The sequence below is a fragment of the Rousettus aegyptiacus genome, unplaced genomic scaffold (genome assembly GCF_014176215.1).
Source record: "Rousettus aegyptiacus isolate mRouAeg1 unplaced genomic scaffold, mRouAeg1.p scaffold_m13_p_11, whole genome shotgun sequence".
In the NCBI taxonomy this organism is placed as follows: Eukaryota; Metazoa; Chordata; class Mammalia; order Chiroptera; family Pteropodidae; genus Rousettus; species Rousettus aegyptiacus.
This window is the reverse complement of record NW_023416286.1, coordinates 32,578,791-32,722,969: the sequence shown is the minus strand read 5'-3', so window position 1 is coordinate 32,722,969 and position 144,179 is coordinate 32,578,791. Positions and strand designations below refer to the sequence as shown.

The 144,179-nt window shown below is 32.5% G+C and overlaps 2 pseudogenes; one reads left to right on the top strand and one right to left on the bottom strand.

Annotated features, from left to right (window-relative positions):
* Positions 1 to 29,017: 29,017 nt before the first annotated feature.
* On the bottom strand, positions 29,018 to 136,142 carry LOC118609300 (annotated as a pseudogene).
* Positions 85,124 to 85,242, top strand: LOC118609620 (annotated as a pseudogene).
* Positions 136,143 to 144,179: the final 8,037 nt, after the last annotated feature.

Below are 144,179 nucleotides of genomic sequence, written 5' to 3'. Positions count from 1 at the left end.
ATATTATTGTCTATATTCATTATACTGTGCATTAGGTCTCTGTGGCTTATTTATGACTTGTTACAAGTTTGTACCCTTAATCACCACTATTCTTATCACCCACCCACCCTCACTCCCCTGGTAACCACCATTTAACACATCTTTTTTATCTCGTATCACATTTTAAATTCAGAAGAAATTTATTCAAACTTATGACTAGTGAATGGCATGCTACTTTAATTTCCAGTGCTGATACAGCTGTTTGCTATTTTTATAGTTGTGTGGTCACTTCAGTGCCAATTTGGATTAGCACATTTAGATGCTTATTGTTGAGATGTACTGCAGTGAACACTGGGAAACTTAGTATAAGAGATATGTTAAACTCTAATAGATTTTAAAAGAAGGTAACTTAGTTAAAAAGTATGTAAACCCTAATATAATTTGAGAAAAGAAAAGATTTAGCTCTGCTTTAAAAAGTTAAAAAGAAAATGTTAAATATATTCATATATCTGAAACATTTCTTTTTTAAAAAATTAGACTTAGTGTAGCAAAATTAAGCCCAAGGGAAGAAAGTGACCAGGAGGCAGATTTAGTTTTGATGAAAGAAAAATCTTTCTGGTAAGGAATCTTTCTGGTAATGTCCAATAGAGGGATTGGTTTCATATTAATGTAATGATTTCTCTATTACTACAATTATTAATAGAAATTGGATGACTACCTGTCAGAAATAAAATTACTAAATGAGGAAATATTCACAATGTCCCTTCACTAATTTATTGCTCAGGTTTCAAATTTCAAGTTACACAGTGTTACAGAAATAGAATAGTTCCTTTGTTATAAATACTGAGGACTCAGCTTTATTCCTTGGCATTAGTCTTACTGTTTTATTTGTACAGAAGCAGATTAAAACTGCATGTTTTATGTTAGTCTACCTGTAAATTTGTGTAATTTTACATTTCTGTCTCATCATTTTATAGATAAGTTTTGTTTATATTTTGCAACCGAAGGGCTCAGAATTGGTTTCTGGTAAATGTTAAACTGCATGTAATATAGGTGAATAAGATGTGTTTCTTTTCCTGGGTTGGAAAAGCAGATCTATGTATAATTCAAAGCCAAGTGGCAACCTTTTATCTTCCCTTAAAATTTTAGACCATTGAACCTTCAATGAGTTGACCTGTGGTTTATATATTATTTGCCTACCACATATTAAATCAAGCATCTACCATGTGATAGGCATTGTTTTAGATGTTAGGGATACAAGAATGAACAAAACCATGTATGAGATTCTAATCAGCTCCTATTCTAATAGTGGAAGTGTAGACCACCAGTAAACATACAAAAAACCAATATAATGTACATATGATGGTGATAAATGTTTAAAGGTGTCTTAAATCCAAGAGAGGGAATGATGGGGCAGAATCTTTTAGGAAGTGCTCTCTGAAAAGGTGCAATTCAAGCTTTTAATGCATGGAGCAAGGAAGCAAGTTAATGAGAATTATCTGTAGTAAGAACATTTCAGGCAGAAAGAACGAGTCAAGATCCTGGAGCCACAGCATCTTGAAATAGTGAAGAGACAGAGATAATAAGCAAAGATGAAAGAGGTCAGTGAAAGAAGAGATCATAGAGGTATTGAGGGTCAGGTCCTTGAGGTACTATAAGCTCTGGTACTTTACCCGCTATTGAGAAAGATAAGCCTTTGCAGATATCAGTAGTAGAAATGCAATATCCAACTTTAATAGATTGCATTCAGCTACACTCTACATTGTTTAGAACAGACTTCCTGAGGGCAAGTGCTGACCCAGAGAAACATCTTAGGATGAGAGTACAATAATCCAGGCCAGAGATAGTAGTGATTTGAAATAGAATGTTAATAGTGGAGATCTGAAAAGGACAGATGCTGAATGTATTTTCAGGTATGTAGGAAAGGATTTGCTGGTTTAATAAATTGAAATTGTTCCTGGTATTTTTACCAAAACTATTGAAGAAATATAGTTAGCATTTACTGAGCTGGGGGAAACTGGAAAATATTTAGAGAGGTAATTATGAGGGTTCCATTTTGAATATGTTAAATATGAGTAAAGCATTATGATAAAGACCAGGGCTGTCTAACAAGAATGATAGGTTTACATTCAAGCTCTGCCTTTTGCCTGAGGATGTTTTGGAAAAGTTTCTCACTCTGCAACAGATTCCTCAAATAAGAAAAGTAAAAATCATAGTACCTACCCAATAGCATTGTTGAGGGACTATGTGCAAAAAAACTATGTGATACTTGTAGTTTGTCACAGAGTGTATTTGGTATGTCAGAGAAAGTACTTGGTAGAATGCTTAAGGCATGATGAACATTCTATGAGAATTATTATTACATACAAGTGGAAAGGTTGAGTAGACAGCTGGATATAACAAATCCGAATTCAGGAAATGTTATAGCCAGAAATAATATTGAAAATACTATGATCTGAATGCTTGTGTTCCTGCCAAAATTCATATATTGAATGATATTAAGAGGCGGGGTCTTTGGGAGTTGCTTAGGTCATGAGCATGGAGTCTTCATGAATGGGATTGATCCTCTCATTACATTGATCCCACAGAGCCCTCTAGCTCCTTGTTCCATGTGAGGACAGAAAGAAAAAGCGCTTGCAATGAACCATTTTTACCTTAAATTGGTAAATTGTCTGTCTGTCTATCTATCTATCTATCTATCTATCTATCTATCTATCTATCTATCTAATCATCTATCATCTATATAATCTACATTTATGTATATATTTTGTATATGTATTTATATTTGCTCTGTATCTGAGTATAGAGCAAACCAGTCAACTAAGTTGTGTTTCTTTCCAATGTCCAGTATGGTATAAGCAAATAATTGGATTTTAAACACAGACGAGGTTTTTTCGGGGAGAGCAATGATAGAGGGAAAGAGATAAAATGGATGGATTAGGCAGAAATTATGGGAAGTTGGAATCTATGTCACATTCAGTGATTTACTGTTCTCTTTGTTTAAAAGATTTTACAGTATTTCAAATAACCATTATTATTAATTCTGCTTAGAACCAAGTACTAGAAATTACTGAAAGAATACATGTTAATATTATATTGCTAAGATGAATTAGTTTTTTGTTATGAAATATAATTAAAAGTAGGTTGAATAGCATCTTCTCTAGAAAATAGACCCAAAATAGCAAGAAATACATTGTCTAATTTTGTTTTTAAAATTTGTTCAAAGAACAGTAGATATTTGAAAACTTATATTTGTAGGTAGTTTTCAAATATGATTAAAACTATATATGATGTTTGAAGATATAAAAGTCAATGTAGAACTCAATTGTAATTTTTCTAACAAATGCTTGATCTTATTTATTTAACTTTGAATTCCTCATATTTTTTAATGAAGAGGGTAGAACGAGATGATCATTAAGTGCACCCAGGTCAAATTTCTGATACCATCTAGCTTCAGAAAGGCACATCTGTGAAATGATAGGATGAAAATATCCAAGTATTAACCCAGTAAAAATTATCCAGTAAAAAAATAATAATAATTTTTTTCTACAAATGTTGGAACTCTGGGAAGAGAAAATGAAATGGTAAATGAAAAATGCTCTCTTATTTTTAAGCAGGCTACAGAAAGAACTCTAATCCTTAAAAGAATTTTTTGTTGCCCACTCTCCCTGAGTTAGACCTTGGTGGAAATAGTGGTAGAATATAGATATGATGCTATTCCTTTTCCCTTATATTTCTTTGAAGCTTTATCTTGAGCTATAATTAGTTTAAGAGAATCTGATTTAAGTTAAACATACTAATCAGTAAGAGCTAGGTGGTACTTGGAATCTTGTTCCCGAGCATAATTTTTTAATCATTTTTAATTCTTATAATAATTCAATCATCCTGTTTTATATAACCATTATATATTAATAATTTAATTTATATAGATTAAATGTGACACAATACACACACAGTGTGTGCTTTATCTCTTCCACTATTTATTCCAATTTTAGAAAATGAGTAACATGAATCAGATGCTACTTGAACTTGCCCCGATAGTCATTCACTGTAATTCTTCAACACATGAAGATATTGTTATTTGTAAACAAAAACATTTTAAAAGTTAAGAATGCACCATTTGAATTCAAACTATTTTAGTAACCTCAGATTTCATAGCAATAAATGTTTTATAGATTTCAGCTTTCTTAAAGACAGAAGCAACTGTCTTCTGTCTTCTGACTGCCATGAACAATACTAGAAAGCTAATGGGCTCTCAAAAAATGCAAATATCTCCAAATCCATTATCATGATCTTGTTTTTTTCAACCAAAGTTTTTATTTATGAAATTTTTATATTTTTTGATAGTATTTTTAAATTTAATTTCTAAAATACAGTGAATGTCTTGCAAAGCAAACTATATTATACATGTTGCAAACAACTTTCAAAACTTTAGTAAGAAGTAAAGCACACTGTCAGACATTTCAGTAATTGTATTTCTTTGAGAACTGCCTTGGTTTGTCAGCTCTGACTTTACTGTTAAAATAAAATAAAATAACTAGGGAATTCATCTGAGATAACACCAGGGGTATTTTGATAATTCTAAAGCAAGAATACTAAGTGTTTTCTCAGAAGCTCTTTGCACTAGGGTACTCACACCTAGTGTATATAAGTTCATTTTAGACTTGAGTCTCTATTACCTGATGCTGGGGGTCTGAAATTAACTAATGACCTGTAAAATGGCAGTAATAAGCATTTCTTCCAGTATTAGGATGCTCACCATCATTGTTTAAAATGCCCTACCCTCTGTCAATTGCTTCATAAGTGCAATTCATCTTTTACTGCTTCCGTACTTGGATTGCTTATAAAATGTTTAGTGGTTAATTAGCCTGGAAGGAAGTCCAACTTATGAAAAACCAGGTAGAAGAAAAAACTGCCATCAAATTAATGGCTTATTCTCCAGTTCTTATTTTATAGAATAAAATCCCTTTGGAAATTTACCTTTGACTACCATTCAGTCTCCTCTATAACAAGCTTCAACAATTTTCCACTGTGGGTTTTCCCCTTTGGCCCATGCTTTTCTCCAAAGGATTTGAATGTATTAAGACGAGATTGACAGCTCTCCTAACAACTGTGGATTGTGTAACACTGAAATGAAATATAGGTCTGGAGATTTTTCTGTTCTGAGATCTGAAATCTCAAACATAAACATTTATCTATAAATGAAACCAACATTTATTATTATGTATGAGTAAATTGACCTTGAGTTTCCATTAATAAGTTAGAGAAAAATATATGGAAAACCTATAAAGACTACAGATATAGAAATATTATAAAACCATTTTTATAGTTACAAAGTTATCAAATTTAAAGAACTTCAACACAAAATTCCACATTGACGTATAAACTACTCATTTACTATTCAGTTTTACTTTCACATCTAATAAGAGTACTAGAAAATCCTTAAATTAACAAAAATTGATTCACATTTTTCACTTTGAAAGAGAAAAATATATATTTATAATGCATACCTTGGTAAAATCATTTTATACAGTATTCGTTAGCTTAAATATAAAGAAAGTCAAATTATGGTTTGTAGCACTCATTATCCCTTCTTCTGATATAGAAATAATTATATGAAGACCATATAACTAAATGCAATTATGTAAATATTTTCAAGTTATGTTTTTTTTCCTACCCTAATTCAGTTGGTTATTCATGTTGGGTAACTTGGAGTTGAGAAAGGGAAATTCCCCTAATGTGGCAGGTATTGTACTGCTCTCCGTATTATAATTTTAGCCACCTTAGTCCACTAAACATCTGCTTTATTTTGATTATAACCCTAAAATATGAAGATGTGCTCTAGAGGATTCAGGTAGAGTATATGCTTCTTCTTAGGTTCACAAGAAGGCATAATTTTCAGATTGTCTTGAATAGAAATTTAATGTAGAAACTTCCTTTAATTAAACTGGTAGAGTTCTATATTAATTTAACCTTGTTTCACTTCTCACAATAAAAAAAGAAATTATTAATCTAAATAAATATAAGGAGTCTGCACATTATTTGATTGTTCTTTTTCCTGTGAATGGATTTTCATACGGTCAATTAGCATTTACTGTTTAGCTTTTAGACCACTTTTTCCATGTCACATAACCATCAGATTATCTCAGATCGCATATAGTGAGAACAAGAATGTATTAGTACTATTTAATAAATCTATGTGAAATAAGTTTCCTATTTTTATCGAATATCAAGTAGTATATTGCTATTAGTATTTATCAAATATTGAACATTGAAGCAGGATAAAATTCTAGCAAGATTTATATCCTTAATTTAAAGAGAGGACATTTCTGACTAAAGTACTATTTCATATCAGAAGAAATAATAGATGACTGTTAAGGCATATGTATGCTTTATAGGTCTGCTGTAAAAATTTTTAAAAAGGTAATAAAATTAAAGTGGTCTTTGTTTCACATAGGGATGAAATTTGAAAAAGATCAAGATAATTATTAGACTAAATGTCAATACTCTATATGTTTATACAATAGCAATGACGGAATGAGGCTATTTTCTGATTATAATGATCATAAATCCTTTGTATTATTTTTTTAATTAGAAAATAAAATTCACCCATAATGTTCAGAGAGAGATTTCAATGTGTACATGTATAATTTTACATTTGACTTAATACAAATAAATACTTTTTTCCACATAGCTTTGGATCCTCATCCTTTTAGTTTAGATTTTAAGAGCTAAATAAATTTAAAACATATGAGTTGACTCTTTAATATTTGTCTAAGTAGAATTCTTTGGAAGATTAAAATAGCGGTACTGTTTGGATCTATCTCCATGAATTGAGGAAGTTCTGTGACTAAAGGCTGGGTCTGTTTCTGTGACTATTTTGGATATTCCCAAGCATTTAGTTCAGCTGAATCTTCTCAAGTTTGTTGAGAATGCATCCCCTATATTAAAGACTTTATTGCTAAAATAAAATACCTACCCTTCCGGATGTTTGGACTTTATTCAGGTTCTTCAGAGATAGACCTCATGCAGTGATCCCCCAGGTTGAGGACACAGCTGCAAAGAACACCTGAGTTGCTGATAGGACCCATAACTCTTAGAGCACTGCTTGCTCTTCTGTGTAGAGCTTAACCCCTGGATTTATGCTTTTGCTATTGAAATTTTATTTTAACCATTTTTATTATGTCTTTTTGGTTAATGTACTTTATGTTCGATCTCGTTTACAAATGTTGAAAAAGAAGTACTTAACTCTCAAAACAATACAAATAAGCAGTATGACTCGGCTCCTTCAGAAGCATATGCCTACTTCCTCTCCTCCCTTTATACTAAGTGAATTATCTAACAGTAAAATTAGCCTCAGTGACTATTAGGAATCTGGTAAGCAGTATAGTGCAGTGTGACTGGAAATCTTCCACTGAAAATCAGCAAGTAGGAGGAGGGAAGGGGAAATTTTAAGTACGTTATATGCATGATCATATATACTTTTTAATAATAGTTTACAAGTGTGTAATGTCATTATTCTCATTTCACAGATGGAAAAAATGAGGCTTAGAAGTTGCCAGTATTAAATAATAATGCCAATATTAAAGTAGATTTTTATCTGACATAAATTGTCCAGCTTTTAGCCACTGATTGAAATGCATTATCTATTACCTATGAACAATTCAGTCTCATTATGAAAACATGCAGCATCTAATTTTATTATGAGCAGTCCATAGAATACAAAATAAAGAAATGGGTGAAGTCAGGAAGAAAACTTCATTGTAAATGATAGCATCTAAATTTTGTAAATAAGCAAGTGGTTCTGAATCTTCCAATTCCTTCTTGGAAGGTAAACAACAGAATCCAAATTATTATCCTGGATTCTTTTGTTGTCAGAATGCTGCAACTGACTTGTTTTCAAACTGAGTAATCCAGTGAATTACTAGAAAGGGAATCAATGAGAAATGAGTTTTAACCTTACACAGGCTCTTATTGGCCTGTGAGAAATTAATTTCTCTAAAGGGCTTTAGACACTTATAAGATAAAATAATATTTTTTATCTTTCACACTAATAAATAAAAAGTAAAGCACAGAATATACATTCAATAATTGATATTATTATTCATTATTGTTATTATTAAGTACATTCTAATGAAGTAAATCTTTGGGAGGAAGATCTTCCTTATACTACATGTAATTTAAGTAGAAACTGGACAAGAGCTTGAATTATTTCTAAGAGATTGTTTAGGAGCGTGTGTGTGTGTGTGTGTGTGTGTGTAGGAATATATACAGAAACATATATATATAACATTATATATAATATATTTATATTTATATATACATTATAGTTATATATTTATATTTCATATAAAACGAGTATGTTTCAAAAACAAGAGTTGAAAAGAAACTCACATACACTCTCACATATACTAAAACACAGATGTTTGGATTCTCCTTATTATGTTTTGATATGGCTATCTTTATAAAAATTTTTGATCATAAAATATATTAGGACTTTTGCCTGCCTCACCTTAAACATGAAAAGAAAACTGTAATAGCTACATTGCTGTAACTCTGAGGAAGCTGGAAATGTACAGAAATGAGAGCCCCAATATTTTCCTTTTTTGGTTTAATGTTATTTTTTATTCAAAGTTTTTTAGAGCCTGAAGCTTGCATATATATATATAATAGATCCTTGGTCCTAGAGCATATATATCATCACTTTTATTTAAAATCTACCTTAGCTTCCAGTCTACCATATTGAAAATTCTTTCACATACATAAAATCTGTTAAGTCCCCACTTCCATTCAGTGATAAGTACTACCTACAATGACATTTCTTTTCAAATCTTATCTCTGTTTCCTCACTAAAATCCAACCCCGCTTTCTCCATCATATTGCTTGTTATGCTATTTATGCCCTCTGTTCAACCTTGAGTTTCTCCCCATATGATCATTTATCAAAAGTTCATAATATTTCTTACCAAAGGAATGACCAAACTAGCTATCCCTCACTTATCTGAACTAGTGTCACCCAATATTTTACTGGTACTCTAACCACATAGTAAAGAGATTTTTCAGAAAATGTGTCTCACACAGAGAAAAGATTCGAGCATTGTCTTTGTCTATTGGCGTTTTCTAGAAATACAAGAATATGCATATAGATAGAGGGACTTGGAAAAGCTGAAGCAAACAGTTTTTATATTTATGGTATTTAGATTATGAGTGGGTAGTGTTATAGTTTGAGACTGGAGACATTATGAGATGCCGTTAAGTACTTTGTATGCCAGGTTTAAGACCTTAAAGATATGCTAGGGGAAATATGTCAAAGGGTTTACCTCGGTGTATACCAGTAAATGGTTGTCTTAAAAAGATATCTCATTGCACAATAGAACATAGATTGAAGTGAGGTAAAGAGAGAATGATCAGTGTAGGGTAACTATAATCGAATATCCAACAAGGACTGTTCGAGTGGGAAGAAAAGAAAGAAAGAAACATATTTTTAAGAGTAAACTTAATGGAGTTTGGATATTGATTAGAAGTAGAAAATGAGGGAGGGGGAAAGTAGGAAACTAAATCATATTTATCATGTTTCTGTATCGAGAATCTAACTGGATGATGGTTCTAGCAAGTGATATATAGAATTTGGGGGGAAAATACAGTTTTATAGGTAGAAGAAAAGTTTTATGGGAGTCACTTTGAACTTTGTGTATAATTGAGGTATTAGTCCATAATATGTGACCTCAATTGGACACATTTCAAAATGATCTAGAACTGATTCAGAAAATTCTGGCTTTTCTCCCTGTAGTATACTATTTATGGAGAATGTAAATTATACTTCCCAATTTCTATTGTAAAATACTTGTGCTACTATTTCAGGAATCCCTGCACTCTTGGCTCATGTTAAAGAGTTTAAACCCAAAGTTATTTTTCTTCATGCAAAGGATAAAACTGATATTCAAGAAAGATAACCTAAGCAGAATGGTACTACATCCATCACATTTCAAATTAGTGTAAACTCTACCATTTTATCGAGTTGCATTATCAAAGTGCTTACCTGACTGGCTCAAATTTCTTCTGAAATTTCTACAAAAATGCCTTTATCACCTTATTTTTAATGTTATGCCCTTGGCTTTATTAAAGGTAAATTCAATAAATGGACATATGAAGGATGCTTCTATCATTGTTGAGAAGCTGCTGGTACAGACATTGTCCATTATCCTGCTTTTTTTGTTATTCACCAAGGGAATACATTACTTTTAGAATTTAGTATTGGAAAAATTTGATTCTCTTAAAAGGCAGGTTTGATATTTTGTTCAGAGCATACAAAGTCTGTGACTCAATTTGTTTTTTTACTGATTCTCAGAATTTGTAAATAAAAAGTAATTATTACATTTAGTATAAGTTAAACTTAACAAAAGCCCCCAACCTAAACATACCTATTTGATATAATTTTTATTATTATTCTAGTTTTAAAAATCATTCTAAAGTATATATTCACTTTATAATAAATTTTATGAAAGTATGTGCACTCTAAATAATAAAAGGATAATTTATTAGGAATTCAATAATCATATATTTACTGAGAAGTGATCATACTTATATATTTATTTCAATATTTCTACTTCAACTTTCAAGAAAGGAGTAGCTCGATCTGTAGTATGTATATTGAAATTTTTTCCCTTTAGAATTTTGATGTTGGGAAAGTTTTGATTTTCATTTTTTTCTTGATTACAACAGATGTCTTTCCATTAGGATTTTACTTTGCTTTCATCAGTTTTTCTATAATAAAAGGAGATATAACATCTTTTTAAAAATGTTCTGAGTGATGATATCATAGATTTTTATACTACCCAAATATACCTGTATACAAGATTACTATATTTTGTCCATTACATTTCTTTTTAGACTGTATACCTTTTGTGCTTTTATCTTTGCTGTACAGTTCTAATTCTTTCACTTTGTCTATGAAACTTGGAGTAATTGAATGTTTGTTGTTCAAATTGATGGTAGCATCTAAAATGCATAACTCTTCCACAGAATTTGGAAGGCTTATTTCTGGGTCTCAGATTATAGGAAAGTGCTAAGCAAGAATATTTGGGAAAAGGAGTTTACACTATGACATATGACACTAATAAAGAAAAAAGAAATTACATAGAAGAATGCTCCATTTGTGAAGACATAATACAAATATCTAAGTTTTGACAAGAAGGAAGAGAGCCCTTAGAATTGTATATTAGTCTGTCAGAACTGCCATAACAAAATACCACAGATTGAATGCCTTAAACAATATAAAATTATTTTCTTACAGTTCTGGAATCTAGAAGTCCAAGATCAAAGTTACTTTCTAGAGGGACCTCCCTTCCTGGTTCTTAGATGGCTGGTTTCTTGCCGTATCTTCATATAGCCATTTTTCTATGCAAGCACAGAGAATGAGAGAGAGAAAATAAGAATAAGAATAAAAATGAGAATTGGGGGGCAGGGAGGGAGGGAGGAGTGGGAAGAGGAGGAGAAAGGAGGAAGAGGAGAGAGCAGAGAGGAGAGAAGACAAGAGGAGGGAGAGAAAGGAAGATATGTCAATCTCTGGTGTCTCTTCCTGTTTTATTGGATTAGGGCCTCGCCCTTTGTCTTCATTTATTCTTGTTTACATCCCTAAAGACCCTTGAATCTAAATACAGTCACATTCAACGTATGACTTTTGAAGGGACGTAATTCAGTCCATAACAAATGGTAAGATGAGGAAAAACTGAATAAATACAAACCAAATCTGTCATCTTGCATTTCATGCCCATTAAGTGTTATTTAATTCTCAGACCCTCTGCTCGCTGCAGGGAGCAGAGAATACTACCTAATTAGAAAGTGCAATAAGCATTGTTTTCTTTTCCCAGGTTTTGAATCTAAAGTTTAAACACTTTATTTCTACCTGCCTTTTCATTTTGATTTCAAATATTCTGTGGGGTTTAATGATGCATGCAGACATTTCAATCAGATTTATACCAAAATTGATGTACTGCATTTTCACCGAAAACACATATTCCACCAATGAAATTAAGACAATTTGACTCTTGTTCTATTTTTTTTTATAAAGAGCACCATTTATATGTTTCCAGTTTATTCCATATTGATTTTATTAAAATTTTTTTGAAGATGAATTACCTTTTTGTAATTTCAAATATTTGGTTTCTTATTATTTCTTTAGAGCATATAAACTTTTACAAAATATCACTTTTTCCATTGTAAATTTTCTTGGTGCCATTATTTCAACCAAGTAGAGTTTCTGTGGGAGAAAATTTCTCAGTACAAATCATGTCTGGATTAAATCCTCTCAGTTTTTGGTCAATAAAAAATTTTGATGTATATATTTTCAGCCTCTGCTATTTTGTTATTGATTTTACTATTTGTACCAAATCTAATTTTTTACAGGTTTTAAATTTACAAATGTTAATGTTACCAAAAAGACATATTTAATTAGTTGTTTTGTTTGTATAACTTTTTATTTACCCTGAATTTTCTAGCAGCACAAAAAGAGTGAATGCTGATTTTTAACTTTAACACAACTAAAATTGTTGTTTCAAATTTCAGAATTACATGCTAGAGGTGAATGACAACCACATAAAATTTTCTATAATTTAAACAAATGAAAATGTATGGCTCTTTTACTGTTTATGGACAAGCTAATTTGGCAAGCTTTTGGAAGGCATTTTTCTATGTCTATTCAAAATAAAAAATGAACAAACACTATGATTAAGCAGTTTGGTTATTAGACATCTATAGAAATGATAAATCAGGTAAAATGTACATGCAATATTATCTCTAATAGCACAAATGAAGATAAAACAAATATCAAGCTAAAAAAGAAATGTTCATTTGTTTAGTTCATACACTGAAATTATATCCGGCCATTAAAAGAATAGGAGAGATGGAGATGAGCAACCCTCAAGGGGCGTTGCTGTTCAAAGGGTATAAATTTTTAGTTATGCAGGATGAATGAGTTCTAGAGATCTGCCATATAACATTGTACCTATAGCTAATGATAATGTATTGTGACCTTACCATTTTGTTAAGAGGGTAGATGTTATGCTAAATGCAATAAGCACAGCAACATTTTTTTAAGAGAGAGATACAGTGAAATATCTTAAAGTTGATCTTGATAGATTAGCCTTGCTTTAGTAAAGGCTACTTATAAGGGTTCCTGGGTTTACCACCTCTGTCTCTTGTACCATTCTCTACATGGTCATCTCTTACTTGGCAGAAGCTGTTCGATCCAACCTCAGTTGCTCTTCAGGAAGAATTGCTCTATAGGTAGGTATAAATTCAGTGTGTTCATGCTAGAGGTGAGTTTAGGATCTTCCTATGCTACCATCTAGAATACGCTTCAACACATGCTTGCCAGTTGGCTTTACCAGACTGATTAAATGAGCATTCTAATATTACTTTTCTGGTTCATTTATTGTAGATTTGTTATAAGCTCTTTTCTCAGGCATTATTGTTTAATTGGCAGAAGTAGGATGGCAAACATTCTGTGTCTCTGATAATTTAATCAATCATTGTCAAAGTTGTTTGTCCCTTCTCTGGAACATACTGTGACTTTTTAATATTCCAAATTATTATAATAAACATATTAACTCAATGAAAATATTGTCTCTCTCTTTTAGATATATAATAGGCTCAATAAGTTGCCTCTCATTCCCATTTTAGCATATATCAGAGTCTCATCAATAGGTAAAGTGATAGAAATATGGACAATAAAGCAAATGCATATTGACAGTAGTCTCTCCCTTGTGATTCTATGTGAAAGTTATTTGTTTGTTGCTAAAGGGGAATATAACCACTTACCTAAGACCTCTAGGGCAAAATTCAGTGGAATCTCTGTCTTTCCTTGTCTTTCAGTAGAATCTTTGGCTTTGCATATTCAAAACTTTTTATTGATGACTGACAGATGACCAGGTAATGGCTTTCAGTCAGGAGGTTCCACCAGTACCTGGAAATTCAAAAGGGCCATAAATCACGTTTATTGCTTTGGCTTTTAGCCTTACATATATTTTGTCCAATATTCTACCCAATTTTGTATTTCTTTCATATATACACTGGTTCATTCTGTAAGCATTTTTGAGCATTACTACAAACCAGGAACTAAGCTAGGTGAAGAGAATTCAATGAGAATGGAATAAAAGCAATCTTCAGGAGCTTATCCTTTACTGAAAAAGACAAAAATGAAAACATATTATATTTATTTGTGTAATGTGTAATAGAAGTTTAAATGGAGCCAAGAAATGTCAATTAGTGACTAAAAACATGAATTCTGGTTTTCTTCACTATAGTAAGGCTTATTTGTAGACTATGGAAAACCAAGTGGGAAAAAACTCTGTGAGCCATGAAAATATAATTGATCATTTTCACTCATACTACTTCAGATGTGGCTGTAAACACTAATTACTTAAGAGCAGAGTTTGGGAGAGATGGAGACAGATGACAAATTCAGGACAGATTTCAGTCTAGTATCTGGGAGAGGTAATGAGAGGAGATGCACTCAATCCATTGCAAGACCTAGAGGAAATGCAATCGTGACAGTTTAGAGCAAGGGATCAATGGTACTATCTTCACAGAAGCAAGTTTGGAGTATCATAAACGCATTTAAAATAAGGATGACTCTGACTCTTGAAGACTGCCAGTAGGCTGTAGTCTTAAGAAAGACACCTTTACACTTCATAGATTTCAAGCCCTGTAAAACAAAATAGTGAAGATGGAACAACAATTGAACAATTACTATATTATCTAGCCTTTATTCTCCCTGCCAGCCATAAGATAACTTAGTTCTTTAGCTCATCCATACCCCCAAGAAGATACTACCTTCCCAACCCAATTATTTTGGGGGATTTCATAACAAAGAACCAAGAGGAAAGGATGAAGAGAGGATGAAAAGTACAATGGTTAGGGCTAGGCTCCAAAATGTGAAAGTATAGCTGTGGTCAATGTATCTCCTCTATACTATTTAAGAAAACAAGTAGGGAAAAAAGTTGAAGAAAACTTGAGTTATATGAAACTGCTCTTTGTTTGTTGAGATGCATATTTCTGATACTACATTGCTCTAACACTGGAATTCATGAGTGTGAAAGATTGATTTAATTCACCAGGGATAAGGAATTACTGGGATGTTTTCCTAGTGATTCATTGAAATATAGCAGGAGGAATACAAAAACCCAAACCCACGTGAATAGTAATTTGATATTTCTTGATTAGCATAGCCTGATGACAAAGACTATGTAAATATGTCGTTGTTCCCATTAAGTGGAGTATAAAGATAGCATTATACTCATTACATAGCAGATTTAAATTGTAGTATATGTTAGTGAGTAACACCTATTTCTTGTGTTCTGTTCTGCTGATATTTTAGATAGTCTTCCATAATGAAAAGGAAAAGAATAACCATTAATACGAATCCTAATGCTAAAGTATGGAACTATAGCATCTCAGTTTAGATAATAATGTAAAAGTGAAAAAAGAAAAAAATGTAACCTATATTTATTCATTGTTGTATCACCATCACTTAGCATAGTACCAAATAAATGAGAGCAGTAGTTATAAACCAGGACAGTTCATTGATCAATGAAATATAAGAAGCATACATTGAAGAAAGAAAGTTTCCTTTCGTCCAAATAATTTTAATGATACAAGTTCCAAATGAGAGCAGTCAGGTTCATCACTGTCACCCAAGATATACAGACTCTGGGTAAGCAATCAAGATTACTCTTAAGTAATCAAAAAGGAATTATTAAGATACCAAGTATTCATTTATTTTCCCATAAAGTTTCACTTTACTTTTTAAATCGTTTAACTACTATATTCAATAATTCTAAAAACATTTATTAATATATTCTTTTAATCCTCAGTGGCCTATTAGGATACTGCTAACATATAAATTATTACCATTTTTGTTAAATTTTTTGTTTTACTATTGAACATTTTGTTAAAAATTTGCTAATGTGGACTTAATTTCTACTTCACAAGAAAAATATACAAACTTTATATTAAATAATAATCCACACCATAATATATTTTATCCTCATATATTGACTTAACTCTGCTATCAGTAGTCTGCAAAGGCATTGTCTTACAAATAAAGGGAAAGTTTTCCCACTATGAGACAATGATTTATGAATCGAATAACAGCAAATGTAAATTAATTAGAAATTAAGCACTTTCTTTCTGGTCTGTGTCCTACATCTAATGTTGGGCTGGATCCCAGGTTGGAGTAAAGCTTTGAGCTGCTCACATGAGCTTGAGTCTGGCTCTTAATAAGGCATAACACCTTTTATACAGTGGCGAAGAAAAAAGAGGAGACCTCTATAGCTTTATGCAATCCAACCTCTTGTTACCTTTGACCTCTTCTCCTACTGCTCTTGCCCTCCTTTGCTTCTGTTCAGCCACTCTGACCTCTTTGTTCTTTCTCTAACATGCCAGGGCCCCATGCACCTTACAGATTTGCACTGGCTGTGCCTTTTGTCTAGAAAGACTTTTCCCTAGATACCACAGAGTTACCATTTCAGCATTTTCTAAGGCTTTGCATTAAAGTCACTTCTCAACTATGCCTGTTCTGGTTACCCTATTTAAAATTACAAACCTTGTTCTTAGAACTTCCTAACCCCTTCTCATATATATATTTTTAATAGCACTTACCACTCTCTATGATAAACATAATTTATTTATTATATTTGTGGTTGTCTCCACTTCCTTTATTCATTATAATATGTTTCTTTAACTTATCGAATCATTAACCTTCAGATATTGTACTGCTTTACTAATGAAATTAAATGAAATTTATAGAAGTATAAGTCTATTGTCATCCTGTGCTCAGGTTGTCACTTCCTCACCCAAGATGCACACACACACGTGAATGTGTTGCTGTAATAAACACAAAACTTTAGTAGTCAAAAACAATGCAAATTTATTATCTTGAGGTCAGACATCCTAAATGGGTTTGCTCAGCCAGAATCAAGATATTAGCAAGGCTATGTTTCTTCCGGAGGCTCTAAGAAAGGATTTATTTTCTTTTTCTTTCCAGTTGAATGAGGCTGTCTGCATTTCTTGCCTTGTGCCCTTGCCCTCACCCTGCTTCTATCTTCAAAGCCAGCAATGGCTAACCAAGTCTTTCTCACTTCACATCCCTTTGACACTGATTCTTCTGCCTACCTCTTATACTTTTAAGGACTGTTGTAATTACGTTGATTTCACTAGGATAATCCAGATCAACATTCTATTTAAAGGTCAGCTGATTGGTAGACTGAATTTCAACTACCACCTTTATTCCCTTTTGCCATATTAAACATTTCACAAATTCTGGGAATTAGAATTTGGATATCTTTTGGCAGCAATTAGTCTGCCTATATAACATATATTAAAACAACAAAAAAAGATGTTTTTTAATGTAAGGAATATTTATACTTTAAGGTGCATTTTATTCCTTCACATACATCTGGGCTTCCATCTAGTATGATTATCCTTTAGTATTAAGAATTATTTTAGCATTTTTCATATTGCCAGTCTCCTCAAATATGACTGTCAGATTTTGATGACATGAAAATATATTTATTTTGCAATTATTTGAAGGATATTTTTATTGGATATAAAATTCGAAATTGGGGAGTGTTGCTTGCTTATCTATTCTTGCATCATTTAAAAATTTCATTCTTCTATCTTCTGGCTTCCATAGTTTCTGAAGGAGGTCATCTGTCATTTCTATCATTTATTCTTTCACTGCTTCTAATATTTTTTAATCATTTGCTTTTCAGAAGTTTTAACATGAACCTAAGTATGTTTTCTTTTTTTTTGAATTTTTGAATTTTAATCAACATCTTAAAAATGGCTTGATGCTTTTCACCACTTTTAGATAATTCTAACATTATCTCTTCAAAAATTTTCCCCATTTTCTCTCTCCTTTTCATCTGTTCTCCAATTATACATATGTTATTCTCACAAATATTAGATACTCTATTAATTTCATTTATGTCCTTTGTGTTTTCACTTCATATAATTTTTATTGACCTCCTGCAAGTTAAAAGAATGATAAAATTAGATATATTATTTGCAGTGTTATAATCTTTATAGTTTTTGCATTACTTTCTTTTTTATACATAATTTTACATTTAACTTTTCTGTTGATATTCCCCAGCTTTTTTCCTAGCTCCTCTAACATGTTTATTCTCACAGCCTTAAGGTTTGTACTAGGTCAACTGTGGGTCTGTTCCCACATGATTTTATCTCTTGAATATGAATTATGTTTTCTATTCTTCCTGTCTCACAATTGTTAATTGTGTGCATGCCATTATATATGTAAGAGAATGGTAGGAACAAAAATTATGTTCACCCAAGAAAAGGGCATGCCCATTCCTCCATCAGATTGCTAGCATAGTGGCTAAGTTAGTCCAGTTGGTACTTTAGATATTACTAGACTTTGTTGCAGCTTTCGTTAGGCTCAATTCGCCTCTGTTTAGATTTGGCTATTTTCAGGGCAGGATTTGAACTTATTCTTCAGCAAGAATTGAGATCTGAGTATTAGCAAAACTCTGAAGATCTCTCTATGTTTTAGAGGTCAGTCACCATTTTTTCAAACCGTGGTTGATTTCTCTCTGTTTTACAGCACAGTTGCCAGCTTTTTGGAACACTGACTATTTCACTTTGCTCTCCAACCTGAGTTTCTGTTCTGCCCCAAACTTCTGGAATTCCAGTGCATTCAGTAAAAGCTCCTATTTGCCTCTACAAGAGATGGAGGCCTTGTACAGGTGGGTGATTTGGCTCAGCTTTGGTGCTCTCTCCTCACAGGTAGTTGATGTGCATTTAAGAAGACCCTCTGAGCCTTTAATGAGGGGGTTATAGAGATCACTTTCAGTTCTTTCCTACCCTCACCTTATCCCATGCAGACAATGAAGCGCCTGTGAGAAAGAGTTGGTGGATGGGGATACTTTCTCTATTTCTATCTTGGGTTTTTAATTCATCATACAAACCACATGTAGCATTAACTTTCATTAAGTGTCTGGCTTCTTATCCCAAGCTATGCCAGATTTGTTCCTCCTCCCACCATTTATCAGTGATTGAGGCCAGACATGTATCTTGTTTATTTCTAGATTTCAATTTATCTTAGTTTATTTACACCTAAAACCCCTGATGGTTTTTAAAATTATGGTTTTATAGCTTACCCAGAATATTTTTGTTATTAGTTTGAAAGTGATGGTATATTGGGAGTATCTATATGTTGCTGGTAGCAAAAACGCCCTTAGGTAAAATTTTCATTTTCTATTTGATGAATTATCCGAACACTTTTGAAAAATGTTATTACTATTAAAACTGAAAAAGTTTTAATTCTTCATACAAGATCATTCAATCTGTGTGTATTAGTAACTGAAAAAATCAGCAGTGGGTCACCTGGTTTTCTTTTCTAAATAACTCTACAGATTGTTAAATGTGACAAATTTAATGTCACTTTTCTCAATGTTTAGCTGATTTTGCGTTGTGTCATAAATTTATGTATCAAAACAGCTCAAATGTGCTAAATAGTTGGTGTGAGTTTTGTACACCTGATTGATAATGAATATTTAAATCACCTCATGGGCATAGACTAACATTTGTGGGAGTTGCTAGCGGGCGTCAATGCCAATTTGTAAATATCCATAGTACTCTTGATGTCATGATGTAGAAAATCATTAGTGCTCCAGGACAATATATCCTTGTTAAATATAATCAAGCATTACTAATAAATTGCCTTTGATTAGAGGAATGTGAACTTGAAAATATAAAAGAAACAAGAAAATATATTTATTTATACATTATCCTGTATTATAAAATTATTTAAGGAGATATAAAAACACATGTGGATGATTAAGATGATAAAATAGAGAGCAATTCATAGAAAAGTAAATTAGATAGACACAAGGTTAAATCACAAATGATACAAAATGAATTGCTATTCCCTTTTTGTAATATAAGAAACAAGTTGAACTCTGAGCTGTCTAGTTTTTCACTAGTGTTGGCATGGTTTATACTTGTAGTTAGAGTGGTAGAATTTACAAGTGTAGATTAGATCATAATAGGAAATTTATTTTAACTCCGGGAGCCTTAGCTATTTTCCATGATATGTGATTTTTAAAATTGTCCCTCCAAGCCACAGAGTCTTTTGTTTAATCTTACATTAAGTTCCAGACAACTGGTGTTTTATTAGTTGCTTTTATTGATTAGAGTCTTATCCAAGAAAGGCTTCAATAATTCCTCAAATACCTGGCAACTCCCTAGAGCAGGAAGCCACGAAAGTGACAACTCCCTCACCACAGGCCTCACTGGCCAAGCTTTAACTCTTCATAGATGTTTTCCACGAGTTCTTAAAACAGATTGTCAGCTGTGTTCTTTCCTTCAGGCTTGCCACCCTCATTGATGCTCCCTTCACATTTGCTAGACTGAGAGTGTCTCATTACTCTTACTGTATGGTGATTAAGATGAAAATATTAGTTATTTCGCAAGGATGGTATCTTCATGTTTTCCCAAAATTTCAAGTGATAAACCCATCCTCTAATTTGTCCACAAGTAGAAAAAAAATGCCATTGGTTTACATTTTGTCATACTCTGTGATCTCAAAGGCTATCTATCTCAGTCATTTCGTGGTCCCCTCTCAGAAAACGTTTTCGTAAGGATTTCTTGAGATTCTCTCAGTAGTATTTCTCCATTGATCTTAAACTCTAGGACATAGGATTAAATGTGAGAAGGATCATATACTGTTCTCTAGATTTTTCTCTATCTCTGCCCCTCAGACATAAACCTGAAGGAACTTCACAAAGATATTCTCTTTTCTTCCTGTTCCAAATCAAAGTCTGTTATAAACCAACTGATACATATTGATTCTTCAAGCCCTCCATCTCTTTTAGTTAATTGGAGATACTTTGATCAGCTAATATTCTTTCTAGAATAAGCTGGGATCAGATATCTGGCTTAATTTTGAAAGACTAAATGCTAAATTTCCTTGTGAATTCTTGGAATTGCTTTTAAAAATTATGACTTGCAAAAATGGCAACAGGATTTATCATGTTCTACCTTTTATTCTGAATTTACACATTCAGACTAATGTGATTGTTTTTATGCCAACATCTCCCATTCTGCTATAAAGGGAGTTCTGTTTCTAACCCTGAGTCTCAAGATATTTTGATGCAAAATTTCTCTTGCCGTCTCAGCTAAGCAGCTCATAAAACTACACTATTATTCTGTTATCAGAAGGGGCCCTTGTAATCAATTTCATTTTCAAGGAACATTTCTCTCTGACCAATTTAAAATAGCGTATGCTAGCCTGTGATACAAAAACACGGTGATTATAAACTAATTTACCAAGAAATAATATTAGACTGAAATAGTTACTATTTCCCTTTAAAGCCTTAACATTAGGCCAGACATAAATATTTGGAAAAACATCATCTCCTATTTGTTATTATCCGTCATTCTCAAGTACAGTGCACAGACACACAGCATGCCTGGGAGTTACTGGAAGTGCATTTATGAGAGAGTCTCTTCTATTATTTATTTTTATACTTAAAAAAGGAACTGAAGCTATAGTGGCTTTTTATTGTGAGAACTTTGTACAAAAAATCACTCTTCTTTATTTTCTCTCTTGCCAACCTTAAGTCCTTAAAGCAAACCATGCTCTATCAAGTTTTATCATGGTAAAATAAGCTTGCTTGCTTTCTTTTTTCCTCTAAAATTTCAAAACAATAAAATGAGTGTAGTGCTATTTAAGCAGTGAAGAAAGAAGCATAATGTTGAGTTGCACCCCAAAGACATTTCTTTTGTAATATAATGCTTTTTATCCACAGATGTTAGTTGAAAATTGATATAATGGTGTTTCTTGTAAGTCTACCAGAAACAAAACAAAACGAAAAACATTTAAAAAGTAGAATAGATGTAATTGTATGTGATAAATGAGCCTGGTGGAATTATACTAGAAACCCATAGGGAATAATTATCTATCAGTGGCACCTGCAGAGGAATTATAAGCAGCTGCAGAATTTGATTTTTGAACAAGAAAACAGAAAAAAAAAATAACGTAAAGGCTGGTATTAAGAATTGGGAAGTTAGAGAACAGAGCAGGCTATAGAATGAGAAGAGAATTTAACCAGGATTTCAATCCTAAGATAAAAACATGAAACACAGCTAGAGATATAATTTTTAAAATTGTTATGGGAAAATTTACAGGACCAATTAGAGGAGAGGTAAGAACAACACTGAGTTTGAATTTAACACTCAAAAATAGTGACATCTAGGAATGTAAAAGTGTCTAAATTTAGAAACTGATTTGTTGTAATGCTGTAATAAAAAGTGTATAAACTCTCAAAATAGCCAAAGATACTTGGAATTCCTTTGTGTTACTTACAATCTATATGGTCTGTGAAAGTTATTCGATATTTCTGACCAATTGTATACATAATCACGTTGTGAAGATCAAATGAACTTGCATTTGTTCTATGCTTTGTACAGAGCTTAATGCATAGTAGATACTTGGACAATGTGGATTTTCATTTTACCCTTTTTTTATTATTTTGGTAATTTCACAAAGCTTATAAAAGTTTTTTTCTTGAATATAGATGATACATGGATGGATGAATGGATGGAGGGATGGATGGATGGATGGATGGATATGCAAAGTTAATTCTCATAATTCAAGATTTTTATGTTCTATGAAGTTTCTGCAAACACGTATTAGCAAATACTGAACCTTTGTTCCTACGGGAATACAGAATTAGGTCACATTTTCATCAACTTATCAGTACATGGCCTTTTTTATGTGGGTTTCTATTTGGACATTTTAAGTGAGTTTTTGTTTGGACATTTTATGATTTATTTTTTCATACCTAAGTGAAAGTGGAGATCGAATTGACTAAAAAGGAACATGAGGAAACTTTGTGAGGTGAAAATCTTGTTTGTGGTGCATTTTATCATAGTAAATTATATTTTGATAAAGACGATTTAAAACAAATAAAAATAAACCATTTTCCAGCTGCTTTTCTTCTTGAAAATTCATGATGCTAAACACTTCAAAAGAATTTTCTGCACTGATTACTTCTACTTTCTCTTCTCCCATTCTAATATCTGCACAAATCAGGTTTCTGCCTCTACCACTACACTGTACTAGTTTGAGTCACTAAAGACTTCTATATTAGTTTCCTAGTCTGCAGTTATTAATCTTTTCTCAGGTTCATACACACCTCCCTCCCTCTCCCCAACTAGCCTTTCCTTCTTCTGTAATACTGAGGCTGAGACTCTAACTCTAACAGGATTTTCCTGTTATATTCTACTATGTCTCACTTGCTGAAGATACAGGAGAGAATGGAAAGTTGAAGGAAGAGAGAAAGGAATTCTTTCCTTTTTTTGTTGTTGTTGTTGCCATTGTTCCTGTCAGGAGTAGCTTGACAGCAACAAATGGTTTACTTACTATTCCGGCTCCCAGCTTCCTTTAGTACCCCACATCTGCACAAAGAACTTCCTCCTCCAAGAAAGCACTAGCTGCCTAACTCTGAACTCCCCTGTCACAGCCCCCCTCCCTGGTTTCATTAAGCCCACCTCTCCCCTCCTGCTCCAACAGACCCAGGAGGTTAGCTGCTTCCTATTATCTCTATTTTAGAGATAATCCTGAGGCAGGCACTAATCTCTGTGTTATCTCACATCCCATTTTAACTCTTTCAGCTTTACAGCACTATGTAACCAAATTAAGCCTTCTCTGTTTGAGATACTTTGGCTTTTGATTTTCTGACTCAGCCGGAATAATATATAATGTGGTAATAGGAGTGATACCACAAAACATACCTTCAAATTCAGGATTATGGCATTGGTTTTTAAGTGTTTGGACTCAAATTAATGGCTGAAATTTTTGAAAACTGAAGAATATTTAGCTATTTTAAAGGAGTTTTTTCTGGTAATTTCAATAGTCTCAGAAAAAGTTGCTGGAAGGAAGTGGTGTTTGGGAAAGGTCAGATTACACACACACACACACACACACACACATATACACACATGTATAAATGTATTATATGTATAAATGTATTGCTAGCATGTTATTTAAATAAGTGATATTCATTACCTTAATCAATTTTCTTATTAGATAATAGGCATAAGCACAACTATTTAGTAATTTATTCTCTCTTGGAGTAGAAGAATTTAAGTTGATATGTTTAGATATAAAAAGAATGTAATAATAGGCAGGAACTTAGAATCTAGTATCAAACTTGGGCAAAGACTTGTAGTTTAACCTTGGAGAAACATTTAATGCCATTGAATTATACATTCCTCATTTGTAAAACAAACAAATAGCACTGTTTGAGTCCTATGTTCCCTTGAAGTTTTGTGGTCTCTTATAGTACAGATACAGAGATCTTTAGAACTAAATGAGAATCAGATGCAGATCACAATGAAACCCAAACCAGAAGGAACAATTTATGTAATGGGACAAAATGGTAGACATTCAGGGTGCAAAAGTACAAGTTTACTACGGTAACGAACTATTTCTTGGCTAGAAATGAAATGAAAAGTGATATTTTAGAGATAATCCTGAGGCATCCAGAATGGATGACCAAATCAAACACTCAAACTCAGGTCAAATATGAAACTCGCAAATATTTATAAAATTAAGAATTCTACTTATTATGGACATTCTAGTGTTTTATGTAGTTGGATTTATAATTATTTCACTTATATGATATTTAAAAAAAACTCTTGCTATCTTTGTATAATTAATATGGGTTAAAAGCCTCTTCATTTGAATCATATTGCAAGAGAGCACTGTATTTTGAATGATATGGGGAATAAAGTTTTATTGGGGATTTAGTTTGGAAAATAAAGTAGCATGTTTTTCATATATTTTGTAAAAGGTTACCATAGCAACTACTAACTAATTTATAAAAACAAAAACATATTGTAAGGTGTTTGCCAGTAATTTTTTTTAGATAGAAATTTTGATATTCTTGGTCAGAAAAACCACAGACCCAAATACATTTCAAATAGCAAAATAAGTGATAGGATTAGCAATTTCATGAGAGTATGGACTCAGAAGTTGTATACCTATATTCAAATCTCTGTTGATATAGTGTTAAACTACAGAAGTGTAGAGATCATGAAAGATCTTGAAAGATTCTTGAAAACCTTCCCAGCAAGGTTAGAGGTAGTACAGATTAATCAGTACCACAGCCTATATATTAGTTACATATCAGTTTTAAAAGACAAAAAATATACTGCATTTTAATTCACAGTTGAGTGTTTGCATCTTAATAATGATAGTATTTGGATATATCATCGACTATTTCCAGTGGCTTCTTAAAACTCTTCGATGTTCAAGTCTTTCCCTTTTGCCTCCCTATTTTCTCTTCTTTAATTGAGAAGTTGATCTATCTGTACCAGATCACCATTTGGGATCTATGCCACTTTCTACATTATATTATTTGACTTTTTGTAATTTTCCATTTTTCTAATATTTTCAAATATTTCCATTTTTTAATTTTTCATTTTTCTATACCACTAAATTATATTTATCTTATTATACTACATTATCACATGATCTCTGAATACTATTTTTCAAAAAAAAATAAAGGAACACTTTTATATTATGAAACTCATTATTAAAGGCCATGTCTTGCTCCCTTGAAATGTAAGTCTGCTTGGTTCAATCAAGTCCATTCCACACTTAGGGAAAGATGAAGCCCTGGGTAAATACCTAATAATCAGTTCTTTCCTGGACTTTGGTTATACCTTCTATAATCACTGAATTTATTTCACATTGTGGAGCCACAAACAATAAAATTTAGTTCTAAATTTTATTTCCTTTCCAAAAGAGGAAGTATTTTTTAAAAATAAAACTTCCTGCACAAAGCATGTGTGAGAGTAGCAGTTATTATAATATTGTCTACTGAAAAAAGTTTGAGGGAATAGCTTACTTGTAACCATAATGATCTCATCCACTTCATTCTCTGAAACTTTCCTATTCCTTTGTTTCATGTACTGCTTAGCCATTTCCCACTTTACTAATTTCTTTTTATTCTCTCTCTTTTGTACTCTCACCTTTGTCCATCCTTGATTGCCTTTGGAGCTCTATTTTCTTTACTATTATGTGAAGCAATTCACCACCTCCTTTTCTAGTAACCGTTTTATTTTATTGTCGCATATCGAGAAATTCATCATGATGTTTAATAGTTTTAAAGTATCCACACTTTTTAAAAGTCAGTTGTTGTGTTTAAAAGTATAAATTCTGTTTTTCCTTTCAAATCCAAATAATTTCTGTATAGATGGCCTGCTATATTGGTGTATTTTCTGTTGTAATTCCCCTTGTCACAGGAGATCCTTTTCCTACCCTAGGGTAGAATAAATATCCATCATTGTGTTATTGTTTAGTCTGATTCTTATGTGGGCAATTCTTCACCTAGGTGATGTCTAGAGAGAAAAAATCTTCCTCAAACTAAGAAAAATCCTTCAAAATAATTCGAAATACTCTATTTTTAAAATATAACTTTCAAAAGCTTTTATTGAAGTTTCAAACAGTTTATCATCATTTATAAATGTTCTTTTTTGGTACTGTCCACCAAGTACCAGAGTGAAGATGTTTCCTATTTTTTAGTGAGATCAAAATTGCAATGGATTCCAATAGTTTAAGAAGTAAACTATTGAACACATCAAAAGTGAACACATCAAAAAAGAAATTGCTTCTGAGCTGAGTAGACATGTTTCAAAAAGAAAATCAGTAATGTGTTCTTTAGGAATGATCTTGCAGTTGATCCAGCTGACCACAATGGGTACGACTGTGTTGTGTGAAGAATAAATATTCATTACATAAACATCTGATATCTCTTGCTCGTGTGCTATCATAAAATTGATGAAAAGTATCTCTAGTCTTAACAAAAATGTTATCTAGTGGCTCTTTGGCTACTAAAATAAATATAACTGCGCACTGATTATAAATAAGAAAACTTGCTATCAACTTTTTTTTTGAGTAGGTGTTGAATATTTTTACATAATTCAAGTTAGTTAGGTGCATGCTCCCACTGATATACAGGATAAGACTCTTTATGGAACAATGTATTCATGAATAAAATTTCTTTTCAGTACCTAAAGAATGAAACCTATATTGAAGAGTATTATTACTCCTCAAAATCTTTATAAATGTAAGTTTTTTCCTTTGTTTTTTCTTTCTTTTGTTTTCCTTTTTCTCTTTGTCAGAATAGTAGAATGAAACATTTATGAAATGAGGACTACGTGAAAATTAATTTAAATCTAGGCTTTTGGGTCAATATTACCATATGTATCATACATAATATTTATACAACAAAGTAATATTTATCTGTTTTCAGGTAATCACAGAACTATGCAATGAGGATTTTAATTTCAATTGAAACACTTTACATAATGCTATTATACATTGAATTTCTTCACCTTATATAAAGAACTTAATTCAGGGAGACAATCCTTTCAATCTTGGCAATCTCAGAAGAATGATTTTCTGTCAATACAATTAATATTATATTTATGCATATTTTTACCACATGCATGATCCATTATAATTTAATTTTAAAAATAACATTTGCATAAGTAATGACCCAATTTCAGGCTTAGAATAAAAGACTAGAGCAATAAACTATCAGGGAATGGAGATTCATATTTAAAGCAAACAAAACTGCAAAATATTTTCTCTCCTGCTGATATGAGGATTTACTAGTAGAGTCTATCAAACTTTTTCTTCAGCAGCATATCTGAGGGTTGGATCATGCTATCCTTGGGAGATTTTCAATATCATTCAGAGGGAAGAGGGAGGCTGTATTTCTAGAGAGAGAATATCAGACAAGCAGTTAAAGATCACAGATGATTCTTTGATAGCAGTACGAAATTATCCTAACCTTCTTCCCTACCACTGTGTATATCTTAAATTGGTTTACTTTTCATTAATTATATAACAGTATTTTATGATGTTTATCAAACATTTATGTGCCAGATACTGTAACAAAAACTTTATCTCATTTAATTCTCATAATAACTCTATGAGGCAGGTATTCTTTCCCCATTTTACAACTGAGTAAAATAAAATATTAAGTAACTTATTCAAGCTGGGTATTGTCAGAGCTAGAGCTCAAAGAGAAGCCTATAGGACATCAGAGTCCACAGTCTGAATGACTGTTGCTCCACTATTTTGTCTATTTTTCTCTCAGTTTAACATTATAGACATTTTAATAAAATGGTTTATTTTGAAAATATTTAATGCACATTTATATCTAGTAGTGTGATAATAAAACACATTTTCTAACAGGAATGTAGTTATGTATCTAATCAAAGATGAGATGATTTAATCACTGTAGTGAGGTTGCTCATCAATATTGGTAATAACACATTAAAATATTTCAGATAAAATATATGTAACCCCAAACAAAACTTACTTTATTGTTTATTGCATTTAAAAATTTTTTCTATTTTAGGTTGTTTCAAAATTCTGGCTATTCTAAATAACATTGCTGGGAACATAGGGGTGCATATAACTTTTTGAATTAATGTTTTGGATTTCTTCATATAAATACCCAGAAGTAGAATAGCCGAGTCATAAAACCAGTTCTATTTTTATTCTTTTGAGGAACCTCCAAACTTTTCCATAGTGGCTACACCAATTTGCAATTCTAACAGTGCATGAGGGTTCCCTTATCTCCACATCCTCACCAATACTTGTAGATTTATTGATGATTGCCATTTTGATAGGTGTGAGGTGATATTTCATTGTGGTTTTAGTTTGCATTTCCTTAACAGTGGGTGAGATTAAGCCTCTTTTTCATATATCTCTTTCATATATCTGTATATCTTTTTGGGAAAAGTGATTGCTCATGTCCTCTGCCCATTTTTTAACTGGATTGTTTGTTTTTTGTTGTTTTGAGTCCTTTGTAGACTTTGGATATTAGCCCCTTATCCAAGGTACTATTTACATATATCTTCTCCCAGTCAGTAGGTTGCCTTTTTTTTATTTAGTAAAGTTTTATTTTTCAAAATGTACAGTCGTTGGGACCTGTTGTTCATGCACCTTCACCAGCAGCTGGGACATACCCCCGGGTGTTTCCAATGTAAATTACTGAGCTCTGTGTTTTGAAACTTGTTTAATAAGCCCTTTTACTAAGGAGCTCCTGCATGGCTACCTTGGCCAAAGATCAGTAGATCTTCATTCTCTCACAGACAATGGCTGGGTTTATAAACTTAGAGTTGGGAACTTTGTTACATAATTTGTCATATGACACTCTTCCAGATAACACTAGGGGATGGAGCTTGTCTCAAACTTTGCCTTTGGACCAGTTCTTCTTTTTTGGCCTTGCCCCCAGATTTGTTCACTGGGTCTTTGTTATTTCTTGACCGACTTTCCGGCATCTTTTCCTTGGGCAGCATAATAAAGCTTGGAGAGCAGCTGCTACCACTGCAGCCTTGCTAACATGTTGAAGAAAAAAGCAGTTATCTTTTTGTTTTGTTGATGCTTTCTTTTGTTGTGCAGAAGCTTTTTATTTTGATGTAGTCCCATTCGTTTATTTTTGCTTTTATTTCCCTTGCCTATGGGGTCAAGTTCCCAAAAACTCCTCTGAGACCAAGGTCCATAAGTTTACTGGCTATGTTTTCTTATATATATTTTATTGTTCCAGGTCTTATATACAAGGTTTTTAATACATTTTGAATTAGTGTTTGTGTATAGTGTCAGCTAGCAGTCTAGTTTTATTTATTTTTTTGTACGTGGCTTTCCTATTTTCCCTAGACCATTTCATGTTTCTTGTTCTTTTGTCAAAAATTAATTTAGCATAAAGGATTAAAGAACTACAAATTAGTAATTGTAGATGGTCATGGGGATGTGGAGCACGGCATAGGAAATGCAGTTAGCATTAATGTATTGGCTAGGTGGAAAACTGGAAGAGAGAAGGAGCAATTAGGGGGATCGTTTTATAAACTATATAAATGCCTAACCAATGTACTGTATACTTGAAACTAATAACAAAAAAGTTCTGTGTATATTAATAGAACTGCTAGTAGATAAAATATTGATCTAATATAGGCCTGTAATTTTTGTTTCATGCGTTGTCCTTGCCTGGTTTTGGCATCAGTGTAATGTTGGTCTCTTAAAGTGAGTTAGGAAGTATTTCCTTTTCAATTTTTTGAAAGAATTTGTTAAGAATAGGTATTAAATCTTTGAATATTTGATAGAATGTTTAGTTCTGAGTTTTTGATTCTATTCCATTGGTCTGTGTGTCTGTTTTTCTCTTGATATTATCCTGTTTCATTATTTTAACTTTGCTGTTGTATAATTTGAAGTCAAGGAGTATATCTCCAGTTTTGTTTTGTTTTTTAACCCCTCAGGATTGCTTTTGCTACTTTGGGTCCTTGTGGTTTTATACAAATTTGAGGGTTGTTTTTTTGTTTTATATCTTTGAAAAATGCCATTAGAGTTTTGTTGGAGATTGCATTAAATATATATCTTATTTTAGGTAAAACTGTCATTTTAATTATGTTAATATATTTTATCATATTAAATATATTTAAATATGTTAAATAGGTTAATTCTTTCAATCCATGAGCATTAAATATATTTCCTTTTTTTTTTTTGTCTTCTTCAATTTTTTTCAACAATTTTTTGGAGTGCATATATAGCCTTCACTTCCTTTGGTTATTCCTAGGTATTTATCCTTTTCATTGCAATTGCAAATGGGATTTTTTTCTTCATTTCTTTTTCTGCTATTTCACTATTAGTATTGAGGAATGCAACAGATTTTTGTACATTAATTTTTTTATTCTACAACTTTACTATATTTGTTTATTGTTTCAAATAGTCTTTTGGTGGAGTCTTTAGGGTTTTCTCTGTATAGAAACATCTCTTCTGCAAATATGATAGTTTGACTTCTTCATTCTCAATTTGGATGCTTTTTCTCTCTTTCTGTTGCCTGACTTTTCTGGCTAGAACTTCCAGTAATATGTTGAGTAACAGTGGTGAGAGAGGGCATCTTTGTCTTGTTTCTGATCTTAGAGGAAAAGCTTTCAGTTTCTCACTATTGAGTATGACATCAGCTGAGGGTTTGTTATATATGGCCTTTATTATGTTGAGGTACTTTCTTTTTATACTTATTTTATTGAGTGTTTTAATTATAAATGGGTGTTGTATCTTGTCAAATGCTTGTTGAGCAATTGACATCTATTGATAGGTCATATGATTTTTACCTTTTATTTTGTTAATGTGGTATATCACATTAATTAATTTATATATGTTAAATTATCCTTGCACCCTGGGATGAACTCTACCTGATTGTGATGTATTATCTTTTCAATGTATTATATTAAATTTGCTAGTATATTGTTGAGGATTTTTACATCTATGTTCATTAGAGATGCAAGCGTATAGTTTGTGGTTTTTGTGTGGTCCTTGCCGGATTTTGGTATCAGGGTAATGTTGGCCTTTCAAAGTGAGTTATGAAATGTTCTTTCTTCTCCAATTTTTTGGAAGAATTTGAGAAGAATAAATATTAAATGTTTGAATGTTTGGTAGAATTCACTAGTGAATACATCTGATCCAGGACTTCTGTGAGAAGTTTATGAGTGCTGTTTCAATTTTCTTACTGCCGATTTGTCTATTAAGTTTTCCAGTGATTCATGGGTCAGTCTAGAAGTGTTATATATTTCTAGAATTTGTCCATCTCTTCCAGGTTACCAAATTTGGTGACATATAGCCTTTTATAGTATTTTTATATAGCCCTTTGTATTTCTGTGGTGTCATTTGTAAATTTGTCTCTTACATTTTGGTTTTAATTATTCGAGTCTTTACTTTTTTCCTTGGTGAGTCTAGCCAGAGATGTATCAATTTTATCTATCAATTTTATCTATCTTTTCAAAGATCCAGCTCTTTATTTCATTAATTTTTTTCTGTTGTCTTTTGATTCTCTGTTTAATTATACTCTAATTTTTATCATTTTCTTCCTTCTACTGACTTGGGGCTTTATTTGTGCTTTTTAAGGTGAAGTGTTAGATTGTTTATTTGAGATTTTTATTGTTTCTTGAGGTAGGGCTATAATACTATAAATTCCTCTCTTAGTACCATTTTTGCTGAAATGTATATTTTTACGTATTGCAACATATAGTACTAGAACTGTTGGATACCCATGGCAAAGAAGTGAACTTCAGACTTTACCTCTCATCATAAATAAAAATTAACTCTAATGGATTAGAGACTTAAATAAGTGTAAGAGCAAAAACTATAGAGCTTCTAGAAGACAGAATTTAGTGACCTTAGGTTAAACAAAAATATCTTAAATTTAACACAAAAATTAATAAATGAAAAGTATCAATAAATTAGATCAACAAAATATAACAGTTTTGCTTTTCCAGAGACACTTAAAAACTTAAAAGACTAGGAGAAAATATTTGCAAAACACCATCCAACAAGGAATTACACTAGAATGTGTACACACACACACATGCACACACATATAGACATACATATGTATATATAAAATATATGTGTATATGTAACATATACATATATATACACAGATTATATATATGTGTGTGTGTATATATATATATATATTTTATATATCAATAATAAGGCAAATAACCTAATTTAAAATGGGCATAGTATTTGAAGAGACGCTTCAATAAAGAAGATTTCTGTAAATAAAGAAGCACATTAAATAATACTCAATATCATTTGACTCTATGGGAACGCCACTCAAAACTCCAATGCACTATCACTATATAATCAGTATAATGGTGATAATTAACAAGGTGAATCATAACAAGTTTTGGAGAGACTGTGAAACAAATGGAATCCTCATATACTTTAATAAGAATGTACAATGTTACAACCATTTTCAAAAACAGTTTTGCATTTTCTTAAAACACTACATATGCTTACTTCGTGACTCAGCCATTATTACTATTATAAATTATAATACATTTATGTATAATATTCTATAGTAATAATGACAACAATATTACTAGCCACTATTACAAGCCATAATTTCTATATAGTTGCCTAAACAAAACAAAAGCTACATAAACACAAAACTTGCACAAAATGTTAACAGAAACTTTATTGCAGTAGCCTAAATGTCTACCAATAGGTAAATGGATAAACAGGTTGTGATATAGCCATATAACAGAATAATATTAAACAATAAAAAGGAATAAACTATTATTTTACCCAACACCATGGATTAATCTCAAAATAATTATGTTTAGTGAAATATTCCATACGGAAAAGAGCATACATGCTGTACAATTCCACTTATTAAAAAGTCTAAGAAATGCAGATTATATTGATAAAAGAAGAGTTTTGCTTGGGAATGGAAAAGATTGGCAGAGAAGCATGGAAGAAAGTTATTACATGAAAACTTTGGAAGTGATATGTTCAGTATCCTGATTATAAGGGTGGTTTCCTGGTGGTGAACATATGTCAAAATGTATTAAATTAATACTAATAAATAATGAGATGTTCCTACATGTCATTATAATTTTTTAAATTTAATACTAGTTGCTGGTGAGAATTTGGAATAAAAATAATACTACATATTTCTAATAGGAAAAATTACTTATAAGGTAAAATGTATATTCACTGTATGATGAAGCTATTTCATTCTTCAATTTTTAGCCAAGAATTAGAACAAAAGAGTTTTTCATATATGTTCATAGCTGCTTTAGTCATAAAATTCCAAATCCGAAAACAACTCAAATATTTATTGTGAATAGGTAAACAAATTGGGTTATATCCACATATGATGTATAACACTCAGCAATAAATATTGATGCATTTAAAATTGATATGTTATATTCTGTGAAGGAATCCAGCCAAAAATGTACACATGTGATTCCATTTCTAATAAGTTCTAGAACAGGCAGAGGGAAGTTTTAGTGATGGAAAGCATATCAAAATTGACTACAAAAAGGTAGATTTGTAAGAACTTTTTAAGGGATGAACATTTCCTTGATGCTTATACACATTTGTCAAAATTCACCAAACTGTAAACCTAAATTGGCACTTTTTTAATACATAAATTATTTTGCAATATGGTTGATTTGAACAATAAGTAACAGGTTTCTAAGAAACTGAATCTTAAAACATTGACATGACATTTTACATAATACTACAATATAAATCTTTGTAAAAATTTTGTTTTTTTGTAAAATCTGAAATTCACAATCAGATCTACAATTAAGGTCATGATACATTTTTTCATGATTTGAGAAATGTTATAATTAAAAAGGAAAGAACAATTTTACCTACATAATGCCAAAATTCCAGCCAGATTCAATTAATGTATTCACAAACTTAATGGATTTAATGCCCCTTTAAAAGGTTAAATTAAATGAAGCCATTGTAAAAAATCAATTATAAATTATTTTTATTTATATAATTGTTGTGACGGAATTTATCATTTTACCATGTTTGGCCTAAATTAGTTCTGCATAACACTGCAAAAGTAACCCTTGATTTCTGTTAGGATATGTGTATCTATTTGGTCAGGGCCCTTTCAGTGGAAATCCAATATATATTATAGCATATTATTGTTATGACAGAAGCCTAGATGGTTAGAATTTGTGATTTAAATTAGCATTCAGAAGATTTTTCTTATATCTCAGCAGCTTGTAGTCAAATTTCATTGTTCACTCAAGACGATGTCCTATGGAGTGAGCATGTTTAGCTTGATGAGTGCACTGCTCTTCAACACCTCTGATCTCTGCTCTGACTGCTCTCCTCCCAGTCTTCACATGCCCTCTCCCACCCTGCATTCAGTTACAAAGCATATATGAAATTCAGACTGCCCTATAAAAAATTACAAAATAGACTTTACTTCTCAATATTATTTTCCTTACCTTGTTTGTTTCCTCATAAGACATTAACTATATGCATTAAATTTTGAGTGTATTTTTTTATGGTTCAAAACGTTCTTAATTCCATGAAAGCATACTGTGCCCAATTTTTGTCACTGCTTTCTATTTAGTATCTTATATATCAGGTATTCATGAAATTTTAGTTGCATGGATGGATGCATCTGCTTAATCAGACAAGAGATGTAGGGAAAGTGAGGTTTTGTCAGAGTCTGACTAACCTTGCTGCGTTGCTGATCAAGTTTCAGTTTCCCAACCTTTGTGTTATCTCTTGAAAGTCAGAAATCAGGATTCCTCTGCTGAAGCAGGAGAAAAAATAAAATCCAAGCCATTGATTTAGAAAATGAGCTATACATCTTTGCTAAAGCATACCTTCCTATCTATTTTCAAAAAGATTAAAATAATTAAAAATTTTTTAAAAGCATACAATTATTTGCAGTCTTATGGTCCAAACACATTGGTTATCTCTATTTATTTATGGTGATAAATCATTCAGTTAAGAAAACACTTGTTTTTATCCTATCTATTTCACTGATTACCTCTGATCCTCTACTTTCGTACCAAGGTATTGTAATCATGATCAGTCTCACCAAATGCAGGTACTGAAAAACAGCAAAACTGTTCTTTCTTTTCTTTTTACCTGATTGCAACCAAATCTAAAGTCAAAACTCAAGTCATGAACATGTGGGCTTAATAGCCTAATATATAAACCCCTCCCAATCCAAGATTGTTTATGCAAATTGGCACAAATTGAAGGGGATTGAGCAAGGGAGGAGAGAAGAAACTTGTTAAGGCATCTGTTTTGTTTCTTTTGCTCCAGGACATGGGTTTGACTTTTTCATTACCTCTGGTTCTGCTGCCCAAATTTATAACAAGAGAAATTACCTCTCTTGGTGTTTCTGCAGCAGGCTAATTTAGCATGTCAGAAGACTGTTTACTCTCATTTGCTTCTTCCTGTACTTCTGTCAGACAACTTAGCAAAACTTTTTTTTTTTTTTTTTGATTCACATAAGGAACTAAAAGGAACTAAAATCAAGAGTAAACTAGATTTGGATTCAAGTCATACATACTCTTTGCCAGAATTGAGACTCAGGTTAATAAATACAGTGTTATAATGGAGAATTTTGGCAACATTCTTAGTGGACAAGAAAGACTAACTGTAGCAAGGAACATATTGGGGTCCTACTGAAAGAGAAACTCTACTATAGGAGACTGTTAGAGTTTTAGGTCAACTTCAAAATCCTAGCTGACTGGATTTCTGTTATTGAGACTGGATTGTTTTAACCTGTCTGCAATCAAGATAATTCTTTAAAATAATCATTTTTTATTAATAACATAATAAATGGAATAAAATAGTTGATTTATTATCACTATACTTAGCCATTCGATTTTCTTCTAATTCTGTTTCACCCTTTTTATATTTTATAAATTTATCTTTAAGAAGGTCAACATTCCTTCTGAGGACTATATGAATATTGCAACAAATTTTATATGAGTTTTATAGAGTATAATATTAGCACATTGATTTCATGACATCCACAATATTATTTTCCTCTAAGGAGAAACCTTTGATTTGATCTCAAATCAAAGGTAATAAGAACTCTCTAATTTTATATTAATATTCATAAAAAGTAATGTTCTTACTTGATTTTCTCTACATTATTAGAACAGTGTTGCAAGAAGTATCTTGAGAAGGACATGCCAATTCAAGCCTGAAAATAAAAATTAAATAACTAGTGAACAGCTTTTGGTATCTTTTTATACAGTAGTTTAAGATTTGAAGATGTCTGGGAAATAATATTTCCATTGAAACTTTAATATAATTGTAATTTTTATTAAAATTACTTTAATAGTCATTTTAGGAGTTGTCACCGTATAACATAACAACTTATGAATTTTACTGATTTTCATGCAACTTTCCTTTTAGATTTAAAAAGTATTACCATTATATCTATTTGTAAAAAATAATATAAGGCTATATAACCTTTCCCCAGCAAACAGTAGCTATCTACATATTCTTTCCCATAAATAATGGGGAAAAAGTTTGCTCAGAAATTGTTTTAACAAATGTCAACCTATAAATATTTATAACAAGGAAATTTCCCTCATAGAGTTTTCCAGATTTTCATGGTAAAATATATATATATTTCTTATGTGCACTGACAAAATTATTTATTAAAATTTAAATAAATGGAATCGTCAATCAAAAATAAAATTTCTATGCAAATGAGTCAAGCCTACAAACATTCATTCTGCTTTCCTCCCTTCCTCCTCCTCCTCTTCCTTCTTCTTCTCACTCTCCCCCCTCCTTCCCCCTCTTTCATCTTCTTACCCTTGTCCTGCTTTAAACACTCAAATGCAGATGTCTAAACTCAACTTAAGAGAGACTGCTCTTATGATATTTTAGAATAATGCCGAATATCAGGTGCTTAATTTGACATGGCTTTAAGTAAGATGTATTACAAATTGAATTTAATTAGAAGTTATTAAGGTGTTTATTACAGAAGTTGAAAGTAAACCTGTGAATAATGTTAATACTGAGATGGATCCTACTCCCAAAGTATAATGCTATGTGGAAAAGAACTTGTGGAAAGATATCTGTAGTGTGTAGCATCTAGGATGGAAAAAGGAAAACATGACTGACAATACTGGATTCATACACAGCAACTGAGGAGATTAGGGTTACAACGGACAAAAAGTCACTGGAAGATTTTCTTGTGTGTGTGTGTGTGTGTGTGTGTGTGTGTGTGTGTACCCATGAGTTGATATATACAGTCATGCACTGCATAATGATGTTTCAGTCAAGGATGGACCCATATATATGACTGTGGTCCCATAATGAGCTGAAAAGTTCCTATCATCTAGTGAAGCTGTAGCCATTGTAATGCCATTACAAGGTGTTTGTGTTTTAAGTTAACTCTTATTACAAGGAAAAAAGTTTAAAAAAGTAAAAAGTTTATTAAGTAAAATTATGGTAAACTAAGGTTAATTTATTATTGAAGAACTTTTAAAAAATGAATTTAGTGTGGCCTAACTATACAGTGTTTATACAGTCTACAGTAGTAAGCAGTATACAGTAATGTCCCAGGCTTTCACTGTCACTCACCCTCACTGACTCACCTAGAGCAATGGCCAGTAATGCAAGCTTCGTTCATAGTAAGTGTCCTATACAGGTTTACTGATTCTTTTTTTTTTATCTTTTATACTGTATTTTCACTGTATCTTTTCTATGTTTAGATACACGAATACTTATCACTGTGCCACAGCTGCTTACAGTATTCACTATAGTAACATGCTTTACAGGTTTATAGCCTTGGAGCAGAAGGCTGTACTGTATAGCTAGGTGTAGATAGAGTAGGCTAAAACATCTAGATTTCTGTAATTGCATCCTGTGATGTTCTCGCGATGACAAAATAGCTAACACATTTTTTAGAACATGTCCCCATCATAAAGGGATGCACAACTGTATAAATATGTATGTATATGTGTATATATATGTGAATACATACACACATATATACCTGTGCCATTTGAATTTTATTTTACCTGCATATATATTATCTATTCAAAAAAATCCCTACTAATTTAAAATACATTTAAAACATGTGAACTTTGTTGACCTAATTTGAAATCAGACCTGAATTATAGCTAAAGAAAGTGTTGTCACATTCCATTTCATTTTTTTTCTTCAGTAAGGATTTTTCTGATCTGACAAACTCACCCCAACACTGCCTTGTCCTGTAGACAGACAGACAGACTGAATAAACCATTTCCCTAGTTTGGCATTCTCGTAGCACTTGGTATTTTTGTTGTAAAGCTGTTTTACTATTAGTAATTATTTTAAATATTGGGTTAATGTTTCTCTCACTAGATTATAAACACCATGAAAAAAGCGACCACTATTGTACCTTCAATGCCTAGCACAGAGGGAAGCAAAACATTTTTGAATGAAGTACGTTTCTGTACATTTTTTTCCCCCATGGAAATGGCTTCCCTTATTCTGTATTTAGAGAAGGCCATGGGCATGTTTAAGTTTGGAACTCAGAGAGGCAGAAGTCTATACTGGGTCTGTGTCTAAATTGCTCTGTACCCTTAAGCAAGTTTCTTTTTTCATTTTACCCCCCAGACTCTCCCCTTTAGTGGCCATCAGCTTGTTCTCTATATCTCTGGGTGTCTCTATTTTCTTTATTCATTTACTTTTCTTAGATTCCATATATAAGCGAGATTATATGGTATTTGTTTCTGTCTGACTTACTTCACTTAGCATAACATAATATCTTCTAGGTCCATTCATGGTGTTGCTGATGAAAACATTTCATACTTTTTTATTGCTGAATTATGTATATTATATAATTATATATAGTATATATTCATAAAATGTATATATATGCAATATACTAAATATATAATATACTATATAAATATATTATCTATAACAGCATATATGATATATTACATATATTATATATTTTATATTGTATGTATCTCATATTTCTATATTCAATATATAATACGTATGAATTATAAAATTATATAAAATATATAATATACAATTTATAAACTATATTATATATATAATTATATATATACACATACAACAAATGTTCTTTATTCATTCATCTATTGATCGATATCTAGGTTTCTTCCATATCTTGGTTATTGTAAATAATGCTACAGTGAACATAGGGGTATATAGGTAATTATATCTTTAGGAATTAGTATTTTGTTCATTTGTTTGTTTGTTTTGGAATAAATACTTAGAAGTGGAATTGCTGGAAAGCATGGCAACTGTATTTTTAACTTTTTGAGGAATTTTCATACTGTTGTCTGTAGCAGCTGTACTTGTTTATAATCCCACCTATAGTGTATGAGGGTTCCATTTTCTCCACATTCTTGTCGGCATATCTTTGTTAGCTTATTAATGATAGCCATTCTGACAGGTGTCAGATAATGTCTCATTGTGGTTTTAATTTGCATTCCTGATGATTAGTGATGTTGAGCATCTTTTCATACGTCTGTTGATCATCTATCTGTATGTCCCCTTGGAAGAAATGTCTGTCCAGCTCTTTGCCCATTTTTTAATTGGATTGTTTGCTTTTTTGGTGTTAAGTTGCATGAGTTCTTTATATCTTTTGGATATTAACTCTTCATCAGATGTATCATTTGCAAATATCTTCTGTCATTCAGTGGATTGTTTTCATTTTGTTTATGGTTTCCTTCACTATGTAAAATATTTTTAATGTGTTGAAATCCCATTTGTTCATTTGTTTATACATTCAAAAAAGATGTTGCTAAGAGTGATGTCAAGTTTACTGCCTATGTTTTCTTTTAGGAGTCCTATGGTTTCAGATCTAACATTTAGTCTTTAATATATTAGGAGTTTATTTTTGTATATGGTATACAAAAGTGGTTCGATTTTCATTTTTTGCATATCTGTCCAGTTTTGCCAACACCATTTATTGAGAGACTGTCTTTACCCCATTATATATGCTGTCATTGTCAAATATTGGCAACATAAGTGAGATTTATTTTTGGGCTCTCTATTCCATTCCATTGATTTATATATCTGTTTTATTCTAGTACCATACTGTTTGAATTATTGTAGCTCTGTAGTATAGTTTGATATTAGGGAACGTGATACCTCCTGCTTTGTTTTTCTTTCTCAAGATTGCTTTGGCTGTTTGGGGTCTTTTCTAGTTCTATGAAAAAATGTCAATGGAATTTTGATACGGATTGCACTGGATCTATAGATTGCTTTAGGTAGTAAGGACATTTTCACCATCAATATTAATCCTTCCAATCAATGAGCAAGGTATATTCTTCCATTTATTTGCATCTTGTTCAATTTATTTTTTCAGTATCTTCATAGTTTTCAGAGTACAAGTCTTTTACCATGTTAAATCTGGTTTGCTAATACTTTGTTGAAAATTTTTGCATCTATGTTCATCACATATATTGGCCTATAATTTCCTTTGAAATGTCTTTATCTGGTTTTGGTATTAGAGTAGTGCTGGTGTCATAAAACAATTTTAGAAGAATTGAATTTTAAAAATAAAACCAAAACACTTAATAGCATTACAGAAAATCACTTGTAAAACATTTCATAAAACATTTTCTGTAAACAATAAAATTAATGTACTGCACAGTAAAAATGTTCTCTGGGCTCAAAAATTAATAAGTAATAACAATCAGCTATAACAACTTGACAATTCTTTGAACTACTGATGTATATTGCCACTTGCTTGATATTTAGAAAGAAAGACAGAACATTTTTGTCTCCCCTAATAATTTCTGACCATTTTATTATTTTGTAAATTTCATCTGACTTTCAAGAATATAATTTGTTTAAGCACCAAGACAGACCAAGAGATATAACCAAGATTTACTTTTGAAATATTACTTTTAAAATTACAGTTTCTTTTTGATCCAAATATATATTAGATTATCTATGTGCCTTCTAACTCCTGACATTGTACTAACGAGTTGAAGCCAAGCCTCATAGCTAATACCTTACCTTAATGGGGTCCATTTGGCTTGGTGAAGATTTAAAGCAAGCATTTTTTGAGTGCAACTAAGTTTTCTTCATTGTTTACTCAAAAGTGACCAATTGTAGTAGCTGCTCTGAAATTTGTATTTGTTTCAATACAAGTTAACAATATATTGTTAATGTCAGTATATTTCAAGTATTTGTGCCTAGCCAACATGGAAATTGAATTTCATTTGAAAGCAGAAACAGGTTACTGATTCTAAATTAAGAGTTTATGAATATGTAAATGTGAGTCTAAATCATAGTATAGAAATCTTTTCTAAGAGATATTTAATTATCTAAAAGGAGAAGCATGAGACATTGTAATTTGTAAGGGAAAATGACTGTCTGTAATAAAATGAATGCTAAGGATATATTTAAAAAACTGTATTATTAAACAAAGTAAGATAGGAAATGAGAATAGTGAAGGACTCAGGAGAAATAAATTACATTTATCTTTGACTATCTCACGAATTACCTGTTAACTTTAACTTCTGTTTTTTTTTTTTTCTTGATTACCTGTTAACTGGTTATAAAAATATGTCTTACATTCTTTTAATATTTTAGGAGGAAAAGAAAGATGTATTTGCAAATCGTTTTAAGAGCTTTAAAAAACATCAATTGAACACATTATTTTCATAATTCTAGAAGTCTTTTAATTATTTAATAGCCATGGTGATAGTAATAACAATAACCAAGTAATTAAAACAGAATATCATCATCATTCACTTAATAACCTATGTAAGACTAAATAATTTTCCATTTACTAGCCTGGAAAGGAAGAAGGAAGGTGATTTCAACACCTCTTCCCACTGGAAAAGGAGAAACCATGAGGGAATCACTAAACCTTTTCAAAAGGAGTGGAACAGATACCAATAAATGTCTCAGCATTCTATTTTTTTTTTTTTTTTTTTTTGAGAAAAAGGTTTTTATTTTGTTAGTAGGCTAACTATTCTTGGAAGAGGCAGGAACACAGTGTTTTTTTCCATCAATTCTTGGCTGTTCGGGGAAAAGCTTATTTCTAATTCCGTTCACTGGTAACAGCAACAGCTGGTTCTCCTCCCTCTGATGGAGATTGCCACCATTTCCTGTTTCATCTCAGCTGATAAGGGTGTCTATTATTTATGATCATTAGATTACACTCATCCCTCAGCTTTTGGGCAGGTAGACAAAAACAAATCAGTGTATTAATCTTTCTTTCCGTGATTTTCAGTCTGTGGATTCACACCTGCCCTTTTCCCATACTTATTAAGGAAAAACTGTGTATACAATGGACTTTGTACCATGAAGGAAAGAAAAATAAAATTTAGAATAATATGCAGAGAATTCTGTAATCTTGCTTATGTTATTGAAAAAAAGGCACTGGCACTTGATATTCTATCATTGCGAGTCATCATTAGCAGTTTTTAATTCTTACTGAATGTCTTTTAGGTGCAAATACAGCAGTAGCTATAACTATCAGAAATACAATTTATACATTCAAATTGTTAAATACAATTTTCTTCATGTGAAGAAATTTTTTTTTGAAGCAAATAATCGTTCTTTGTAAAACAATGAGTAGCTCTAACAGATACTTTTGAAACTGAGAGAGGAGTTAACATACAGGTCTTTCGCAAAGCAAATAAAGTTTTTCTTGTGCCTATTTAAAGGACTCTATGGCATTCAAAATATCATTCCCACTTATGCAGGTGTTACAAAACCTAAAGAATTTCTATAGTCTGACACACATATATAAAATCATCCTGATATTCTGTAAATGTTTAGAAACCAATTGTATCAAAAACTGCAGTTTTAATTAAATTAACTGAACTTTTTTTGCTTCCTTCCTATATAATGCAAAACTTGATAATGTGCTTATCTTTAAGAAATACAAAAATAAGTTTAGTAACTTTTGCACTGTAATAACATGAATCAAAACTGAGGCTTGGGCTTTCTTTTAGGGTTCTATTTACAAGGCCACTATAAATGAATGAAAAGGAAAAGTAGTGAGAGTAAGGCCCTGTGAAGAGAGAATCACTTCTGTACTAAAGATAGATTTCAAAACACATGCCCTCTGACGTGGTCTACACCTCAATTTCAAGCAGCAGCTGTGCCTTAAAGTGCACCCAGCTGATAATATAGAACCCCAGGGAAAAAATAAATGCTGAAAGATTAAAAAATTTCAAGATGTTTAAGTCAACACAATAATTTCATTAAAGTAAATACCACACATTCTGATAATATCCTCAATATGTCAACTACTTATAATGTCCCTGCTTTCAATAGCCTGTTTGGAATGTAACCAAGGTTATAGTAAAACTAAAGCAAAAGTTGACTATTAATTATAAGTAAAAAGAAATGAAGATTTAATAAAATATCTTTTAAGAGATTTAAGTTTTAGTTTGTTTAGACTCTACTGGATTGAATTAATGACATCTAAACCTACTTAATTATAAGAATTTTAAAGTCTAAAGTTTATTTCAAGTATCTATTTTCTATCACTATTTATATATGTCTACATCTATAGTAACGTCCACATCTATATTCTTATTTATACTTATAACCCTATATTTATTCATATACATATTAATCTAATATTTAATTTCCTTTTTAAAAATATATGCTTCTTTAAAGGTCATCAGTAGGTGTATTTCAAACTTGCAAGATAAAAGTGCAGTAATAACAGAAATACATGTGAGCAGTATGATGCTAAGACTGAAGTGTGAACTGAAGTTAACAATCCAGTGATAAAAGACAAGAGCATGACATTTGAGAAAGAATTCAAGCATTCTTTCAACCAAATATAGTTAGATAGTTTTGAAAAATTATTTAAACCTCTGAATTAGAGTTTTCTTACCTCAAAAAAGAAATAATAATACTGGCTCATAGTGGGATTCTACCATGAGCAAGCAAATTTATTCAAAGATTTCACATTGGAACCTAAGTTATGTGAGGATCTTAATGACAACTCATAACTATTATCATTTCATATTTGAAAAATTGATATTGAAATGCTCATACTTTGGCCAACAGAGTGATATTAAGAGTTGCATTTCGTGAAAAATATTTTTGAGGTAATAACAATATTTTAATGTTCTTCCACCATGATGAAGTTGTTTAAACATAACCTATAAAAATTTTAAATGTTTGGAAGGGCTACCATTCATAATACAGCTATAAAAAATTATGAAGTCTTGATTTTGGAGCTACTTTTTATCATTTCTATTGTTTTTCACTGGGGTAAAATATATTTGTGTGTGTGTGTGTGTAATAAAATTTGCCATTGCTTCATTTAAAAATATTTAGTTTAGTAGTATTATTTCCATTAGTGTGTAAACCATCACCACCCCACCTCCGGAAGTTTTTTATTTTCTCAAACTGAAACTCCATTCTCATCTGATAAGTCTTCTTTTTTCTTTCCTCTGCCAAGTGCCTGGCAACCACCATTTTGCTTCCTGTCCTTATGTATTTGACTAATCTAAGTATCTCTTAAATGAAATCATATGATAATTTTATTTTTATCTGGATTACTTAGTGTAATATATTCAAAGTTTGTCTATGTTTTCACATTACAAAAATTTAATTTCCATTTAAGGCTGAATAATGCTCTATCATAGATATATACCATATTTTGTTTATCTGTTCAGACATCAGTGGACATCTGAGTCGTTTCCACCTTCTAGCTACTGAGAATAATACTACTATAAACATTGATGAACAAATATCTTCTCGTGTTCCTTTTTTCAGTGCTTTGGGTTAATAGTAGTGGAATTGTTAGATTGAAAGGTAATACTGTTGTTTTTTTTTTTTTTTTTAAGAACCACCAACTGTTCTCTACAGTGCCTGTACCATCTAATCTTTCCATCACCAATGCAAAGTGTTCAATTTTCTCCACATTTTAACCAACACTTTATTTCTGTACTTTTGATAATACCCAACCTAAAAGTTATGATGTAACATCTCGTTGTAGTTTTGATTTGCATTTAACTAATAATTATTGATGTTGAACATTTTTTCATCTGCTTATTTCTCCATTTGTACATTTTTTTTTTTCGAGAAATGTTTAAGCAAGCTTCTTGCCCAATTTTGAAATAGAATTGTTTATTTTGTTGCTATTGTTGAATCTTAGTTCTCTAGATATTCTGGATATTAATCCTTCATCAAATATACAATTTGAAAATATTTATTTCATTGTATATACTGTCTTTTCACTTTATTCATGTCTTTTGATTTATCAAAGTTTTTAATTTTGTTGAAGTTCATTTTATCTATTATATTTTTGTTGTCTGTGCCTTTGTTGTCATAGCTAAGAAATAATTGCCAATTCCATTGTCACAAAACATTTTCTCTATATTTTTTCTAAGACTTATGATTTTAGCTTTTACATTCAGATGTCTAAGTCATTTGAGTTTATTGTGTATATGATGGAAGAGTTCAGGTACATTTCTTTTGGTATGTGGATATCTAGTTTCCCCAGCATGATTTGTTGCAAAGAGTGTCCTTTCCACATTGGTCGCTCTAAGTACCCCTGAAAACAACTTAATCATATATGTGAGCTAATTCCTGGGCTCTCCATTCTGTTCTATAGAGTTTTATATGTCGGCTTTCATGCCAGTACAACACCATTTTGATTACTGTAATTTTATAGTATGTTTTGAAATCAGAAAGTGTGAGACCATATACTGTTTTTTTTTTTCCAAGATTGCTTTGATTGTGCAAGATTTCTTACGATTCCAAATGAATTTTCCTATTTCTATAAGAAAAACATTGGAATTTTAATAGGGATTGTATTGAATTTTTAACTTGCTTTGTATAGTTTTGATATATTAAGTATTCTAATTCATGAACATGAGGGTTTTCCATTTACTTATGTCTTTTTAAATTTCTTTCAGCATTTTGTAGTTTTTAGGGTACAAGTCTTTCAGCTCCTCAAGTTTATTCCTATTTTATTCTTTTTCGATGCTATTGTATGTAGATTGTTTTCTTAATTTTCTTTTCTAATTCTTCATTGTTAATGTATAGAAATGGATTCGATTTTTGATTGTTTATTTGTATACTACAACTTCACTGAGTTTGTCTATTTTTCAGTTTGTGTGTGTGTGGACTTGTTAGGTTTTTCTACATATAGAATCATATCATCAGTGAACAGAGATAATTGTACTTCCTCGCCCTCCTGATTTGATGCCTTTATTTTTCTTGCCTAATTAATCTGACAAGAAAAATCAGCACTGTGCTGAATAGAAGTGGTGAAAGCATAATTTTTTTTTGTTCTTCTGGATCTTTGAAGAAAACCTTCACCATTGATAGATGTAAGCCATAAGCTTTCCATGTATGACCTTTATTATACTGAGGTAACATCATATTTCTTGTTTGTTGAGTTTTTTAATCATGAAACTATTTGAATTTTTTCTAATGTTTTTTCTTCATTAATTGTGATCATTGTGTCCCCCGTCCCTTAATTCTATTAAGTGGTATATTGTGTTATTTTCAGTATGTTGAACAATCTTTGCAGTCCAGAATAAATACTACTTGGCATTGAAGTATAGTCCTTTTAATATGTTGTCTAATACAGTTTTCAAGTATTTTCAAAGATTTTTACATGAATATTTATCAAGGGTATTGGCCTATGGCTTTCTTAGTCTGACTGGTATTAGGGTGATACTGGCCCCATACTATGAGCTAGATGTGTTCTCTCCTTTTCATATTTGGAATATTTTGAGATATATTAGTGTTAATTCTTTTTAAAAGTTTGTCACAATTCTTTAGTAGTGCCACCTGGTTCTAGGCTTTCTTTGGTGGGATGTTTTAGATTGTTATTTAATCTTTTTATTAATTATAGGGCTGTTAAGATTTTCTATTCATGAGTCACTCTTGTTAGGTTATAAGTTTTTTAGGAATTTGTATTACCTAAGTTATCCAATGTGTTTACACACAACTATTTATTTTATTGTATTATCATAACTTTTCTTTAAAATCAGTAAGCAGTAATGTCCCCTCTGCATTTTTTAGGAACAATTTCTGTCACTTTATTTTTTCCCTATGAATGGGTCATGTTTTCCTAGTACAGATGCTTTAAAATAACTTTATTTTCCAAAGAGTCTCTCCCATGCTGCTTCTCAGTGCTTTGGGTGTTCTATTTATTACTCTACCCATAATCATTTGTCCCAGGTGAATGCGGGTCTGTAGCTCCTGGCAGCTTCACAAGCCATCCTCACTGCTTCCTACAGCTTTTCTTAGCATGAAACCCCCACTATACTGATTTCCCTGAATTAAGTGAAACAGAAACCAATCTCTCCAGCAGCCCCCCAAAAGGTTAGAACATTGCAAATAGTTTTCACTCTACTACCTCCAGGTCAAGGAGGAAACCAGCAATTGGGCCACTATTCTCCCCAGATCTTGCTATGCTGCACTAGGGAGGGGCTGTGGCAGGGGCTAGTACAAATGCAATTAATTTTTCTACAATTTCGAATGTGGCTTTTTCTTGATTGGACATTTGCTTGGTTTCTGTAGACCTTTGACTATATTCCAAATTTTAGCTAGTCTCTAGTTGTATTTTTTATGTTTCTGTGGGGGTAAAAAGGGCCTGGATCTTAGTCCACCATTTTGTGAACTTCTCTGTCGCTATTCCAAATGTAATATTTGGCTCAACAAAACATGGACATGTCAAGTAAATGGATGAGTTGGTCTTCATCTAAAATCATGTCAACATATTGACTTTTTATAACATATTAACCTTATGTTTTGAAGTTAAAAAGCAAATACACCAAAAATATTATGTCCAAAATAATTATGTTGAAAAGTTGTTAACTATACCCAATACACAAGAGGAAATTTTATATAAGGATCATTAAAGACATCCTCTTATCTTCATCACTTATCCCAACTCTCAGACAACATCCTACAACAATTTTCCATCTTAATGGGCTATCCTTTCCAAGTTCTTGAGCAGAAGATATCTCAGTGAATTTTGACAATATATAGTCTTTTATGTAATGTATAGAGAATTGGCTTTTTATTAATGCTAGATTAATTTCATTCTTAGCAAATCCGTTTCATGTAAACATCTGTGATGGAGAATGCCAGAAGGGATGTAATAGATGCTAATACACATCCAGTTTCAAAATTCAAACACGGTGTGATCGTGAACATCCAAATGTAAATGTTGGCAGTCATGAGGACCTACTTATTTAATATGTTTTAAGTCCACCCTTACTGCCATAGTAATCATTCTCACTTTTAATACTTCCCTTGAATTTTCTTTTTTCCATGATTTGTATTTTCTAAATATTTCAGCTTATCCATCATTTAATTTCAGTAACATATCCATCTTGTCAAAGTAACATAAGATGATCTTGAAGGTTATAATGAAATTGTTATCACTTGAAAACAAAAACAAAATCTTGTCTGTTAACATATAAAACAAAGCTGTCTCAGCATTCTCTTACAAGTAGGTTAAAGATGTATAAATGTTTCATTTGTACAAAAGATTATTTTGCTTTTACCTAAAAAGCTTTATGCATTATTATTTCCTGATCATGTTAGAACAGGTATATATTCTGTATTATTTATACCTATTTGCAATCCTACTTCCAATCTTTTTTTTTTTTTTCCTTTAAAATAAACAGCTAGGGATTTTATCAACAATTTCATGTAGTAATAGTAGTAAGAATATTATTTACTCTTTAACCACTTAAGAATACTTATACCATGTTAAGTGTCATATAAGTTATAATAGGTAGATTAAATAAAACTATCTTGTTCAAGAAGATACATGAGTTTTGAATATTACAAATGTGCTTCTTATATTTGGATGCTAATTTTATATCTAAAGTATGTTGATTTTAGTGAAATATTCCATATCTCTTATTTTTAAAAAATATCTACCTAGTCCTCTTTTTATATTTTTACTATTCTTCTAGAATCAATGTAGATGGCAGCTAAATATCTACTCTAAATTATCAGAGAACTATTTTAAGAAAGTATCAATCTACCCCTGAAGTCAGTAGTTTCATATTATCAGGTTAATGTCAACCTATTTTTTAAAAAGTTAAAGGCCAGTTTTCTCAAAGACACGTACTCTTTAATGTCGTTGGCACACCCAGTCTGAACTTTCAGATTGTATATGCCCTGGTTGAGAACCACAGGTTTTGGATGTACAATCTGTTGTCCAAATGGAATTCCTTTATCTCAGTGCTTAGATGGGTGCTTCATACTCAGGAAGCCACAAAATTAAAGTTTGATATATGTCTTTCTTTTTTTTTTTCACACCAAATCCTCAAATAGGTAGTCAAAACTATCGTTCTGTTTCTCTTTTGCCACTATTAATCATGGCCTTCTTTAAATGTGCTTGTCTCTTCCCTGTACTATCAATGCACTATTCTGAACACCTTTCAACATAACTAATGATTATTTTGTTTTATTCCTTGGTTAGTATTGCTCTGTTTCACTCCTGGAAATTTCCCAAGGATGGCCTTTGTTTTCTTTTTATATGTACCGTGTCCTAAAGATCACTCATGGCCTTGTGTTTTCTGTTATCACTCCTTCTGTGATGACTTCAGAATGTTTATTTTCATTCTTGTCCTTCTTTTGTTTGTGTTATGGTGCTTGCTTTAACAGCAGGGACTTTGATATAAGCGAAAGTGAGTTTTGCAAGCAAAATCCATAATCTGTATTATACTAACGATTTTATAAAGGATAACCATTTTGTACTAAATTTATTTTTATAAACAATTACCTAACAATATACCTGGATCAATGAGCAGAACTGTATGTTATGTGCTAATATGAATGTGAGCAAGACCATAAAAAGCGGAATGCAAAGGTTGTAACTAAAGATATAATGTCCCTTTCCAAAAAAGCCAGTGCCACATTGTCTTTGATGAACTTTCCGATATTTTTATCGGAAAGTTCATCAGTTATAAGTGATTCTCCAACATATTGTAAATATGGTTATTTTAAACAAACATAATTACATCATTTAAAACAGAGTTTGTGATCACAGATATTTGGTACTATACTATCTTTCAAACCTAGAATACTACCTTTTTGAAAATATCTCTGAGATGTATAAATGGCTTTGACAATTCTCCTCTAAGACAATTTTTGGCCTTTTTATTTTTTTACCTATATCATTCTACATCTCAACATCATTATGTGAAACAGTTAATTTACTTTCCTTAAATAATTAAAAATTTGTCATAGGTAGAAATAATTGTTATAGTCACAATGAACATTATACTTATGTTATCTCACAATTTTTCTTATTATAATTATTAATATAATGTAGAATTATGTGTATAATGTTATAAAATATAATCCTTTATAAACATTTATAAAAATAGTTACACATAAATATAATACTTCCACTCTCAAGCTTAAAACCTTTCCGGTTCATAAATCAAACCTAGAATTCTTCATTTAATTTTCATGAATTTCCACAATGTTACAGCAACATTTTAATCTCATCATTGGATATTTCTGACATACTTTCTACCTTATGATTGAATCTCCTTTTAGTCTCTATACTGCTTTCTAGATTCATGTACTTATACCTATCACTTTACTTGTCTATAAGATGAATGCTATCTTTCAGTGCACATCTATGTCCTACCACTTAACTGATCTCTCCTCTTACCATACATAGCAGTGGCTTAAAATATTTTGCATAATTATCTCTAAATTTTTTATAAACTGTCTAATCCTTTGCACATATGTACTTTGTCATCAAATATTTTTATCGGAAAGTTCATCAGTTATAAGTGATTCTCCAACATATTGTAAATATGGTTATTTTAAACAAACATAATTACATCATTTAAAACAGAGTTTGTGATCACAGATATTTGGTACTATACTATCTTTCATTTATAAACTATGTGAAAAATCTCTGTAAAATGAAAACATTTCTATAACCTTCCTTTTATCTTTGAATCTTTATAATTCCAAAAATTTAAACTAATATTCTTTATGTTTAAAACATTTTATTTTCTCTAACAAAATATATTAACATTAAAGTGTATTTGTCTGTATGTGGATATATATATACACCTATACTTTTATAGTTTCATGTAATTATGAGTCATTTTTAAAGAAATTTTTCTCTAGATTCAGTTGTAATAATTATTTTATATAATTGATTCAAATAAATGCCTATAGCATGTATAACTACTATGATTAGAATCCAAATATTACGCATGTGCTTAATTAACACTTTTAAAAAACATCAAAAAGGAGGAAACAATGAAATAACAGTGTGGACATTTTTAAACATTAATGCCCCAAACATTTTACATTCCAACTTTAGACCATTCTAACTTATCATGAATATAACATAGAGTACAGCATCCTTCTGAATGAAAAGTTAGACTGCAAATTAGTAGAAGCCATTAACATCCAGTCTGTAACACGAATTCACATACACACTTTCTCTTTCCCCATAGGTATCCATGTACATTCAGACAACTATATTCATTGCTATACTTATGTTTTATATATATACCTAGTAAATTTATAGAACTCTGTTTTGTTTTCCCAATTGGATGATCTTTGAGAGCTAGTGTCACATTTTTAAAAATCTATATTTGGTCTTTGAAATAGTAAACACTTAATAAATGTTGTTGAATGAAAATTAGTTATACAGAAGAAACAAAGTTGGGGGAAAAACTATCAATTTAATGTTTTAGAGTTCAATATATAGTTTCCCATCATTTCCTTCATTCTTAAGTATGTTTAACATAATCTAACATCTGCCTATAAATATACTGTATATTTAATACATTTGATCAATTTATTTCAATTTATTTTATTTTTAAATTAAGTTTATTGAGGTAACATTGTTTAATACAATGATGCAATTTTCAGGTGTACATATAATTTGACATCTGCATATTGTGTATTTACCACCCAAAGTCCAATTTCCTTCAGCTACCATGCATTTGTTCCCCTTTACCCACTTCACCCTCCCTATACCCACCTATATATGACCCCCTTTAACTGTCTACCTATCCCCTTCTCCCCCACCACCAAACCTCAGATAACCACTAGTCTACAGTCTATGTCCATGAGTCTCTGTCCTGTTCATTTGTTACTTTTAGGTTTATATCCTACATATAAGTGATATCATGTGATTTTCATCTTTTTCTGTCTGGCTTATTTCTCTTAGCATGATTATTTCAAGGTCCATCTGTGTGTCACAAATGGCAGTATTTCATCAATTCTAATATTAATCTTTCTTGGTATTTATTCAGACCATCAGGATAATCATATTCTCCTAAACTGTGTGTTGTTTTGCATCATAAAAGTGCTTGTTAACTGTGAGTCCCAGGCCTGGCTGTGATCCAAGCTTGCGGCTAGGGATAGGATTCTGGGTTTAAAATGTTACATTAATGTAATAAGGTGCCTACACCTCACTTATGCAAGTATGACTTTGCTTATTGTATATTACACATGTGTAGCAGAATACCACTATTGTTCTCTGGCATATATACAACCCATGCGGTCCCCTAGCACAGAAGCATGTGCTCCTCACAAAAAAGTCAGTGCCTGCCATTTCGTTCTCATGTCGGCTCCTTGTGCATTCTTTCATCTGAGGATCTCACCACTGAAACCTTCCTTTCTTGATCAGCTCGGTGCTGACATCAACACTTTTCTTAAACCCTTTGTTGGGGCTTACCTAGGCTACAGTTTTCAAATTTACATTAACATCTACAAAGCTATTCCTCTACATTCTTAATCATATTTTCATTTCTAAGATTTCCACTTCATTATAATTTAAGATTCCAAAACTATTCACAATTTAGTTGAAGATTCTGAATGATTTTGTACAAAATTTGTTCTGTGAATATTACTGCAGAATTCATTGATCTTTTTTTCCACACTAATTTTCTTCTATCCCAAAATTGCTGACTTTGTGTTTTGAGGTAACAGTATAAACTATCTCTACTTCTTCCCCAAATACTATGAAATAACAACAACAAAAAAATGGTACAAATATTACTTGTAGCAGTTTTAATAAGAATAGTTGACCAGTGAGAGTAGAATCACCAAGCTCTTTCCCTGGGAACTACACTCAGCATCTCAGTATCGATGTTCTATAATAGCTTAGAAATGTGTCTATGTGCAAGATGTATCCCAAGGCATCAGAAAAGCCTGAGAACTTATAAGGATGTTATTCACAGCATAAAACTAGACATAATTAAGAGTATTTGGTATGATTTGGTGAATTATTTTTTGGTCTGAGAGCACTAAAATTTTTTATAGAAATCAATGGTAGTTCCTGCTTCACTTTCAAAGCCATTTTAGCTTACAGAAAGTTTCACAGGAATGCTCTACTTTTGGATAGCAGGGAAACCTGTAATAGATAGGGGAAGCCGTAGCCAGAGAAGGAAGTTGGGGTGAGGGAATAAGCTATTCCACTGGGGAGAAAGACTTATAGAGTTCATGGTCCCGAGAAATGAGCCCATTCAAAGACTGAGATGTAATCAGAGGATCTTAGCACACTTAAACTGCACCACACTTTACTACTACAATGATAGGGCACCATATAATAACAGTGAATTATAGCTGAAAAGCAGCAAGATACACACTCTTTTGGGGGAGTGGTACCAGGAATGCCCAAAGTCAAGAGACAAGACAAGGGCACAAGGGGATTGTGAAACCTCTGATACCTATAGCTATAGCAAATATTAAACACAGACCAACTCTTAACCAGAGTAACAAAATCTCACACTAAAGGCCTATCTGCCTCAGTAGCCATTACTGGCACACCATATTTGACTTTCAGAAAAAGTTATAAAGTCACAAGGCATGACGAAAGGTAAAAGAAAACAGTCCAAAAGGACAGAGTATTCATCAGAAACCAACTCGTATGACAGATGTTGGAATTATCAGTAGGAATTTAAAATAACTGATTAATCTGTTAAATGTGTTCATGGAAAAAGTAGTTCAATGTGCATGAATAAGAGAGAGTCAATTGAAAATTCCAGAAATCAAAAACACTGTAATAGAAATGATAAATACCTTTGATGATAAATAAACTTAGCTGAGGAAATAATCAATCAGTTTGAAGATGAGTGAATAGAAACTTCCCAAACTGACATGAAAAGGGGAAAAAAAGAATAGAACAGAATATCCAAGAATTATGCAACAAAAAAGTGTAACATATGCACAGTTAGAAAACAGTAATGGCAAAAGAGAGAACACAGAGGAAATATTTTAAATAACAGCTGAAGACTTTCTAAAATTAATTGCAAACACCAAACCTCAGATTCAGTAAGCTCAGAGAACATAAAGTAAGATAAACACACAAAACAAAAAGCCCTACATCTAGGCATATTGTTTATAAAAGAGAGAAAACCAAAGAAAAAAAACATTTTGAAATAAATGAGGACACATCAACTGTAGAACAGGAATAAGAATTATAGCAGATTTCTTGTCATAAGCCATGCAACAACAGAGTGTACTGAGTTATTCAAAGTGTTAAAAGAAAATAACCTTATTCTAAATACAGTGAAATTATCTTTTAAAAAGAAAGGGCAAAGACTTTCATAAACAAAAATACAAAAGTTAATTACCAGTAAAACTTTCCTTTAAGAAATGTTAAGTTTTTCAGAGAGAAGAAATATGAAGTAGGCCAGAAATTCAGTTACGTAAATAAAGACCACTGAAAAATAATTTAATGGAATAAAATAAAATCTTTAATTTTTCTTATTCTTAATGTAAGTGTTTAAAGTACTAATAGTAAAAATATAGTGAGTAATTATAGCATGTGAGTAATAATATCAGTGCCACAAAAGATAGATGATAGGGAATATTCTCTCACAATGTACTTGCACTACACATGAAGTGATAAAGTATTACTCAAAGGTGGACCTGGTTAGTTAAAATATATATCGCAAACTCCAGGGCAACAATGAAAAAATAAAAATAAGTATAATGGATATGCTCAGAGGATTTAAAATGGAATCATACAAAATGCTCAATTAAAACCAGAGAAGACAGAAAAAGAGAACAAAATCAAAGAGCAATTGCAGTGAATAAATATCAGTTACAAACACTATAAATGTGAATGGTATAAATATGCCACTTAAAAGATAGAAGTAGTCATTTTCTTATCCACTTCACAATTTATATTTCCTACAAGAATCAACTTTAAATAGAAAGACTTAGACAGGTTAAAGGAATCTAGAAAGATATGACATGCTAACACTAATCAAATAGAAGCCAGAATAGCTAGAGAAATATCAGAATTAACATCTTAAGAGAAACTGAATGAGGGGTATATGGGAACTCCATTCTAGTTTCAGAATTTTCTTGTAAATATGACAGTTTTAAAATGAGAATGTTTATTTTTTTAAAGGTAACTACATTAAAGTTCTGATATTAAGCAGTGACAGTATTACTAATTTTGAAAGAAATGATATACAAATATTTGATGATATATCAAAAGAAAAAAATAAAGGATATCCTTCAAATTATTAAACAAAATTGACTTTGGAAGCCTTTCTGCAATATGTATAATTCTCATGCTTAATTTCATCTCATGGATTTTCTTGGGTCTGATTCTCTAGAATCAGAACCAAAAAGGGAAATTTTATGTAAATGATTTCTTGTAAGGGTGCTCTCAGGCAAAATGTGCAAAGGAGTGGTAGAAGCAATGTAGAATAGAACAAAAAGCTAAACAAACAGGTGGACTCAGCTTGAGTCACAGGATCTCCTGGAGTTTGAATGACACTCCACGACTGTCATGCCTTAATGCAAAAAGCCTGGCTTTTGTATCCCCTTATCAGTCAGTCATAGGCCTCAGTCCCCGCTACCACCAGGTTATGCTCTCAGAAAACCAGCGAAATCTATTGCATGGATACGTATTGCTTTTGTAAGTAGAAAACAAGGATGATTTGTTTCATGTATGCTGTTCAACCCTATTTATAAATAGTTATAGGTTAGATAAATCCATCTTTTTTTTATTTCTTCTATTTTTCATCTAGCCCACAGTGTATGACTTCCTAGAATTTCTATAGCTTCAACTAGCATAAAATACTGATACAATTTCTTGTTTGTGTAAATGTTTTTCCAAAGCAGATTGCATGCTGTACTTAGATAATACTTTTTCTTTATTACTCTCTAGTGTCTTTAAAGCTCTTAAAATTAGTCCCAGAGTCTACAAAATAGGGAATTGACTAGTAGCTCTCGTTCTAGTTGTTGGATCATAAATCTTGTTTCACTGATTCGCTCTTCTACAATTTTATTAATTATATAATGTTACTCCATATTCCTAAATCTAAATCACTACTACTCAATTAATGTAAGCTTTTACAATACAAAGGTACAGTTTTAATAGAACAGCTATACTAAAGCACTGTTTCCTTACTCAGCCAAGACTAGCTTCAGAGACATTAAGCCTTCAAAGGAAATCTATTTACCTAGGTATTATCAAAAGTGAAATGAAGTGATATACTTTCTCTACAAAAATAGTCTTACTCTAAAAAAGATAAAGTTGTTGATTGAGGAATATAATCAATTCATGAGGTACAAATAACTGCTTCGGATATTTTGTGCCAGTTGGATGGATTTGTGTTATAATCTAGCACTGTTTATATAATACCAAACTTTGGTAGTTATTCAAATCAAATCACGTGTGCATAGAAAGTAATTACCTAAATTCTAGGCATGAAATATGTTCTTTTTCTATTAGAAATGAATTGCCCTAAAAAATGCTTGACTTGTGGTTCACTTAAGGATGAGCATGGGAAGAATACACTGTATAAATATATCGATATATTTATATATGTTTTTGCTATACGAGTTGAATACATATATGTCTCTAGATATAATTTTAAGTTCAATCCCTCCCATTCCATCCATTGTTTTTCTAAAAATTGTATTTTGTTATGGTGACATTGGTTAGTGAAATCCAGTAAGTTTCAGGTATGCAATTCAATAGTGTATTGTATGTTCACCAAATATTTGACCCCTTTTATTCTGTCTACCTCCCCCCACCCTATGGTAACCACTAGTCTAAAAACTAGGAGAAAGAAAGTATAAAGAAAATGTCTACCAAAATTAGGAAAGAAAAAGTATTGTGTGAAAATACCTTTTGCTTGTTTCCTGAATACAATACATTTTAGAGTCTAGATAACTTAATTATGGAATTTCACACAAATAAAGTCCAAGTTGAACTTAAGAAAGCTAAACATCATATTCTTGTACTTATATATTTTTAATCCCATTCATATTTTAAGTATCTTTTCTATGAAGAATAGATGTCATCCAGACTTCTTTAATTATTAACTTATGAGTTATAAAAAAATCTTCAAAAGGTAAACTAGTTATCTGCAAAGAACTATTCTGTCTTTAATCAAAAAGATATCAAGTCTCTTTGATCTGATAAACAATGGTTTGAAGAAAAAAAGTAAACTCTGCTTTTGGTAGGTTATTAGAGATAGTTTCTCAATGTTGTATTATTTCAGAGATAAAAATTCAATTTCTTTGAAGATAGATTTCAAGTTAAATTGCCAAAACAATCTCAAATGGTATTAAACAAACACTAAATAATTTGCACATTCTACATTAGGACTTGAATTATTTTAACATTATAGTTCTATCAATAAAACAATGCAAGTTGGATTGTATGCAGAAATGCAATTTTAAATCCTAATACATTTAGTAATGATTGTTACAGTGAAGGTTACATATGAATAACTGAAAAAGAAGAAACATGGTTATATTGGCATAATTAAAGTCATATTTTAAATCATTTATGTAATGATTTTTCAATTAATAAACTTAATATAAACAAAATTAAGCTATTGGGTAAAATTTGCAGCACCATATGCAATAATACATCTCTCTACAAGGATTTTTGGGCATACTATATATTGTACAGAAGATGTGTATTTTGCTATGTTCTACTTCTATATACAGAAACCATATAGTACAGAATATAATAGAATAATTCAAGAAATAAGTGTGGAATTACCCAAGAAAAAAAGTTAGACATTTGATTAACTCAATTTGCAAGGAAAATCAAATCAAGGTTGTGAATATATATGTTTTAATTATTTAATATGCTTTAAATGTAATGTTGATTTTTTTTTCAGTTTCTAATAAGCTAAAAAGGAGACATGAGAAATTAAAGTTTATTTTTGAAGGAGTGTATGCTTTTCTTTAAAGAAACTCTGAGCTAATATAGTTTCTCTGAATGTAAAAGGAAAGTCCTGATAGAAGATGAGAAGGTAGGGTCTTATATTGTCAGGCCAACTCTCATATGCTACTGAACTAGCAGTAGCAACCCTGCATTTATTCTATGTTATCATACGTGTAGATATAAACAAATAAAAGGTTATGTAAGTAATTCTGAAAATTCTCCCTCCACTCACCACACACACAGTCATATCAGAAAAAGTAAATTACATTTGTTTCAAGAAACAAATATTCAGCAGTTAACCCACACTGGTATAAAGGTCCAGGCCTCATAGCATATATTTTCAAATGGCGGTTATTTTTTGGCTTTTTGTGGATATCTGTTATGTTGGATTTCCACCAAAGTAGATCTTGAGACAAAAGATTTGAGTGCAATTTGGGATGAATCTGAAAAAGGGGAAAGGGCGAGTGTGATGGGAAAGAACAGAGAGCACATGCAGTTTGCACGACTAAGCACGTTGCTGCGGTGGCCACCTGGGCCTCAGACCCAGTGGTGACTTGAAGGAAATAGTTAAGATCAAAACTAAGATGAACTCACTTGAGGGGTAAGGAAACTGGAGTGTATATATTCCAATTCCCATTCGCCATTGTTTGATAACTATTCCACAGAATCATTTTTGGGGGTAATTTGTTATAGTAGCAGTAAGAAACTAATATCAAAATATATCTTTGGTGATATGATTGATGGGAAATTGGTAGCTTATACATTGTTGGTGAGATGATTACATGGTTTTTTTTTTTTTTTTGAATGTCATACCACAGTATCTGCATTGATTAATATATAAATTTCCTTGAGCTTACTAATTACACTTCTAGGGTTAAATAGGGTTAATTTTGTGTCACAGGAATTTATTTAAGCATTCACTGACTTTCAATCACTGTTATTAATGTATACTGTGAAATATAGCTTCAATTTACTCTCTAGATCTCTCTCCACTGTTTCTTGCAACCTAGCTTCTTGTAGGAAATAAGTAATGGAGCCTGTATGTTATGAAAGAGAAGGAGTGTGCATTCAAATGATGTATTCACTCAGCTCCCTCCTTGCAGAATCTCCCTCAGGGGCTGGCTATATTCTAATGCATTCTCTACAGCACTCTGTTGCTCTCTCCAGTTGACCCTTCTATGAATTATAATTCACTTGAATTACTAGATTCCAGAGTTCATTCTATCTCCTTCAGCAATGACCCCGGCTGATACAAGTACTTACTATATGACAGATATTATTCTAGTTGCCAACATTATGCTATTCATTTAGCTTATATTCTAGTGAGAAAGACTAACAATACAAATATTAAATGAGTAAAATATATAGATTAATAAGAGAAAAAATAAAGCAGAAAATAATTTCCAGGGCAGAGAAAGTTGAAATTGACCAAAGGGGTATTCTTGGGAAGATTTCCTTGAGTAACCTGAAGAAACTGTGGCTTTCTGGCCAGAGATGAGGGAGAAGGGAAGAATTTCACCTACAGGGAGATTACTAGAGGGAGCTAAGACCCTGAGATAGAAGTGTGCCTCATATGTTTGAGCAGTAATAAAGAGTCCAGTGTGACTGAAGAGATGTTGAGTACTTTGACCAAGGGCATAGTGTTGACTATATAGAAAGGCATTTTATATCTGTATACTTCTTAATGCTGAGGAAAAAATGTAATTTCCTAATAAGATAGATGAAGAATGTGAGAAAAAGCAGGAGATTAACAGAAGATGCAGTCACACAGATGGCTAGCTTATACAGAAATTTATAAGCTATTGTAAAGAAACACATTTAATCTGAGTGAGATAAATAGTTAATGCAGGTACTTTAGCAGGGAAGTAAAATGATGTGTCTTGCAGTTTAATAGAGCCACTCATTCTGCTATGTTGAAAATGGAGTGAAGGGAAGAAAGAGCTGAAGAGGTAAGACCAGTTAGGAAGCAATGGCAACAATCCAGGAAAGAGATGTTGAGTACTTTGACCAAGGGCATAGCGTTGACTATATAGAAAGGCATTTTATATCTGTATACTTCTTAATGCTGAGGAAAAAATGTAATTTCCTAATAGGATAGATGAAGAATGTGAGAAAAAAATAGTTAAGGGTAACTTCAATTTTTTTTGGTCAGAACAACTGAAAATTTTTAGTTGACTTATACAGAGTTGGAAAAGAATACCGTAGGAGCTAGTTTATGAAGATATGTCAAGAGATCAGTTTTGGATATGTTACCTTTGATTTGTCTACTATATATTTAAGAGACATGTTTAAATAGGAAATTAGAAATATGTGGATCTCATTTTGGAAAATAAGACTTGTCTGGACATGTAAATTTATAAATTAGTAATAGATTACAATTTAAAACTGTGAGAGTAGATGAGATTAGCTAGATATTATATAATCAGTTCAATATTTAGATGCTGGCTCTATGAGAGGGAAAACAAAAAAACAAAAGAACAAATAAAAATTAGAAGTAGCCACTGGGTAGGAGAATCAAGATATGGTGGTGTGCCATAAGCAAATAAACTGTTTCAAGAAGGATATAATGACCAATGATCTCAAATACTGTTAGTAGTCTGAATAACATCATATCTGAGAATTAGCTATTCTAAGTATTAATTTAGAGAGTATTGGGGAATCTCAGTAAATGTCGAGGGGTAATAATCTGACTAGAAGAATTTGAGAGAAAACAGAAGTCTGAATATTTTTGAAGGGCTAAAGGAGAAGGGGAGTTATATGTGGTATTTAAAATGGAAATAATAAAAGGTATTTGTATGCTGTATAGAATGGTCCAGGATAGAGGGGGGGAAATGATACAAGAAGGTAGGGCTAAATGAATAAAAGGAAGAGTTAATTTTAGGAACTAGGACATTTCAAACATTGTAATAGGAGCAAATGCATGTACATGAGAGTTGAGAGCTAGCAGAATTTCTCATAATTTCTTCTATTTTCTCAGTGAAAAAGAAAAACAAGTCAGTAGCAGAGTGTGAGATAAGGAAAGTAGATAATAGTTTTTTTTTTTTTTAAGGATCATGAAGAAGACTAATATGTAAGAAATTAGGAGAATGAATGGGCAAAAAAAGGTGATTGTCTAAAAATCTAAAAGCCTAGTGAATTCAGTGATCAAATCAAAAGGTGAGATCACTCAATTTTTTTTTTCTTAGCCACTTTAACTGTAGTAGTGTGGTCCTTGAGAAGGTTAAGAGTTAGTTAGATTTACCCAAGGTTAATATTTTGCAAAACATGTATTATGAGATAAAGGGCTCAAATTTTTGAGAGTATTTGTCTGGGAATGAATATAATAGATTTTTATTTATCAATAACATCTATATTTACAATGTACCAAGTACTTTTTTAAACTCTTCACAATTATTCACTCATTTAAATTTCATAACAGCCCTATGTGATAGATGTAGTATTTACCCATTTTTATGGATGAGATTGAGGCACAGAAAGGTTAGGATATTTGACAAATGTTTTGATACTTGTAGAAGATGAAGCGAAGTCTCAAACTCTGGCGATCTTTCTCTACAGCTCAAACCCTAAAGGAATTTAAGCAGGATAAGGAAGAAGGAAAGGATATGGATGGAAGGTTCAAGTGTGATCTCTAATTATTGGAATTAGAATATTAGAGAGAGTAAGTGGAAAGGAGCACGAAATTTGATTGTTGTTTAATGTTTACATTTGGGACTATGAGGAGAAGAGCAGTCGGTAATAACGACTCAGTTATATGTATCACTGTGGGATGTGTGGCTGGGGTAGAGAAGAGGATAGCGTTATTTGAGAAGAGAACAATATCCCTGAAACCAAGATGTGAAGTAGAATCTTTACATGAACACTGAAATGTCTGCAAATTATGACAAGACTTGTAGGAGCTGAAAGATTTTAAAATTCTGAAGAAATGAAGGAAATTGTCTCATAGTGTAATATAGCAAGGTGGCAAACAAGGAGGACTATCTGAAATAATTGTTAATAGCAACAATTTTAAAAGTTGATGAAAGAGACGTCCTTGTTATATTTCACACAATACCTGGAAAGATTGAGTTATAATTTTAATTTTTTTCTAGAAAGATCTCCAAAACATATATTATACTGTACACATTGTTAAACCTAATTGTATACTAGAGATACTGTATAAACACCTCCAAATGCCCTCAAATAATATATTTCTCTATGAAAATACAGTTATGTAATTTCATAGGAAAAAAAACCCTGAAAGAACATATTCTAGTCATAATGGCAGGTTCTGGGAAAATTGCAAGTAAAAAAAGCAAACTTATTCTTTAAAATTGTTTCAAACTTTTATAAGAATGTGACTACATGTGAAAGTAAATAGATTAAAGGGAGTAGGATTCTGACTAAAAAAAAACAGTTCATGTGATTAAAATTAAAATATCCTTCCATTTCCTCTTTCATTTAGATTTCTTGGAAAGTCATTTTGATGTTTCTTCTCTATTTTTGTAGTTGTAGTTATTTACTCTGTGTTATATTCAGAATGTTTTATTGATATAAAACATATATATGTTTAGAAAAGTGAACACACACAAAAAAAAACAAGTACTCAGCTCCAAATAAATCATCTAGAAGTGGACATATTTGTACAACCAAAGAAATCAAATAAACAAGAATAGCTAGCAATCCAGAATCCCCTTAGGCACCAGCCCAATCACCGCCCCTTACCTTCATCTCAAGGTTAACTCTATTCTGATTTCCAACACGATAAATTTTTATTGCCTAATTTTACCTTTATACAGAATTATACTTTCTTATACTTGAGAAATTTATTTATGCTATTAAAACAGTAATTCATTTTTTATTTTTTGTGTAATATTATATTATACAAATATCCCATTAGTACTTAGTTAGTCTATTATTGATGGGCATTTGAGATATTGACAGTTATCCATATTGTACTGCTATGAATAGTCTTGTCTTTAGTTATACATTTGCCTATAGAGTTTCAATATAACTACCTGATTTTACCTGTAAATGAGATTCTATTATCCTTTTTGCAAGTGTTCTTATTTATTAATGATCTGTTGCATTATGTTGCATTTCCCCCAATCATTTCTATTTTGATATGGTTGGTGGTATTTTGGCCTTGAAAAATATTTTATGCAAGTTGAACATATGAATCTAATTGTGTTTATTCATGTTCACAAGACCATATCTTAGAGAAAATATATCCAATATTTTTTTTCCTTTCAATTCCTTTTTATCCAAAAATATAGATTAGTGAGACATTGGTTTTATAAAACAGATTTGGAAACTTTTTAAATATATTCTATGAAAAAGTTTAAATAGTATCAGAATAATTTGTTCTTTTTAAATTAGGTAATTAAACTCTGAAATTTTCTGAGCATTATCTTTATTAGGTACTTAGATTTTGATAACTTTCACAATTATTTTATAATAATAGGTCTATTGCGATTTTATATATATCTTTGAGCCAGTGACAGTCATTTAAGTTTTCTAAAATTCATCAATTCCATAGAGGTTTTTGAATTATATTAAAATATTTTAGACATTTATAATTTTCTTGCTATTTGTTCTATTTAAATAAATAATTCTGATATTGTATATTTTCCTGTTTTTATTGCTTATGGCAGCTTGTTCCTTATCTTTTAATTACATTTTTCAAAAAGCTGATTCTTTAATTTATCAAATCTAATTTTTCTAACTTATTTTTCTTTCATATTTATTAAACTTTATTCATTCCTCTTTTACCTTACTGAATTTAATACTTAAGGAATAATCTTTTGGTCCTGAAAAGAAGGATTCTTTATTGTCATTTTTATTTTAAATTTGTCCTTGCAAATAGTTGTTTAGAGAGATTTAAATTTCCAGATTAAAAAAATTAAGCAAACATTCCTGTCTTATATTCTAGCTGGTGAAGAAATAAAATAAATCCTGTCTATCTTAAATACATTATATTGTATCTTTAATCTGATCTATGTTATGGGGAAAGAAAGTAAAAAGACAGTTTTGAAGGGTAGACAGTGATGGTTTGCAGGTTTATAAGGTGAATTTGGAAATCTTCACTGAGAATGTGATACTTGGACAATGATTTGAAAGAGACGGAAAAGAGATCTTTGTTCATGTGTGACGGAAAGAACATCCCAGATAGAGAAAACAGCCAGTGAAAGATACACTTCTGTGTGAATGTATCTCGTGTAGCTGAAAAACAGCAAAAGACTGGTGTGGCTAGAGGAGAGTGAAAAAGGGGGACAGTGTGGGAATGAAGTCAGAACTGAGGTCAATGTAAAGACTTTAAGTTATACTCTGACGACAACAAGAAGCACGGGAGTTTTTTTAGAAGAGCAAAAGTGATATTACTTACAATTAAAAGGATCTTTCCAACAGATCTGTGATAAAGCGGAGAGGCTGCATGCAGTATAGCAGATGAGAGATTATCTTGGTTTAGACTAGGATTGTAGCAATGGAGAAAGTAAGGGGAGGTTGGATGTGGAATATTTTTCAAGGTACTTCCTAAATAATTTCTTCATAGAGTACCCGTGGGGTATGAAGAAATTAGAGCAAACTACTGCTGTGGCTGGAGCAACTGGAAATACGGAGTTCCTCAATTAAAAAAAAAAAAAAAGTCTGATGAAGTAGATTTTGCAGGTGGGTATCAGCAATGAGTTCTGGATGTATTCAGTTTAAGAAGTCTACTAGATAGCTAAGTGAAGTCCCATAAGTGGTTAGATGTCTGAGTTTTGAGTAGTTAGCTAAAGAAGGAATTTATAACCATTTGGCAGGAGATTATTACTGAGGATTGAGTAAAGACAAAATAGAAGAGATGTAAGTGCTCATATTATGATATTATAGTGCTGAGGAAAGATCAAGAATTAGCCAAGGAAACAGAAGGAAGGAGAAAGAGGAAATCAGAGTGAGAGAAAGCCAGACTAGAATCTGTTTAAGAGAATGTGGGAGAAAGGGAATTGGACAAAGTGAGCAGACTTACAAAATGTATTTCAAAAGCGATCCATGGAATGGATATGTAGCCATCTGAGGGAGTGATATATCTTCCTACTCTGCCCACAGCTGACCCCAGTTTTGGTGTTTTCCCATTCTTCATTCATGGTGAGTTGGAGATGGGTTTGCCTTACATTGGTGTCTGTAAACACCAGGCTCTGTTGTTTGTGGTATAGTCTTTATCTGCAAAGCTGTAAAACCTGTCTACAGCTAAGAAGTTGACAGTAGCTACCCATCTTTTCTTCCTCTCCAATTCTTTTGAGGCAGCTGCTGTAGGAATTAGGTTGGGCAAAGCTATATCGTTTCTTTTTCAGCCACTTTGATCAAAAGTATTACAAAAATACAAGGTTAAAAGTGAAGTATACAAATCATATCAATCTGATGATATACAGGGACTTGTTATTCTAAAACTGATTCCCAACATATTTATCTATTATATTATTTAGTAAGTCATCTTTTCAAATTAGAATCTTGGCTAAAATAAATGGGAGAAAAATGTTTTTGACATTTACAATTTACAAGAATAACATATATTAGGTATTGTCTATCTCACCATAATAATTTTAACCAGGAAATGTCTTATTAAAAAAAAAAAGAAACAAAATCAGAATGGATGGCACATTTAAAATAATCTGATATAGCTAGAAAAATGTGTTCTTATCATTTTCATTTATATCGAGTGACGAATTCAGCACAGATTTTTCTTACAGCCAGTTCATTTAGGACTCAATTTGTTCCTTTTCTTAGATTGGGTGCAAATTTAAATCCCAAGTGTCCCAGCTAAGATTTCAAAATGGCTGTGTGGACCAGTTTCTTTAAATTATATAATAAAATGTTTCTAAAATTCTTTCGATGGAAGTTTTGGCCTTATATATTTGAATGCCTATCAAAGTACAGTAATAGTAAGAATAGTGTTATAATGTTTTACACAGTTTTAAATTTTTTCTCTAACATTTAGCAATTTGTACAAGCTGTGTCAGTATAGCCTGTAAGGTGAAAGCAACTAAAACTTCTGGTCCAGTCCCATAGTTCTACTGCATTCAGCAGTCTCTTAGCATATCCACAAATTAGCAGTGTGAAATAACAGCACTGGGTTTAAAATACACACGTATATACATACATGAAGAGTCATTCAGTAATCCTTTTAACAAATTTTACTGATATATGGCAGGGAATTTTCCGGGATCTTAGTACATAACAGAGAATAAAAAATGGGAAAAAATTAATTTCAAGTGAGACACAGTGAGGGAGGCAGACAACAAAAATACTTAATAGATTAAAATAATGCTTAATAGGAGGAAGGTCAGCACAGTGTAAAATTTAAAAAACATGAAGACAGGAAGCAGGTTTGGTGGTGTCGGTATTAAATAGAGTGCTGGGAATAAGCTGCACTGAGCAGTAACGAGCAGACACCACCATGGGAAATAGCTTTCCTGGCTGGGGCCACACCCTGGAAGGAAAAAGATGTTCTTAAGTGAAAGGAAAAGGCAGTGGAAGTCACGTTGGAAATGTGTCTCTACATCCTTTGGTCCCGGAGAGGGGGCCAAGGGCAGTGCTCAGCAACCAGTTAGGAGAATGAAAGTAAAGGATTGCAGAGAGAAACACTGTGGTGAAGGAAGTATTGCCTTGAGGATTTCAGGTCTCTGGTACAAGCAAGACATAGACAAATATGGTCTTAGCTGGGGTAATTAGGCAACTAATTAAAAGCAATTAACCCAGCCTCCACCTACAAAATAAAGAAGTCTATAGCCACAGATCACTTTTGAAGTGTAAGCGTCTGGTTAAAAAGAGCCTTCAGCTACTTCCTCCTGCTGCTGTATTAATTGCAACGTGGTTGATTAAAAAAACAACTTGGGAAAGAAAAGCTCTTTCGAAAAGAAAGTCACTTATTCTGACAATCACCACTATTGCAATATTCATTTCTATGCCTAGATATCAGTATTATTATAATACTAAACAAAGTTACACAACTACACAATTTCTCTTAAGCTTCATGATTTACAGTAGGATTCTTACTAGAAGAAAACTAGATGAAAAAAATATAAGCTTTGAAGTAAAGATTTTCACCTCATTGGAACATAATTATAATTAAAAATCTTGATTATAGTAGGTTATTTATAAAACTTTTATTCAGAATATTTTACATATAAGGATCACACATGTGCGCATTCATAAAACAGATAAACAAACATCATTTTCAGTGGTTACACTGATTTTTTTTCTTTTCAATGTTATAATGTACAGAGGAATTACTTTAGATCATTCACATTTTATAATTACCTTTATCAATATCTATGCACAAAGCACAGAGAGATTTCAAGTGAAATTATTGCATTTCTACAAATCTTCTTTTATCTGATTTGTGTTTTTTTAAATCATGCTCAAAGATGACAAGAATCCTTACAATGATTACAATTAATCCTAGTTTCACAAACTTAACTGATAAATATGCTTAAGCGTCATCATGGAATGACACCTACTGAACAGTCATAAAGGAAGTTTTGGGCAGTCTATATGAAAAAAGGCCTCCAGGAAATACAAATTAATGAATTTAATAAATTCAGTCCAAAATACTATACTAATAATAAACTTTTAAAAAAATATTATTTTTAAAAATACAACATAACACTTATTGAAATTTATTGCAAAAGTGAATAAAAACCATGAAAACAAGCACAAATATGATGTCAAAACATTCTGAGATATTACCCTTAGCTAGAGATTTCAAAATATTATAAAACGGATTTTTCCCCTATGAATGTGATGAGAAAATAGAAAAATAATTATTTCAAAGAGAAAATGACTTCCAGTAAAAGTAACTCCTATAGGAGAAGGGCTGATTCGGGAACCACAATCATCTACAGGTTATTTTGTTTGTTTGTTTGTTTGTTTGATAAATAATTCTTTAAATTCTAGTCTACCAGAGAATATGATCTTAGATTAAGCATGGAAATGAAGAAATGTATTACTTAGACTTTTTCTCCACAACCACAATTTATAGGTTTAGGATGAATGACATTCAATGATTAATAATGAAAATCAAAGTAATAGATTGCTGTAAAATCATTCTCTGTTAAAAAAATAAATTATTGAACATGTAATGCAAATGGAATCTTAGAAATGTCTTATATCTGGACCCAGCACTAAGAAGAAATTGTTTATCTGTGAGGGAACATAATAAAGTAGGTTATTCCATTTAGTGCAATGAGTTTATGATGAAAAATATATTTAAAGTGGTTTAGACATACTTTTGCTTTGGATCAATTTTGGTATTTCAAGGATCAAAATCAATTGGCTACTTACTATATAATTCTGTTTAAAATGTGAATTTTTATGGTTTCTTTGTTAGCTCAGCATTTCATGTCCTTCATTTTCTCTGATCTGCATTTATAATAATTTTTAAATTGTATCATATGGATATTGCTATAAAACTAGAAAGGTTTTGTGTATACTCTCCATTATCATTGCTTTATCTAAAAGACCGGTGATGAAGGAAGCCCATTAACAGGGTCTGAACCTTCTTGATTTCTCTCATTCTTCATATTTGTGATATCAGAATTTGCTCTTACATGGGAAATGAAAATGTATGAAATAAGTTGACATTTCAAGACAGATACTCTAGTTGAAGATTAATGTGTTAGTTCACCTTTTCTCTATCTCCTTGCTCCAGCAAGAGGTAGCAGAAAATAACCTTGGTTATCCAAAGAAGATAAATTGCTTTTGAATCTCTGATGGTAGGTCAGGTCTCTCCTACCAAGAAAGAACAAATTATCAGCACATATAAAAAGAATAAAACCTGAAACATTTCTACTGATAAGAAAGGAGATTTGATACATACAAGAGATGAAAAAAGCTATAACGGCTACAAAGGCTAATATATCCAATGACAGTATATTAACTATATGAACTATAGTAGTTATTAAAAAAAAAGGAAAATTAAACAAAATGCAATAATACTGGGAGACATTTGAATTAAGATGCAAATTATAAAAAAGACTATAAAACAGTTAAATAATAAATTTCATGAAGTCAATATAAAGCGTATGCATATATATGTATATGTGTAAGTATACACACACACATCCAAAAGTTTTAATACAATTCAGTGCGTTGATACTATCTCCTTTGTCCTCTGGCCATAAGATATTAAAGTACAGATGATCTATTTGACCATATATAAAATCTCACGATATAGTAAAATTTGAAGTTAATATGAAAAGGCCATCTATATAAAACAAACAATTGAAAATTAAATGTTAAACAAAGCACTGCCCTAGATAGCTCCCATGTTGAGATTATCCAAGCTGCAATTACTGTCTTAAAAAGATCAAATAAAATGCTTTACACTACATATATCATATTTGATATAAACAATGCTGAATGTAAAAGAAAATTTATAGCTCTAAATACAGTTGACCTTTGAACAATATGGATTTGGACTGCACAGGTCCACTTTCACATGGATTTTCAAAATCTGCCTTTAAGTGGATCTGTGCAGCTCAAGACTCTTGTTCAAGGGTCATATGTATTTTCAATTTATGGCTGGGAATCTACATATGCAGAGGGCTTCACTTAGCTTATATGCAGATTTTTAACTGCACAGTCTGTCAGTCTGTTGTCACCCTGAATTCATGCGCTGTTCAAGGTTTAACTGTAATTTTATTATTAAACTAAAGAGACTGAAATAAATGAATCACTCATTTAACTAAGGAGGTAAAAACACCAAGAGTGAAACAACGTAAACTATGGACCTTGGGTGATTATGATGTGTCAATACCGGATCTTCAGTTGTAACAAATTATCACTCTGATGGGGGATGCTGATAAGGAGCAGGGAGGCTACCCATGTGTGGGGGCAGAGGATATGTAGAAAATCTCTGTACCTTCCCCTCAATTTTGTTTTGAACCTTCAACTGATCTAAAAAATTGTCTTGATAGAAAAGTAAAAATACAGGAAAAAATAATGTCAAAATGAATCTTAAATAATTAAAAAATAAGAAGTGAATTGAATCTAAGTATTACTAGGCCAGCCAAAGAACCTGTAAGGGAAGAAGGGAAAAGTTGTCTTCCCCTACCATTCTGGCCCCCAACATGGGCTCTTCACTGACAGCTCTGCTGTTGCTATAACTGATGAGATCCTGGGACTTCTGGCAAGAACTGGCAGAAGGTAAAAATTCTTACCATGTCAGTGTCTCAGATCTCCACCTGCACTGTCTGATGGAAGCAAGAGAGAGTGCTAAGAACCCCTTTGTTTTTCTAAATTTAGATTGGCAGAGACCATGTTTATATGAACTAGTTCCTTGGGTATAGTGACTCTGGTAAAGATTTGATGAGTATTCTTATATTCTATTGAACCTATTCCTCCCAGATATGGTCATTATTTTCTTTTGACTCTGTCTTTTGTATCATTTGTCATAAAGAGGAAGAACATAGGATAGAAAACGAGCAAAGGTCCTACAAGCTTGTTGTGAGAGCTGGTCTCACAAACTGATAAGTTTTCTCACCAGACTGTCATCTGTTTCGACAAACTTTGCTGTGGGTCCCCTGTGTAAAAGCTGGATGAGGTTTTCTTTTCATCATGTTCTGTGTCCTGAGAGCTTGGCTTTATGATCAAAGAGAATATTCTTTCTGGCCTCTGCCATCTGGAAGGTACATGCTGGTATGCATCTGGTGGCCAGTGGAATAGACAGAGATTCCAAGACAAAATCACAAGCAGCATTCTTTTTGTCTGGCTGTACCAGCTTTCAGGGAAATTTGTCATAAGGGGTCCCAGTCTGTAAGGAGCCTTTGTATTCTCAGCCTTTGCTGCTGTGCTAATGCTGCAAACGTATCATTCCAATAGCAGAAGCCCTGTGTCACAGATTAGCAGGTCTGTCACCGAAGGCATCTTACAGTCCTGTGACAGATCAGGGATACTGTTTTTACTATACCATTCTTACCACCCGACAACAAAGGTCTTTGCTTTCTTAGGCTAACTCTGGAAGTAAACTCTTAGATCCTGAGGGATGCATTTTCTGCACCCACTTCAGGGACATCTCTGGTATCTAAGGTAAAGATTTATTCTAAGCGTGAGCTGTTACCTACAGGTCTTTCATAAGAAGGTTTTTAGAGTGTGTCACTAGTAAAGTACGTATATGAATGGAGATCCCTTTCGTTAATGGCTAGACAATGGATATTTTGAATTGAGAAAATGTTTATATTTTTAAAAAGTTTTGAAAGCTCTCACCCTAAACAGCTATCTTATTGGTATCTCTGGGAAGATCAAATTGAGAAGAGAACACAAAGAAGTTTCACAATTAGCCTTAGGGATTCCCTTAACAAGATGAAAACAGAAATTAGACTTGGAACTAAAATTAAAATCCACATCCAGCATAAATTCCCCTTCACCACCCTCTCTTATGTACCCCTTTTATCACCAACTCCCCATCTCTGACTCTCCAGAAAATCTTTGGACCTCTGGACCTCAGGTCTACAAATTCCCCTTTTCAAAATCCAGCCCCTACTCCTCAACAAATTTCTTTCACTCTCCAAATTCCTTCGACTTCCCCCTCCCCCCAAATCTTTTAAATACGTGGCTACCTGTTTTAACTTCCCCTTTCCTATAAGATTTACAGAAAGCACTCTGGCATGACCTACAGGCCCAGAGTATACAGGTTATTTATGTAAATGCTGAATGTCAGAAAACAAACTTGACAGCACTACCTGGGACAGGTGGTAAGGCTAGCCGTACTGTCCCCTACAACTGCTCCTGCTTTCCAGAGCTCTATACCCAGGCCCTGCCCTGCCAGCTTTAGGCCTTCCCATGCAATGTCCCTCATGGATGTATCCTAAACTCCCCACCACTAAAAATTCATGTACCCTTGGCAGCAGATTTTTTACGATTATAAAGCCCTTTTACCTACACTTTCATAAAATCCTGCCAAATGTAGAGGGTAAAGAGAAAGATTATCCTATTTACCGAGACCCTGATTGGCTGCTAAAGGGTGTTCTTCTCACCCATGATTTTACTGTACTTATTAGACAGACAGACATAACCAGGAGAAAGTCTCCCTCACACAATAAACAGATGGCCAGAAATTCTCCCAGGCCCTCCTGTAAATGTCCAGGAAATGGCTCAGCTGGAGGTTAATACTCAGTGGCTGATCAAAGCAATAGTAGAGGCCTTTGCCCCTACAATGAATAAGTCTAAAGTTGAATTGTGTGCTCAGAAAGAAGGAGAGCCTTGAAGGCCTTCATTGAATACTTTACATAGACTTTCACAGGCACACTGAACTAAACTTAGATACTACAGAACACAGGAATCTTTGATTTCTGCCTTCCTAAGAAATTTTGTTCTTGTTGGAGAGGCAAATTCAAAATATCATAGTTGGATGGGCCAGCCAACCTATAAATTAATAGGATAACAGTAGAATCCCTATTTAGTTTTTCAAGTATAGCTTGTAGGAATACAGAAAAAAGACAAAGTAAAAAATTCTTGCTCTGTAACTTGAATCTTTAGAGGCAAAACTGTAACTCTAAGAGCAACTCATAATCCATAGAGACCTTCCTATTTGCCTCTAGACATTTGCAGATACAGTAAAAAAATAAATAAATAAAAATAAAAATCCAGAAAGTTAATTGTTCTACACTTAAGAGAAGGAATTTAAAAAATAATTTTCCTAAGCTCTAGCACCCCTAGAAGGTCTAGTTTTCTCCTCCTGTGTGACAATTCTCCATCAACTGACAGGGTCAGGTAATCTTCAGTGGCATCCCACAGCCTACTATTAAATTTAAAACAGAAAATTGGGAACTGAATTTTTAAATTGATACTGGTATGACTTTCTCCACCATTTGGTCAGAGTATTTATCTCGACCTGTCACCTCTAATTTTAGTCAAGCTGTCAGAATCTCTAGGCAACTTATTGCCTGTATCTCAGCCCACCCCAATATTCTCAGGCCTTCTTAAGACCCATCAGTTTGTAACTCCTTACCACCAAACCTATTTGGTAGACATTTGTCAAGTAAACTTAATGCCACTATGAAAAGTAACAAGAAAGGCATTTTAATTTCCCTGCCCTTGGACCAAAACCCCGAGTTTCCTACTTTCCTTACTGGAAACTTAAATTCCTCTGAAGTGGACAAATCTATAAAAGATGTCCCAATTAGTCTCTCGGCTACACATGCAAATAAAGTTGGAGGGCTACTGAGTGCATGCAGAGCCCATGAGCATTACCTGGAGGAACAAACAAACTGAACAATGAAAATGTTTCCATCAGTAGCCCAATACCCTCTCTGCAGAGATGTGGAGTGAGGAATTGAACTTATAATGGATGCTCTTTTTGCAGCAGGGTACACTTGTCTTTACGTCCTCACCCGGTAACCCTCCGATCTTATCAGTAATGAAAGTTAAATTTGACTCTAATGGGAACAGAATATATTGATTTGTGGAAAACATAAGAGCCATAAACTCTTTTGTCATTCCCAGCTATCCTGTAGCCCCTAATCCAGCTATGATTCTTACCACAATTCCCGCTGATGCAACCCGGTTTAGAGTAAATTAAATTTGTTCAACTTTCTTTTCAATCCTGTTGCATCCTGACTTACAATTTATTTTTGCATTTACATTTAGAAGGAGACAGTTAACATGAACTCATCAACCTCAGGGACATTTTGAGTCATCCTCAGTATTTTCCCAAGTCTTTAAAGCTGACTTAGATCTGTAGCCTTTACCCAAGGCTCCATTCTTGTTCACTATGTTGATGACCTTTTACACTGTAAACAAACTAAGTAGTGCACTCTTTCATACTCTTTCTTTTTCCTAAAGGCATTAGCTGAATGTGGCCATAAAGCTTCCCAATCTAAACTTCAATGGATATAAACAACTGTCACCTACTTAGGACATGAAATATCTGAGGGCATTCAAAAGCTGATTCCAAAATGCCTTGAGTCAATTTTGTCCATTCCTCTCCCCCAAACAAGCAAACAAAGCAGTTATGTAACTTTTTGCGGGTAACTGGCTACTACGTCAATGGATTCCTAATTTTGGTCCCTTTGCTATCCCTCTGTATGTCTCCTCTCAGATGCCACCTCAGAGCTCATTTCCTAACCTTCAGTCATTAACCTCCAAGGTATGCCTGTGCCTGTGTGCAGTAGCCACAACTGCCACCCGGATTGACAAAGCCAGTACTCTGATATTATTAGGCTTTCCCATCGACCTCCATATTCCCCATGCTGTGTCTGCTCTCTCAGAAGTTCATAAGACACAGCAGCTCCCTACGCAGTGACAGACTATTTATGAATAGCCCCTTTTGACCAATGATTTCATCTTCTTACATCATGGTAACACTTTAAATCCAGTTACTTTATTACCCCTCTCTGATGATGGAGAGCCTCACTCCATTCCATATGATTGCTTTGCAACTGCAGAAATGATCTCAATGCTATGGGAGACCCTCCCAGACACCCTCTTAAACAACATGGACTTCTATTTCATGATGGCTTCTGTAAATAAAATTTCTAGGGAAGAGTAATAACTGGTTATGCCATAGTTTCCCCACATGAAACATTTGAGGCATACCACTTGCTCACTGTAAAATAGCCCAAGTGGCTGAACTCATAGGTTTTACTAGGATTTGCACACATTTACACTAACTCCAGTTATGCTTTTGGGGTCTTCCATGCTGTTGGCACAATTTGAAAATGCCGCGGATTCTCAACCACTGCAGGTACTCCTATTACTAATGGGCATATAATCGCTGCCCTATTATAGGCTTTTTGCATCTCTTTTAAAATTGCCATTATTTACTGTTCAGCCCATACTAAGGAAACTGATATATATTTAACAAATGATAGAGCAAAAAATGTTGCTAAATATGCAGCCCCAAACATAACCCCTGTACTTAACTCTATCCGGTTTTTAAACCTGCCTTTATCCCTCTTTGATATTAACTATCAGGCAAATGCTGCACAATCTGCAAAAGACAAATAGATACTAAAAGATGCCAAACAATTATTGGATGGATTATGGTTTGGATGAAACAGACTTCCTGTAGGCTCTTTTCTTTAGACTTTTTGGCTTGTACTTATCTTCTATCAAATGGGACATATGTGCAGGTGAGGGACAATTAAGTATCTAAAAGACAATTCATTCTTCCCTGGCATCTAAAAAATTTCTGAACAAATTATTTCCCAGTGCACCACTTATAAATCTCACCAAATTTCTGGAAGAAATCAATATACCCCATGAAGTCCTCCAAGGCCCACGCTGTTCTTTGCAGCAGTCCAAATGGATTTACGACTCGCCTCCAGCTTTAGGCTATTTTCACTGTGGTTATTTTCTGCATGTTTATTGGATGGACTAAATGTCATCTGATGAGGTATGCTGATGCTACGACAATAGTAAAAAAATAATAACAGATTATTCCACCTTTTGGCATTTCCTTACGGATTGAATCTGACCAAGCAACTCATTTTAGAGCAGAGATAAACCACTTGCTAACAAAGGCTCTGGGGTACTCATTAAAATTTTATACCCTGTACTATCCTCAATCATCAGGGCAAGTGGAATATAAAAATTTGGACATAGAAAAAAGACTTTAGGAAAAATCCGTCAAGAAACTGGACTTAAATTCCCAGAAGCACTACCTTTGGCCCTTATAAAGGTCCAGAATACTCTAAATAGAAGACATAGATCGACCCCTTTTGAAATAGTATTTGGATACCAACCCAATGCCTGTCGGCATCTCTAAACTTTCTATTCCTGAATGAAATTAACATTTTGGGAACTTATGCGAACAATTTGTTGCTATGACTAGCTATATACAAGGAATAACTAGTATACTTTAAGCATATTACCAACATGTTAAAGGGTTGTAGCTTCTAATAATGGACAAGCTTTTCCATCCCTTTTGACTAGGAGATTATCATACATCAAAGGGTTTTGAAGAAAACATGAACTGTCAGCTCACTGAGAAGAAACATACGAGGTACTGCTAACCACCTACACTGCCATCAAAAAAAAAAAAAATATCCTCCTAGATCCATGCAAGTAACATCAAAATAGATCCTGATCACCACTCCCAGGATAACTAGAAAACTATTTCTGCAGTGACCTTATAGTAAGGATTTCCAGACCCAATTCCTAGGCTTCAGGAGCAAACGGCATCATGAAATAGAACACTTTTCTCAAGAACACAGATCAAGAAACTTTGATTTCACCTATCCTATCATTTCAAAGATAGCCTACAAGCATGCACACATACACACACATACACACACACACCATCTTTTTTTATTAATGAGCAATCTTTTCTTCCAGTTATTAATCATTTATTAGAAGGCTAGAAATTGCTTGATTCAAACTGTCCTACTTGTTCTCTGAGTTTCCACAATGGGCTCCTTTTCAACCTCTGTCTTACTCTTATTAACCCTTTTTCAACAGGGTATGAACCAAAAACTGTCTTAGGCCAGTTTATTAAATCCTGATCACAGTAAAGAATAAATCTGATTATTGATTATGTCGACATCCAGGTAGTACAGAAGAACCTAGTTGTCCTTCCTGCCAGTGTGAAAAGCTGGTGAACTAGGTACAGAACATGGATGAATGACAGGGTGTGGTATCCAGGCCTGGAAAAACATCACTCTGCCTCATTTTCTGGTGAATTATATAGTCTGAGGAAAACCTCTACCAAAGCTCAAGGACTATCTCTTGCCCAGATATACACAATAGGTGAGATTTTTTACCTTTATATTGATGCAAAAATGCCACTGTACTTTTCCTGGGTGACATGCCAGGACCATATTGCAATCAGTCCTTGTGGTGTGATTCTGTAGATGGCATCTTCAAACCAGTCAAGATTAAAAGTGATCCTAGCACTATTTTCTAGAGCACAGATATTTGCCAAATCACCAAATGTTTTGGGATGGTTCAGATTCCACCTTGTATCATTTGGGGTATCTCAGCTGCTCCCCTAATTAGATTGCCCAATACTCCAGACTGTATATGGGTAGACCAAAAATCTGGAATAACTTGGGCAGGTAACAAAGCCAAATTTCACAGCCACCAAAGCCAGACTGTGGGCCTCTTACATCAGACAATTTGCAACATGTTCAACTCTTACAAACTGGCAGGAATACACAGAAAATGGAGCTATGTGGCTGCTAATAGTACCAGCAGTAAGGTCATGGAATGTCCCATATCCAGAAAGTTACATATTCTATTCTAATCTTACCTTTGAATCACTCTGGTCTTTTTTTTTTTTTTTTTTTTTTTTTTACTCGTTGACAAGTATATAAATTGTTCCCACCTCTGTGATCAGGACAGTGTGGACTCAAATACCCTGGATCCTACTGGCACCGAATACCCTACTTTAAATGTCAACTGAATTATAAATTTGAGCTTCTTTGTCCATAAAGCTGTGCAATGTTGGACTAGAAATCATGGAAAATCCACTCGTATATAACCACTCCAAGGTTTTGTTTGTTTGTTTGTTTTGTTTTTTTTTGTTTGTTTGTTTGTTTTCAATTTTGAGGACCTTATTCCAAAGCTTTGGAACTTATAAATTGGAAAGACAATCTTAAGTCTTTCCATTGGTAGTAGAACAGAAGTTCAATACCACTGTGTGAACTTTGGAACTACTCCAGTCAAAGAAGTCAACAGCTTAACCTCTGTTATACTCCAAAACTGTTGTGCCATAGATACACTGACTGCCAGCAAGGAGGAACTTGTGAAATCATTGGTGAACTGTTGCTTCTACATAAATCGTTCAGGACAAATTATGTCTAGCTTTTACATCTAATGAAAGAGAAACTTAACACTTTCCATCATATAAATGAAGCACAGCCATTTTATTGGACTGATCTATTCCCAGAGTTGGAGGACTGGCTTAATGGGTTGATGGGAAATGCGTTTTGATTTGTTCTTTTCTGTTTGTTCACTCTCATTCTAATCTACATTCCTTTTCCCTCTGCAGATCTCTTACTACTTCACTACTAATTGGATTCTGATCTCCACAGCCATCAGCTTGGCTTCTAATGTGTGAAACTTCCAGGGAAGTTTCAGAGGAACAAACTGATGAGGTTCAGCATAGGCCACCCCCAAGTATGCCACTTTGGCATATTATTTTGAATTAAAGTTCTTAAGAAATAGCTAGTGCAAGGATGACACCCTGACACTTGTCTCCCTGAAAATAGGAAATAAATTTCCACATGTGAAGAATACCATCCCCGAACCCAGAAAGTAGAAGCCATCCTTATTGCTAGGGATAGAAAATTCAGGACTGCAAAGACTGTATAAACAAACTGTTACTTGTTTGTTAATTTGCTAACCGAATTAACAAATCCCTTAATCAATTCTTCACAGATAATTGTTCCTTTGTTTAAAAGGTATAAAAGCTAATTTTTCTCTCCATTAGTTAAACATATATAATGGGAGAGAAAAAGGAATGTATGTGGTTGAAATAACTAACATCGATTATAACTACAGATCGGGAGAATCAAAAAATTAAATTTCATCTTTATACTTGTTACAGATCCTATATGTCTATACATAAGTGACTTCTTACTTGTAAGATTTCTCATATTTTATCTGTAAACATTAATTGGTTTTAAATTTGAATATGAATTGTAACTTTTATCATAAGGCGTTGAAATTACATAGGTGGCATATTCATAAACTATTTGGTTCCCTTAATGACTTAGGTACCAACTAAGTTTATTTTTCATAAAATATGTTCATGAAAAGCACAGACAACACCAAAGTTTAATAAATCGTAAACTTCTTATATCCCAAGAAAGCCAATATTCTCATATGTAAATGATGTTGTAGAATGCCCTGAAAGTATATAGTTTCTATAAGTATGTCAGCACAAAATATTAAAGTTTAACAGTGTAATGCCAGAAGTTGGGTTTTCTAAAAGATATACTCATAAAGCTCTTATAATCTTAGGACAACTATTAACAATTATCTGTAACATTACTAGTAATATCAAAAGTATATCAAATGCAAGCTTTTAACTTCAGAAATCACATGGAATTATTTTAAAAATTGTGCATGTGTTTGCTAAAGGGTGAAGATCATCAATAGCTTTAAATTATTTATATTTATTTTCCATGAAAAAGTTATATATCCCTATACAACATTGAATACTCTTGTGTGATAATCTTACTCCTTGTAACAAATCTGATAAAGATATTTTCTTGGAATTATATGTAATTCTGAGTAGTTGGAATTTCTCAATATTTTAGCTGCCTTATTTTTCTTTATTCTTTAAACACATATAAGATGACATATGCCATTTTGGGTTATCTGTTTCCTAGTCACTTATTTTAAAATTACAATATCATTTAACTTAATTTGAGTATGTTATATTGTATGCATTGTATGTAGTTATGCCTGCTGGCATAATGACATGATTTATTGTCTTACATGAAATATTAAATGTTTAACATTCACAATAACAATTCTAAATTACTTTATTGATATTGCAAAAGAAATATTCAATTAAATTTGCTTCAAAGTAATTTATGAAATAAGTCATGACTTGTTTCATTTTTCAGTAAACCTCACATATATCATATATTATCTATGTATAGTAAGTTTTAGATTATGATGTTAACTCTTAATACAAGTCCATCAGTATCAAACCTGACTTTATACAGAGACAATAGGACACACTAAACTGGTTTAGAGGATCATATTAGAAAATATTTTGAGCACTTAATCTGTTCGCTCGTATCCAAATTTTATCATTATATCTTAACTCATTTGCTATTTCATAAGCTGTTATACAAAAAAGGAAGAATTTATGAACAGAAAATAAAAACATCTCCATAAAGCAAGTATTAGACATATTTTTACAGGCGGACTATCCTGACAAAAAGGTAATGAGTAAATTGCAGAAGATCAAACATTTTCATCACAGGGTGATATTGTAACATGTTATAAATTATCCTAATGCTTGTAAATTAGAAGACCTTTATGAAAAATGATGCCCTACAAATGCTACTGCTTTAAAGCAAAGGAAAGAGAGCAATGCCAGTGGTGGAAATGGTTCTGAATGAAAAGCAAGCATGAAGTTACAAATGTCATCCTTCAGAATTCTCTTAGGGCACATTATTATACCCACAAAAATAATAGTGTATTAATATAACATTGCAAGGTTTATCTTGTATAAAAATGTATTGATCCAATCTAGCTTCAAGATCGTTTGCTTATGGAACCCAATAAATGAAAAACAAAAAACCATATAAATTAAAGAAATAACTTTAAAATAAACCTAGAACTTTGAATAGCATTAAGTATAGAGATGTAAATGAAATGTTAAATTCTGAATTAAAGTTAGTTTACAGTTATCCAGATGAGGGATTGATTAGCTTTAAGTATGATATCATTTTTTATGCTTCGCTGTCAACATAGAAACATGAAATGCTTCAGAAATTCAAAAACAATTTTTTTAATTTGCCAATGAAGAACCATTTTAATCATCAAAGGTACTAAAGATTTTTTTTTTCTCAAAAAGCTTGTTCCTTATCTGGTTTATAGAGAATCTACTTATAGGATCTTAAAGTGGATAGGTGTTGTAAACATTGAATATGTATAGCAAATACTTTTTATATACTTTTCTTTTAAGCTCAGAATTTACAAAGGCTTACCCAAACCCAGGTATACCTTCTTCTGTTCCCTCTCCCTTATTATTAGAAAAATCGCTTCATACTGAATCTAGCTTTTTATGTGTAAAATAAAATTAAAGCACCATATATCTTCTGTAAGAAAATTCTATAACTCAAGGAATATTTTAAATTATGTTTTAAATTATAAATTAGTTTGTAGTTACATAGACTATTCCAATTACTTCAACAAAACCTATCATTAAAATTTACATTATTTAATATGTGTCTTGAATTAAAATGAAAATAGAAGAAAATTAATGCAATTTAACTTATGGTAATGGCTTTCTAACTAATGTGTACCAACTCTGAGAACAATTCAAATTTATACATATGTATGTATACATTATGTATATGCCTACATACACACACACATATATATATCAGTAGAGATGTTCAAAGCTAAAGTCCAAAAAAGAAAGAAACTTGAATACTGTGACCCATCATTTAGAGGAACTTTTCTCCTAGTACTGCCTGTTTTGAAAAGATATCTGAGAGAATGAAAAGCTATGCCTAGATTTTGTCACACTCTTAGAGATAGAATTTGGAGTCCAAGTCTAACAAGGAAATTTATGCTTGTTAAACCTCTAAGTGTTTAATTTGGCAGATTTTAAGAGAAATGAAAAACTGGAAAAAGACTATCTTTTACAATAAACTAAGTAAAGCCCAAAGTTATATTATTTTAAATATATTAATTGAATTACATTAATCCAGAGATAATAATATATCTATTTTCATTCCAGAAGCAAGGGTAGTAAATACTCTTGGGAGGACTAAAAAATTAAATGTATTCTTGTATCATGTGTATATTTTTGCATAAATGTCTATAACCAATAAAAATTACCAAGCACTTGAGGAAACAAGGTGATGGTACTGAAAGCCAGGACAAAATTAGACAACAGAAATACAACCACAGAGGATGATGACTATAATTATGAGATTAAAAATATGTAAAATATTTACATAGATAAAAATAAAATTTATTTCCAAAGAGACCTAGAAAATTTATATATATATATATATATATATAAATTTCATATATAAATTTATATATGCAATCAAATGCTAATTCTAGAAGTAACAAATGCATGCAATTTTAGAGTACAACAAGCCAGTTTAGTGGCATGTTGGGTACAGAAAAAGTGAAGAATAAAGAACTAGAAGATGTATCAGTAAAAAATGTTCTGGTTGGTGAAAAAATAGTACAAAATAAATGGAAAACACAAAAGAGGGCTTCAGAAATTTATGGGACTATAAAATATTCAGCTATAAAAAAAATCCAAGAGGACTTCCAATCAAGGTGGTGGAGTAAGTAAACACCATGCTTGTATCCTCCCATGAGCACATCAAAATTATAACAATTAAAGAACCACCTGAACACCAGCTGAACAGAAGTCTTATTATAACTAAGGATATAAAAAGGAATCCACAGCAAGACCAGTAGGAGGGACAGAGATGCAGAAAGGACAGGACAGGTTCCCCTACTCTGGTAATGCCCTGAGATGCCACCCCACCCAATTTAAGTGCCTAGCCCAAACCATGTCCAGCAGCTTTCCTACACAAGGGGCCTACCTTGGCTCTTACTGCAGACTTTCCTAAAATCTGTCAAGATCTTTTGTAAAATCTTCCATAAACCCCAAACAAGTAAGAGATGCCTTGTACTTCTTGCTAATCAGTCCCAAGTCTGGCACAATCGACAGCCATTCTCAACTTGTATTGCAACTCCCATCAGGTGGCTCCAGATCTGGCATAAGCTGAAGCCTGTGTTGGCCTGGAATTTAACTTCAATTAAATGTCCACACACCTGGCATAAGTGTACTGGCCTCTGTACACATGGTGATGCTAACCAAAGGCTTCTAAGCCTGGCACTAGCGGCACCCTGCCATGGTTTAAGCACCTCCAAGCCTAGCCCAAGTGTCGACCAAAGGCAGATCACTTTGTACCTTCCACTAGGCAGCTACAAGTCAGGCACAAAAGGCAGCTGACCTTGGCCTGCACCAGAGTCCCTAAGAGCCTCCAAAACAAACATACCCAGTAGCTGGCTTCGCACCACACCAGAGCACCAAACGGCTCCACAAACACATCCAAAGGGTGGACTTTGCTAGCATGAGGGCCCTCCTAGAACAATTCCTGCTCTATGTGGTCAGCCCCTGCATAATAGCTTGTCTACTCTAGTCACGGCCAGCCATCACAGCCAGTTAGCCCTAGGGTCAATCCTACCCACTGATGGGTCAATAGCAATCAAAGATTAAACATAATAGGAAGAGCACACACAAGACTGGGGATCTAGCAGATCTACCTAATATATATAAAGGAATATAGAGAGTCAGTCAAAATGAAAAGATGAAGAAAAAAGTCCCAAATGAAAGAACAGGACTAAACTAAACTAAACTAAACTAAAATAACAAACTAACAAAAAAACCTAAATGAAATAGAGATAAGCAATTTACCAAATACAGAGTTCAAAATACAGAGTTCAAAATACAGAGTTCAAAATACAGAGTTCAAAATAGAGATAAGCAATTTACCAAATACGGAGTTCAAAACACTAAGTTACAATGAACTTAGGCAAAATAAATAAACTCAGTGAAAGCCTCAACAAAAAGGTAGAAACAGTAAAACAGAACCTGTCAGAAAAGACTACAATAACTGAAATGAAGAATATGTTACATGGAATCAACAGGAGATTAGATGAAGCAGAGAATCAAATTAGTCATCTAGAAAACAAAATAGTATAAAATATCCAATCAGAACAGCAACAAGAATAAAAAATCCAAAAATTAATGAGGATAGTTTGAGGGGCCTCTGGGATAATATCAAGCATAGAAATATCCTCATCACAGAGGTACCAGAAAGAGAAGAGAGAGAGGAGATTTGAAAACCTATCTGAAGAAATAATGACAGAAAACTTTCCTAACCTGGTAAGGAGATAAATATACCAGTCCAGTAACCACAGAGAGTCCCAAACAAGATGAACCCAAAGAGACTCACAACAAGATACATCATAATTAAAATGCCAAAGGTTGAAGGCAAAGAGAGAATCATAAAAGCAAGAGAAAAGCAGTTAGTTACCTATAAGAGAGCTCCAATAAGACTGCCAGCTGAGTTTTCAACAGAAACTTTGCAGGCCAGAAGGGAATGGCAAGAAACATCAAAAAAGATGAAAAGCAAAGACCTACAACAAAGATTACCTCGCAAGGCTATTTAGATACATAGGAGAGAGAAAGAGTTTTCCAGATGAGAAAAAAAAAATAATGCAGTTCATCAGCTCTTAATTATTACAAGAAATATTAAAGGGACATCTTTAAGTAGAAAAATAAAAAATATGAATAAGAAAACATAGAAAAGAAAAAAAATCTAATTGACAAAAACAAACATTTAGTAAAAGCAATGCAAAAAGCTAGTGCAAAGATTAAAAGGCAAAAGTAGGAAGATCATGTGTAATTATAACAATAAATTAAGAGATAAACACAAACACACAAAAGATGTAAAAAATTTGATAAAAATAAACATGGAAGGGTGAGCAAAAGGTGCAGTGGTATTACAACGTGTTTGAATTTAAGCAACCATAAACTTAAAATAGACTTCTGTAAACATGGATTGGTATATAGAAAGCACATGGTAAACAGAAAACTAGAGAAATTCTATAAGAGATATACAAGTAATAAAAAGAAAGGAATTCCAACTTAACATTATAAAAAGTCATCAACATACAGAGAAGAAAGAATACAAAACAGAACAACTACAAAAACAATCTGAACAATTACAAAATGTCAAAACCTACAAATCTACCACTAGTTACATGTAAATAGACTAGATCAGGGGTCCCCAACCCCTGGGTGGAGGACTGGCACCAGTCTGCAGCCTGTTAGGAACTGGGCCACACAGCAGGAAGTGATCTGTGATATTTGTAGTCTCTCCCCAGTGCTAGCATCATTGCCTCAGTTCCACCTCAAATTATCAGGCATTAAATTTTATAGGAGTCTATAGCCATGCCACTCTGAACATGCCCAATCTCATCTGATCTTGGAAGCTAAGCAGAGTTGGGCCTGGTTAGTACTTGAATGGGAGACCACTTAGGAATACCAGGCATTAAAAAAAAAAAAAAAAGTTCTCGTAGGAGTACCTGTCCCTGGTGCCAGAAATGTTGGGGACCTCCGGACTAGATGCTTCAATCAAAATATATAGCACAGCTGAAGAAATAAAAAAAAAAAAAAAAAAAAAAACAAGGTCTGTCATATGCTGCCTAAAAGGGACGTATTTCAGATAAAAAGACACACAGAATGAGAGAGATGGAAAAGCACATTTCATGTAAACAAAAACTGAAAAAGAAAAGCTAAGGAAGCAATGGTTATATTAGATGAAATAGATCTTTAAACAAGGGCTGTACTGAAACAAAGAAGAGTATTTCATAATGAAAAAGGCATCAATTCGACCAAGAAGATATAACTCTCATAAACGTTTGCATTCCAAAATTAGGAATACCTACATACATAAAGCAAAAATGGACCAAGATAAAGGGATGACAGTAATACAGTCATATTAGGGGACTTTAACTCTCCATTGACATCAATGGATAGATTATCCAGAAAGAAAATCAACAAGAGAGCAGTCCTTTAATTACAATTTAGACCAGAGGGACTTGATTGATATTAGTGGACATTTCACTCAGAAGAAACAGAGTATACATTCTTTTCAAGTGCACATGAAACATTTTCCAAGATAGACCACATATTAGGAAAACAAAAAAACGAAAAAAAAAAAAAAACCAAGTCTCAATAAATTTAAGACTGAAATCATCTTAAGCATTTTATTACATGAAGTGGCTAAATAACATGTTTACTAAACAATGAAGAGATTAACAATGAAATCAAGGACAAAATCTGAAGATGCCTTGAGACAAATGAAAATTAAAGCACAATGACTCAAAATCTATGGGAGATAGCCAAAATAGTTCTAAGAGGAAAATTTTCAACAATACAGGTCAACATCGAGCAAAAAAATCTCAATCTAGCTCTACACCTAAAGGACCTAAGAAAAAGAACAACAGAAGAAAGAACAAAGAACAAACAAAGCCCAAAGTGAGTGAAAGGAAGGAAATAATAAAAATCAGATTGGAAATAAACAAAATAAAGTCTAATACAAAAAAATAAAACCAAAAGCTAGTTATTTGAAAAGATATAAAAATTGATGAATCTTTAGCCAGACTCATCAAGAAAAAGAGAAAAGCCCCAAATAAAATCAAAAGTGAAAGGAACAACAGCTGACGCATAGAAATACAAAGGATTAGTAGGCGACACTATCAACAATTAATTATATGCCAACAGATTGGCCAATCTGGAAGAAATGGATAAAGTCCAAGAAACATATAATCTTCTAAGGCTGAATCAAGAAAAAGAAGAAATGTAAGCAGACAGATAACTACTAACAAAATTGAATCAGTAATCAATAAACTCTCAATAAACAATCCCTGGACCACATGACTTTACAGGTGAAGATTTAATACCTATCCCTCTCAAACTAATCTAAAAAAATTGAAACCATAAAAGGTTCCTAAACTCATTTTATGAGGTCAGCATTACCCTGATACCGAAACCAGAAAAAGACATTATAAAAGAAGAAACTTATAGGCCAATATCTCAGATTAACTTAGATGCGAATATCCTCAAGAAAAATATTAGCATTCCAAATTCAGCAATACATTAAAAAGATCATACATCATAATCAAGTGGGATTTGTATCTGGTGTGAAAGGTTAGGTCAAAATCTGGAAATTAACATGATACACCATATAAACAAAGTGAAGGATAAAAATCATATGATCATATCAATAGATACAGTAAAAGCATTTGACAAAATTCAGCATCTATTTATGATAAAAACTCTTAGCAAAGTGGGAACAGAGGAAACATACCTCAACACAATAAAAGCCATATATTTAAAGGCCCACAGTTAACTTCATACTCAACTTTAAAAAGCTGAAAGCTTTTCCTTTGAGATTGGAACAAGACAAGGATGTCCACTTTCACCACTTTTATTCAAAATAGTATTAGAAGTCCCAGCCATAGCAGTAAGATAAGGAAGTAAAAGCCATATGAAATGGAAAGGTAGAAATAAAACTATCGTTATTTGTAGATGATATAACATTTTATATGAAGAACCCTAAAGAATCCACCAAAAAACTATTAGAATAAATTAATTCAGTTAAGTAGTAGGATACAAAATTATTATTCAGAAATCCATTGCATTTTTATATACCAATAAGAAATATTCAGAAAACAAACAAAAAAGAAAAGATGTGTAGAAATAAATTTAATAAAGGAAGTAAAACACCTATAACTTAGCAAACTGTAAGACATTGAAAAAGGAAATAGAAGATACAAATAAAAGGAAGACTATACTATGCTCATGGATAGGAATAACTAAACATTGTTAAAATGTCCACACTACCCAAAGCAATCAGATTCAATGCAATTCCTATTCAAATACAACTGGCATTTTTCACACAACTGGAACAAATGATCCTAAAATTTATATGGAAATAGCCATGGCAATCTTGAGAAAGAAGAACAAAAAGGTATCATGCTATGGAAGCAAACTGTACTACAGGGCTATAGTAATCAAAACAGCATGGTACTGAAACAGCATAGAAACAGACACATAAATCAATGGAATGGAATAAAGAGCCAGGATATAAACCTATGCCAATAGGGTAAATTAATCTATGAAAAGAAGTCAAGACTATACAATGGGGTAAAAACAGTCACTTTAATAACTGATGTGGGGGAAAATAGGAAGGTATATGCAAAAGAATGAAACTGGACCACTATCTTATACCACATACAAGAATAAACTCAAATTGATTAAAGATTTAAATTTAAGACTTGAAATCATAAAACTTCTAGGATAAAACATAGGCAATAAACTCTTTGACTTTGCTCTAAGTAATATATATATATATATATATGTATATATACGTATATATACACACACACACACACACATATATATAATTATATATATATAATTACTTAGATTACTTTGCTCTAAGTAATATATATATATAATTACATATATATATATATATATAATTACTTAGATGTATCTTCTTGAGCAAAGGAAACAAAAGAAAAATGAACCAATGGGACTACATTAAACTAAAGAGTTTTTGCACAGCTAAGGGAACCATCAATGAAACTAAAAGACAACCTACTGAAAGCAAAATGATATTCACCAACGATATATCAACAAAAGGTTAATATGCAAAATATTAAAGAAACTCATACAACTTAACATCAAAAAAGACAATTCGATTTAAAAATGGGCGGAGGACCTGAATAGACATTTATCCCAAGAGGACATGCTGATGGCCCAATAGACATATGAAAATATGTTCAACATCAGTAATCTTCAGGGAAATGCAAATTAAAACTACAATGAGATATCTCATCACACTGGTCAAAAATGGCTATCATCAATAAATTAACAAACAAGTATTGGCAAAGATATGGAGAAAAGGGAATCCTTATGCACCGTAGGTAGACTTGTAAACTACTGCAACTACTATAGAAAACAGTATAAAGTTTTCCCCAAAATTAAAAACAGAACTGCAATATGACTCAGGAATTCCACTTCTGGGTATTTATCCAAAGAAATCCAAAATACTAATTCAAAAAGATATGTGCAGCATTATTTATCATTTCCAAGATATGGAAACAACCTAAGTGTCCACTGATAGTTAAAGATGTGGTACATATATACACTGGAATGTTATTCAGCCATAAAAAAAAAAAAAATCTTGCCATTTGTGACATCATGGATGGACCTGGAGGGTGTTTTGCTAAGTGAAATAAGTCAGAGACAAATACCATATGATTTCACTTATTTGTGGAATCTAAAGAACAAATGAACATAACAAACAAACTCATAGGTACAGAGAACAAACTGATGGTTGCCAGATGGAGGGTGGTTGGGAGGCTGGATGAAAAAGGTGAAGACATTAATTTGTATTCATTGCCAGTTATAAAAACAGTCATGAGAATATAAACTACAGCATGGTAAGTAATATAGTTGATGTCATAATAACCGTATCATGTCAGAAGGGTACCAAATTTATTGGGATGATCACTTTGTAAATTATATAAATGTCTCATCGCTATGTTGTAAATCTGAAATTAATTTTGTATGTCAATGGTAATTAAAAACTAAAATATAAAAAGATTCGAAGTGGCTTAGATAAGAAAGGCTATTATCTCCTAAGATAAGATGTCAAAGGGTAAGTGATTTTAGGGCTGGTTAATTGAGCAGTTCAAAAATAACACCAGGTTTCTTATATTTTCTGCTTTGCTGGTGTTATGGGCTGAATTGTGTCTCCCAAAATGTATATATTGAAGCATGAACCCCCAGTCTCTTAGAATGTGACTGTTTTTGGAGGTAAGTTAAAATGAGGCCACTGAGTAGGCTCTAATCTAATCTTACTGGAGTCCTTATGAGAGAAACTTTGAACACACAGGGAGACACCAAGGGTGTATACACACAGAGAAAAGAGTATATAAGAACACTGCTGGAAGAAGGACATCTGCAAGCCAAGGAGAGGGAAATCAAAAGAAACCAATCCTGCGGACACCTTGATCTTGAATTTCTAGCCTCCAGAATTCTGATTGTGAGAAAATAAATTTCTGTTGTTTAAAAAAAAAAAAAAAAAAGCCAATCCTGCCATTTGCAACATGGACAAACCTGGTAGATGTTAAATGAGATAAGCCAGACACAGAAAGACAGATACTCAATGATCTCACCTGTATGTGGAATATAAAAAAGTCAAACTCATAGAATCAGAAAGTAGGAACAGAAATTGCCAGGGGATGGGGGTAGAGGTAAAGAGAATGGGGAGATGTTGAACGAAAGTATGAAATTTCAGTAATAAATGAATAAGTTCTGAGGAATCCAATGTACAGTATGATGATTATAGTTAATAATACTGTACTGTATATTTGAAATTCGTTGAGAGTAGTTCTTAAATGTTTTCACCACACACACACAAATGCTATGTGAGGTGACGGATTTGTTAATTTTATTATAGAAATCATTTTACAATGTATATACATATTAATTAATTACTTTGTACACCTTAAAAATCATGTCATATAACCTTAATGTACACAATCTTTGTCAATTTTACCTCAATAAGGCTGGAGGAGGGGTGGGGAACTAAGCATGAAAAGCAAATAATAAAAGTAAAATGAATTAAAAAAAAAAAGAACTATGGGAACCTCTTTGTAAAATCTATAGTTAGAACCTAGTCAAATGTACATTAGTTAAGTCGCCAATGGGGAGAAGAACAAGAGAAAATCAACGATGGCTAAGAATATTCCAAAAATGAGAAAATTCAAAAAGCCATAGATTGAAGAACTGCTGTGATGAAAATGAATCCTTCAGCACATCATGGTAGAACTGCCGAAAATCAAAACAAAGAAAAAGCTCAAAGGCATTTTCGGTAAAGCAAAATACAGATAATTTATCAGCAAGAAACTCACAGTTAAGGGAATACTAAGGGGTATTAATCAGGCAGAAGAAGAGCAATAAAAGATAAACCAAAATGGTACAGGTAAGTGAGAAAATCTAAAGAAATATTGGCTGTTTAAAGCAAGGTCTTTCTTGTATTATTTAAAATAAAAGTCCATTGAAGAACCCAAGAAAAAAGTGATACTTCCACTCTGAATACAGAAAACTGCAAGAAAATCTTATTCTCAAACTAAAAATGAGCAATAGCTATATAAAATACAAAGACACGCTTTTTTTGAAATGGTCAAATAGCTGAAGTTGCAAGTCATTTAAGGAAACTGAATGCTGAGGAGTGACAAGCTCTTCCAAAAAGAGACATAGAACTGTTACATTTTTAGTAGGGCACAGAGAAGAATAACAAAAAATTAACAATATTCTAAAGGCAAAATGTAGGGTAGGCCTGAATACCAGTTTACATAAGAGGGGAGCCCTAGACACAAAGAAGGTGTGCATTTAATTGCTAACTCTTTTACACTCATTTTCACTATTTTTAATAGAAAGACTGAGGGTAGAGAAGATGACTAAAGAGTTTCCTTAGTGCTGCACATGTGCGACATGTGATGATAAAATCTCACCGGAGATGGGAAAGAATACTGGCTGCTTCTCTAACCCTCCCGAAGGGGCAGTAGCCGATTATTTGGCATATAGGTCTGCCCAGATATAGAGTCAAACCTATCTCTGCATCTAGGGAATAGTTGGAAAAAACTTTCATCATGCTCCAGAAGTCAAGGCAAACATCCACTGATTCAGGAGAAGTGCAAAGGCAAAATCTTCTGCCCTTGTGGGAGAGGCAGGAAAAACAGGCCCCGAAAGCCTCAGCAATACTAAACAGTGTTCTGTAATCATGAGCAAAAGTGAGATAACTTCCTTCTAGTCAAGGCTCACATCGGACATAAAGCAGAGTTTGCCATGGTGGAGCAGAGACAGGAACACTGAGAGGCCCATCCCTGAGGTGTAGGCACACATGTTATCTAAAGACTGATGCTGGACCAGAAGCCAGGAACTCCCACGCCAAACATGAGCATAGCAAAATCATGTTCATAGCAATAGCTTCTACCAATCTATCACTAGGGAAAAGACCAGAGAGAAGCCACTCTGTGATTCAAGACTGCAGGAATAAAGTGAAACATGAGGAAAAATGGAAGACAACATTAATAAAAATTCTCCAGAACCCCAGGATTCACAATTACCTGTCATTGACGGATGAATGGATAAAGAAGCCCTGGTGTATATATACGATGGAATGTTATTTGGCCATAAAAATTAAGAAAATCCTACTATTTGCATAACATGGATGAACATAAAGATATTATTCTTAAATAAGTCAGACAGGAAAAGACAAATACTATATGATCTTTCTTACGTGTAGAATCTAAAACAAAACAACAACAAAAAAAACAAACATAGAGAGATCAGACTTGTGGTTACCAGAGGCAGAGGCTTAGGGAATTGGAAGAATGAATAGCCACAAACTTCCAGTTAAAAAATCAATAAATACTAAGATATAATGTACAGCATTATGACTATAGCTAACACCATTATATGATAGTTAGTTGTTAGGAGAGTAAATTCTGAGTTCTCATCACAAGGAAGAAATGTTTTCTACTTTTCTTTTTATTGTATCTATGTGAAAAGATAGATTTTTGCCAAACCTATTTTGGTAATCATTTCACTACACACACACACACACACACACGCACGCACACACACATATGTGTATATATATATATATGTATATATCAAACTATCATACTGTATGTTTCAAACTTATACAGTGACATATGTTAATTATATCTTAATAAACCCAAGAAAAAGAATATGTCAAAAATTGGTAATTTGAAAGGTTAATAATATTGATGGCAAACACTAACAAGAAAAACAAAAATAAATTACCATTATTGATAAAATATTAGATAAAGCACTGGGTTCTATAGACATTAAAATGATAATGAGATCATGAATAACTTTATGCTAATAAATTTGACAATTTAGATAAAATAGATAAATAAATGACATAGAAAACAATGATTCTTCAAAATAGAATCAAATCTAGTTAAAAATGCATTACTAAAAAAATTGAATTATTAATCAAAAACTTTCCTCAAAAAAAAAAATTACAGATTCAATTGGTTTTACAGGTAAATTCAATTAAATATTTAAGGAAGAAATACATCAATCTTTTATAACTTTTTTTAAAATTATAAAAGAGGAAGAAGTACCTTCTACTTTGTTTTGGAGGAGCCTTACCCTGATCTCAAAACCAAAGATATAAAAAATAAAATTATAAAATTAATATTTACTATGAACATAGTAACAATGATTTTTAAACTATTAAAAAATTAAATCCAGTGATAAATAGGATAATGTGGCATGACCAACTGTGTTTAATTTCAGGAATATAAGGTTGTTTCAACATTTGGAAATCAATAAATAGGATTTTCCATATTAACAGAATAAAGGAAAAATTGATCATCTTGATAAATGCAGAAGAAATATTTGATAAATTTTATAACTCATTAATATTGTGACTAATAATCTTAGCAAACTAGGAAAAAAGATAAGATTCTCAATTAATAAAACCTCAACAATCCTACAACCAATGTTATATGAAGTGATGTAAGACTAAACACTTCCCCCTGTATTAGTTGGCTAGGGCTGTTATAATAAAGTACCACAGTAAACAAATATTCATTGAGTTTCTACCATACGCCAAGACATCCCTAGATGCTAGTAGATACAGAAGTGGAAAAGAAGAGACAAAAACCTGTTTTCATGGAGCATATATCTCACTGTAAATAAATAAGTGAAAAGCAGTTTCTCAAATAATATTTTGTTCAATGTCATTTTATAACATCGATGACATGCTTTAGGAACTTTACTCTGTTTATGTCAATTAACCTGTGGGAAAATTGGTTATATATCGTTTTGCTTAAAGTTGCATAACTTATCAACATTAAGTGAGGACTTACCATTTAATTTTTAGTAAGTAAAATAGAGATAAACACATGGAGAAAATAAAGGATGAAATATCGAGTGAGATATTGTTTTAAATGGTGTAGTCAGAGAAGATCTCATTTACAATGACAAATTTGAGCAAAGTCTTCAAGGTGGTGTGGTAACAAGCCAAGTGGGAACCTGAGGGAAAGCCTTAGTGGGAACATAAAATTTAAAGGCACAGAATAGCTGGGATATGTGATTAATGGGATGGAAATCAGGGTGGCCAGAGCAAAGGTGGGAGAAGGGATATTTCTTTAAATTGATAGGGATAATGCTAAGAGTGTTTGTAAGAAGAGGAACTTGAAATAGTGAATAGAGATGATTGTCTAAAGAAATTACTTCTTATGCATGCATGTATATCCTGAAAAATAGCCTGAAATGTGTTTAGATATTATTGATAAAACCTCTTTTCACTATATTCTTTCTATAGAGTGGACTGTTCCTATAATTGATATGATACATGTTATATAAACCATAGAGCAAAATACTCCAGAAAATATTAAAAGAATCTATTAATTTTTGTTAAGGTAATTAGCAAAACAAGCTCATATTGTAGTTACTGTTAAGCTTGCAGAGGTTCAAATAAATTGGTAAGGCAAAGAAAAGAGTGTGCATTAAAAAGGGATATTAGGGCAGAGAAAAGAGTGTTACAAATTTTAATGATTTGATCAAACACATTGGGGTAAATATAGACCATATAGAGCTGGAATTGGATAGGAAGCATTATCAGCTGATGTGTGGTATGAACTAGCCCTAAGGACTCCTGAGAATTTGGCCCCTAGTCGAGTATTCCTTGCCACACTAACCCAATGAATCTATACTGGATCCACTTACATGAGACTCTGGGTAAATTTACTTTGTAACTAACTGGAGATTTGTAACACGCTGTTGAGATTCATTATTGAGTAACTTTAAGTTATGGGTAACCTAAAATTAATGAGACAAACGTGAAGGTTTCCTGGGTCTGATGGCTTACTTTAATTAAGACAGTCTAAACCCACAGAACCTTATTTCTGATATGCAGGGTAGGGATGCTGAGTAATGTGTTTGAGAGTCACCAGCCCTCCAGAACCTGACTATGCATCCTGTTACCTGCCTCATTTCCTTTAGAATAAACTTGGTGGTAGCCAATTGTATCTTGTATATTTGATTTTCAACTTAAAAACAAAGCCACTGATTCTGGACAAACAGATTAGGACTTGCAGTAAGATTGAAGAATTATTTACTTATTGATCATGTATTCCTGTCTACCATAGAAACTCATTAGAAAACTTTACTAAAAAATTATTTAAAAATCATTCACATCAATATTAACCACTCTAATGGATCTAGGAACCACCCATACAAAACGTGTGTAAGTTTGATAGAGAAAAAATTTTAATGAACTGAAGATAAATGTTTTTAATAAATTGAGAGATTTGCTATGTTCGTGAGTATTTATTTAAACCCAATTTAAACACTGAGCTCCATATTGATTTTAAAAATGTACCCTAATTTTTTTTGTAGAGGAATGTTGCAAATACCTAAGTTAATTTTGTTGAAGAAAAAGAAAATTAGAAGATTCTTTCTAACATATGTAAATGCATTTTAAAGGGCCATAATGTTTTAAAAATACTATTAGACCAGGAAAAGATAAATATAATAAAGCAAGATAGAAATGCACATATCTATTTTATATCCATTTATAAATTTTACAGTTTATAATTATAACTTTATAAATGTTCTAAATTATGAAGTAGTTAGATAATGGTGAACAAGAGGACTGTTGAATAGTATTGGGGAAATTTGGCTCAATATATGAAATAAAGCAAGACATATCACTTCAAATTGTTCTTTTCCCTACTCAGATAAATTAGAAAAAAAATATAGCTCACCTACACATTTTGTTTATCCTAAATGGTTTTACATTAAATTTAAATATTTAAAAATAATGTAACTTCAGAGTTATAAGCATTTCTGGCATTCATATAACTTTTTCTAAATGTATCCATTAGTATATAATATTGTTTAACATCCATTTTTGCGCAACTAGAAAAAACACAAAGCTTTTCTTTACTAACAATATTTTTTGGAGAATTACAATTATTTGAACTCCTAAGTTCTATGTTAAGTGATCTGATAATAAAAAAATATTTCTAATAATCTATCAGCTACCAACTTGATTTGATCATCTTTTGAATATCTTGAAAGCAATTGGAAACCATTTCACATACAAGTGACTTAAAAGGTATTCATTAAGGTCATTTACTTTCATGGCTTCTAAGACATCAATTAAATTAGGGTTGTTCACATTCTTTTTTTTATTAATAATGCTATATATGTGACTATATATTCTTGACTGGATAGATGATAAATGATGGGTCCTCATTTTTTATAGTAGTTACCATCTATAAAGTTACTGCAGAAACTAAATTAGCAAATACCGAACCAGTGGGAAGACAAGTAGGTAGATAGATTGAATGACGAAATGAGGAAAATAATTGAATATTGGCAGAAGTACTATACTATGTATGTTCCTTCACTCTCCTTCTTAGTTACTCTCACATTTATTATCTGAGATGTTTTATTATTTTTCATTTTTTAAGTCTTCTTAAATTAAAAAAATTTCTAGTACAATTGACATTATATTAGTTTCAAGAGTGCAGCATAGTGGTTAGACATATATATGTGTATATATAATTTATGAAGTTTAGTATCCACCTGGCACTATACATAATTATTACATTATTGCCTATATTCCCTATGCTGTACTTTACATCCCATGACTATTTTGTAACTACCAATTTTACTTAATTCCTTCATGTTTTTCACTCACCTTTCCAACCCCCTTCCCATCTGGCAACTATCAGCTTGTTCTCTATAACTATGAGTCTGTTTTTGTTTGCTCATTTATTTTGTTCTTTAGATTCCACATATAAGTGACCATATGGTATTTTGTCTTTCTCTGACTTATTTCATTTAGCATAATACCCTCTAGGTCCATTCATGTTGTCTCAAATAGTAAGAGTTTATTTTTTTTAATGGCTAATATCCCATTGTATATATGTATTAGATTTTCTTTATCCAATCATTTATTGATGAGCACTTAGGTTACTTCCATAACTTGGCTATTATAAATAGCACTGCAGTGAACATAGGGTTGCATATATCTTTTTGATTTAGTGTTTTGGGTTTCTTCAGATGAATACCCTGAAGTGAAATTGCTGGGTCATAAGGTAGTTCTATTTTTAATTTTTTGAGGAATCTCTAAACTGTTTTCCAGAATGGCTGCACCAATTTGCAATCACACCAATACATGAGGGTTCTCTTTTCTTCACATCCTTGCCAACGCTGTGTTTTTATTGATGATGGCCATTCTGCAGGAGTGAGGTGATAGCTTATATGGTTTTAATTTGCAGGTCTCTGGTAATTAGTGATATTGAGCATATTTTCATATGTCTGTTGATATTGAGCATATTTTCATATGTCTGTTGGCCATCTGTATGTCCTGATTGGAGAAATATCTATTCAGGTCCTTTGCCCATTTTTTAATTGTATTGTTTTTTCGATAGCGAGTTATGAGTTGTTTGTGTATTTGGATGTTAGCTCCTTATCAAATATATGACTTGCAATTATTTTCTTTCAGTTTGTGAGTGTGGAAAATTTGGAAAATGAATGTTCTAAGACAAATGCTAATGATAAGTAAGATATGTTAATTGACATAGTTTACAAATTGTATTTTGTATCAATGTACAGTTCATAAATGATAATTCATGCCAAATAACCTCATACCTGTGAAATGCATTATAACAATGTACAGCTGAAAAACCAAGGTTCAGATAGATTTGGTTTATTATCAAAGGTCATTGGCAAGTAGGTAGGAGAGCTATAGACCACAGCTAATTCCATTTTACAAAAGTTCAAGTTTTATTTATATTTATCATTACAGTTTAATTTAACATAACACTACTAGTAAAATCATATAAGACTACATATTGTTTAGGGTGTTTTATAGACAGTGTTCTCTGATTTAATAATTACATTAAATTCACATATTGGCCACTTATGGTTAGAAGCATTATTATCCATTCCCATTTCACATCAGAGAAAACTGACACTTAAAAAATTTAAGTAATTTACTCATTTGCATAACCATCAAGTGATGGAACTTTAGTCATATTCAGTCTTATTAATCTTCAAACTTAAGAAATTTAACCTGTACTTTCCACAAAAATATATGAAGACTGAGTCCACATCATTTCCAAATACACAGTACATCCACTGTCACTAAACTTTATTACGTTTTTATACTCAGACAGTTTCATAAATCCTTAGGTTATCTACATATAAGCATATGCAGGTTTTAAATAGACAAAACGATTTCATTCTTTTATATTTTAGTTTTCAATGAGAATATTAATGTAAATATTTTGCTAATCCTATATTAGACCTCTATGGAAATAGAACCAGCCAAAATATTTGTGAAGTGCAAAATTGAAATAATTCAAAAGATAATATACTCAAATCTTTGAATTTACAGCATTTAAGATATGTATAAAATGACTGAAATAAAGTGTGATCACACCTTTTCTAATTACGATTATGTCAAGTATCTCTTATTTACCAGCTTTAACAAATCCGTTTCACTGATTATTTTCACCTATTTCATTTACTAGTAAACTAAAATAAAACAAATAATCATGGAAAATTTTATGATACTGAAAGTAGATTAAGCAAAGCTAAAAAAATCTATTAAGATTTTGATTTATGACTTTTAAATATTCTCATTTAACTCTGATACCTAGTTAAAAATTATGAAAATATGATAGCGCACACTTCATTCATTTTATTTTCCCAACAAAACAACCAAAGTTAAAAATAGCTCAGGTGCCAAAAATTTACTCACCTTTTTTTTTTATTTTATTTTTTAAGCCCACAGCAACTGGTATTCGCAGGTGGTTTCCCATCCAAGTACTGACCAGGACTGGCCCTGCTTAGCTTTCAAGATCAGACAAGATATGCGTGTTCAGGGTGGTATGGCTGTAGACTAGACTATCTTGCTATTTTTTTTATATTTTACAGATGTTAAAAAGATATAGCAAAATAAACTACAGAAGACACCTGCAAAGCAATGAGTATAAGTTTGGAGTATAACATTGCCATGATTATAACAAGGGACATTTTGTAATTACACAGTGATTAACAACTGTATTTATATTTTCTTGTCTGGTTGCCATAACAGTCTTTTTTGAAGTTGCATTAATATGAGTATTAAAAAAGAATCCCAATGACTCTTGAATATCCAACATATTTTACTTGAAGATTATGCAAATCAGTTCTTAAAGTCTCATTAAATGATAATATTTAAGCTGAACACTAAAAATTTCCTGTGAAAATTTATATCAGTGAAGCATAGAGTTAGTAGGCAGCACCTTCGAGGTTTACTGTGCACACCACTATGCTACATAAATATTCTATTTGTATCTCATTTTTTATATATTAAATATCTAGGACATTTTCTCTTCCCTTATTATGATATATGCATATATATTTTAGTATGTGTGACAGAACATTTCCATGCAAATTTGATGTCTATTTTGAGAGAAATTATAAAATTTTCAGTGTAGAATCTGAATTCTCTACATAGTGAAGTATATTAGAACTGAGTGTAAATGTGAGAGCTTCTCTTAATGTCAAAAAAGTCAGGATTTGGGAAAAGTTAGAGAAATAATTAAGAAGATCCTTGTAAATCTAGTGCACTTTGTTTTGCCTTCTTCACTTATGTGAAACAAACAAAAAATGCTGCTAATAAAATATTTAGATTTAATGGTGGTCCCACAGTGTCTTGATCTATTACATCCTTAGAGTGACTAGCTTTGTCAAATTTTGTTACAAATTGGAGAGCCATTTAATAGATGTAGTAACAAATTTAAAATACATTTTAGAAAATTTAAGAATCCAAGAAATCAATAAATCAAACTAATATTAAGAAATGTCAAAATTAAACTTATGTAAGATTGTTTGGATGGCTTCATGCTTCTAAATAAGACAGATAATTTTCTTTGATACAGGAAAGAAATCAAATTTCACCAAGTGATGCACGAATTATAATTTATGAAGGAATCAGTACTCCTCAAAAGACAAATAAAGCTGAGAAAGAATTTAAGTGATCAAAACAAAAATCCACTCACACTTGATGCTTGCAGTATTTGTTTTCCATTCATATCTATTTACAGAGAATTGACTTGCTTCATAAATATAAAATTATGTTCAGGCAAAAAATATCTACATATACATAAACAAATATCCTTGGAAACACTGAAGATTGTTTACAGCAATATCTTTGAACTGAGTAGAGGATCAAAGGGTGTTATGTTTCTGTGGCACTAGATTTCTGGTTTTAATTTTGTTTTTAGAACAGGCTATATTAACTTTGTAATGTGGATAATTGGAAATGCATTAGGGAGCATTCGGACAAGCTGACCGTGTTCACATTTCATTTCTTTGTGAATGTCTGTATATATTGTTTGTCAGAAATGACTTTCCCTCTTTGGAACTTTTCAATGATGAGCTATATTTTGCAAAAGTGCACTAGTGCTATGATTTATTTTGAAGGGATTCTCATTAAGTTCTACACTGCTGTATTGAAATACATGATTATGCTAAAAATGCTGACACAAATATTTTTTTCATATTACTCTTTAAGTTGGCTGATTTTCTGTGAATGTTAAATCAAAGACAAGAGCTTGCTCTTCCTCATCTGCATAGAGATGAAGATGCTGCATATATTCATTATTTCTGCCTGCATTGTCAAATATATATAGGGGGAAGAAAATATTCTAAGAAAATGTTTAATAAAGCCTTCATTTTTATATTTCAGGTAGGCTATTTTAAAAACTACTTATCATAATAAACATTTCTCTGCATGCTCAATAAGGCCTATGGAAATTGAATGATTAAGCTAATATTTAAAATATACTTTATATCAAATTTTAATGTCACAGTTACAGTTAAGGATGTTATTTAATAATGTATCTCAGTTAAGTTTCTTTAGAACATACACTCGAATAGTTCATATCTGTATTTTGCCTAAATGTAAGTTTATATTAAATTCCTATTATATCATCAGAAATTGCTTTCAATTTAAAATATGTGCCTTCTTTTAAGAATTTACATTTTTAAATGATGATAGTATATTAATCGCTTTTCAAATATTGCTTGTGGCATCCTTGGGCAATGTATCTTTAACAATACATTAAATGAGTTTTTGGTTCTTTTTAGAACATATTTTACAAGTAGAAACATTAAAATATGTAATTATAAAACATAATATGTTGTGATGTAATTCCCTGTCTGTATTAGAATGAAAGTAAAACATCAAGGAAAATGTTCTTGAAATCACTCTTCAAAAAATTGTTAGAATCACATGGTAGAAGAAGTGAAACACTTTTCTATTAAAAATATTTTTAATCTGTATTGATATTATAACTGACCAAATCTCCCTTTTTGTGTTAGATGGTAAAAAAATAGAAGTACATGCTATGCTCTCTGCTGAAGTGAAGTTGATAGAATTATTTTATATACTATTTCTCTATTGTTCAGTTTTTTTCTTCATATATTTATATTTATTGTTATTCCTACAGCATAAAAATTGGATGTAAATATTTTAGAGAATAAGATATATATAACCCAAAATATATGTATACTATACTAACTTTGATTTTTACAATGGATTTGCCTATAACACTTTTTGACAATAGCTGTTTGTGGTACACAGACAAGAATGCAATGTTGGATGTCTACAGATAATATTCTCCACTCATGTGTATATTATTGAATCAGATGGTCATCTTATTGAGTAAAGTATCATGAAGCCAGGAACTTACTCCTATTCATAATTGTGTCTCTAGTGCCTAGAAAGTTGATTCTTCATACGCACTGAAAATTGATTGAATAAGAATTCATTTTTTCACTTTTTGAGAATTATCAAATCCAAATACTTATTTCAGTTGTGAAATGCACCCATATCAGGGCATCATAAACTGCTCATGGGGACTATAGCAAGGCAACTAATATGACTCAAAAGTCACATTCTAGATGTTTTTATTGATGAATTGAGTAAGTTTGATTCCAGCATTCACATACTACATTAGCTCATTGACACATGCAGCACAAGAAGCAAAATTATATTGAAACTGCTAGTTGATCCAGCATATACAGCAGGGAGAGGGAAAGAGGATTGTCAAGGAAGTATTAGAGTGGCCATATCCACATGCTCGAACTGGCTGATGGAGGACTTTGTGGGCTGGGAGAGAAATTACATAGTTTGAGAAAGCTCCTTAAATAATTGCGACAAAGTTCCCTCTAAATAAGTGACTTTCTTAAAGGAAATTCATACTGAAACTGAATTGGCTATAATAAGAGAACTCTTCTTTATGGAATAGTACTATAGGTTTTATGTTCTGTTTTACAACTATGATTAACACTTTTCTTGTCTCATACAAGTTGATATTCATTGCTAACATATTAATATTTACTATCAGTTAATATTCTTTGCACATATGTAATACCAGTTATCCATTCTAATGTTACATTAGTTTTTGTTTTCCTATAAACATTGCTTTACTATTTGTTGTGTAGCATTATAATCTGGTGGTGTATGCCTAGTAGTGAGATTGTTACATCATAAGATTAATTCATATTCAGTTTCACAAAGCAATGTTATACTTTTCCAAAGTTCTTGTAGCTGTTTTGACTTACTAGCAATGTGTATCTCATCAAACAACATATTCTAATACTTAATATTAGACTTTTAAAATTTTTGATAATCATTTAAATATAAAATAATTTATTGAGGTTTTCATTTACATTTTTCTGATTACTAACATGTTGAATAACTAATCATATGTTTATTAGTCACTTGTGCTACCATTCTGTAAAAGTCTAGTCTCTTGCTTTTAATTTATTGTCTAATTGTTTTTCTTATTGTTTCACAAGATTTTTAAAACCACACACACAATTTTAAAAAAATTAAAAATATAAAATTTTCAGTGTAGAATTTAAAAATATACACATACTGAGGCTTTGTGTGTTAAAAGTCTTTTCTTCTATTTTATAACCTGCCTTTTGAAGAACAGAAGCTCTTAATTTAAATGTAGAATCTGTCAGCCTTTCCCTTTATCATTTATACTATTTGTATGTTGTTTAAACAGTGTTTCTTACCCCAAACTCATAGTATTCTACTATTCTGTAATTTACTTAAAATTAATTATAAATACTACTGCTTTTCTGCAATACTATTTCTATCACATATCAAGTATCCATCCATGAGTGTGACTCTAAGCTGTTCATTCTGTTCCATTGATTGATTTTTTTATTAGTTCCTTGATATACTATTTAATATAGTTTTTTGGTGAATTTTGGTACCTGGTAAGGAAAAATATATTTTATTATTTCTTTTGGAGGTTTCTTTATTCTTGGGCATGTATAAATTTACAGTTAAAAAAAATATGTATTGTGGCTGGATTGAATATTTAAATTACTGAGGGAAAATTTTAGTTCTTTCTATATTGAATCTTCCATAAAGTAAAAGTAATATATTTTCACTCTATGTAGGTGATATTTAATGTTTCTCAATGCAGTTTTATAATTTTCTCCAAAAATATTTTGTGCATATTTTGCTAAATACATTCCTAGACACTTTGTTATTTGATCATAAATCTTACTTTTCTAAATATCTGTCATTGTGCTTACAAATGCCACTCTTTATGTTCAGCGATTTTAACAATCTTGATAATCACTTTTATTACTTATAATAATTTACTACACATTCTTTTGGATTTGTTATTTAGATAGTCTTAATAGTTTAAAAATAATGGAAGTTAGTGGGAAAAGTATCCATCGCTAACAACAATAAATAACTAAAGCGGATCTTAAGAGAATGCTATGAACACCTATATGCTGATAAATTATATAAATTAGATGAACTGGGAAAATTCCTCAGAGCATACAAACTATGAAAACTTACTCGTGAAAAAGAAATAGTTATAACAAAGTAAATATATTGAATAATTTAAAAAGTTCCCAGAAAGAAAAAGCAAGCTTTCGCTGGTGATTTCTATCAAATATTTAAAGGAAAATTAATACCGAACCTCTATAAACTGTTATGAAAATAGAAAAAATAGGAGCATTTTTCAATTTGTTCTATGGGGCTAGTAATACCCTCATACCAAGAAGAGATAGAGGCATCCACCCAGAAAAAACTAAAGACCAACAATTTTTTACAATACAAACACAAAAATACTCAACAAACTATTGTAATGCCATATCCAATATAACCAAGCTGGATTCACCACAAGAATTTAACATTAGTTTAACATTAAATGATCAATTAAGGTAATATGCCATATTAATAAAGGGAAAAAACTCCACATGACCATTTTAATAAATGCAGAAAAAGCATTTGACAAAATATAATACATTTTCATGATTAAAACACTTAGCCAACTAGGAATAGAGGTGTTTTCAACTATTAAAGGGGATCTATTGAAAACTCACAGTTAACATGTTTAATAGTGAAAGACAATGTACACCCCCAAAATGGAACATTATTCAGCACTAACAGCAAATGAGCTGTCAAGCCGTGAAAAGACATGAAGGAAACTTGAATGTATATTACTAACTGAAAGATGCAATACTGAAAAGGTTACTTACATTTTGGTTCCAACTATATGACATTCAAAAAAGGTAAAACTATGGACATAGTAAAAAGATCAGTGGTTGCCAGGAATGGGGATAGGCAGAGCATAGAGGACTTTAAGGCAGTGACAATACTTGTATGATACCATAATGATGAATACATGCCATCATGCATTTTTCCAAACAAATGTTGCCTTATGTTGGGGGACTTTAATAATGGAAAAGGCTGTAGATGTGTAGGGGCAGAGAGTATACAGAAAATCTCCAAATCTTCCCCTTAATTTTTCTTTAAAGTTAAACTGCCTTAAAAAGTTGTCTTAATTTTTTAAAAAGTGGAAGTTATATTTCCTACTTTAAAATTTCACACATTGTTTCTTTTTATTAGTTTATGAGGGGCCTAGGCCTTTTAGTACAGTCTATTCACAACACACTGGATTCCATTTGGGTCCCTACCAAATAGGCTGGCATTTATTACCTGGAAACACAGACTTTGTTTAATTCACATATTTCTAAAGAATAATCAAATGTAACCATAATGTTCTTCACCAAAAGAATCTGAAAAAATTTCCAAGTCACTTGGTTCTTGGTACTTTTTAAACTCCTTTTGAGATTAAATACATTGCTGATTTTGCAAGATTTTGGATGTATGTATATTATTTGGCAAGGTGTGATTCTAATAATAAGACTATCTTGATATTCTTGTTACAAAAATAGGACAATAATGCCTCATGCCTATTTATGACCGAGCAAGTGTGAAGAAAAAAATAACAGTTTGTATAGATAAATAATGCCTACTGTGTGTTAATTTCAAGCATCCCTTCCAAGTAAATGTTATCTCATGCATTTACAAGTGAGGAAATAGAAATTTAAGCTTTAACTGATTCCTGCTAAACTGATACTATGATTTCCCCATTTACCCTTTTAAATAAAAAATTTTAGATCTTATATAGCATTTATTTTCTGTGTCTACCTGGGAAAGGAAGTGTTTCTATTTTGTATATCATAAAAAGATGAAATATGGAATTCTCAAAATTTTTCCAAACCATTTGCATCAATTTTTAAATACTTGTAAACAGTTATACCTTGAACAAACATATTATCATTTACAGTTTGCTAAGTGTCTATTAGAATATTTTAAGATTAATCTGATATTTTACTTAATAATGACCTTTAAATATATATACTATTATTTAAAATAAGCCTTGGACAAACTTTATAAGCGTGTATTTCAAGTAATGAATTAAATGCATTTCAGATTATTTATGGCTTTAAGTAACTTGCTTTACAATATATTAGTCATATTTATACGACATATCCCTACAATATTTTGCTAAAAGATTTGACCCTAGGAAACACATGTTGCCAATTATGCCTAGTTATTTGTAAAATAGTAACTTACATGAAAAAAATATTTTGCAGGTTTAACATAATGCTATTCACTTTTTCAATTCTAATTTTTCAAAAAAAAAGGATGAAATTCAGTGCTAATTTAGTCTGTTCTTTGATATTTCATGGTTGAATATGACAGATAAAGATTTCCACATTGAAGCAAATAACATGTTATAAAGCTTACAATAAATTCAATACTACAAGAAACATTTCTGACCCAGTTCTATGGAACACAGATGGGTAAAGAGATATGTAAATACATAAATAGTTGGCAAACAGATGGCTTTTACTTTTCTTTTTAAACAATCTCTCTGGTTTAAAGTGGCCTCCACAGATACATTTTTGCAATTTTTATATGTATTTTAACATTTGGTATCTCTAATAAAATGGGATAAAAATTAATAGAAGAAATGCAGGGTAGTATATGAATTTAAATGCCATTTTCTTATTTTTGGAATATTTTACCACGACTAATTAAATACGGTTTTAGAATAAATAATTATGTCCAAACACTGCTTATTTCATATCCACTACAGTTTTCAAAAGCAAACTTGAATCTTCAAGTACTTAAGCATTTGCCTGTGACTAAAATGTGAATAAATTTTGCTTATCCATGTCAATTCAAAACCAGATGTATTGATATTGTCCATTACTTATCAGAGATTTGTGAAAATAGCTTTGTTAATATATGTAAAAATAAAACACATTAAAAAATTAATGTTAATTTTAATTATTGAGAAATATGAAAGTTTTAATATTTCAACATCATTTATAGACAATATACTAAAATTTTACAAACAGTTTTAGCATTTAAATATTAAATGAAAAATACACAAATAAGCTTTTTTTCTCCTTAGGATGTTTATATCTTTTAAATTTTACTTACTGATATTTTATTAAGAGTGTTCATGTAACCACATCGGGAATTATCTTTTCTTTTTATATTCTAATTTATAAAATCTCGGGCCTCCTTTAGCAATCTTATCTTCACTATAATTCGGTTATTTTATTTTTGGAATTCCTCTAGTTCTCAATGTGTCATTAAATGCTTTTGTACTTTATCTTATGCTTTTTAAATACTGTTCCCCAATTTTTCATTCATATGAATATATCGCCTTATAAATTCATAATTTTTATCCATATATCTCAATATAATTATATATTAATTTATATAATTTTTAATAAAACCATATTTGTTAAATATGGTTTTATTAAAAATTAATGGCATTTTGACTATATATAATAATTAGTCAAGATGGAAATGATAACATTGGTTTAAATTTATTAAGTCACTGTTTCAACAAAGTATGTTCACTTCATCACATGCACTATATATGAGAATGGTAATCTAGAATACAGACTAACATAGAAATTCTAGGCTGGCAAAATAAAGTCTGAAATTATGTACACTTTGACTGAATTGTAAGAAATGTACAAGATAGGATTAGTGACCTGGAAAGCAAGTCCTTAGAAAATATCTAAACTGAAGCACCAAAAGTAAAAATGTGAAAACACAAGGAAAAATTTCAGCTACATGGAACACAGTAAAACAGGCTAACACGCATATAAATAGGGGCTCTAAGGGAAAGAAAAGAGGGAGAAGAACCAACATGTGAGGAGATAATGGCCAAAACATTTCTAAAACCAAGGAAAGAAGCAAACCCCCAAATTCAAAGATCTATGAGCTTCTTAGGCAGAATATATATATATATATATATATATATATATATATATATAAAATCATAGCAAGACTGTCGAAAACCAAAGACAAGAGACAAACTCAAAGGATGTCAATAAAATATATATTACCTTCAGAGGAGTAACAGTCAAATGGAGAGCTGACCTCTGAAACATAGGAACCAGAAAAAATGCAGAGAAACCTAAATTCCTGAAATAACACTGTTACAGTCCAGACATGATATCATGGTGACTTTCATCAAATTGATATTTAGGAAGATGAAGAAAAAGGAAACAATATGAAATCAATTTTAGAAGTATCAGTAGACAGGACTCGATGGATTACAGGTTAGAGAAAAGAGTAAAATAAAATCATATACAAAGTAGCTTCTTCCTTTGTTGTTCAAATCACACTGCTGATACCAATTACAGATATAAATAAGTCTGGTAAAGAATGTGTAGGAAGTAAAAAATTTTCAATTATGTTTATTTATATTGAGTTTGAGACAAATTATAGATACCTAAATAAACAGATATACAGATGCAATCTTTCAGCAGCTAGTGAGAATTGTGGATAATTAAATTTTAATATGGTAGTTGAAATGATTTCACTGAAATGCTGCTTTGGTAAATGCAATTCTTTACTCATCTAATAAAATTATACATTCACACATTTTCCTTGCAACTGAAGTGCCTTTTACTGTGGAGTTTTGTTCTGCTACATGTATGTTGGTCTACCATGTGATTTGTTGTAGTTGGATGTAATTCTACAAAGATATAAATGTAGTTACACATTTTAGTTTGTCTTCTTGATATCTAGCATAAGAAGAATGTGCTTTGAATAGGGGCTTGTGTCAGAATAACAGATAAAAGTGGAACAAACCTGACCCAATTTGCAGCCTGGATCTAAGCATAAATTTAAACAATGTTCTCCAGACTGTAGATGAACTCCCAGAGCAGCATAGCCATAAGCATACATATAAATTTTCTTTATACTTACAAGGAATTTGAGCTGATTTTTATCCAAAAAAAAAAAATGATCAATAGAGACATTGGCACCAGAGTTGGAGTGTTGCTGTTCTATTACAAAATATGTGCCATTGGCTTTAGGACTTGGCAATGAAAAGTTATGAGGATATAAAACAGCAACACATATAATGTGGTATAATTTATACCTGCAGTAATCTAAAAATTATAACATGTACTTGTGGCATGAGAAAATTTTGAGACCAAATAGCTGTAGTGGTAATTGTTGTTAGGCAACTGCACTTATTAATGTAGCAAAGAATTGGACTCAGAAAAGAGCTGGCACTCTAAGAATGTTGCAAGTGAATTGAGAGTTACCAGAAATTCTAGGATTTTGAGTTTAAAAATGAACTCACACAAAGTAAAACTATACCCATTAAATCACTAAACTCGGGGCAGGGGGAGCCAAATTTAGTCTCTGCCATTATATCATAGCCTGAAGACAGAAATCACATTAAGGCTGTGGTCATTAAGACAATAGATCCCTTTTCAATTGGAGGCAATGGGTCCTAGAAGACTCCTGATATTGTCCCATGAAGCCTTTCATGCCATCAAATTTTTACTTAAATCTAGAGAAAAAGGAATAATAAATTGTGGTAACTTGTGGCACATAAAATAAAATAGAATCAAGTGAATAGGATACCTTAAATTTTTATTAAGTTGTATTGGCCTAAGCACTATTGGCCTGTATAAAAAGGCACGAAGACTTTTCAAGATATTAAAATTTTCTTTCTTCTTTATGAAGCAGTTTTAGAGAACTGCTTAACCTCCCAGGAGGACACATTTCCCACTATTCTCTTCAGATGTGGTAAAGGAGAATGATGAAAAAGGAAGAACACTCAAAAGATAAAGAGCCAAAGAAATGAATAGATTGAGGAAATACATTCAAGGAGAATACATCTTTAATTAAGGATTAGGGGGACCTCAAAAAATTGGGGCCCTTTATAAGATGATATCACAAAATTGGCCCAATAGGATTTCACAATGACCATGAAATATTTGCTTCTAAAAGATTCCCTTTCTTTGCATTTTTTAATGGGATTATTTAACACAATTATCCTGTCCCTGTTTCATTATTGCATGTTGAATTTAGAGAGAGGATATATAACAAATGTTTTTATTTCAAGTATTTCTCGAGCAAGAGGATTACCTTCTAGACCTGATAAAAACACTGAGAAGTTCATGAAAATACTGAGGTTGATTCTAATACAGCAAAAAAACTGAGTCACTTTATACCATATTAAAGTAGTGGGAGTATGTCATAAAAATACCGTTGAAAAGAGGTTTCCAGGTAATAAGAAATATCAAGTGCCCAGACCCTGACATAAAAGCATGCCTATATTTGCAAGAAAAAACAAGGAACTCAGTGTGGCTAGATTGCGTTAAGCAAGAAAACTAATAGAAGGAGATAAAAACAAGAAATGATGATTGTACATGTAGTTATATAAAAGTATTTGTTAGAATTTTAGATTTTACCTAAAGAGATGGATCCACATTGAAGAGTTTTAAATAAGTAATATATGTGACTTAAGCTTATTGATGAGAAGTGCTTAGATTTGAGTTTTATTTTGAAGGTTAAGCTTTCGTTTTTTGGTAGATTTTATGTGCAACGTGATGGATAAAGAAGGGCCACAGATAGTAGCAAAGTCTCTGGACAAATTTAAATTATGAAGTTGCCAATAATCAAGTTAAAGATGAATTACTGCAGGAGGAGTTTTAATTTGTATGTAAATATGTATATATTTTTGTAGGACAGAAGTGCTGATCAGGAATTTGCTTTTATACACAGCCAATTTGAGTTGGTGGTTATATATCCATGCAAAATATTGAAGAGGCTATTCAGTTTAGCATCTACGGGAGACATTTGAGGTGAAAATATATGTTTGAAGTTGTTTGTCTTTAGATGCTATTGGAAACCATAAGACTTTATGTGATTATCAATGGATAAAAAAAAAAATGATGTGATCCAAGAACTGAACCCTAGGGCATTCCAAGGCCATAAGAGATGAAAAGAAAAATACAAATCAGTTTAAAATTGAACATAGTGATATAGGAGGAAAATAAAATTAAGGTGTAATAGACACTAATTGAAGAAATTGTTGTAAAGGGAAAGAGGTAATGAACTGAATCAAATGCTCTCAGTATGCCAAATAAGATGTGTAATGAGAAACTCACCATTGGGTTTAGCAACACAAAAGTCACTTGTCAGTGACTTTCATGTTGAAAAATGTTGCCAAAATTCAGCTTTAGTAGGGAGGTGAGAGTCTAGGGTGGTGGTTGTGTTAACAAAGGTTAAAAGGGGTAAGGGAATTGATGTGAGCAAGGATATAATTAAAGTTATTTACCACAAAATTTAATCTAGTTAAGAAATAAAGAAAAGAAGGTGTAGTTAGGATGGAGAAATAGTGGTATGATCAACTGAGTTTAGGTCTTGTTAAGTCAAAGTTGTGTATTTCAAAAGTATAAGATGAGATAGTCAGGTGATAGTAAAGTAGGATGCTTATTTAAGGAGATATGACTAGTAGATGTAAAGTTGTAACCAGGATGAGGTCCTAGAAAAAAACAATAATGGATAAAAACTAAAGAAATCTGAATAATGTATGCATTGTAAAGTTCACCTTGATAATCCTAAAGCAAATAGATATGTTCGGGCTATATGTACCAACAGAAAGGGACATTGTGGAATGTTCCAGAAGTACTCAAAGTATTGGGACAGTTTATACCTGATGATTTTTTCAGTTAAAAACTGTCTTACTCTAAAGCACATAAGGTTTTCCTTTGCCCTCTTTGTATGATGGCACACAGGGAAGGTGGGGCCAGATATTGAAATCTGGATCTATGGAACTCAGAATAAATACCTAGGTGCATCTATTGATGTTCAAAGCACACAACTAAATGAAGTCGCCTGCTGTGAGAATTAAAACAGGGAATAGGAGAGGATCCAGGACCAAACCTCAGACAGTGCTAATAATTAGAGGTGAAGAAGAGAAGTAGAAAGAGCCTAAGAAGAATAAATATTGAGATAATGATCTATTACCTCATTTGATTTATTGTATCTGCATAAAGCAAACAAAACTTTGATTAAACTCAATTATTTAGCAACACTTGCCAACAAAACTAAATGTGGATGTTGGAAAACAGTCATGCCACCTAGTGGCTCTTTAAATTCACAAACACAGAGAGCATTCTGGGAAGATGGAGAAGTAGGAAGTACCAGGAATCTGTCTCCAAGGAGAGACAACAACTGCATGGGAAGAATTTGTATTCTATAAATATTTTGGAACCCTGGAATCTATTGATGCATTAGGACTTCCAGGGGACTACTTGGCCAGTAAATGGAGGCTAATTTCGGTCAATATCAGGTCTTAATACAGTAGCGGCTAACTATTCTCTGCTTCCCAGATGTATGCCAAGCAGCAATGCATACTACAAAGCTACAGTAAATCAAAACAATATAGTACTAGCAGATAGACAGATATATTAATTAATGAAACAAAATAGATCTCCCAGAAATAAACTCTTGCACATGTGATTGAATAGTTTTTTTAAAGTGTGTATAAGACCAATAGTGAAAGGATATTCTTTATACAAATAGTGCTGTGGAAACTGAATATCAACATGTAAGAGAATTAATATGGACCCTTACCTAATACTATATAAAAATTAACTTAAAAATGTAACAAAGACCTCAGTGTAAGACCTAAAACTATAAAACTTAGAAAAAGCATAGGACAAAGGGTTAACAGTATTGGATATAACACTAATTTCTTTGATATGACCAATGGCACAATAAAAAAAAAAAAATTGGACTTTGTAACAACTTTTAAAAATTGTGCATCAAAAGACACTATCATCAGAGTAAAAATGCAAGCAACAGAATGGAAGAAAACATTTGTATATCATATCGCATAAAGAATATATACAGAGCTCTTAAAATTCAAAAACAAAATAACAACCCAATTCAAAAAGTCAAAAGACTTGAATAGACACTTCTCCAAAGACGTATAAATGACCAATAAACACATGATAACATGATGAACATCACCAATTATTGGAGAAATGCAAATCAAAACTACAATGAGATGCCACTAGTAAGGAGATTTTGATGGCTAGAACTATAAAAGAGATAAGTATTGGTAAGGATGTGGAGAAACTGGAATCCTTATGCGCTGTTGTTGGGAATGTGAAATGGTTATTGCTGCCATGGAAAACAGTAGGGAAGTTCTTCAAAAAATTAAAAATAGAATTATTATTTGATCCAGTAATTCCACTTGTGGTGTCATACCCCCCAAAATTAAAGTGATATTTATACACCAAAGTGATATTTCTACACCCATGTTCACAGTAGCATTATTCACAGTAACTAAAACACTTGAGCAACCTATGTGTCTACTTATCAATAAACAAATGTGGAATATGAAAACATTAGCCTTAAAAAGGAAGAACACTGAGGATAAGTGCTAAGTGATATAAGCCTGTCATGAAGACAAATGCTATATGATTCCATATATATGAAATACTTATTCAAAACCATAGAGACAGAAAGATCAGTGGTTGCCTGGGGCTGAAAACAGGGGCAATTGAGGAATTATTGTCTACTGGGTATAGAGTTTTAATTTTCAATATGAAAATAGTTCTGGAGATAGAGATGACGGTAGCCCAACATTATGAATGTATTTAATACCACTGAACTTTATACTTAAAAATGGCTAAGATGATATGATTTTATGTGTATGTGTGTTTATTTTGTTCCTTGGCATATCCTCAGCATTCAGAACAGTATCTGGCATCTAAGTACTCATAAATTGCATGCATAAATAAAAACTTGAAGAGGCTGGTGCTATAGAGTCTAAAACAGTAATCTCAAGAAAGGAGTTATCAAATAAGGTTTTAAGTGAATTTGGACAGGGATATTTGCCCTAGATGTCAAAACATACTTGCTGGTGATCCAATAAAACACTACCAAGGAGTGAAGGTTATGGTAATCTACCTAGTAGGTTGGACTGACCTGACCAAAAAACATGAGATGACAAGTTGAGTCCAGGTCAAGATAATTAATTATAAGGAAAAAAATGTTTTACTATGAAGAAAAGCAGAAAATTAGGGTAGTACCTGGAAGAGTATGTTAAGTTAATATAATTTTTGTTATAAAATCTTAGCAAATACGTTATCTTGTCAAGGCTGTTTCCTTGTCACTCAGCCTCCATTCACTGAATGTATATTTATTAAAATAAGAGGCATTGTGCTGGATACTCAGAATAAATTCACAGTTCCTGTCCTCAAGCATCTCATAGTCTAGTGCAGGGGTCCCCAACCCCCAGGCCATGGACGGTATCATCTGTGGTCTGTTAAGAACCAGGTCGCACAGCAGAAGGTGAGCTTCAGGCAAGCAAGTGAAGCTTCCCTTGTATCTGTAGCCACTCCTCAGCACCACCAGCATCACCACCTCAACTCCACCTCAGATCATCTGGCATTAAATTCTCATAAGAGCACTGGTCCCTCGTGCCAAAAAGGTTGGAGACTGCTAGTCTAGATTCAGTTATCACACAAGTAAATAAAAACTTAAGCTCTTATTTTGAAAAACATGGAATATTCACTAACGAAGTGGCTATTTAGCTGAAACAAGTTGTATATGCATGAGATCACCACTTGAAACTATAGTTACCACAACCGTGTCACCTGTAAAACAAAAGAAAGCCAATGTTGATATAGCATACAATGCTAAGAAAGGGTAACAAGCTTCCATTTCCCATAATACAGTGAAAATTTTTATATACATATGTATGACTATATACAGTGTGCCTGCCACTGCTTTAAGAAATTTGAACTAAATTAATCCTCATAATAACCATTACAATCCTGACTTTATAAATTGAAGAAATTGAGACAAAGAGAGTTAGGTAAATTGAAGATACATAGTATGTGATTAAACTATATTTCAACCAGGCAATCTAAATTCAGGGAGGGTCTACACTTCATTTTCAGACTATGTTGTTTCTTAGCTAGAGGAAAATAAAACAATCAAGAAAATAAAAATAACTACTCCACAAATGGAGATGATAAGGAATATTATCTGTCATAGGCCTGGCTATAAGAAAGGATTAAAAAAAATATTCACCTGAGAAACTTTTATTCATTATTATGTGAATATTGAATCTGAATTTAAAATACAGGTTGGTTCATAAACTCCAGAAAGTTATGTTTCTTTTCTCGGCAATACTAGTAGGAGTTAATAAGAAACAAAATAAAACTCACTTTGGAAAAAAAGCACCCTCACCTCAGGACTCAATTAGTATCCAAGGACAAAGTTAAAAGGAACATGAGACGAAAGAAAAAAAGAAAGAGAGAGAGAGAGAGAGAGAGGGAGGGAGGGAGGAAGGAAGGAAGGAAGGAAGGAAGGAAGGAAGGAAGGAAGGAAGGAAGGAAGGAAAGAAAGATTTAAAGGCAAGTCTCTCAACAATTGAGATGAAAAAGAAAAAGAAATATGTATAAAGAATAAAATTGAAAACATGATATAGTATTTTACATAAAGAAATAAATCCAAAAATTCAAAAATACAAATTATTGGAGGGCAGGTTCAAGATGCAAGTATAGAAAAATCCTGAACTAATCACTACTCACTGACACAGCCAAACTACAATTACATGTAGGGCAACTTCCTCTGAAAAGTATTTGAAGACGGGCATAACAGCTATTCCAAAACCAAGAACTAAAAGAAAAAGCCACATTGAGATGTGTAGGAGGAGCATACACTCAGTCTTGTCTGGACCCTCACTCACAGCTGGGAGGGATATCATGAACACATATCTCCTCCCCAGAGAGTGAGAGGTTTGAGCCCCACATCAGATACTCCAGCCCTGAACCAGGAATACAAGCTTCCATAAGGTCTTACTGAAAACCAGCAGCGCTTGGATTCTGAGAACCAGAAGGCTATAGGAAACTGAAACTCAGACTCTGCTCTTAAAGGCCTCCACAGACTCACTTGCTGTGAGTCCCAGTGCAGAGGTAGCAGCTTGAAAAGCACCTGGGCCCTATATGAAGGATATTCATTGACTAATCTTAGGGTGTGTGACAGAGGGGTAATGAGTCTGATGGAATCTTGTCTGGGGGTGAAAGCACTGGTTGACACCCTTTTCTTTTACTCTCCTTCTACCTTGCTAGCTTCATGCTGGCACATGCTATATTTGGCGCTCTATCTACCATGGTAACATAATTCATCCCACCCCAGTATTCCCCCAAGGCCTAACAATCCCAGACCCACCAGACTCAATGGGCAGGCTCTGCCAGTTCTAGTGTGCCTCCACCATAACTTCTCCTCACCAGAAATAGAGGGTACTTAAAACACAGCGGATCCTTCTTCAATGCCTGGCGGTGGGGGCCAGCGGGGGTGGGAGAGCATGGGAGCATCAAGGTGTGGGAGTGGGGCCTTCTGGGACTAACAAAGGCAGAGAGACACTTCTTGGCAGGCTAACACCCCAAATGCACTACAGAGAGCAGCCTGAAACACATCCTCAATCTTCCAATGAACACTCCTTCAAAACTAGGGCAGCTGTTTCACCTAATACACAGAAACAGAGTCAAACAAAATAAGGAAATAGAGGGTTGTTTCAAATAAAAGAATAAAAATAAAACCCCAGAAACAAACCTTAATGAAACAGAAATAAATAATCCACCTGATAAAAAAAAAAAATTAAAATGCTCACTTAACTTGGGAAAATGAATGAATGGCAGAGAGAAAAAAAAAACAAACAGTTTTGTTAGAACTAATAATTGTAATCATATATAGAAAATCATAGTATTTCTATACATGCATAACTGTCATAAAGAAGACAATCCCATTGACAATTGCATAAAAATAAAATACCTAAAAATATATTTAACCAAAGATGTGAAAGATCTACACACCAAAAACAATAAGACATTGTTGGAAGAAACTGAAGACACAAATAAATGAAAAGGTATTCCATGTTCATGAATTAGAAAAATTAATGTTAAAATGTCCATACTACCCAAAGCAATCTATAGATTCTATTAATCCCTATCAAAATTGCAATAGCAATTCTCACAGACTTGAAAATATAATTCTAAAATTTGTATAGAACCAAAAATGACTACATATAGCTAAAGCAATCTTGAGAAAATAAGAAAAAAGTTGTAGCTATCACATTCCCTGAAAAATTATAGTAATCAAAACAGTATGGTACTGGCATAAAAACAGACACAGATCAATGGAACAGAAAAGCAAACCCAGAAACAAACTCACATATGTATGGACAATTAATTTATACAATGGGAGCCAGGAACATCAATAAGAAAAGGACAGTCTCTTCATAAGATGATATTAGGAAAACTGAATGGCCACATGCAAAAGAAGAAAACTAGAACACAATTTTACACCATGTACAAAAATTAACTCAAATTGGATTAAACACTTGGATGTGAGGTCTGATCCTAGAGAAGCAAAAGCAAAACAAATAGGACAATAAAAAGCTCTGTATAATGAAGGAAACCACCAAGGAAACAAGAAAGCAATCTAATGAATGGGACAAAACATTTGTGAATTATATATCTGATAAGGGCTAATATCCGAAATATATAAAGAAACTGCACAACAACATAAAAACAAACAACCCAATTTAAAAGTGGGCAGAGGATCCAAATGGACATTTTTTCAAAGGCTTACAACCGACTGACAGGCACATGAAAAGAAGCTCAACATCACTAATTATCAGGGAAATGCAAATTGAAACCACAATGAAATATCACCTCACACATGTTAGAATGGCTATTCTTAAATATAAACAAACAAACAAACAAACAAATAAATATAAATAAGTGTTTGAGAGAATGTGGAGAAAAAGGAACCGTGTGCACTGTTGGTGGGATTATAAATTAGTACAGCCACTATGAAAAACTGTATGGAGATTCCTCAAAAAGTTAAAAATAAAACTGTCATATGATCTATCTATTCTACTTCTGGGTATTTATACAAAGAATACAAAACACGAATTTAAAAGATTTGCATACCCCAACATTCATTGCACTATTATTTATTATTTATAATTTATAATTGCTAAGATATGAAACAACCTAATTGCCCATCAATGGATCAATAAAGATGTGGTATGTGGGTGTATGTATATATACACATATACGCACATATATATGTTATGTGTACATATGTATGCATAAAGTAGAATACTACTCAGCCATTAAAAGGAAATCTTGCCACTTGTAACAACATGGATGGATCTTGACAGTATTAAACTAAGTAAAATGAGTCATACAAAGAAAGAAATACCATATTTCACTTATACGTGGAATCAAAACAAACAAACAAACAAAAACAAACTTGTAGACACAGAGAACAGACCAGTGATTACCAGAGGGATAGAGGATTAGGGGGAGAGCAAAATGAGTAAAGGGGATCAATTGTATGGTAATGGATGGTAACTAGACTTACATGGTAAATAGTATGTAGCACATACAAACATTGAATTATAATGTTGTAAACCTGAAATACATATAATCTTTTACACCAATTTTATCACAATAAAAGACAAATTATTTTTATGCATATATTTAACATTCAAACAAGCCCTATATTCCATAATCAGAATCATATTAAGCATATTCTAATTTAGAAAAAAAATCATAGGTGTTTTTAAATCTAAAAATAAACACTTGTAAATAATTATTAAGGAGAATATCTTAAGATATCAGAAAATGTAACTAAAAATAAAAACCCTACATTTCAAAATAAAATGTAACCAATGAAGTATTTAGGGGATAGTTAGTTATAAATGCCTCGATTTAAAAAGAATAATTAAACATTGACGGATGTGAATCTCTGGTGGCAAGGGATTATTCACTGCTCAAATCTACTATAGCTGAATATCTTGGGAGGGAGTGGTTACTAGACAGATTCCAGGTGTTGTAATGTTGGATCTGTCACATTCACTATATTCATGCCAAGAGCATATTATCCCCATGCTTCTCATGGATGATGACCAAACACAGCAGGGATATCAGTCCATCCCTGTTCAGCTCATTCCTTCATGGCACAAGGCAATTCTTTCAGGCAATCATTACTTTAGAGCCCTCCATTTACCCACCTGCCTGAGAGTACTACCCAATCCTGCTTCCATCCCCCTGGAATTTCACAGATGTCAGCCTACCTAGTTATTTCTGTAGCTCTTTCTAGTTATTTCTGTAGCCCTATCTAGTTATTTCTTCTTTATCTCTCCTTTATCCCTCACAATAACTGGCCAGGATAATTTACCTTGACTATCAGGAGAAGATAGAACGGCTTTTATAAAACGGAGGCAAGAAGAAACACCAGCGTATCTTATAAAGCCACTTTGGTAACACTTGGATGGATGCATGCAATAGCTGGAGCTGGGAATAATATCATTACCAAGGGTTCATTTTCTTTATGAACAAGAGTTTAGGTCAGACCACCAAATAAGCCATCAGAAATTGTAGGGGAGATTGCTGAGGCTGAGGGCATTTAAAATGCATGAATACAGAGACATACATTGGCTTCATGACCAAATTCAGTTATGAGGGCTTAATTATCTCACCTCAATACTAATATTGTTCCCTCAGAGGGTGGGGGAAACAAGCCTATGGGAAATGTTTGGGATGGACTGTAGTGGTATGAGAGGTATACCATTCAAATCTCTCTCCAAGTACACCTACTGTGAGAAGAGCACCTACTGTGGTGAGGGTATTTGTCAGAAAGTTTCCAGCTGTCTCATTTTTTTCATATATATTGTAGTATTCAAGTTCAGGCCACATACTTTCTGGTCTTTTTTAAAACCAATAACAGAATATGGCAAGTATTTGAGGGCTGGACCATTTTTGCCTAGTATGGGGCTTCTCTAGTGGGTAATTTTTGCCCTGGGGCTCTTATCACCCTGAGATTTTCTCAGAGTTGCAGTTCAGCCAGAAGCTCCTCCTACCCAATTTTCTTTCCCGCCCACTAAGTCCACAGTTGCCAGATCTGCACTATGGTCTGAAGGTCCTCTCTGCTTAATCCCGATCCTTTTTACTTTCTCCTTCAGAGGTGTTGACTCAATATATCTTGCACATATAATTCCATCCTGACATTGTCCTCTTTCAAAATCTAATTTAACGGCATCCACTCAAAAAGTTTTTTAAAAAAATGACAATGTAGTTCCATGAAATAAAAAACAAGAACACATAGAAATTAATAAACTACAAAGTTGAAATGGAAGAGACCACCAAATGACACATAAGCAATGAAGTAGGCTGAATATAAGATGGCAGCTGACAAGACCTGTCTCCTGGTATTCACACCTTTGTCTAAATCCCTCTCCTTGATTGTGGGATAAACCTAATGATTAGCTTAAAACATATAGGACAACAGTCACGAAATGCCACTTCCTTGATTAGGAAAGGTTGTGACTTATATCTCACTGTCATTCTCTTACTGGCATTGTCTCACTATTCACTCACTGGCTGGCTCAATTGATGATTTAATCTACCAAACACCCTAAGGGAACTAAATCCTTCCAACAACCACTGAGAGTTTTTAGAAGTGGATGCTGCCACAGTAGAAACTAGAGATGACTTGGCCCTGGTTGACATCTTGATTACAGCCATGTGAGAAGCTCTGAGTCAGAGGATGAAACTAAGCCATACCCTCATCCTGACTTCCAGGCAATGAGAGTTTAAGTGTATCATTTTAAGATGTTTTTTGGGTGGTTTGTTACAAAGCAATTGGTAATGAATATAAGTGATTACTTAAAGAAGACCAATACAGTTGTGAACTTAGTTAGAAATAGAAAAATTCTTAAGAACCAAAGATTTATAACAGTTGACCCAGGGGAAAAAAAGAGAAAACTAGATTAATAATATAAGTATCAGAGAAGTTTATTCAGTGGTTAAGAAGATTTACAATAATGACATGCCACACACAATTTAAATTGGTAAGGAGAAAATCACGAAATAATCTCACAGTATTAAGCTATTTTTTAGTGGAAACCTAGTACTGTCAAGCAACTGTTTATCACTAAGTGTTATAAATCAACAACACATTTTACCTTTCTATTCTGCAGTATTAGTTTTATCATCAATTAATACATATATTTCTAGATAGTTAACATTATAATCAAGGGCTCTATGTTACATAAATAATTTTTGAATTTCCTATTTCAAATTATTACATCATTTATAAATCTGGCCAACACCATATAAAATTAAGAAATATGCCAGATATTTAATTATATTTAGGTGGTTCAAGTATTCCTAAAGAGATATCTATGTTTATGGCCAGAGCATTTCAATCAAAGCATTATAGAAAAAAGTGTTGAGAGATTGATATATTTTATGCATAATGAGCATTTTCCAAGATTATTCTAATTATTCTGAGTAATAATGATTATTCCGCCTGTTATGCCTATAGAATGTGAGCGAACTTAAGGCATAGATAATGAAAAGTGAAATAATATACATGCTTCACCATAAAATATGAAGCTAATAGAGTATGTACAAAAGTTCCAATAAATTAAAGGTCATTTAGAGAAAAATATACACTGGGGAATAGATTTCTGAAAAGATATTTTATTGGGAAGAATTAAAAAATAATTTTTTGCAGAAACAGATACCTTAAGAATCATATTATAAATAAAAATTCTGAGAGCATTGGTTGATATGAATATGTTATTGCATAAGAAACACTATGAACAGGGAGATTTTAAACCAAATGTGGTATCAGAGGCATGACGACATTACAGAATGGCTTATGAAGTGAAAATGAGGGAGTTGTTAAACCTTTCCCATGGTTAGTTATTATAGTGGAGTTTCAAGACGGCAGAGGATTGGTTAAAAGTGATTAACTCAGACCATTTTAGGAAGATGACTTAAGTCTATGACTATCAGAATCATTTACAAAATGTTATCTAAATTTTGCTTATGCTTATTAAGAAAGATTAAGTTTGTTTACATGGCTTCACTGTTTTATCTTCTTGGGGAATCTTCAAGCCTGGTCTCCATTTTGTTTTAACAATATAGAGGAATATGGTTATTATGTATATATGGGTATTATGTATGTATATATTAAAAGGGATTTTCCCCTCTTATTCTAATCCACTGGTTTTCAACTTGGGTGATTTTTCCAAAGGTTCTTTGCCAATAACTGGTAACATTTTTGCTTGTCACAACTGGGAGCACTCCTGGTAGTTAGTGGGTGGAAACCAGAGATATTGCTAAATATCCTATGATGCATATGAAAGACCATATAAAAAAGACATTGATCTGTCCAAAATGTCAACAGTGCTTCTTTTGAGCAATCCTCCTCTAACATTCTAACATCCAATTGTACATTTAGAAAATATACTTCAAAAACTCAAAATCCAAGCCTGGAAATATTTAAAATCTCATTTACCCACATGCCTGATTATAGATTCTGATGGTCAGTTGGTGACTGTCATCCAGAATTATACCACAAATCATTTTTCCAGTCCACAAGCCATCATTTTTAACTATATTTGTGTTTGGTACAGAAGATCTTTTTTTTTTTTTTTTTCAAAAAGTTAAAAATGTCATTGCATTGTCCTTTGCCTTAATATTTTCTAATAAGAAGTCTGCTGTCATTCTCATTTTTGCTCCTTTGTAGCTGCTTTAAAGAATTACCTTTATCACTTAATCTTTGCCCTGGAGAAGTTCTCTTTATTTGGTATTGATTTAATTTTGTGGTCTGGGTTATTAAATATCCTCATATCTTGCAACTATTCAACAATTCGTTACTCAAACATTTTCTTTCTCCTCTCTACTCTCTTTCTGAGAGACCAATTTTATATGTTTTAGAAGACATGCAATTTCCAAGTGAGAAATTATAGTACTTTGTATTAAGGTGGAAGCAGATATGATGAAAAAAAAATGATTGAACATATATCTGGATTTCAAGGGAAGAATTTTGTCCTGAAGGTATATTTAGGGTTATGGGTTTAGTCTGTTTATAGTATGTAAAATGATAGGAAATTATAAAATCACCTGGAAGAAAGCCTAGATAGAGTAATCTAAATGTTGAGTTCAAGAAGAGGTAAAACTAAAATGAAATATAAAGTTTTTTTGAAAAAATAAAATATGGTATCTTGGAAAGGAAGTAATGTCATCATTTCCAAAAGGAGGCAGGGATGCTGATGAACAGTAAGTTCTCAGAATATGACAGGATCCTTGTTTTCTGACAAGATGAGGGTCACTGACATTGGCAGAGTGGTTTCCATAAAGATGTAACAAGGCCTTTTAGAATGAACAAAATAGGAAAAAGTAAACACAACAAGTGGACAATTTATTCAATAAGTTGTGTTACTAAGTAAAGGTTTGACCATATTTAAGGGAATGTAGGTATTAATATGTGTGTACATATATATCTTTGTTCATATCTTGTGCTACTATATTGATATATTATACCATATTCAACTGCATCTTGCTTTTCTCACTTAATAGTTTAGATTGTTTATGTTGATATAACATTTAATTGCTTTAACTGAGTAGTATTCTAGTTTATGATTGTGTGGCATATCGTGTGTTTTTCATATTTTAGTTTTTATTCACTTATGTTATTACAAATACCTGTATAGTGAATATCTTTCTGCATGCCATTAGTTACATGTTAAAGGTTTCACATACAGAATTGAAGTAGCTGAATGTTATATTTTATAAAATATTTCCAATTATTTCCACTGAAGTATTCACAAAACTTTTAACCTGCCAATAATGACAGTACATTTTACCCTATGTTTACTACTGTTTACTGGCAAGAATACAAGTCAGCCAATAGCCATTTCATTGCGTTTTCAAATTTCTAAATATATATACAGTTAAGTTGAGGTTCATTATATGAATTGACCATTTTTTCCCTCAGTGAATTCCTACTCGGATCCTTTACCCTTCTTTTTGAGGGGTTCCTATCATTTTATTTCTTGCTTACTGGTAGCAATTACATGTTCACAAATTGTTTGCTGCTTTATTTAAAGTAGTTTCTCCTAGAATCTACTCACATTGAGACTAGACTATTTATTTCTCCTACATTCCACCTTAGGCTAGGGAAAGCAGCAGCTTCCTTCAATACGCTTTCCTCTCTTCTACTAGAGTGGAAAGTGCCACAGTAGGGAGCCTCAGTCCCCCTAGGAGCCTGGCATAATCGCACTCAGGTCCTTGCCTGCATGAGCATTGCTCCCACATTTCTTAGATGCCCTATCTCAGCTCTGTGGATCACAGAGATGTCGTGAATGCACAGAATCAAGTAGTCTGCAGTGCCTGAGTTACTTTCCCTGTCAAGTGCTCCTAGGCCTCTCCTGCTGCTAGGGTCTACCACCTCTAGGGATATACCCTCCTGGATGCAACCACCATCATGTGTGTTTTTCTCCCCTGCAGTTTCTCAGTATTCATGGTGTGCTGCCATTTCACACATCAATGTATAATCTCAGCTGCGATTACTCTCTGAAGAATTCCCCAGTTTCTGCTCCTCTGAGGAATCCTTTTGGATCACACTTCACACATGCGTTTTCTATCATTACAGTTTATTTGTACAGTTTGGGTAGGAGAAAAGACTATAAAATCATACAACAGTTTGCCTCAGCTCTGACAATTTCAGAACAACCTGGTCAGTAAAAATAACTTCAAGAGTTTTACTGCTGTTGAAGGCATCACACACACTTTTATTAGCCCTGTAAGGAGCGAATTTGATCTATAAGATGATACAAACCCCCCATACATGTTACCTTATATCACATTCAGTTTTTCGATTAGTTAATCCCAAACCACATGCTAGAAAACAGATTAACTTGCTACCAGTAATTCCTTACATGTAAAAAATGATACTTATGTTAGATTACTGAATTAGTATTACAATAAATAAGGCTGTAAAAGTTAAGAGGAAAACTGTTTTGTATTGAAGCAAAATAACTTTTATGTGCACACATTTGCATGATGGGTTCCCTTTTTCCTTTTCTTCTCAGCTAATTGAGTTAGGATACTTCTCAACAGTATGCCCCTAGATGGTGGTACAAGTTAGAGATGACTGCAGATAAAGAAAGTGTAAAAAAGAGGAAATAAGATTCCTCAGAATAAAGAACTGAGTTCCTAGCATCAAGGTGCTTCTTTCAGTAAGGGGCTGCTATCCATCCACACTCCTACCCATCCACTCTCTGGATCTGAGTTGTTAAAGTATTCATTATAGGAAGATAAAATTGGTGGCCAGAGTCTGAAATGTTTTGATATTTTGTTTATAAAATAATTAAAGCAGCTATTCTGTGTGCAGGCTTAAGGTGAGCCATTCTTGGTCTTTCCTGGAGGGAATAATGCCATGTTGAAAATCAAACCTCCTAAGGCTCAGACAGCCAAAAAATTTGTTTTAATTGAGAGGGGCTATGGCCATAGAGTAAGGACAGATCTTAGCATTTTATAGATCTCTATAGGAAGTGCAGGCTGGTTAGAAGGCCAGGCTGAATATTCAAACACCTGGGGAGACAAGCTTTAATGCACATTTAGACCAGGGCCCAAACCATCTAACCAGTCTGGTGTTATACGTCAGGTGTCAACAGATTTTGAATACTCTGCTCGTAAGTCCTTCAACCTGTAGCCAAAGATGAAAAACAGTCCTGGATGGGGAAATTCAGAGTCAGTGTTTTGAATGAAGCCCTGTGTTCTCATCCATCAAATGAGGAGAACTTTCCCTTTGATTTTAACTCTGTGACAAGCCACTTAGTCCTTCTACCCTCCCACTGCTACTTAACAGCACTGAAGCTTCTTCTAGATAAGTTATCAAATTCAGAGTACCTCGAAACAAGTACTTTCAAGAATTTCCATCTACATTCACTTGAAAAGAAACATTTTAAATGATTGTTTTCTCTCTCTTTCTGTTTAAATTTAGAATTACAAAAAGACTCAAATAGTTTTTTCAAATATAGCATTTTTCTTTGTAAACCATTCCTTTGTAATTAGCCATTACAAAAGAGCTATTTTAATTGAATGTTTCATTATCACTAAAGTAATTCGACCTGCCGTGTTCTCCTCAAAATGATTAGCCTGAAGAAAATATTCATCTCTGAGATACTTTGCAAGGCAGCAAAAAATACTACAATCCATGGAACAGTTCTTCCTGAAAGGTAATTATAACTGTAAGTAACTTTCACTTCTAAGAATGACATGGAAGGTGCTCATTTTAAATTTTACTTTTCTAAATACAAACCATCATACCCTTTCCTTAAGTCCCAAGTGGCTTATATGTATAAACATGCTTATGAGACTACAGAAAAAAATTATAGTCCACTTTTCTCTATTTCTAACTGTTGTTAAAGTACAGAATTTTATCCTGTTAGCAATAAGTTTGCCCTGAGTCATCCTTGGCTGGCTCAGCTAGACTCTTGTAGCCAAGAGCACATATTTAACAAGTGAAAAGCTAAAAGCAAGGTAGTTATTACACTGCAGGTTGTTCGATAGCAGAGGAGACCCCCCCCTCCCCTCTGAAGCTGTGTGGTGGGATGGTGATAGAATACGTGTTCATCGAATCCCAAAGAAGCTAAGAATAAGGGGCCATGACAGTGAGCAGCCTCATGGAAGTGGCTCAGGAATGTGGTCTTAGGTCCAGGGCAACTCTAGGGACTTCTGCAGGGAGAATTCGCAGTTTCACTTAGGTTATCCCACATTCCTGTGTTAGTTTCCTATGGCTGCTGCAAAACTTTGCCACAAACATAGTGCCTTAAACAACAAAAATGACTTATCTCACCATCAGAAGTCTAAACTGAGCTGTGGAGAAGGGCGGTGTTCCTCATGGAGGCTTTAGGGAAGAATCCTTTTCTTGTCCCCTTTGACATCTAGCGGCTGCCTTCATCTCTTGCCCCCGACACCTCCTTCACACCACCCTGACCTCCTGCTCCAGCATCACATCTGCTACAACTGCTCTTTTAAGACCCCTGTGATTACACTGACTCCACCTGGATAACCTAGGCTAATCTTCTCATTCGAAGAACCCTAACTAATCATACCTGCAAAATTCTTTTTACCATGTAAGGTAGTACATTCACAGTTTCTCAGAATTGGGATGTGGACATCTTTGGGGGAGTTGTTAAGTTTATCATAATACCTACCATGAAGTTACACGTCTTGTGTGACTTTTCTACCTGAAAATAAGGTAGAGCTTATACAGAGACCTCTAGTAACTCAGCACCAGTTACCAACTGAGAGGAGTGGTAGAGCCTATTTGATCTGTAAGTTTTCTCACAAAACTCAATGATACAGAACAGTAACTAAAGTAGACTGGGACTACAAAATTTAGTTTCTATTACCACAGCTTAGTAATATGTACTAATTATGTTGTGGTTTCTATACATCAATGACTGCATTAGGTACTTGATATATGCTGCTTCATTATCTCATTTACCAATGAATAAACTGAATGAAATCCAATTTAAATAAGTGGGCCAAAGTCACAAAGCTAGTAGGTGGCAAGGCTAAGATTCTCATTCTTGTCCATGGGGTGCCAAAGCCATTTTTTTTCTACTGCACATTATACCTGGACTTCTGAGAGTGTGAGGACAAGATGAATAATGTGAAGAGTGCCACACAGGACTCAAGAAACCAGTGTCCTGCCTGAGTTTAGTGGGCAAAAGCAGTTATTTACAAAAGGAAAGATCTCGTTCAAGCTGTCTGTCTCTTCTTTTACTTCTCTGTATCTTAAAAAAAAAAAATGATTTGCTTTTTTCAGAGGATTTGAGGATAACAATGATCCAGATAAACTTCTTACCTTTAGGATTGTTTCTTAACAGAGGATTTTCCTGAGAAACTGTATAATCTCACCCCCTATCATGATGACTTAGACCTTTCAGTGACCTTTAAGTCTCCTCCTTCATGAATCTGATTTTTGCTACCTCATACCAATCTGACAGCTTTCTGTTGTTTCTTTCCCTCTTTGTTTATTTTAATATACCTCATCGAGGTATAATGTAAATAAAGTACACCCATTGAAGTGCACATTTCAATCTATCTTGATAAATGTATATGCTCATGGGATCACCACCCAAATCAAGACAGAATATTTTCGTCACTTCAAGACTTCCTTCATGAGACTTACTGGTCAATCCATACCCTAGGCAGGCAACCACTGATCTGTTTGTTGTCACAGTAGTTTTTATTAATATCTTCTTGAGTTTAATGTGAATAAAATTATATAGTACATATTCTTTTATTCCTAGCTTTTCTCAGTCAGCACAGTGTTGTTTTTTTTTTTTTTTTGAGACTCATGTTGCTGCATTCATCAGTAATTAATTCAGTAATTTGTATTGCTGAATAGCATTTATCTACAGTTGTATTTTGAAGAGCTCAGTACTCTGATGAGAAAGGTATATTGAACTTCATAGCAATGACTCTGAAGAAAAAAAAAAACACTTCCTAGAAAATAATAATATTTTACTTATAGAATCTGGACAAATATAGTCATGTGCTGCATAATGAAATTTTGGTCAACAATAGGCCACATTTATGACTGTGGTCCCATAATATTATAATGAAACTGAAAAGTTCCTATCCCCTACTAACACAGTAGCCATTATAATGTCCTAGAACAATGCATTACTCACTTGGTGGTGGTGTAAACAGGCCTGCTGATGCTGGTGTAAACAAGCCTGCTGTGCTTCCAGGTCTATAAAAGTACAGTACACACAATTACAGTAGTGGGCTGTATCATCTAGCTTTGCAGTACACTCTATGACATTCGTGCAGTGACAATATCGCCTCACAACGCATTTCACAGTATGTATCTCCTTTATTAAGAGGCATATGACTGTAATTATTACATTTACAATGGACCATTTGTAATCTATTTAATTATTTTATTAAAAATAAATATGCCCCACAGCTATAAGTTAAAGAATTTTCTACACTAATGTGACTCCTATCAAACAAAGGCACATTTTAACATTTGCTTAGCATGAGCTTCCTTTGGATTTTTTATTTGGTAATTTTAAAATAAAATAAAAATGGCTTATTCTGTTGTATTTGCTGTGCCATTACAGTACGCTCTAAATATAATGTAGGGATTATAAAACATGTAACATTTATTCAAAAGATCATTTACATTAATATATATGCAGAGATTTAATCATTTGTTAATACTGGAAATTACAATTTAATGGGTTGAGATGTGTCTAATATTATTTGTTTATACTCAGCATATTTCACACCATACTAGATTATCTTCTAAATTCAGAGGCATACATCCTAAAAACTTCACTTGCAAGTTTTTATTGCCAGGAAGGTTTTGGAAAGATGCTGCCAAGAATCTTGTGGTTTAGGAAGTTGGAAGAAATTATTTTCAAGAAGTGACTGCAAGTAGATGCACGTGTGTCAGTAACTTGATGACTTGGGATTCAGCCTGCGTATGCTGGATACCCTATTGAGAATCATCTTCATCAGTACAATCTCAATTTAGACCTTTGCAAGAGGCTTTCCTAAGCTTTTATAATTTTTCACTTCTCAAACTTTCCATGGTCTTGTTAGTCTCCCATTTCCTGCATTAAAAGTATTACTGGTAATAGAAAGTAGCAAAATCACACCATCCTAACTTCTAAAGAAGAAAAACATCTGCAAAAGCTTATCTTTCCTTGAGCTCGTCAGAGAGTTGAAGGTCATATCACAACTAAGGCAACTGAATATCAAAGAATGACTAGTCCCTAGAAGAAGGGGCAGAAGAGCTGTCTACCTTTGGCAGGACAGAAGAAGAGGCGGTTGCCATAGAAGTGGTTGAGAAGAAATCGGCTAAAATTCTAAAGGCTGAGTGTGGTTACCACATCAGTTTGAAATATAACTGAGAGTTCTACACACATATGCAATTCACACACTAAAATTTATTCCTCATGCCCTATATTATTTTTTGACTTAAAAGACTGAGGACAAGATAGAGGACCAAAAAGAGCCACTTCAGTGATGAGGAGGAAATAAGATTAGCTGCCAGCATGGAAAGGTGTTAAACACTTCCCCAAACTCCTATCTTATATTAGGCAACAGGTTTAAGCCATTATAGAAAGAAAATAAACTTTCTGAACCCTAGGATCACAGCTGCATAGGCATTAAAAATAAAACCTGTCTGTCATTAGGGAATGGGTAGACAACCCTCCTTCCTATCACCAGGAACTAGGCATAGATTTACTGCTACTATTGGAAGGGTAGAAGCAAAAGCCAACTAACTGCCCATGGGAATGAAGCAAAGAAAAACAAACGAACAAAAGTTGTAGACACCAAACCACAACAGTACAAAAAATAGGTCTGTTAAAACCCAAAGAGGGGCAGGAATCTCTCTCCTGTCTGAGATCTGCAGCAGATAAGAAGCAGAATTTGGCTTCATTTTGACAGAGGAGGGAACGGCTGGAACACTGAGGCCACCCACCCATGAACCTTGGTGAAATGGCCCTGTGTAAGACAGAACTCGGACCAGAAATCTCCCTGCCCCTGTCATGAGCCTAGCATTAAGTAATGAACAATAGCAATCTACTGTTAGGGGAAAGATAAGACACGGAGAGAAATATCTCTAATGTGCCAATATACAGGGACTACTGGATGTTGAAGATTAAAAAGGAATACTGCAAAAACTCTAGCACCCTAAGCCCACTATGGACAAGGTAACAATAGTCCAATACCGAAAGAGATTGTGGTGCACTGAGGGTTCTTCACCAACAACAAAACCCAACTCCTACACCTCTACTAACTAGATTGACTCAACTCATTACGCTAGTGGTCTGGCAAAAGTGAATGCATCCATATTTTCTAGGCATAAATACAAATTATTTCATTTTCTACAATTCTATTTACACATGATATCTGGGATTCAACCAAAACTTAGGAACCTCCGAATAGAATTGGGTGGGGTAGGGTTGGGGTGGGTATTGCAAAGAGATAAAGTAATCAATTGAACCAAGTGCAGAGATGACCCAGATGTAGAAGATATCAGATAGGACATGTAAAATAACTATGATTAATATTTTAAGAGATTTAGTAGAAGATTTACAGAGCATGCATGAACAGCTGGGAAATTTCAGCAAGAAAATAGAGACAACAAATTGAAAATAAAAAGGGAATGTTAAAAGTAAAAAATCACAATATAAGTTATGGGGAATTCTTTCATAATGATCATCAAATGACTAAACACAGCTGAGGGAAAAAAAAACTAAACTTAAATGTAGGTCAAAATAAATGATCTAAACTTATATTTTCATGAAAAAAGTTAAACACACACACACACACACACACACACACACACATATGACAGAACCCAAGTTAATAAAATGGACTAACACATATGAAATTATAATTGGAATCCCAAAAGAAAAAGAAACTAATCCAGAAGAAATGTTTGGAATGATAATGATCAAAATTTACCAAAATAAATGAAAGACAACAAACTATATATTCCAAAACTCTAGAGAATTTCAAGCAGTATTTAAAAATGAAATGCACAAATATATCTAGATTCATAAGAGTAAATCTACTAAAAATAAGAGATAAAAAATTTCTTGAAGGAAGCAAAAGAAAAAGGAACATTAAAAACAGAGGAACAAAAATAAATTGGAGCAGATTTCCCATTAGACTCTATAAAAGCTAAAACAGGACAAATATTTCTCAACTGCTGAGAGAATCAATCGACCTAAAGTTAAGGTAAAACGAAGATTTTCAGGGAAACCAAATCTGAAAGAACTCAGCACCAGCAAGATTACATTATTAGATATATTAAAAGAACTACTTCGGGCAAAAGAATGGTACCAAGGAAGCATGCCTGACCTTAGCCTGATCTCTGGCGAGACAAAATAACATTGTGTTCTACAACAAATTGAATCTTATAAAAAATAATAAATAGAATTTTGGTACAAGTGGATGCTGAATAGGTATTTATAATGGACATACGTAATAGCTTGCAGAACCCACTTAGCCTGATAGCACAAACTTATGGTTCAGGTAGAATCAATGGAACTTTTTATCTCTATTAAAAGAGCCAACTAAATTCATAACCACATTCCTCAGGGAATTTCAAATTTAAAACAATGATCGAAGACCTGAAAAAGCAGTAATAATTTCTATTATGTTATGTAACCAGGTGAAGACTCCATTTGCACTGTTTTATCTTTGCAGGTATGAATTAACTTCTGGTACCTGAGATAAAGCTATCTATTTGAAAAATTCATTATTATCTATACAAAGCAAGAAAGACCACTAGATTTGTTCAGAAAAAAAGTAGGTATAACTTCTCACACTTACCTCAGGGTTATGTCATCCCCATAATTGTCAGAGTCTAGTGTGATGGTACCTTGATTATCTTCATATCGAAATGTGATAACTATTTTGCTACATTGGTCACAGGCTTGTTTGACCTGTTTATTAGAAAGTTATAACTGTTTTATTCTATATAGTAAGAAACACTCTTATAAGAGAGTGAAAAGCAAATGAAAATCAAGAGCTAACCAATTTAGAGAAGGTTCTATGAACCTCATTGTCTCAAGTATGTTGGAATTGTCTCTCCAAAGATAAAAACATACCATAAAAATAATTGTGTTGCAATTTTAGACTCAACTCTAAGAAAGAGAAACAACTCTCTACATTGTGAAAGTTATATAACATAATGTAGTATACACATTTGATCCATTTACTAAATTAACTAGGAGGCTTTCAAGTTTTGTGGGCCAAAAACAAGGGCAAGTTGAGGACACTGAAAATTACTAAGCCACTTGAACTTTCTAAACCAGATCAATGATGGTTCAAGTGTCTATGGCAAAAGTGGTTGGTCTCTAAAATCTCTAGCAAGATCTGATAAGACAGACATTGCAGTTTGGGGAAAACATGATATCTTCTTCTACAGCTTCTGGCCTAAAGGTAGGCAATGGTAGAGGCGGAATACTTGAGCTTGAGTCACCAAGTGATGTTGTGGTCTGAACTCCCTATCAGAAAATACATCTAATTTGATTTATGAAGGCATATGTTTATTCCATTAATGAGTTTAAGTATAAGATAAAACATCAGACCTAAATTGTTTCTGAAAGTAATACTAAACTCACTTCCATTATGAGGTTAGAAAAGATTGTGACTTTTATCTCAGCATCATTCTCTCTACCTGGCAATGTCTCACTCACTTCACTCACTGACAAGCTCAGTTGATGATGCAACCTGCCATGTTGGCAAAAGTTCACGTGACTCTGCAGTCTAAACACCCTAAAGGAGCTACATCCTTCTAACAACCACTGAGGGATGTTAGAAGTGGATTGTGCGACAGCAGAAACTAGAGATGACTTGGCCCTGGTTGACATCTTTATTATAGCCATGTGAGAGGCTCTGAGTCAGAGGATAAAGCTAAGCCATGCCCTCATCCTGATTTCCAGGCAATGAGAATGTAAGTGTATTGTTTTAACATGCTAAGTTTTGGGGTGATTTGTTACAAAGTAATAGGTAATTAATATAAGCAATTACTTAAAGAAGACCAATACACTTGAGAACTTAGTTAAAAATAGAAAAAAAATTCTTAATAATCAAAGATTTATAACAGTTGACACAGGGAAAAAAGGGAAAACCAGGTTAATAATATAAGTATTAAAAAAGTTTATTCAGTGGTTAGGAAGATTTGCAATAATGATATGTCACACACAGAATTTAAATTGACAAGGAATAAATCAAGCAATAATCTCATAGTATTAGGCTATTTTTTAGTGGAAAACCAAATATTGCCAAACCACTATTTATCATTAAGTTTTGTAAATCGACATAACACATTTTACTTTTCTATTCTGCGGTACCAGTTTTATCATCAATTGATAAGTATATTTTTAGACAGTTAACATTATAATCAAGGGCTCTATGTTACATAAAAAATTTTTTAAGTGCCTATTTAAAATTATCACATCATTTATAAATCTGCCCAACACCATATAAAATTAAGAAATATGCCAGATATTTAATTATAGTTAGGCGATTCAGGTATTTCTAAGGCTATTATTTCTATGTTTGATTATGATCAGTGTGTTTAAATCAATGCAATACAGAAAATTGATTTTGAATGATTTATATATTTTATGTAAAATGGGAATTTTCCAAGATTATCCTACTTATTCTGAGGAATAATGATTAATCATCTCAGTTATCCTTATAGAATTTGAACAGAGTTAAGGCACAGATAATGAAAGATGAAAGAATAATGTATTTGCTGTGCCATAAAATATGAAAATAATAGAGCATGCACAAAAATTCCACTAAATTAAAGGTCATTTAGAGAGAGGAGACAAATATACACTGGTGAATAGATTTCTGGAAAAAAAAGGATCTTATTAGATAGAAAAAATTAAAACCAAATTTTTACAGAAACATACTTTAAGAACCATATTGTAAATAAAAATGCAGAGAGTTTCAGTTAATACAAATACGTTAATGTAAGAGAAACAAATCGTGAACAGGGAGATATTAAGCCTGAAAGCGGAATGACTCTCAGAGGCATGACCTTATAGGATGGCTGATGAAGTGAAAATGACGGAGTTGTTAAACCTTTCCTGTGGTTGGTTATTACAGTGGAGTTTCCAGAGGGAAGGAAATGATTATCTCATGCCACTTTAAGTTTTGTTTATATTTACATAAACAAAAATATAATAAGTTTGGTTTATGATTACTAGGTGCATTTACAAAAAGTAACCTCTTTAGCTTATGTTTATAATAAAAAAAGATAGATTAAGTTTTGCCTATATGGCTTTACTGTTTTGTCTGCTTGGGTAATGTTTAAGCCTGGTCTCCATTTTATTTTAACAATGCAAATAAATATAGTTAATATGAGAATATTAAAAGGGATTTTTTACTCTAATCCACTGGTTCTCAACTGGAGGTGATCTTTTTTCCCAGACATTTGCCAATAACTAGAGACATTTTTACTCATCACAACTGGAGTCACTACTGGCTTCTAGTGGGTAGAAGCCAGGGATGCTGCTAAACATCCTATGATGCTCATGATGGCCCTGTATAAAAAAGAAGTTGCCCTGTCCAAAATGTCAACAGTGCTTCTTTTGAGCAATCCTCCTCTGATGTCTCTCTTGATATGGTGCCATTCACATCTCTGGTTATTATTTTTACATCTAAGCAGAGGATTCAAGAAGTTATATAGCTACATCAAATCTCTTCTTTGAGCTCTAGTCTCATTTATTCCACTATCTACTTGATATTTGCTCTTGACTGTTTCTCTGAGGCACCTGAGCTCGTCATCATTCTATCTGAAATCCAGTTCATATTCTCCGTCTCAATAAATGGCAACAATAATAATCCAACTGAAATTCAGAAAATATGGCGATGTCTCCTTCTCATATTTCTCAACTGCCATTTATAACGCATCATACAGTTTTATTATTTGTAAAACCGTATCCCTCTTAAACCTAACAATAAGTCTCTATTCTCCGTAGTTATCATGAGAGAGGAGAGGAGGAATCTGAAAAAACGCAAGGGAAAGGGCCTGCAGAAATAACGGACTTAGCCAGTTAAAACTGCTTTTCCCCCCATTCTGCCCAGTGCTCTCCAGCCAACATGTTTTCCCATAGCTACCCCCCACCCCCACCTCAAGGACTCTTCAGCTCACATCTGTTGATTGATGGCTTGCCAACCACTGATGTTCTTCCTTATCTCTGCAGCTGTGTAGGAATAAAAAGACTGTGTAAAACTTCTTGTTATGTTACAATTATAGCTCAGCCTTTGAATAGGAATCTGCTGAGCAGGTCCCGTCTCTCTGTTCAAGAACCCAATAATGGCGTTGATAACACCAAGGTCATAGGCTCTACAAAACAAACGACCTATAAGACCAATGGTATGGAAATTCCTCTCCCCCTGCAGCCACCCCCTGAAGCTCCCCCACCCATCCAGAGTAAGAAGGCACATGCGAAACCTCAAAGAAATCACATGTCCCTTGCATGGACACTGCAAAAGTATATAAACAAAAAAATCCAACTAGAGTGAGCTTGTGCATGGAGTTGTTACCCCACGCGCTTCACCGGCCTAATGAATTCTCCTTCCTCTAACAAAGCTGTCTGAGCGTCAGAATTGCTCCACCTGGTGTCGCTTCCTGCAACAAGTATTCACACCTCTGCTGCCCCTACTCGCTTCTCTGAGACAAATGAACACTCTCCCCTTCCCCCCCCCCCCGCCCCGCCCCACACACGTACACAAATTGCCGCCACACAGAGCTGTCTTTTCAAAATGCAAATTTGAGCCTGCTATTCCCTTCTTATGAACATCTAATTATAAAATCCTTAACCTGTCACACAGCTTCACAGTACTTGGCCTTCTCTTCTTACGAGGCTTTATTTGCAACACAACATTTAATTCTCGCCACATCAAAGGCCCTCATACTCATCATATCCCAATCCCATTCCACCTTTGGTTTTGCCACTTGATTTCCTACTCTTTTTATATTTAATTATAAAAAATTAAACAAACAAACAAACAAACAAACAAAAACACTGACGACTCTTCTAAAGAAGAGATCCCAGGAATATAACAAATCCATTAGAAGAGCTCAAGAGAGCACTAGCTTTAATAAAGAGTCACCGTCCTGTCATGGTCGTGGTTCTGCGATGCGAGCAGCAGTGTGGCGGGCTGGGGCGGAGGAAAGACATCAAGCGGTGGGGGCTTTTTAAAGTACATCTCCCTTGTACATGATAAATGCAAGTAAAATAGGGACTTGAATGTTCATTGGCCTAAGAGTTCATCCAAAATTCCTGGAATATTGACAGCTAGATAATAAAGTTCTCAAGTGTTTCTTTAATGGATGATGAAAATAGCCTCCCTTAGTTATATTTATCGAGTAAAGTTTCATTCGAATAAAAAGACACTATATTTAGTAGCAGGGAACTAAATATTTATCCTAAAAACCTGTGTTAGATTTAAATACAGAATTAGATTTGAGAAGAGAATGTTAAAAAAAAAACAAGTTTCATCCAAAACTGGACATTTCTGTGTGGAAGGGATTTCAAAAATAAAATATCTCTGTATTTACATACTTTTTGTGAAATATTTATTGAACAAAATATTGAATTTATTATATTGTTCATTATAAAAATAAATATATCCAAAAATATCACTGAAAGTAAATTCCGTTGATAAAATCTATCTGCACTAAATAAATTGAAATTACATGAATATTTTATTGATTATATGGCTTTAAAAATAGCATAAATTAATTTACTGTTCTGTACTACATTTCTATACTTTAAAATTTATAATGTTATTTAGCCTACTATTTAATACTGTGTAAATAGTATTTGTTGAAAATATTTTTAACTTCTGTTATTTATTTCTTATAAAATCATCTGCAGTAGTCTTCAAATTTGTATTTTATGACTAACAAATATAAATATTTACTAATTTATTCTTTGCTGTAGACCATAATTTTTCATAGAAAAAAAAAAAACACTCTTTACTGCTCACCTAGTAAAGTCAGATAAAATTCTTAATTATGCTTTTTATTTCTAAATGTATAAATGTTAGCCTAAATAGTTTCTCAGCTACAGTCTGTTTTGCCTTCATTAGATAACATTTTTTTTTTTTTTACAAATAGTTTTTAAAAACTTGCTAAATTACATGACTATTTTGGATGTTTTGCCCAATTTAGACACCACAAAAATTTTAGGAAACAATTTAATTCTATTATGCTATGAAATATAATTTTATGTAACTACATACAGGTAAGAGCTTCTTTGAAAGTTTTTTTCCTCAATTATAACATTCAAAAATTGAATCTTGTACATAGTTTAAAACTCATTATTTAATATTTCGGTTGTGTCCTTCACAGTAAAGTAATAAATGTCAATGTTTTTCTATTTCCAGCCTTTTATTTGAAAAATTACATTTCAATACAATCTTAAAAACTAAAAGTTTTTGGAAGTACAGTTATTAACCAATTAAATTAAATAATTTACAATTACTAAAAGCAAAAAGACAAACAAAACCCGGGAACTCATTAAAATAAGAATTAAAACATTTCTAGAACATTTGGATTGATTTATAAATCCTTATATTTTAAAATTTCTATTGATAACAGGCAGCACAGAATAAAATACCTACTAAAGTATCTTTTTGGTTCTAACAACATATTCTATATTAAAATTTGTTAGAATAAACTATATACAGAATCAATTTATACATTTTGAAAACTGTGGCTTCTAATTCAATTGAGTGAACAATGTAGTGTATTCAGAAGTGTTTATGAATTATGTCTGCAACACAAATAATTCCAAGTGCATTTCGGTTTCTAGATACTTTTCCCGTGGACTTTTGTAGAAAGTCATTTGACTGTATATATGTATCTTTGTGGTTTACAGCAAAAAAAACTTGCATGTATTTTGTAGGCTTTATTCTGTATTTATTTTTTGCAGTGTTGTTGTAAATGGTGCTATTAAAATACAACTTCCAAGTTATCGGCTCTAAAATATAAAAAGACTATTTTTTGGAACATTTACCTTGCTTTCTGGAGGCCTTGTTAAACTTATTTATTTGCTGTAGTATCTTTTTAGCAGAGCCTGTGGTATTTTGTACAGAGATAATCCTGTCTGAGAATAAGGTTTTTAAATATTTTTTTCCAATCTGTATGTCTTTTAATTTCATGTTCTTGTTTCGCATAAGATTTTTAAAATTTAGCATGAATATTTTTTGCTATGTTATACTTTATAAAAATTTTTCTTCATGGGGTCATCTCAATAAAGTTTTATCTTCATTGTTTAATTTTTAACTGAATTTATGATGCACTCATAAAATGTCAAACATTTCACCGCAAGTGGATGAATTTCCCAAAGATTTACTTAAATTCTATGGATTGGTGGAAAAATATCAAACTTTATTGAAATTAACTTGTTCTTGAAGCATTGCACTTTATTGAATTTTTAAATTTTTCTTTTGCTAATGGATCCAGCACCTTAAAAACTATCATGTCAATTTTCATGAATACACAACAAAACTTAGAATTGCAAATGAGTTCAGTTAATTACAATAAATAATTGTATCGATATGAAAAGGTAGGCTTCACAGAGCAATATGCACCTAAGTATTATTTTTTAATAAGTGCTGATGCTTCTTCAGTAATTTTTTCCTAATTTTTGTATGTTTAGCAATATTCATAGGCTCTCTATGTTGGATTGCAAATGTTGAAAAATATTTTATGCAAATTTTGTATTCAATATCAACATTGTTGATAAAAGAAAATTCAGGATAATTTTTCATTAAAATGCATTTTTTTGGTAATTAACACTTTACTCCAAAAGAGGTTTATTGCATAACTAAACAATTAATAGTATTGACATTATACCATATAGTAAATAACAATCTCAGTATCCTGTGGGCTCAGACTGCTCTCTGTACCATTGCCTCCCTTAAAATCAGACAAGAAAAGGGCTTGCCCTGAGCCCTGTAAATTACTTAGCCAATCCTGCCCCCTTCACAACAATTCTGAGCCTCCTCTGGACATTGTCCTTCCCATTGGACAAGGTGTCTCTAGGGGCAGTTGTAAATTAGCACCCCAAATACCACTCCTTAGATATGAGGTGAATATATACCTAGACATTTTTAAAGTTATTTTTGTAATTATGTTGCTTGATTATTGAAAAGTAGTTGGGTACATCATTACAAAATCAATGTCAAGGAATTACTTTATTGCCATTACATTTCCCTTAAGAAATTTTTTCAAATTCAGTGTTTCTTTTTATTTTCTTTTGCTGTGTCTGCGTATGTGTGCCTTTTCTCTGATGGTTGACTTTAAACTCATTGAGAAGAGAGCTGCGAGTGATTCTGATTCATCTGTGTATCATCAAAACTAAATGTTCACTAAATGAATGTTTTTCCCATAAAGGCTCAAAAATATGAAATCGATAATTCAAAAGCTAAGAGCTAGAACATATTATATGTTATATGACATTGAGCATTTCCTTTTATTTAAGATAAACTATTCTATCAATGATGGCAGATATTGGAAAAGCAAGCTGTACCCTTTCCACACCTGATTGTACTTTTATTTATAATTAATACAAGTTTAATAAATATTCATTAATTCCTTGTTTTAAAATTCCAGCATTTGTTAGCATATTTCCTTGTATTGAACTAGTTTGTATTGTTTAAGCCTCCAAGTTAATTGCATTTTCAGATGTAGATAGTGACATGGAAATACATATAAGACTATAATTGGTAGTAAAATAACACAGTTGTGTCTATTTGCATGTAAATTACTGCTATTATGAGCTATGGTGCTTCCTGAAATTGTAAAATAACAGTTGGGTTATAATTTTAGTAGACAGTAACTATTGCTGCCCCTGAGTATCCATTATAGATACCAACTCTTTATTTGGAAGACACACCTTTTTACTTGTAACTGTGGTATCTTAACAGGCATATCTGACAGCATTTAAATATTTATTAGAAAACTAGGCACCTGATCACATGCTTTACTCTGTTAGGACAAACCTACATTTCAGTGTGCTTGAAATTTATTTTAAAAGCTGCAGAAACATTAAAAGTATCTTTGTATTGCCATGCATAGCATATTGAGAATTGCTAGTAAATCAACAATCCGTGACCATCTCCCTGAAAATAATATTTTATTTTTTTATACACTGATATTTATTAAATGGTGAATTTAATTTTATATCAATATCAGTAGAGCATCTTGTTTCTAAATACAATTAGAATTTTATAAAGTGCTAATTGGCATGTACTCCTGCCAATAAATCATCACCTAGGCTTGGTGATTCTATTTGTTTTGAAGTTCTTACACATTGATGACCTCCAGTACATCGAAGCATATTTCTAATGCTTAGAAATAATTAATTATTTCAATAATTTTTATCATTTTAATTTTGAAAAATAACCAAAACTCTCTTCTGAATTCATTAAGCATGTAAGCTTCTATTAGTTATTTCTTTGCGGGAATTTTCATTTAAATTTTGCCTTAACCTATAGAAAATTACTATAACAAATAATAATAATTTTATTTATTTGCTTACTTATTTATTTTTATTATTAAATTTATTGAGGTGACATTGCTGAAAAAAATATATAGGTTTCAAGTGTACAAATTCCATAATACATCTTATGTATATTGCATCCTGCGTTCACCACTCAAAGTTAAATTTCCTTTCATCACCACATATTTGACTCCCTTTACTCTCATCTACTTCTCCCTCTGGAAATCACTCAATTGTTGTTTGTGTTCATGAGTCTCTGTTTGTTTGTCTTGCTCCGTTGTTGCTTTCGGTTTTATATCTCACATATGAGCGAAATCATATGGTTCTAAAAAATTTCTGACTTATTTTGCTTAGCCTGATTATTTCAAGATCCATTCATGATGTCGCAAATGGTAGTATTTTATTTTTTCTTATGACTGAGTAATATTCCATTGTATATGTGTACCACCTCTTCTTTATCAAATAATCTATCCAAGGGCCTTTTGGTTGTTTCTACATGTTGGGCACCATGAATAATGCTGCAATGAACATCAGGCTTCAAAAATTGTTACAGATAAATGTTTTCAAATTTCGGGGGTAGATACCCAGAAAAGAGATTGCTGGGTCGTATGGTAACTCTGTTCTTAATTTTTGAGGAACCTCTGTATTTTCCATTGTGGTTTACCAATTTATATTCTGAGTAGCAGTGTATGAGTGAGTGTTCCTTTTCACCCACAACCTCTGCAACACTTGTTATTACTTGTCCTGTTAATGATACCCATTCTAACAGGCGTAAGGTGGGATCATCTTGTGGTTTTGATTTACATTTCCCTAATAGCTAGTGAAGTTGAGCATCTTTTCATCTGTCTGTTGGTCGTTTGTATGTCTTCTTGAGAGAACTGTCTGTTCAGGTTCTCTACTCTTTGTTAACTTATATATATTTTTTTATTGTCGTGGTGTATGAATTCTTTATATATTTTGAGAATTAGCCCTTTTTATTTTTTATTATTTATTTTTAATTAATTTTTATAGTATTAGCCCCTTTTTAGAGGCATTCTGATAATAGTGGATTTAAATTTTATATGTTATTTGGCTTATATATAATAAGTAAAGTACAGATTCCGTAATGATCATGCTTTTGGAAATGAACCAAGTTAAATATTTTAAGATTAAAGGATATATAATTTAGAAATATAAATACATGTTATAAAAATAGAAATTTACTAAAAACTCTCCATAAAAAGGGTAAATAATACTCAGTAGGTAAAAGCTAAAAGCATTTTTCATAAGATTAGGAATAAAACAAGAATGCCCACTTTCACCACTTATTCAACAAAGTTTTGTAAGTCTAAGCCACAGTAATCAGACAAGAAAGAAAAATAAAAGGTATCCAAATTGGAAATGAAGAAATAAACTTATTGCAGATGACATAATACTACATATCGAGAACCCTAAGATTCCACCAAAAAAAAACATGTTAGAATTGATAAATGATTCAGTAAAGTAGCAGGATACAAAATTAAAATTCAGAAGTTGGTTGTATTTTCATATACAAAGACAAACTGTCAGAAAGAGAAATTAAGAAAACAATCCCATTTTCAATTGCATAAAAAAGAATAAAATACTTAAGAATCAAATTAACCAAGAAGGTAAAAAACCTGTTCTCAGAAAATTGTAACTCATTGAAAAAAAAAAATTAAGTTAAAGTAAATGGAAGCATATACTGTGCTCATAGGTAAAATGAATCAACATTGTTAAAAAAGCCATACCACCCAAAGCAATCTATAGATATCAAATTATACTACAAGACCATAGTAATAAAAACAGCATGGTACTGGCATAAAAACAAATGCAATCAATGGAACAGAAAAGAAATTTCAGAAAAAAATGCATACCTATGTGGTCATTTAATCTATGACAAATGAGGCAAGAATATATAATGGAGTAAAGGCAGTCTATTCAATAAATGGTGTTGGGAAAACTTGACAGATATATGCAAAAAAAATAATAAAATTGGACCATCTTCTTACACCATATACAAGAATAAACTCAAAATAGATTAAAGACTTAAATTTAAGACCCCAAACTATGAAATTGCTAGAAGAAAACATAGGCAGCAAACTCTCTGATATTGCTACTAGTAAATTTTTTCGAATATATCTCCTCAGACAAAGGAAACAAAAGAAAAACAAACAAATGAGACTACATCCAACTAAAAAAAAATTGCACAACAAAAGAAACCATCAACAAAACAAAAAGACAACCTACTTAATGGGAGAATACATTTCAAAAATGGCCAGAAGACCTGAATAGGTATTTCCCCAAGCAGGATATATAGATGGCCAATAGACATATGAAAAAATTGGTCAAAGTCACTAATCATCAGAAAAATGCAAATTAAAACCACAATCTGAAGTATCACATTAGACTTGTTAGACTGGCTATCATCAATAAATCAAAAAATAACAAATGTTGGCGAAGATGTGGAGTAAAGGGAACCCTTGTGTACTATTGGTGTGATTGCAAATTGGTATAGCCACTCTGTAAAGCAGTCTGGAGGTTTCTCAAAAAAATTAAAAATAGAACTACCTTTTGACCCAACAATTGCACATCTGGGTATTTACCCAAAGAAAATCAAAACACTAACTCACAAAGATCTGCATACCCCTATGTTCTTGGCAGTGCAATTCACAACAGCCAAGGTATGGACACAACCTAAGTACCCATCAATAGATGATTGGATAAAGAAATTATGGTACATAGACACAAGGGAATATTACTCATCTATAAAAAAAATGAAATCTTACCATTTGCAATGATATAGATGGACCTAGAGGGTAGTATGCTGAGTGAAATAAGTCAGACAGAGAAAGATAAATGCCATATGATTTCATTTATGTGCAGAATCTAAGGAAAAAAAAAAGAAATAAACTAAATGAAAACAATCTCAGAGATACAGAGAACAAACTGGTGATTGCCAGAGGGGAGAGGATTGGGAGGCTGGGTTAAAAAGGTGAAAGGATGAAGAAGTACAAATTAGTAGTTACAGAACAGTCATGGGAATTTAGAGTATAGCATAGGGTATGCAGTCAGTATTATTGTAATGGATGTGTGTAGTGCCAGAAGGGTGCTAGAGTGATTGGGGGATCTCTTCATGGATTGCATAAATGTCTAACTTTTTAAATTTTAAAATAAAAACAAAAAATAAAAATAAAAACAGTAGTCTTCAAATATATAATTTATTAAAGTCATCTTTCTAATCAAATAAGAATGAGATATATTCTAAGCCAAATAATGGAGCTGCTTAAAAATAAAATAAGTAGAAAGTTGCCTAAAAAAATCTCAAGGTATCTACTCATCCTTTTTTATTTTCTGGGGACTATCTGAGTAGGTAGGCCCTGTAGACCCTGCTGAGTGCAATCCAGAACTCACGACCATAATTCATTGGACCAAAAGGAATGTCTTGACTGTGATGAGGCCAACAAATCTTTCTTACAGGAACTTTTAAGTTGGACACTAGAAAATTGGTTCAGCTTATGGCAAATATTATATTATGGGGTGTTGACATGAGGCAATGGGAGTCCTTTGGGAGCAGAGGTGATTGTACATACATAACCAAAGTAGAGAAACTGTGGCGAAAGAGGAGAACCAGATATCCTTGCAGATTGCTGAAGTAAGGAGAGAACTGAGGTCCCTGAGAGATTGACAGTCCCAAATGTAGTTCAATTTGACCTACTACCTTTAAATTTTATGA